This window comes from Miniopterus natalensis, chromosome 2, assembly GCF_054644295.1.
Source record: "Miniopterus natalensis isolate mMinNat1 chromosome 2, mMinNat1.hap1, whole genome shotgun sequence".
In the NCBI taxonomy this organism is placed as follows: Eukaryota; Metazoa; Chordata; class Mammalia; order Chiroptera; family Miniopteridae; genus Miniopterus; species Miniopterus natalensis.
Genome location: NC_142082.1, coordinates 10,546,299 through 10,660,067, shown reverse-complemented (window position 1 = coordinate 10,660,067; position 113,769 = coordinate 10,546,299). Strand labels below are relative to the sequence as shown.

At 38.8% G+C, this 113,769-nt stretch overlaps 2 protein-coding genes across 21 annotated transcripts; one reads left to right on the top strand and one right to left on the bottom strand.

Moving 5' to 3' along the window:
• The first annotated feature begins 2,500 nt into the window (after positions 1–2,500).
• PCM1 (pericentriolar material 1) lies at positions 2,501–77,172 on the top strand. 20 transcript variants are annotated; one of them, XM_016209009.2, is made up of 41 exons: positions 3,278–3,493; positions 10,358–10,471; positions 11,898–12,143; positions 13,840–14,109; positions 14,801–14,974; positions 15,160–15,276; positions 21,212–21,389; positions 24,162–24,271; positions 25,813–26,029; positions 27,862–28,063; positions 28,918–29,091; positions 29,752–29,909; positions 30,023–30,258; positions 34,070–34,224; positions 34,368–34,497; positions 35,467–35,604; positions 36,442–36,632; positions 37,905–38,108; positions 39,682–39,901; positions 40,008–40,153; positions 40,797–40,987; positions 42,931–43,102; positions 45,597–45,661; positions 45,743–45,952; positions 52,095–52,259; positions 54,513–54,569; positions 57,186–57,358; positions 57,668–57,799; positions 62,318–62,438; positions 63,883–64,041; positions 64,274–64,410; positions 66,752–66,886; positions 68,830–69,027; positions 70,624–70,686; positions 70,959–71,094; positions 71,694–71,854; positions 72,726–72,801; positions 73,299–73,549; positions 75,214–75,306; positions 75,392–75,509; positions 76,842–77,172. In XM_016209009.2, exons 2-41 carry the CDS (start codon positions 10,376–10,378, stop codon positions 76,865–76,867), a joined length of 6,201 nt encoding a protein of 2,066 aa, XP_016064495.2. In that variant the 5' UTR covers positions 3,278–3,493; positions 10,358–10,375; the 3' UTR covers positions 76,868–77,172. The 20 variants fall into 20 exon arrangements, with proteins under 20 accessions (XP_016064489.2, XP_016064495.2, XP_016064496.2 ...); XM_087814111.1 differs by lacking the exon at positions 3,278–3,493 and adding exons at positions 16,739–16,927; positions 21,544–21,633 and having other exon boundaries at positions 10,360–10,471; positions 45,597–45,952; XM_016209003.2 differs by lacking the exon at positions 3,278–3,493 and adding an exon at positions 2,501–2,585 and having other exon boundaries at positions 45,597–45,952.
• Positions 77,173–80,954: 3,782 nt separating this feature from the next.
• Positions 80,955–107,359, bottom strand: ASAH1 (N-acylsphingosine amidohydrolase 1). The gene is made up of 14 exons (XM_087814116.1): positions 107,254–107,359; positions 98,384–98,430; positions 93,811–93,901; positions 93,310–93,396; positions 91,907–91,985; positions 91,069–91,143; positions 90,151–90,196; positions 89,191–89,335; positions 88,607–88,661; positions 88,398–88,479; positions 84,313–84,444; positions 84,089–84,212; positions 83,622–83,678; positions 80,955–82,678 (listed from the first exon to the last, which is right to left on the bottom strand). Exons 1-14 carry the CDS (start codon positions 107,329–107,331, stop codon positions 82,589–82,591), a joined length of 1,188 nt encoding a protein of 395 aa, XP_087670242.1. The 5' UTR covers positions 107,332–107,359; the 3' UTR covers positions 80,955–82,588.
• Positions 107,360–113,769: the final 6,410 nt, after the last annotated feature.

Sequence of the window (113,769 nt, the reverse complement as noted above, 5' to 3'; positions counted from 1 at the left end):
GCGCGCGGCCGTTGCCGCGGAGACGGCGCACGTCGCACAGCGCGTAGCCCCCTCTGCAGTCCCCCCGCCCCTCTTCTCCCACCACAATGAGATCCTAAGATGGCGGTGGCTGCGGCGGTTGGCGCCGACTGGCTGCGATAGGGGAGGCGGCCATTGGGCCCGCGGCAGCCGGGGGACTTGTGGACTCGCCCTGCTGCGGTCTCTAGGGGAGGACGCGGTCGGTGGCGGGTCGTGGGGGGCTGACCGTTACTCCGCCCTTGGCAGGAGCGGCCGCTCGGTTTACAGGTAATGCCTGCGCGTCTCTAGCCCTTGGCAACCGAGGGCAGCGCGGCGCCAGGGGCGGGAGCGCAACGGCTCTGGGGCACTTGACCCCGTGGGGCCTGGGTTCGGGCCCACGCCTCTCTGTGGGCTCCTGGCTCCGCTGGCTGCCTGCTTCGGGTCGCCTGGGCGGACAGTCCGCCCCCTCGCCCGACCGGCCGACGCCATCTCCGGGTGAGCATCTGGGGGCGCGTTAGCGGCGGCGGAGCCCCTTCTCGCCTCCCCGCCCCTTTCTTTCCCGGCCGCGGGAGGAGGCCGCCCTGCGTCCCGGCTGCCCCAGGAATGTCTCTGGAGCGGAGGGAGCGGAGCCGGGGCTGTGGTTGGGTTGCCAGAGGCAGGGGGTCTAGTTCTCCATAACTAGGGGCCTCGGGGGCCGTAGTCGCCGTCCTCGCGCCCCCTTCGGCCCGTCCCCAGATTCCATTCTGTGGGGCGCGGCGTCCAGAACTTGGGATGGAGAAGGGCGGGTGCGGAGCGGCGCGGCTTTGGGGCCGGGCCGTGAGCGGCGCGGCTTCTGTCGTCCCGGGTGGTCGTGGAGCAGAAGGGCCGCGGGAGGCGTCCCCGACTCTGGCGAAGAGGTGCTTTCAGCCTGATTGCCGCGCGGGGAGCGCTGACTTCAGGCCTCTTCCCCCCTCCCGCGGCTCCCCTTCGCCGGCCCTCACTGCAGGCCGGTTCGAATGGGCCCCGGATGAGGGCAACTGAACGTCAGTGCGATTCGGCAAACACGGCTCGCTTCGCAGTCACGGGTGGGAATTGGGTGTAGCCAGGCCCCGCTGGGGAGGCGGGTCCTCCGAACTTCCCATCCCGCGCCCCACTCGGGAGCTCGCCTTGCCTGAAAACGCCGCGCGTGTGTGTGCCTTGTCCGAAAACACTACGTGTGTGTGCCTTGTCTGAAAACACACTGTGTGTGTGTGTGTGTGTGTGCCTTGTCCGAAAACACTACGTGTGTGTGCCTTGTCTGAAAACACTGTGTGTGTGTGTGCCGTGTCTGAAAACACGCTGTATGTGTGTGTGTGCCTTGTCTGAAAACACACTGTGTGTGCTCCTTGTCTGAAAACACTGTGTGTGTGTGCGCCTTGTCTGAAAACACTGTGTGTGTGTACCTTGTCTGAAAACACTGTGTGTGTGTGCGCCTTGTCTGAAAACACTGTGTGTGTGTGCGCCTTGTCTGAAAACACTGTGTGTGTGTGTGCTTTTGTCTGAAAACACGCTGTGTGTGTGTGTGCGCGCTCCTTGTCTGAAAACACAGTGTGTGTGTACCTTGTCTGAAAACACTGTGTGTGTGTGTGCGCCTTGTCTGAAAACACGCTGTGTGTGTGTGTGTGTGTGTGTGCTCCTTGTCTGAAAACACAGTGTGTGTGTACCTTGTCTGAAAACACACTGTGTGTGTGTGCGCGCCTTGTCTGAAAACACGCTGTGTGTGTGTGTGTGTGTGCTCCTTGTCTGAAAACACAGTGTGTGTGTACCTTGTCTGAAAACACACTGTGTGTGTGTGCGCGCGCCTTGTCTGAAAACACGCTGTGTGTGTGTCATGGGTTCGAGGTCTGTGTCGCCTGCCCTACGGGTGACGGATGGTGTTTGGGCGCTGGAAGGAGCGGGCTTTCTGGGCGCTCCCATCACCCTGCCTTCTGGTATTCTCTGGTTATGGAGATGGGTGTTGTAGAGCTCGGGGTGCACCTGCTCCTTTCCTTTTTCCCTCTCACCTTCCCAGTGAGAGCCACTGGAAGCCATTAAAACACTGAGTTTTCGAACTGACGATAAACCTTGTGTTTTTGTAACAACAAGGTTACTTTATTTAAAAGCTAACTTTTAAATAAAGAAACCTTTTTTTCTTTCTTGGATACACAAAATTCAGGAATAGTTTGACTGAAAGTTAATGACTTATCAGTCTGAAGTGTACTTGGCACGGATCTTTACATGATAATTAGGGTTAACCACTTTTCATTATATTCCAGAGTAGACGTTAAGGTATGGCATTGTTGTTTGGGGGGGGTCTTACCAATTTGGAGGATTTAAACATTTGCGTATATCACATTGTTTTCCAAAAGGATTAAAATAACTTAAATTGGCAAATTGGATTTCTCTTTTCTGTTGATTTTCTAAATGTATTTTAGGTATAAATATAGTATTTGTTATTCTGTACTTCACAGTGTAAAGAATTTACTAAAGTCATTTTTATTTTTATTTTTTGCTTAAAAGCAAACAACAGCTTTGAAGTGTGAAGCAGAAAAAGAGCTGTTTCTGAGCTGCAAAAACTAGTTTCCAAACAGGTAATTTGACATCATTATATATGTTATTTTCCTTCGTATTGTAGTTGAAGAAGACTTTATGGTGGAGACTGCTATCAAAATACCAGTGCATGGTTGAGGGCCCTCTCTGCTTCGTAAACAGTCTGAGTTTGCTGCCCTGTTTGCCCTGCTTTTTGGCATGCCACTTTGATCTGCCTTCATACTTTTGTTAGAAGGGAGCCATGTCATTCCTAATTATTAAGTAGTGGAATAGTTTATGTAATACCTTTTGAAATGTCTGTGTTTTTTTCTCATAGAATTTCCTCAGACCATTTGAGTTTGGATTGTCCTATAGTAACTGTTTGGCTAGCCAAATCCATTTAATCTTAAGTAATCTTGTACAACTTCTCTGTTGATTATCTGCTCTTATTTTTTATTCACAAACTATTTTTTGAGCTTTTTGACTAAAGTTTTTTTTTCTTTTAGCTGTCTAAAATTACTTTAAACATTAGTTTCTATGCATAGGGTATTATCAAATGCCAGTTATGTGAAGATACTCCTTGACCAGCTGAAAAAAGTCAGTGTAAGTTCATTGAGGGAAAGTTAAGTTTGCTAAGGACAATTTAGAAAGTAAATGACTAAAGGATGAAGATTAGAAGACATTTTTCTTAAAAATGTTTTAGAAATAATTGCTCTTTTAAGAAAATCTCAGTCTGAATTTAATTCTGTTAAAATTTTAAGGCAGACTATTTTCTAAATTTGTTTAATATGTTCTTTCTAGGAAAGCAGACAGATCTTCAGCTCCCTTATGAAATAAGCTGACCCTCATGAGAAAATACAGATTGACAGTGGATTTATATCTTAATTATAATTCTCAGTATTTTCTTTTTTTATTGGAAGACTATAACAGAATAGGACAAGAATAATGGAACTCAAGGGAAAGGTCAAATGTGAGTGTGTGCATTGGAGTTCTGAACACTAAAGTATATACAGTAGGAGTTTGGTAAAAGAAAAAGAATTGTAAAATTAGTTATAAAGTAAAATAATTTTCCTTTTAACACGATAGGGAAGATGGATAAGATGAAACAAAAACAGGACTATTGGGCTAACTCACATTAGAAAAACTTGGTTTTCTCAGTAGGGGATTTGGCTATATGAAGGAGGCAAGTATATTTGAGACTTGGAAAAAATATAAAGGGTTTGGAATTATAATACTAAGGAATTCAGTGAGAAGCCAGTAAGGGATACATAGCAATACATTCATCTTACAAATTTAACTGAGTGCCTACCTGTGCTACTTAATGACTAAAGTACTGGAGATGTGGTAGTAAGCAAAACAGACCAGGTGCTTTACCTCATGGAGTAAATTTAAAGTGTGTGTGTGTACAGTATGTTATACCATAATAATGAACACAGGCAGTGCCATTTTATAACTATTTCCCACTGTTTGACAGATTGAGGGTAAAAGCAGAGAAAAACCATTAGTTGAGTTCACAGAGTAGGCTAACAAGGCATTTTTGGAATGGCTTACTTGAGTTGTGTTTAGGGTTGAGTAAGGAAGCAAGGGATTAATGGATTCCTAGAGAGAGAAATGAAAGGATCAGAAACAGGTTCAACAGGAATGAGAGAGGTAGAACGCAAGAACTTAAGAAAAGAAAGGGATTTCCCAAGCTCAGGATCTTGAACAAATTACCAATTCAGAGTGAAAACAGAATTGGAATAGAGATGAGATAAATATTGGAACTGAGGCTAGTTTTCGAAAAATCATTGCCAATTTTCAGGTCATAAAAGCAGGGAATGGAGTGGAGAGTGAAACTATGAGCCAGTTCTGAGTACAAGAAATGGTGCCTAAGGTAAGGAGGGTGATATTTTTGATGGCTAATGTGGTCAAAAGAGGGAAGTTAATCATTAAGAAAGGTCTACAAAGGGAATCCTTTCCCCATGAATCTGGGAGGACTAGAAGACTAGCATCTTTTAGAAAGGTTTTCCAAGGAAATACTGCTTTCAGAGGGATTTGGAATTTCATTGAAGCCAAAGAAGTAGGAGGAATGTTTGGGAACAGTTGGAGAATGTATAGGGAATTATGTTTGTCATGGTGCAGTAGAAAGGATGCTAGGTAGAGCTGTTACCAGTGAGTAGGGAATGAAGTGGTGTTGCTGATAGGGATTTGAGATTTATGGCAGCAGCATGGCCTGATTCGCCTAGAGAGGTATATGTGATATCAATGATAAGAAAGTGTGATAGATTTGGGGTATAAATTATAGGGAGATTGATTAACTTCAGGATTCTCAGTTGTTTTTGAAGAAAGCAAGGATATATTAAATGTTGTTAGTGTGAAAATGTTGAACATAGAGTAACTGTACCAAAAGATAGACCTAATGCATACTTGGTATATAGTGATTTCTGACCTAATTTTTGTTGATTTTATATTAGGTGTAACCATCTGTTACCCCCCCCCCCCGCCTCTTCTCAGTATCTTGAGTTTTTTTGAAGAGGATAATTATAGAGATAGCTTAAGTTCTAGAAAATTATTAAAATTACTAAAATTTTTAGAAAGACTAAGCTATGGAAAATATTCTATATGATTTTTTAGGTACTTAATCATCTTAAGCACAGAGATGAAATTGAGAAATTTCTCAAGTGAAACTGACTAAACAGTATATAGTACCAAATAGGCATTTTCCTCTCAGTTTCCATTAAAAGTGTTTAGTTGTACACTGTTTTAAGACTTTCAAAATAGTGTTGGAATATTTCCTTTTTATGATTAGCAGAAGATACTATCCCAAGTAATGCAACCTTTAGAAAACTAGTACCAAAGTTTTATAAAATGCCAGCTTTGGTTATTTCTGACTAAGTACTAAATATTTTTTTAAAAGACTATTTTATACATTATTTTATTTGAATGAGTATCTCTAAAACCTTGATTTACAGTGGTCAGTTGAGAAGTAAGGTAATTCTAGAGATGGTTATGAGTAATTTAGTGTCATTTGAAAAATATCTGAACTTCCAAGATTTTAGGAAAATAATTTTTTTTTCTTTACTTGATTACTAAATTTCTTTGAATTTCTTCTTTGTATTTTTATCTCAAAAGTAAATATTAGTCATAGGTACTTTTGTGATAATGCTGTGATATTCTACATATATACATACTATGTCTCTATAGTGAAACTTCCGCAACAGGATTTTCTTCAAAAAGATCAGTCACTGAAAATAGCTTATAAATTGGCATTGTCAAAAATAGCTAAATAAAACTTATAAATAATATTTTCAACATAGTTTAGTAAAACACAGGATGCCTAGAAGTGCTTATTTAAAGAAGAACAATTTTTTTTTTTATCCCAAACCATCATCCATCACTTGCACCAGTTTTCCAGTGGCATCAGCTTTTCCATCTCATTGTCTTTCTGTTAAACCTGCTTGGCAAAATCCCAACCTTGGACCGATTCAATGGAGTGTTTATACCAAGGCTGATGAGCACTGCTGGGAAAAAACTTTACACTGTAGATTAATAACATCAGTGAATGTTCTCTGCACTCACCTGGGTCCTTAGTGCTGCCAATCATTCTGTTTCCTACTCTTAAATCTTTCAGACACTGTCATTTCACCTTTAATGAAGTCTTTCTACTTCATATCACGAACTCCCTCTACTCCCTAGACTTTATTAGGAAGTGGTCCTCTTAAAAAGGTTTAGAAATATTTGATCCATTTTTCCCAAACTAATTTTAATGTATTCAAATTGTTTTAGAACCTTATTTTAATAGTGTTCAGTTATTAGCATAAAATAGATCCTTAATAAATTTATCTTAAAGTAAACTTAGTTTATTACTCTATTAATAAAAAGCATAACATACTCTATTTTAAGAAAAAATTGACATGTAAGAGTTTTTACTTAAATAACCTTAATAATTTTCCATTCTAATTTACATTTTAAGACAATTTACTTTGGTACTTTTAAATATGCTATCACCTGTACTGCATATGTATTTTTTGAGCTCCTATTTAATGTTAAAAATTATATCAATACGTCTAGAAAATAGTATTTGCCAAATGTTTAGTTTAAATGACTCAGTTCACTGGGCATCTCTCTCTGTGGCAATCAATTATTGCAGAAAATGTATAACAGAAAAAGAAAAAGTTCTTCATTTTCCTATCCTTGTAACCAACAGTTGATTGCATGCAAGCATTTTATTATATTTTCTTAAAATCTGTATGCAATTTTGCATATTGCTTTTTTCCTGTTTTATTCACAGGCAGTATTGTTCAGCCTTCATAATTAAATGTTTTGAAGGGTGCTCTTGCCTAATAGCATTCAGCCTGTCGTTTGATACTTACTTTGTTTTCAGTTTATCACAATTAGAGCATAATAAACAGCTTCCCTCATTATAGTGCCCTCCCACCACTCCATATTTTCTTAGATTAGCTGTGGAAAGGTAGAATTACTGGGTTAAAACATAATTTTAGTTCTTGATACAATATTGCCAAAATGCTTTCTAGAAAGGTTACACCAGTTTAGGTTTTCACCATAGTTACTGGGAGTTCTGGTTTCCCTTTGCTGTCATTAGGATTTGGTAATATATGTAATTGAACAAATTTAATAGTCCTTTATTTTAATTTTTAGCTGGACTTTATTAATATTTTTATCATTTTATGTTTACTGATTTTTTATTTATTTTTTGTAAATTGCCTGATCATACTTTTTTGGGGGAGTTTGTTTAAGTGTTATTGTTGTTGTTTTAATTCTTCATATAGTAAAGATATTAGCTGTATACTTCATATTTATTTCAGTTTTTCCCCCCAATTTACTATTCTCAGCATACTTAGGAGTTACTTTTATATGAATAAAATCTGTTTGAACTTTGTTCTTTTTTTTCTGCATCCCAAATTGGTAAGATCTCTCTTTTTAAAAGTTCGTTCTATTTTGTATGTTTGATTTTTAAATCTTATCTATTTTTAATCTATTTACTATCTTGGTGTTACGATATAAGGCAGCCTTTTCCAGTTGGAGAGAATTAAACTCTGATGCTCTGAGCCATCCTTTGTTTACTGTGAATTAATTACTCTCTGTGTCTGGCCTGGTACTGGGTATGTACCATCCTTGGAAGAATTGAGAAAATAGTCACTTAAATCTTTTTTCTGTGTTAAAGAAAGGCTGTTAAAGCTCTAAATAAATCTTTTTCAAAATTGTTAGCAAATTGTCCCATCAACTGAATAATCCTGCATCATAGAGTTCTTGTGAGGATGAAATGATAAAATATACCTAAAATATTTAGCATGGTGCTTGGCTTATACATATAAAATACCAAGATACAGATGTTAGCTATAATTAAATTTTCTCATTTTTCCTAATTGGGTATATTTGAGGATTTTCTTTTTTGGGCTAGTACTAATTTAACCATGTGGGCATTCAATGTGGTTGAATTATCTTGGGACTAGTTTTCTATTCTCCTTACTTCTTTTGCTACTCTTTTATTTTTCAGACAGTAAACTTTTTTTTCTGATTTGTTTATTCTTACCTGTTCTGTTAAATTCCAAGAAGAATCACAGTGAGGTTTTTGTTGGAATTTTATCAAGCCTGTACATTTAGAAAAAATGGTATTTTTATAATACTTGTCTTTTCACCAGGGAAGACAGTTTGTTTTCTACTTATAAAATTTTTCTCTTATATTGTTTTACAGTGTTTAATAGTGCTTTTCGACATAGGGCAAATAATACTATTCCTAGATATTTTTTTTGTCTCTATTGTAAGTGACATAATTTTTCCCCAGTGTATTTTCTGACAGGTTGTTGGTGATCGTTTGAAGTTCTCTGGGTTTTTTAATGCATATTCTTTTTAAAAAAAATATGTTTTTATTGATTTTAGAGAGAGATGGGGAGGGAGTGGGGGAGGAGAGAGAGACAAACTCCCATGGCTTCCTTCTGCAGGCCCCCTACTGGGGATTGAGGTAGAAACCCTGGCATGTGCCCTGACCAGGAATCAAACCAGCTACCTTTTGATCCATTGGATGATACTCAACCAACTGGGCCACAGCAACCACGGATTAATGCATATTCTTTCAAAAAGCCACCTTTTCTCTTTTCAGTATTAATATTTTTTATTTTTCTGTGGGTTTTTTTGTTTGTTTTTTTGTGTGTTTTTTTAGAACTTCCAAAGCTATGCTAAATAACTGATATGTGGCATTCTTGTTTTGGTGTTTCTTTTAATAGGGATGTCCCTTCATGTCTTATTTTAAAATTATTGGCTATTGGTTTAAAATGTACTTTTTTCAACTCTGTAAAGTAATATATGTTCATTGAAAAAAAAAACGCACTGTATAAAAATGCATACAGCTTATAAGGAAGTGTCAGTATATTTGTGCTTCCAATATTTTTTTCAAATTTGAGGTGTTGAATTTTATCACATCACTTTTTATTTTGAGATGACAAACTTTAATCTCTGTGATCTGTTAATACATTATTCTGATAGATACCCTACCATTAAAACATTGGTGGGATAAATCCTACTTTGTTGTGGATGATAATTCGTTTAATATTGTGCTCTAGTGATGACTGGGATAAGTTAGGATCTTAGAATTAAAGCACCTGGAATTTGTATTCACCGACATTTTTAGCAGAATGACCTCAGCAAAATTATCTAACTCCTTTGAATGTTAGTGTTATTGTTTATAAAATGAGAAACCTATTATAACCCTAATGTCTAATGGCCTTTCCTGCCCCTTGAATTATAAAGTTGTCTCACCATCTCCTCTTTCACTCACCCTTCCTCCAACAGGCACAGCTCACACCCAGTGGAAATCCAAAGCCCTCCACAGGATATATAGAAATCTTATTTTCTCATGATAATCTCTGCCCTTAAACCTTTGCTTCTATCATTGCTGCTACTTACTGTTTCCCATCTCTTTGACTCAGGTGTATGAAATTCACTGCCTTCCTTGATTTTCTCAAAATCCCCAGAAATACAACTACACACACACACACACACACACACACACACTCTCTCTCTCTCTCTCTCTCTCTCTCTCTCTCTCTCTCTCTCTCTCTCTCTAAATATTTCAGTCTTTGGAAGAGTTTATTTTATTATTTTTTAATTTATCTTTATTGTTGAAAGTATTACAGATGTCCCCTTTTTTCACCCCATTGACCCCCTCCACCTGGCCCCCACCCCCACCCTTCAGGCCTTCACCACACTATTGTCTGTGTCCATAGGTTATGCATATATGCATATAAGTTCTTCGGTTAATCTCTCCCCGCTAATATTTTTTAAGTTATTTAAGCCACTGTATTGGTTTTTACTGGCCATTCATCCATCTAATCCTGCTTCTTCCTGCCTTCTTCTCATCTTGTTTACCCATTACCTTCCTTTCTACTAAAACCAAACCTTTCTCCATGTCTCATGCAGAGCAGTTCTGCCCCCTGAATCTTTGACATAAAACAAATGCCCACGTCTTTGGAGAGTATTAGTTTCTTATCTAAGAGCATTTTTGGTTCTAGCTGTTAATAACTTTTTCCTACTTCATTATCTTTTAGGATTCTGTTGAAGAAATTAAATGAAATAACCTTAAAGCTTACAGGCCAGTACACATGGTGGATATTCAGAGAGTTTCCTTCCTTCCCTATCACTATTAATTTATGTTAATCATAATATGCCTACAACAGCTAAATCAATTGTTTGTGTTGTGTGGTTGACAGTGCCTCTTTTTATTTTATGAAATCAACTTTTCTGAGATTATTTTATATTGCTAAGCTTCATGGAGTGATTTTAAAAATTAGAGTTTGTTTTTACGTGTTAAAAAGGTTAGTTTTTCCTTGTTTTACAGAAAATTGTTACAGCCAGCATGGCCACAGGAGGAGGTCCTTTTGAAGAAGGCATGAATGATCAGGATTTACCAAACTGGAGCAATGAAGGTGTTGATGACCGACTCAACAATATGGTATGAGTATCTTAATTGATGGTTGTTATTGACTACTAATATTAGAATACAGCTTTCCCTTGACTTAGCTATATCAGATTCACTGAAACTGTAAAGTAAACACACATTTTCTAGCTGGCCAGGATATTAAATGATGCTGGGCTCTTATTTTAGTGAAGACATTTTTGTTTGCAGGTAACAGATATCAACTTGAGTTAGCTTAAACCAAAAAGGAGGTTTTTTTAATAAGGATATAAACTTCTATTTTATGGAAAACAATTTAAAGGAATAAAGTTGGGTTTTAGGAAGGGACTAGAAAAAAGAACTAAAAACTAGAAAGTTGTTAAGAATTACTTTTTCACTGTGACTCTCCTGAGTGCCTCTGCTTAACACAACTTTTTCTTCACAGACCAGCTTTCTCTTTCCTCTGCTCCATGTGGTACACTATGGCTGCCCTTTCTAAAGTTTTCAGTTACAACTGTAATTAAATACTGACTAGTTACAATGTGAAATTTTAAAGTAGGATCCCAATTTGGATTAGATATGCATCTTTTTTACAGTCATTATGGCCAGGATGGGATGGGGTAGGTAGAACAAGAGGTTGGCAGGAATACCAACACATGCATTAGGGTGGAGGGACAGTTTGTAGAGAAGGGAGTTTTGTTATAAATGAGGAAAATATCCCAAAGGTTTGTTACCATAAAAGTAAAAGATACTTCTAAGCTGAATATGGTGGGAATAGACTTTTTGTTGAGTGAGTTAGGTTATGTGGGTATAACTTAGTAAATAAAAACGTTTTTTAGTTAAAACATTTAAGCATTTTTTATCATTAGATCTTACATAATAAATATATTATTTTCTATAAAAATAAGTTATATTTCTTGCTTACCATGTATTAGGCACTGTGCTGTGTTATTTTTAATCATGTTTTAAAGGTGACACTCTTAGAGATTAGGAAACTGAGACTATGGGAAGTTAAATAAATTGCTTAGGGTCATGCAGTGGCACACTTCTTCAGAAAACAGCAATTGCTTTAGAACCCAGGTTGATTCCAGATCTGTCTTCCTATCATACATACTAACTTTAAAGGGGGCCAGTAAAGGTATCTGTAGTTTATTTCACTTTTCAACTTATAAATAATAAAGAACCATTTTTAAAAATGCTTTTGAAAATATTCAGACTGACGCTAGGGTTGGAGTTTTGGAATTTATATTTGGTAATGAACTATGAAAAGGAAAGTAATCTGTTTTCTGAGGGACAGTCTATGAAATTTAGGCTAGACATACTGGGGGGAAATGGGTTAGTATAAGTAATTGTCTCTAAGATTATGTTTATGTGAAAAGTGTTTTGTCATTTTTAAGACAGACTAAAATTTATAAAGTATACCACATTTTTTTCTCTTGGTTTGATAGAGGCCATAGTAACTCTTGCCTTTACTTTTTTAAAGGATTGGGGTGGCCAACAGAAGAAGGCAAATAGATCATCAGAAAAGAATAAGAAAAAGTTTGGTGCAGAAAGTGATAAGAGGGTAACTAACGATATTTCTCCGGAGTCGTCACCAGGAGTTGGAAGGCGAAGGACGAAGACGCCGCATACGTTCCCCCAGGGCAGATACGTGACCCAGACGTCTGTCCCAGAGCAGGCGGAACTGGAGAAGCTCAAACAGCGGATAAACTTCAGCGATTTAGATCAGGTTAGTGAATTATTTTAAAAGTAAGTTACGACTATGGGAAATACTTGAAATGGATTAAATAATTTGCCTTAAGAAAAAAATTGAGCTGTTTATTTTCCTTAGTTTCTGTGCGTGTGGAAAGAATTTTAATCAGTGATGATACTGTGTTCTTTGAAAGGCAACAAAGTCTTATTTCTAAACTTGCTAAGGATAAGTCTTTCTGGACTTTGTTACTATACTGTATGACTAACTTAAATGATTTCGTTATGAAACTGTTTACGTTGTATGTCAATACTGAATAAGATTGCTATTAAGGAAAAAGGAAGATCCAGTTTAGACTATTGGCTCTGTGTGGAATGTGCTGGATAACCTCATTTAGAATAAAGCTATGGTTTGTATTTATAATCACTGAAATAAAGTTTAGAAGTAAGAGCAAGTAGAAATTGTAATGAGCTCTCTTTTTAAAGATGCTGAGCTTTATAATTTTTAAAATCATGGTAAAATACAAGTAACATAAAATTAACCATCTTCACCATTTCTAGGAGTTCAGTGACGTTCTATACATTCACCTTTTTGTGATACCATCACCACCACCCAGCTACAGAACTCTTTCCATCTTGGAAAACTAAAACTCTGTTTCCATTAAACAACAACAACAACTCATTCTCTCCTCCCCACAGCCCTTGACAACCACCATTCTACTTTCTGTCTCTATGAATTTGGCTGCTCTTGGTACTTCATCTGGGACTAACAACTTACACTTTTGGTGATGAGTTCACCATTAATGAACTTCATGTGTGTTTATACAGTGTTTGTCCTCTTGGTGACTGGCTTATTTCACTTAGCATAATGTTCTCAAGATTCATCCATGTTGCAGCATGTGTCAGGATTTCAATCCATTTTTTTATATTTATGTTTTTATTGTTTCAGAGAGGAAGGGAGAGGGAGAGAGAGATCAATGATGAGAGAGAATCATTGATTGGCTGCCCCCTGCATGCCCTCTACTGGGGATCAAGACAAAAACCCAGGCATGTGCCCGGACCGGGAATTGAACTGTGACCTCCTGGTTCATGGGCCAATGCTCCGCCCCTGAGCCACACCACTGAGCTGGACTTTCATCCTTTTTAAAGCTGAATGATATTTTTGTGTAAATGATAATGAACTCCTAATATTTTACTATTACCTCTGTACTTTACAGAGATAAACAGATTTCCAAATATGCATAAAGGTAGATCAAGTCTGGTATGGTGATGATCATATGTCATTTAGTCATCTAAATGATAAAATGTTGTATGCCAGGCACTGAGCCGAGTGCTTTTTCAGACAGTGCTTCATAAAGACACATCTTTATGCTGGTGTTTATATTAATTAGCATTGATTTAGTGCTTCTAAAGCCGATACAAAATGCTGTGAACAAGTAAGACCAGCACTATGAATTATAAATATGGTTCATAGTCCTAGTACTTTACGTAGACCAATCTTGCTGATATTCATCAGTTTGAGTAGTCTGACAAAATTAGGAATAGGTTTCACTAATCCAATTTTGATATTTTAGTAGAATTTTGTAGATCTGAAGCTGCTTCACATTTTATTACAAGGTGTTTATGCACACCTCCTGAATCAATATCTGATGGTGAAACTGACTAAGAATGTTGGAATTTTTTTTTAATTGTTGAAAGGTTAATGTTTGTGGATTTGGTTTCTTTTTCATATATAGAGAAGCATTGGAAGTGATTCTCAAGGTAGAGCAACAGCTGCTAACAACAAACGTCAGCTTAGTGAGAACCGAAAGCCCTTCAACTTTTTGCCTATGCAGATTAATACTAACAAGAGCAAAGATGCTGCTCCAGGTCCTCAAAAGAGAGAAGTGATTGGATCAGCACAATGTAAAGAGTTGTTTGCTTCTGCTTTAAGTAATGACCTTTTGCAAAACTATCAAGTCTCTGAGGAAGATGGGAGAGGAGAGCCTGCAATGGAGAGCAGCCAGGTGGTAAAATTTGTTTCTTTTGCTCTTTGCCTTCACAAACCTTAAGGTATAAAACATTAACTTTAAAAATATAATTATATTAGATTATGCACCTAAGAATATTTGTTAGGTAGATTAAAGTACTCCCTGACCCTTTTCATTAATCTATCAGATTTATTCAAAATAAAGTAAATTTCTTTTTCTAAAATGATTGTAGAAATGACACAGTCAGGTAAATCAAGGTTGCTCTTTATCTGCGAAATGCTATATTGCCAATTTTTAGTAAAGGGGGTGTTGGGAGTAATGTGATTAATAGATTATTGTAAGAATTTTTTTAAATGGTGATATAATTCTTTTGAAAAGTACTTTCAAAAGTATAATACTTTAAATTTATTTATAAATATAAACAGAAAAATTTATATAAATAATAGTTGATATGCAATTATATAAATAAAAATTTTCAGGTAATGTGGATTAAAACTAATTTTGAAAATTTTAAGGTAACAATATTGGCATTAGTATTGCCAATCATGTTTTGATTAAATTCTAAATTTGATTCAGATGTTTTGCATGTATGAATTCACACAGTAATTAGAAGTATTTTTTGTTATGTCTGAAATTTATAATATATAAAATTGTTGCTGTTGAATGAATTATGCTCAAATTTACATACTGTTTACTTTTATACCTTTAAAAAAATATATTTCTCCAGCAGATTGTAAGCAGGCTTGTTCAGATTCGTGACTATATCACTAAAGCTAGCTCCATGCGGGAAGACCTTGTAGAGAAAAATGAAAGATCTGCTAATGTTGAGCGCCTTACTCATCTAATAGACCACCTTAAAGAGCAAGAAAAGTCGTATATGAAATTTCTCCAAAAAGTCCTTGTAAGTTATGGACCTTTCAAATAATGTATTGAGTTATTTTTGTAGTATATCAGTGTACATGTACTGATGACATTGTGATGCCACCTCACAGGAGTTGATATATTTTCAGAAAATCGTGCCATCCATTATAACATTTTGCTGCCCTTTTTAATAGTTGTATGATTTATACCACTAAAATATTTCAGGCTAGAGAAAATGAGGAGGAGGATGTTCGGACTATAGATTCAGCTGTGGGATCTGGTTCTGTAGCTGAGAGCACATCGCTAAACATAGATGTGCAGTCTGAGGCTTCAGATACCACGGTAAGCGGCTTTTTGGTAATTAAAATGCTAGAAGTGAAGATTCAAACTTTTCTCCCATTTTTTCAAGATTATATTTTTATAGGCATCCCTTAATGAAAAGTGTATTTCAGGAAAGAAACCTCAAATTGTTAATGCTGACTGTATTTTTTAAACATGGGAGTTTAAAAGTTTTATTTATTAACATTTAAAATAGTTTTAATGGTTGATTTTAAAATCTAATAATTTCTGATCTTCAGCTTACAGAAACATGGTTTTTCTAGTTTGTTTCGTTAAGCACAGATTTACTCATTTTGAACAGCATTGGGAAAGTTCAAATTCATCATGGATACAAGAGCTGTAAAAGTATAGAGTATCATTGCTTAGCATATTGACCATTTGAAAATTCCAAGTTCACTTGCCACTGAGGACTGATTTTAAGGCTATTAGGATTTTTCATTTCTTAGGTTAGCCTAGGAACTGTAGCAAATCAGATGACTTAAAAATTGAGATGAAAATGGGACAAGGTTGCGTTTTCATTGTGATTTATTCACAGTGAGAAAAATACTATAACTCATGACTCTACAAAATGAGATTTATTAAAATAACATCTTTTGAAAAATAAGTAATTTACAGAATTTTGAGGAAAAGATTTATAAAATAAACTTAGTTCGTAGAAATTAGTGTGCTTTGAAACTAGTTTGCTTTTAAGCACTTCAGTTTTAACAGATGCACCCATAACCATGCATTAGTAAACTTGAAAACCTGTTACCAGTAAAGCTTTTCTTGTGAAACATGATGTATGTATGTCTTTTGTTTCTGAGGTATGTTCCAAATACTGTTCAGCATTAGGAATTTGAAGGTTTGCTTCCTTTTATCTGCAGTTTCTTACCTGCCTCCATTCTCTTCCCTGCCCATCTTAAATTTGAAATTTGAATTTTTTTCCCTCTACATTATTTTCACCAGGAGATACTCAGAGTGCTTGATCGAAACAGTTGTAGCAGAATGGATTCTAATGGGGAAATTGTTTTCCTGTTTACAGTGGTGCTGGGAATAATTTCTTCCTTGCATTTCATTCCAGCAGAAACGGAAGGGTTGGGGGCCTGTGGGTAAAGGAATTCTGTTGGGGAAGGGTGGGAACTGGTATACTTGGTTATTATAATTTTTATATAGTGTTCACCATGAATAGAATTTTTTTCGTAACATAAAATCATGTTGACGGTTGATTACTAACATAGCAGCATAAATGTTAAAATATGCTTCAGCAGTTGTGTAACTTGGAACTTGCCTAGGATAACAATTACAATAAGCAATAGTATAGTGTACAGAAATTTAGAAGTTGTAAGTTTATTGACAATTGGGGGGGGTGGATTGATTTTTTTTTTAAAATGGACTGGTAAATTTTTTGTATTTATTTATAAGGGTAACTTGTATGTTAAACAGGAGTTTTTGTTAAGAAATTAATGTGCTACACTATTTAATAAAGGAGGCATCTTTTAGTCTGAGAATTCGGCCGTTCATTGAGGACAAACTAGGGAATTCAGCTTCACAAGAACAGGTTTCAGACATTGACGTTACTACAAGTCCAAAAGGGAAAGGTGACAGACCTCCTCAGAATGACAGGGAACTGAGGCCTAATAGGAAATATAGCCGAAAACGTGGATTTCCCTCAAAGGTATATACTTCACGATATTAACTCGGGGAGTCTGGAAATGAGCGGCGCTTTTGCTCTTATTTCCTGTTCCTTGTTTGCTTTTCTGTTACTGCTTTATTCTTAAATACGTTATTAACATGGTTAATTATATTGTGATTTGCATTAGTAAAATGCTGTTTTTTAATGTTTTTATTCTTTTCTGCTTTCTTACACTCCTCTCCATGGATTATATTTGGCAGCTGTTTTGAATTTGCATTAACAAAGGACCTGAAACTTAATCCATTTCCTCTTTTTGCTGTTGAGAATTCAGAATACACCGTAATGTAGTTTTGTTCCTGTTGGAAACCTCTCCCATTTTTGTTTTTTTCCCGAAAAATACTTAATCCAGTTGACTTTATTTGCTAATGTTTGCAATTTTTTTCCTCCAGTGTTTACTCTAAATGTTCTTTCTTTTAATTTTTTTATTACTTGCATAAAGGCCCTTGGGAAAGGTTTAAAGACAACTATATAGTTCCAGTTAAATAGTTTGAATAAAAATAGCATTTCTAAAGGTGCTCATATCCATTTGGCAAGAATAAAGGACTATTTTAATAAGTATAGATAAGACTAATTTCATATGTTTTATTAATAGTTTATTACTTATGATTAGTTTTTCTTTTCTGATGTGTATATATATTTTTTGTGTCTGTTTAAAAACGGCAAAACTTAATCTCTAGGTTTTTTGTGTGTTTTTTCTGGCTTTCACAAGAGTTTGAGGATATAGATTAAAAGCAGCTCTGGTGATGTTACTATACAGTGTTAAGCAAAAGGTGCCCCAATTCAACAGAAAAGTCAATAAAGTAGCTGATTATTTTTAAAGCTACTGCATTGGAGAAGAGAAAGTGAACATGAAACACAGTAGATATTCTTTGGAGCTAATGTTCTTTAAGTCTTCTGAGTAGTGACAAACAGAACTAAGAGTTGATAATTACTATAGCATAGTATCTGCCAGTTTTTTTCTCCTAAGACATTACATTTACTTTTAAAAGCCACTTCTCTAGTTTTAAGTTTCTTTTAATAACATCCTTGTAAATGAATATTGTTCTCTTGAACTTGGTTCTTGGAGTTTATTCTAATTTGAGTCTCTTTAATCATTCGATTCTTAGGGCCATCCTAGGGTAGTTCTATCAGTACTCTGTTCACAAAATTATTTTAATTTCTTAGAAAAAAATTTTAATTCCCACCAACTGACTTTATTCTTTCTCTGCTATGTAGAGTCTGTTCTTCTCCCTACCCTACCTGCATTCCCTCCTTAGCATCCTATCAAAATGTAGTATTCTGTTAGAAAGTAGGGGGAAAAGTTGAAATCTTAACTGAGATTTAGAGCTTAAAGCAATCTTGTGAGTTGAGGCTTAATAGGAAATTATTAATATTCTCAAGCTGCCTGCAAGCGCAGAATCCATTTTATGGGTTATTTTATAGATATGATGACATTTTGCATAATTTTTAAACAGAAGCCTTCCACAAATACTCATGTCCTCATTGTTTTCCTGTACTCATCTTTTCACCTACTCTTAATCCTAGCTCTTAGTGAATTTATAGGCTTTTAAAAATAACATCTACCCTTTTTTGCTATCATTTTCATTATTTCTAGTTATTTCGTGTCTAACTTTGTCTCCCAAATCAGACTGTGCTTCTTCAGAGATTGTATCTTAGACTTCAGTATTTACAATTATCTAAGTACATAATTTTGGGGCAGATAGTATGGTGTTAAAAACACTAAGAACCTAGGAATTTGACTTCCCTAACTGTGATATTGGATAAACCATAGCTTTATTTCCTCTGGGTTTATAATTCCTAACCTTTCACATAAAAAAAAAAATTGGAGTGCATATTATCCGAAGTACTGTTTAGTTTTAAAAATATATTCGGGGCCTGGCTGGCATGGCTCAGTGGTTGCGTGTCGACCTATGAAGGCAGGAGGTTACAGTTTAATTCCCCAGGGCACATGCACTTGCCTAGGTGTGGGCTCGATCCTTGGTGAGGGGCATGCAGGAGGCAGCCGATCAATAAATGACTGTCTCTCATCATTGATGTTATCTCTCTCTCCCTCTCCCGTCCTCTCTGAAATCAGTAAAAACAAAAAATAAAAATATATTCAGATCCATGAAGAATTTTTGGAGGAGCCTCAGCTGACTAGAGAAGACTTAAGAGTTTTCTGAAATCAGACTGATAACCTGTATGTAACTAAGGATTTCATCTTCAAGTTATTTTTTTAAATCTGTAAACTAAATATGCTTGTTGAAAGTGACTCAGAGTTTAGTATATGTTTGAAGGGTGGATATAGGCCTGACTTCCTTTTCGGATTTCTATTCCATGCACTGTTTTTGGCATGTTCTTATCCCGAAGTATTTTATTTCCATTTCTCATCTTCCTTTTCTTTATATTTGATAGTAGTCCACACCTACATCCCTAATAGTTTTTCAAAGTATTATTCTGAAATGTTATTTTTATTGATGCCAAAGTTATGAAGCAGTAATAAAACCTTACTAATTTTGAAAAGTGTTGTGAATTCATCTTTGGATTAGTGAAAAATCTGAAGATAATTGTGTTTATTTTAGTAAACATTTCAGAATTCTTTATAATTAGAATATCAGAGTTTTGAAAATAAATGTGACTAACAAGGATTAAAGTTCTTTTAAAAAGTTTGCTTTTTAAAGGGTAAAAATCCATACTATTAAGTTGTTTAGTAAACTTTAAAATTAGATAGCTTTCGGGTTACCTTGAGGTCTCAACTGTTTTTGAGAGATGGGAGGATTTTAAATTAGGTGGAGCTGTATACACCCTTGAAGGTTTTCTTTTTTCCCTAGATGACATTTTGCCTTATTTGTGCAATGTTTCATCTCCTAATTAATCGCCATTGACACTTTGCTGGAGTATTTGATATCAGTTTGGAGACATTTCTCTTACTTGTTCCATTAAGATCTGTACCTATTTGGGTCTGGTTTCACATTTTATCAGTGACTTTGATGAAATTATTTTGGATCAAATCTGAGAAAGTTAACTATTGATAGTTATCCCTCCCCCTTCAAATGGGTTTTTTTGTTGTTTTTTTGAGATGTAAACAGTGTTGAAATGAGCCAGAACTAAGAAGATGAGTTTTGACAAGAAAGAATGTAACATATATTTCGAAGTTAATAGAAATATTTTATGTAAATATTAGGTAAAATCATTAAACTTTTAAAATACAAGATTTTTAACAAGGCAAATCAGTGATGAAAAATAACATGATGGTATATAGTTCTTGCATAATTTGGTTTATAATTGTTTCCTAGTAGTATTTAAATTTGTCATTTTGCTTAATTGACTTTTATTTTTTCTTGTTGGATTACATATGAATAGTTTTAAGTTTTTAAAACTTAGTTTTTAAAATTTAATAGTTTTTAAAATAATCTGATCCTCCACTTTTAGGCAAAATGCTAGGCTAGTTTCGGAGGAATATCAGAACATTCTAAATGAACTTATTTTAAAAGAAAGTGATATTTTTGATACAAAATATAAAATTTTCTGCTTTACTTTTGTTTGTATAATATGATGCAAGTAAAGTAAAGCCTTTCACATCAAATTATCAAAAAAGCATTTTTTAAATTGTTTTCTTGGGTGTGTTTTTTTAAAAATACCTCTTTATTGATTTCAGAGAGAGGAAAGGAGAGGGAGAGAGAGGGATAGAAACATCAATGATGAGAGAGTCATTGATCAGCTGCAGCCCACAACCTGGGCATGTGCCCTGACCGGGAATCAAATCCCGATTGCCTGGATCCTGGGTCGACGCTCAGTCACTGAGCCATGCCCGGCCGGGCTCTTGGGGTTTTTTTTTAAAACATCATTTAGGAGTGGGGCAGTACTGGTATTTTAGTCTTTTTCAAGGGTACTCTTAGGGCATTAGCCTGATAGGATTTGCTCTTTTCTCTAAGGCCTGGATCTCTATTATTTGTGTCTGTAGTAGGTGTTTGTAGCTCCTTTTGCCCGTTTAGCCTTCCTATCTTCTTTTTTTTTGTATGCCTTTTTTGTTGTTGCTTTTGTTAATTCTTCTTCATGCTAAGCCATTGCTTATGATCTTTCACTGTGAAATTACCTAACAACCTACTCCTAATATGGCAGGCTATCCATGTTACTATTTTATTATTTTCTTCAAGTCTACTATAACTGTGTCTAGGGTTGTATGTTTAGTACTGATTTATTATCTAAGTGAGTACTTTGCCATTGGTAAGTGAAACAGAAACATGAATTTTAATAGATATAAATGTTGTTGGTTTTATTTTCCAGGCCAGAGATCCACAGCAGGAACCTATGGAAGAGATAGAAAATTTGAAGAAACAACATGATTTATTGAAAAGGATGTTACAGCAGCAGGAGCAACTGCGAGCTCTGCAGGGAAGACAAGCTGCTCTTCTCGCTCTGCAACATAAAGCAGAGCAAGCTATTGCTGTGATGGATGACTCTGGTATGCCAGTCTTAGAATGTTGTTTTTATCAGCAAGGGATGCTGGTATTGCACAGAGGATGGTGGTTATTATATAGTTAGATCTTGATCACTGACTAGTTTAGACACCTACATATAAGGCTTACCCTGTCCTGTGCTTTTCTCTGGTTATGCAGAAAAGGTTGCAGGGACAACTCCTGGCCCTCATGCTGTACCGTGCAGCCAGCCAGCTCTCTCTCCTTTCCATCAGAGAGTACCCTTACGAGGTAAAAGGGACGTGCTGTAGTTCTGTTTTTGTACCTCAGACTGATAGTGCTGTTGATGCTGTTATTTCCACCTATTTTACTTTAAGTAGGATTGCTGTACTTCGATTGACTCCCAAGAAAGGGTTAAGACCTTAAGTAAGGTGGTGATTCGATTCATAGAGTTTTTTTAGCTTCTGAGGTTAGTAGTAGTTCTGTTATTTTAGTTAGGTATCCAATTGTTTACAATAGTTCTTTTGGACTATATTTACATTCTATACAGTCTTTCTGAGACTCAGAAATAGTCTTTTCTTCTTCTTTCCCTCCTAGCCATTCATCATTTAGGTGGAAATTTTATTGAATTCCTTAGTTTGGAGTTTAATTTGTCTCATCACTTTCAAACCTGTGTTTAATCTTTATTAAGATGAAAAAAAATTACTTATTAAAACTCAAAACTAAGTTAATATTTTCCAGTAGTCTGTCATCCTAGTCTAATAATAATTTACGTCCTGTGGGTTCTTCATTTTGGGTCCTCACTGAAGTTACCTTGTTACTCAGTTTATCTTGCTGTTCACACTCAGCCCTCTGATCACTTACGCATAATTTAATTTTTCCTTTTCATAAGGAACTTTATGACTTGCAAGTAACTTTTTTGTAGTAATTATATAGTTGTATATAATATATAGTATATAAGTTGTATATAATATATGTAGTAATAATTTAAAAATTTTTTTTTAATCCTCATCAAGCCTATGTTTATTGATTTTTAGAGAGAGAGAAAGGGAGAGTGAGAGAAACATCGATTTGATAGAGATTCTCTAACATTGTTCAGTTGCCTCCCGTACTCACCCCCACCAGGGATGGGACCCAAAACCTAGGTATGTGCCCTGGCCAGGAATTGAACCCGCAACCTTTTTGTGCGCAGGATAGTGTTCCAACCAACTGTGCCACCTTGCCAGGGCAATATAAGATTTATAAAAATCTGGTAATAATACCGCTTTTCCCTTTTAAAATTTAAAGTATCATTAGCTTTCATATTTAGGAAAAACGTTTTACCAACAACCAATACTAGTTTGGTTAATAAATAAACTTCTAAATATTTTTCAAATTTGCAGTGTCGGATTTCAGAGACTTCCCTGTGATAGTTATAGTTAAGTGTATATCATCTCATTTGATTATTGCAGAATTGTAGGTTAGTTGCCAGAGCTTTTGTATTCTCATTTTTTAGAGAAAGAATTCTAACAGTTTGTGACTTGCCTAAGCTTATATGGAATTTTAGTAACACCAGATCTCTTGAGTTCTAGGTCAGTGGTCTTCTATTTATGAACTTTTACTTTTAATTAAGCAGATAATCTTTTTTTTAAAAAAAAGAAAAAATGTGTACTGTCATGAGGCAGGGACCAAGAGTACAAATAAGAGTTTTAATTTATTTTGTATTTTATTTCAAAAAGAATTTTAGATTACTAATTTTAAGACAGATTTCCTTATGTATTTATGAGATTTTGCAGAGGAATATTGATGAAAAACTAGAATTGTAGTATTTAATTTTCTGATATATAAGAGGCAACATAATTGTTCTGGGAAAGAGTGTTCCCTTCCTCATTTAACTAGAAAGTTGTGTGTTATTTATCTAGACTGTAATCTTAGTTTTCAAAATATAGTTTGGACTAGATGTGTGGGATTCTCTCCAGCCCGAAATTCCAATTTCTCAGTGGGAAAAGCTAGTATTTTCCTTTAAAACGGAAATAGTTTTTATCTAGTGTCTCTTTTAGAGCTGGAGAGGATATGCATGGGGTGGCTGGATAGTAGTGCAGTAACTTATCAAAATTGTCATCAGAAGACTGCCTCATGAAGATAAAAACTGTAGTCTTTTAGTATGACTCGTATCATGAGCAGTTACTTCAACAGATTATCTGTTCTGTTGCAGGGGTCAGCAAACTATGGCCAACTGGACTTGGCCCACTGTCTGCAATCAAGTTCTATAGAATATAGCTGTGCCCATTTGTTTATGTATTGTCTGTGGTTGCTTTTGCCCTATAATCACAGGGTTGGGCAGTTGAAACAAAAATTGTATTTCTACAAAACTTAACATATTTATTACTATCTGAATCTTTAAGAAGTTTGCTAGCCCCTGAACTAGAGCACTGATTTGTTAGGGGATTGAGGTGGGGATTGAGACCTGTCAGAATCAGCTGGTCTTTTCCAGAACTGCTTTCCCTACCACACCCCCAACCCAGATTGCTAGACCTGCCCCCACCCCCACACCATTCAGTCACTATTGTTAATTGGGATGTAACAGTATTCCTCCTTGAATGTTGGAACAGAAAAAAATGAACCACTGTCTTAAGAGTTTTGTCAGTTTCCCTTTATTTTCAGAATAGATGGAAACAGTAAAACGACATAAATCTGAGGGCTCACTAGTTTAAAATTATGTCAGTGAAGGTTTTTTAAATTCCTGTGTTTTTCCCCAAAATTTATTTTTAGCTTCCCAGAAATTAAGTTGTTATATTTATTTATTTGCTTTAATGAATAGTTGTGAATTGTCTTTCCAGTTGTAACAGAAACTGCAGGTAGCCTATCTGGAGTCAGCATCACATCTGAACTAAATGAAGAATTGAATGATTTAATTCAGCGTTTTCATAATCAGCTTCGTGATTCTCAGGTAACAATTTTTTCACTATAGTTGAGTTTAAAGTCAGATTAATTAAAACGGTGTTGCTCAAACTTTACTGAGCGAGCATAAATATTATCTGATATGATTGTTAAAATTATGTAGATTTCTGGTCAGTGGTATTCTCTTTGCCTCCAAAATTGTGATTCATACATTTAGGGTGGGCTGTCCTCCATGTATTCTAGTGCTGGTAGTCTAGGGACTATACTTTGAGATACACTAAATTAGAGGAAAATCTACTTTGAATGAAGTGTTAGTGAAATTTTCCCTTTGTGTACTACTGGATAACACGTTCTTTTTTCTTCTCAAAGATTAATGGTCACAATGTTTAAACTTACTATGTTTGCATCTGTGTCCTAACAATTTTTAAAAAATTCTTAAGTTTAATTTCAGAGCTTATATTTGTTGGCATTTTAAAATAATTATGTAAGTGCAATATTTTCAGTCTGTGGGCCTTGAGTAAGAAGGGGTGAATTAGTACCTCTCCAGTGGAAACAAATATGATTGAAGGTGCACTATCTCCTGTTTACTGGCCAACTGAAAATAAAAGAATATGGCACAGCCACTTTGGGGAGTTATTTAGCAATATCTGGTACACATTTTCCAGTAACCCTGCAGGGTCCCACCTTAAGAAACTCCTGTGTTCACAAGGAGATCTGTACAAGAATGTTCATGCAGCATTGCGTTAATAGCAGAAAATTAGAAACATCGTAAATGTCCGTGAATAGGAAAATGGACGAGTAAGTTATGATATGTAGGTAGAGTGAAATCCTGTGACCAGTTATAGTAACTGAACTAGAGCTGAGGAATGAAGAAAGCAAGTTTAAGGAGGGTACCACTTAGCTTATGCTTTAAAATGTGTAAAGAATGTATTTTCTTTTTATGGATACATACATAGGTATTATAAAATAAAAGCATGTATATTGTGGTTTTCTCTGCAGAGAGTAATGGGGTTGGGGATTGGTATGTATAGAGCTTTAGCTATATTTATAAGGTTATAGTTTTCTTTAAAAAAGGAATTGATGCAGATGTGGCAAAACGTTAAAATTTGACTGAGATCAGTGGCGTTTATTCATTATATGATTCCCTAAGCCTTAGTGGATTTTTGAAATGTTTCTTTTTTTTTTTTAAATAGAGGAACATAGGAAAGAAGTGGCAGGAAAAACTGATAGGTTTAAAACGTTTATGGTGGTGGTTCTATAAAGATGGCAAGAGAGAGAATGATAAGGTTTATTTTGTATAAAGTGTGGCATTGCTAAATTAATTGAGATCATTTAATTGAGATCCAGATAATAACAGCTGGTGAGTCCAAGACCACTGTGTAGTCATGTGTGTCTATAAAACTCTGGTGTGTTATAGTGGCCCATCAGGAAGCACTATGCCATTTAGGAATAGGAAAGGCATATACTTACTCACCAGTACAACCCAGGCAAATATTTTTTTTCTTATGAAGAATTTTTAAGCATTTTAAAAATGAGAATGTAACCTTTAATTACCTTAATCTTTATTTTTCTTCTTCTATTTTTTATAAGCCTCTAGCTGTTCCAGATAATAGAAGACAGGCAGAAAGTCTTTCGTTAACTAGGGAGGTTTCCCAGAGCAGGAATCCAGCAGTTTCAGAACATTTACCTGATGAGAAAGTTCAACTTTTTAGCAAAATGAGAGTGTTACAGGAAAAGAAGCAAAAAATGGACAAACTGCTTGGAGAACTTCATACACTTCGAGATCAGCATCTCAACAATTCATCATGTAAGTAAATCTGGCTTAGGGGTATTAGGTAGAGGACACATACGTATTAGCATTAGTAGTTAGTAAATATTTGGTGAGTGAACATATAGTTCCTCAAGAAAATTATCTTTTGTGGGGAGATAGAACTTGCATGTGAAAAGCTTTTAAGGAACAAGGCAGTATGTGATAAAACCAAGTGGATGGTAGGCCTGTGCTATAATTCAGAAAAGGAAAGGATGAAGTTGGGCCTTGAAAATTGTTAGGACTTAAAAAGGGGAAAAGTATAAGGTAATTAGATGCTTAGATGTAGTGATACTGCAATTTTAGCATATTCAAAATTATCCCTTGAAAAATTAATCCAAATTAATACTTCAATTTAAAAACTATGAAATTACAACCAAAAAATGAGATAAAAAACTTTTATGTTGTACATATGGTTTAGTGTAGAAATTCCAGAAGTCACATCCTTTTAAAAAAACATAGTCATCTCATGTGGGAATAGGAAAGGCAGCAGTCATCCTAGTTATACTATAGAAACTCTTTTCTGCTCTGCAGATGTTTCACTTGCCTCTGTCTAATTAAGATACAGTTACTAGTTTCTCACTTGCTATCCTCATCTTCACAAGCCTGGTTCCTGCCTTTTACCCAGAGAGTAGTAGGAGCTCTAGCATTGGAAGTGAAGTCAGTAGAGACAGGCACAACTGGTCATTCTTCTTCAGCATTCCAGCTGCTCTCTTATTAAAGAAAAAACAAGGGATAGGAACATTTCCGAAGTCCGTGTTTCTTCATCCACCCCTTTCTTTGCCACATCCAAAAGAACCTATTTCTGCCCTGAAACATACTCCTTTTGCCTGACCTCTGTTAGTCTTCTACTCGTCTAGAGTATAATTTGATCCCAACACTTATCCTTCCTAAACAGATTAACACAACCAAGAAACTTAAAATTTGAAAGTTGTATTCAAGACCTTGTGATCACTTTTAGTCACATAAAGAAAGTAGCACTCTGCCAAAAAGTAATTTTCTTCCCACTGGAAAACAGTGTGCAAAGCAGCAGCAAAGGTAGAACAGTCCAGGAATAGAGTGAAGAGACTGCTGGAAACCAGCTATAGTAATTGATACTGTAGTCAACAAATAATGATGGTGGTGGTTGTGAGAAAGAGATGAATCACAATAAAGTGGTAGGAGACAGAGAAGTGTAGAGATTCTTAATCTGCATTTATTGCCCTTGAAGGCGTAAAATATTTTTTGTCTGACCTGTGTGAACAGAAAAATAATTAAAATGTAGTAGCTGAAGGACTACAGAGGATTAGCCATCATTAGTTAGACTGTTCTATTGCTGAGTAGTAGTTATGGTATGGATATACTGCAGTCACTGTAACAATGTTGCTTTGCCTTTTGGAATAAGAAACTTTTCATCTTGGAAACCATACATAACTTCCTCTGAGCTGTGGATTTGGAACTCTCTTCAGGACATGCTGTACTAGACTGCCCTGTAAAGACTGTAGATGGTGTACTGCACATCATACACAGCGGCCTTGTTTCACTTAACCTAGAACCACGTTTTTCAAGGGCTTTAACAAGGAATACTGTAGTTACTTTTTAAAGGTAGAATATCATAGTTCTTGTCAATTTCCATCATGTCTTCCTTTATTCTTTCTGTCTTAACTATGCTTAGTTGAGGGACATGTTTATAAGTGGTCTAGATGTTATATTCTTAAGTTTCTAAAATTTATGCAGAATTTAAGATGTTAATGACTTTTACTCTTTGTTTTTGTTTTTCTACATCCAAACAAACTGTGAATAAGCATTGTTTGATGCCATATTTGTTTTTGGTAACTTTTTTTTTTCTGCAGTTGTGCCTTCCTCAGCCTCTCCACAAAGGAGTGTGGATCATAGAAGTACAACTTCAGCTCCCTCTGCTCCTGTAAGCTTAGCACCAGTTGTCAATGGAGAATCCAATAGCCTCACATCATCCATTCCTTACCCTGCTGCTTCTCTGGTTTCTCAGAATGAGAGTGAAAATGAAGGCCATCTAAATCCAACGGAAAAACTCCAGTAAAACACTTTTACAAATATTGTTAAATAGATTAGAATTTAATAGTGGGGGTAAATTCTGGGTTTATGTAATGATAAACATTCTTAAGTGATATGGTGGTAGAAGTTTGTGTGTTATATGAACAGTCTTTGGGCTGTCCAAGACGTATGTGACATCATAATACAGGTAATTTCTGTGAGCTAATGTATTCCCGTTTTCAAATAAAGAATTAGAAATAGCTAAACTACAGTTAAAATAACCAGATGGTTTAGAACCCAGGCTTTAGAGTCAGATAGCTCTGAAATTGTGTCTCAAGGCTGTTATCCTCACTTAGCCTCTGTTTCTTAATCTGCAAGATAGGGGTATAATATCCTTGTTCGTAGAGATGTTCTAAGGGTTAAAAAGCATTGGCGTACCTCCTGGCACTTAATAAAAACTTAAACTTTCTTGTCATTTTTTGGTAAACATATACTTTGTAGATTTCTGTATGTTACAGACAAATCAGGAACCATCTACAAATGCTCAGTAATGCCTGCATACCTGATTTGCCTGAAAGCTAATTGAGTATTTTGTACTTCTCATTTTTGATACATATTAAGAAAACTAGGAATATTTTTGACATTGAATTTTAAGCTGTTAACATAGCTGCTTAAAATGAGCTCTTGAAACTTTTTCTTAGGCTTTTGTCCCTAACAAAACATGAAAAAATAAAGCAATGATATTTTGAATATGCTGTACTTGAAATTAAATTCTTTACAATCATACCCCTGCATATTTGACTAGACTTAAATTTTGTTTGTGTTGGCTGCTGTTATATGAAAATAATGCATACTTTACTTTGCTAAAATGAGTATTATATACTGTTGTTTATCAGGAAGTTAAATGAAGTTCGAAAGAGATTGAATGAACTAAGAGAATTAGTTCATTATTATGAACAGACATCAGATATGATGACAGATGCTGTAAATGAAAATACAAAAGATGAAGAAACTGAAGAGTCAGAATATGATTCTGAGCATGAAAATTCTGAGCCTGTTACTAACATTCGGTAAGAACATTTTTGTTTTTCTCACATATTTATCCTAACTTAGTACTTCTTAAAAAATTGTTTTTATTGATTTTAGACAGAGAGGAAGGGAGAGAGAGAGAGAAACACTGATTGGCTGCCTCCTACACGTCCCCTATCGGGGATCGAGCCTGAAACCTGTGCATGTGCCCTGACCAGGAATTGAACTGGCGACCTCTTGGTGCACAGAATGATGCTCAACCACGAGCAACACTGGCCAGGACTAACTAATACTTTTAATATGGAACCAAAGAAACATCAGTTGAGTGCTATTTGTCTTTTATTTAAACTTTTCTCTTGTAAGTCTACTGTTTGGATCAGTGTAAACTTACTCCCTTATATAAAAAATAGGGAAGTGTTGATTATAGTAGTTTAGTAACCTTGCTATTTGTTAGATCATATGCAAGTAAATTATAAGAAGTATCTAACTTAGCATTTTTCTACCTCTTTAAGTATAATTTTGATTTTTCAGATGTTTTCTTAAATTTCTAAATAGCACAAGTTAATGAAAAGCCAGTTTAAATGTGGACATAGCCAATGGTGTTTATAGTTTGGAATTACTTTATCAGCAGTTCTAAACCTTTGCTTATTACTGTTTTTATTTTTTTACCTTAAATAACTAAGCTGTTTTCTTTCTTTTAGAAATCCACAAGTAGCTGCCACCTGGAATGAAGTAAATAGTAATTCTAACGCACAGTGTGTTTCAAATAATAGAGATGGCAGATCAGCTCATTCTAATTGTGAAATTAACAACAGATCTGCTACCAACATACGGGCTTTAAACATGCCTCCTTCTTTAGGTACGATTGACTGTATTCACAGAAATTATTGCCGTCTTTTTGGGAAGTGGATTTTTTTTCATTAGCACTCTTAAGCTTATGAAATTATGGTTTTCAATGATACCTGTTTTCAGCAGATTGTCGATATAATAGAGGACAACAGGAGGTTCCTGTTGCACAAGGTGAAGATGAGGAGGAGGAGGAGGAGGAAGCAGAAGATGAAGGAGCCAGTGGAGCCTCATTATCTAGTCATAGGAGCAGTGTGGCTGATGAGGCACCAGAAGATGCTGAATTTGAACAGAAGATCAGTAGACTTATGGCTGCAAAACAGAAACTGAGGCAGTTACAAGATCTTGTTGCCATGGTACAGGTAAGTACTGCTCTTTTTTTTAAACTGCTTGTCAAATAATAAGGTAAAATTTATGTATTTTGACAATTATTGGTAAAATTATACTAGTACATGTTTATGTACTGAGTTCTTGCTATGTGCCATGTTTACATGCCTAGCACTTTACATGCGACACATCAGAGATGAGCAAACTTTTTTATTAAGGGTGAGTTAGTAAGTATGTTAGACTTTGTGGGCCATACAGGCTCTGTCACAGCTACTACTCCATGCAAAAGCAGCTATAGATGATATATAAACAAATAAGAATGGCTGTGTTCCAATACAACTTTATTACAAAAACAGGTTTGTTTTTCAATGGAAACCCAAGTCTTTATTTTTTAAATTTATTTTTCAGTTACAGTTGACATACAATATTATATTAGTTTCAAGTGTACAGCATAGTGTTTAGACATTTATATAGTTTATGAAGTGATCACCTCAATAAGTGTAGTACCCATCTAACATCATACCTAATTATTATAATATTATTGACTATATTTCCTGTGCTGTACTTTATTTATATCCCTGTGACTATTTTTGTAACTGCCAGTCAGCACTTCTTCATCCCTGTCACCCTTTTCACCCATGGCCCTTACCTCCCCTCCCATATGGTATCAATCAGTTTCTTCTCTGTATCCAAATTTATTTCTCTTGTTTATTCATTTATTTTGTTTTTTAGATTCTACATACAAGCATTATTTTACAGCTTGCTTTTCTCCCCACTCCACAATGTTTTGGAGAACTTTTCATGTCAGTATATTTAGAGCTATATAATTACAGATAAGTAATTATGAAATATATAGAAAAGTAATTATAAAATATAAATCATACTGCATATGTATGTTTGTGTTTGTGGTATGTATTAAATACAAGTCTTATTAGCTGCAAAGTTTTCTGTAGTATCAACAGACCTTACTTAATTTAGTTAACCCTACATCCTTCTGATGTATACTCTTGTTGTTCCCAGTTTTTCACTACTTGGAATACTAGCACCACCTTCTTTGTGCATTTCTGTGGTTTTTTGTTTTTTGTTTAATCCTCACCCGAGGATATGTTTTTATTGGTTTTAGAGAAAAAGAGAGAGACAGACAGACAGAGACATCCATCAGTTGCCTCTCATACGTGTCTGGGGATCGAACCCTCAGTCTTTTTAGTGTATGGGATGACACTAACCAACTGAGCCACTGGGCCGGGGCTGTGTTTGCATTTTTTAAGAGCGTATAAGAAGTGGAATTGCTATGTTAGAGTTTATGCACATTTTAATTTTAATGGACACCACTTAACTGCTCTGTAAAATGGCTATTAATTCATATCTAAGCAGTGGTGTATGAGTCCATTTTCCCATACACCCTTGATTACATATTTATTATATTGAACACTGTAGCTTGTTTAATCATTACTAGAATTGGTTTTTGGCTTTTTTCAAGTTTTCCCTACTGTAAGAAGGACTTTTATATAAACACATGTATACCAATACATATAGGTGTATGTATACACATGAAAATATTTTTGCTTATATATTTAAAGTATATATGTAGGATTCATAAACTGATAACATTGGTTATCTATGGAGAATGGAGTCAGTTGGGGACAGAGATGGGAAAGAGTTCTAAATGTCTTTTTTACTTTTTGAACTTTGATTATATGACAGTATTACCATTTGGAAAAATTAAAACAGCTTCTAAAGCAAATAACAATAGGTTGTGCTTTCTTGAACATTATTGTACTTGTTAATTACTTTCCCTTTTTTTTTTTTTTTAAGATTCCTTTCTTCAGATGTACTACCCAAAGGGGAATAATAGATCAGAAATGATAAATAACTTGATGGCTTATAAATGAATCAGCTTAATTTCAGGCTAATGTAGAATGGAGATCTTTTGCTTTAGGGAGTTCTAAGACCTAAAATATATATGACAAATGAGAAAACTGCAACCCAGAGGGACTAAGGGGTCTCCTTCTGAAAGAAAGCAATTGAAAAAATGATTGGCCCTGGCAGTGTGGCTCAGTTGGTAGAGCATCATCCCATGCAATCGGAAGGTTGCTGGTTTGATTCCAGTCAGGGCGCATACCCAGGTTGTGGGCTCAGTCCTTGGTCGGGGTGCATATGGGAGGCAACCAGTCAATATCAATGTTTTTCACGTCTATATTTCTCTAAAAAAAAAAATCAATAAAGAAAACATAAAAAGAAGAAAAAATGATGTTTCACTTATCTTACCTAAGGGTAGTCTTTGTGTTCTTACATTTTTACTTACATTCTCTTTCCCGAGAGACTAAGAAGATGGTCTGAACAGTTATATAGTTAGGACCATGTAAAGCTCTGATTCCTCTTCTTGATTAGATTTGCTTGGACAACTTCCATGGCCTTCGTGAAACCTTATGTGTCTTAGAAGTCTCCAGATTTCCATCTCTCTTAGTTCCTTAGTCTGATGCAGTGAGTGTCAATATAATAGTTCTTTGGTTAATTTGTTTTAGTGTTGGAACTATATCACTTCAGTTGTTCAGGTACCTTCATGCTATATCTGAAACATCATGCAGTGTTGTTTTGTATCTTTTCTCATAGTTTAATTTTTCCACTTTTTATTACAAGGAAGTGCCTCATGATCTGGCTTCTTTATTCCTAAGTCCCAACCCAGTGACTTTCTAATCTTTCTCTCCATACTAAGTAATGAATTAGGTTAGTTTTTAGATTGCAAAGACCAGAATAACACCATTTACATTTAAAGTTCATTAGACAGTTTTATAATGTAAGTTATCGCTAACTTTTTAAGGTTTTATTAGAGTGATGTTTGCAGAGGTTAAAGCTTTAGTTTGGAGAAGGCATGAGTAAGTATAAAATATACAGAGTTAAATATGTGTGTGTGTGTGTGTGTGTATATGTGTGTGTGTGTGTGTGTGTGTGTATATATATTTTTTAATCCTCACCTGAGGGTATTTTTTCCATTGCTTTTCAGAGAGAGTGGGAGGGGGAGAGAGAGAGAGAGGGGAAGAGAAAGAGAGAAACATCGATGTGAGAGAGACACATCAATTGGTTGCCTCCCACACGTTCCCCAACTGGGGTGGGGGATTGAGCCTGCAACCAGAGTACGTGCCCTTGACTGGAATTGAACCCAAGACCCTTCAGTCCTTGGGCTGACACTCTAACCACTGAGCCAAACTGGCTAGGGCTATAGAGTTAAATATTTTTAAGAAAATGCAGTAGTTCGCCCCAAACCTCCCATTTTAATAAGTTCACTGATTTCAATAAAAGATATGGATCTACTCTTAGGAAGATAGGAACTTTAGTTGTATTTCCAGTAGTAATACAGATTTGAAATGGTATATTCTCGTTAGTTTTTGTATCATGAACCATTGGCATTTGTTTGGCAGACTAAAGACAGTGAGGAAATGGAAAATTTCATGTAAGCAAGTGACAGTGGACAATGATTATTTGAAATTGTTAATGTAAAAGTTAAATCTTAAGAAAAATTATGTAATATCAAGAGTTCACAGTGCCAGTAGTTTATTTTTTATCTTATTCTTTTCTTTAATAGCTCAGTATTTGGTCAAAATAAGAAAAGGCAACTTAATATTTGTCATTACTGGATAATAGGCAGCTCAGATTTTAAATGTACTATTTTTAGTTTTAATACTTCATTTCTTGCCATTGGTAGAGGGTGAACTTCAGTATTCTCTAAAAATTACTACTTTCTCTACTCTAATTTTTCTTATGTAACTTTGACAGACTAGTTATATTTATTTACTAAGGTATGAATTGTATACATCAAGATTATTTAATGTAATGATGTGGTTTTAGGATGATGATGCAGCAGATCAAGGAGTTATCTCTGCAAGTACTTCAAATTTGGATGATTTCTACCCAGCAGAAGAAGACACCAAACAAAATGCAAATAACACTAGAGGAAATGCCAGTAAAACACAGAAAGACACTGGAGTAAATGAAAAGGCAAGGTATGTTAAGCTTATAGCCTTCATTTAATAAAAATTTAGTTCCTGTTATAGAGAATGTACTTGGCTGGGCTTACTGTATTACATCATGCTTAATGTTATTAGATTTACTGGAGTCCACAAATATAATGTCAATTTAATTATAGAGAGAAATTTTATGAGGCTAAACTACAGCAGCAACAGAGAGAGCTCAAACAATTGCAGGAGGAAAGAAAGAAACTGATTAAGATTCAAGAGAAAATTCAAGCATTGCAGAAGGCATGTCCTGACCTACAGGTAAGTAAGAAATTTCTTCCTACTTGTCTGAAAAAAGATGTCTAAAATCCAATGCTATTTGAAAGTACTCTTTCTAGTACTGATCTGATAGATATATTTCTGTTAATTTTATGATTAATCAAATGGATGAACTAATGAAATGGACTAGGGATATACGTTTACACTGTGAAAGATACCACATAGGAATTGACAGATTATTTCCATTCTTTCACTTGTTGGGTTAGCTAGCTAGAGAGTCAGAGCACGAGTATAACTATTTAAATATTCTGGTTTCAACTTTGCAGTTTAGGACTTTTACTGGCCTAAAATTATATAATAAAGCTCTAAGCCATCATGAGTTATCTAAGGAAATTAATTAAAATATTTTATTTGTACTTTGAATATTAACTGAATATACTTTTGCTTATTAATAGTACCCTGTGCTTAGGTCTTTGATATTGAACAGAGAATGAACAGTCTTTGACCATGTCAGGTAATCAGGGGTAGGGTTAATAAGGGAAGGAAATAACAATTCTTTTTGAGATTTCCCCCCCCTCAAATGTATTGTTTAGATTTATTCTTCAGTCAGGTTTTATTGTCAAAGAAAGGGAGACAAATCAAATGATATTTCTAATATAACTGTTTATTTTCTAGACTCTTACCTTTTCCACTTTAATCCTTTTTCCCTTGTCCCCAATCTAAACAGTGTCCAGACTAATACTATACCTGAGTTGGGTTGAGTATATTTTCCACAGGAACATTTTATCCCTCTTGTGTCTCTCGTTTCTGAAGGCTGGTTACTACTCATCAGCTTTAGTCTGTGCTTTCATCTTTGTTCTTTATGTCAGATTTTCTTTAAATCATGATAGCAGTTGAGGTCTGATAATAAATTAAATGTTACTGGAACCCTAGAGGAGTAGTAAAATAACTGCTTTTATGAAATTAAAATAATTGCTTTAATTCCTCATAATTTTTACTAATCCTTTTTAGCTGTCAGCCACTAATGCAGATAATTGTCCCACAAAAAAATACATGCCAGCTGTTACTTCAACTCCAACTGCTAATGAAAATGAAACCAGTGCCAGCAAATCTGGTTTTGAGCCTGAAGATTGTTCAGTAGACAATGAGGTATTGTATATTGCACCCTGTTGTTCTAGAGTGTTAAGCCACATCTTGTTCTAAAACTTAGTTTTCAGTTACAGGTATTGTATATTGCACCGTGTTGTTCTAGAGTCTTAAGCCACATCTTGTTCTAAAACTTAGTTTTCAGTTACAGTTGGTACAAAATATTATGTTAGTTTTAGGTGTATGACATAATTTATTTTAGATATTTATATACCTTATGAAGTGAACACCCTGTTTAGTACCCATCTGACACCACCATTCATAGTTATTATGGCATTATTGACTATATTCCCCATGCTGTATAAGTCACAACTTAAGAAGGAAACTGAAACATGTTTTTACATGTAGCCTGTTTTGTGTCTTTTAGTTTGGGGAAGAAATAATTTTTTTCCAAAAAGTAATTAAGTTGGGATCTCTAAAAAATAGTCTTATTCTTTATTAGCAAATATTTGGTAGAATTATATGTAAAGGATAGTTGCAGCAAATAGTAATCATTTCAGTGAGAAAGACCTGTCCTTTGGTATTTTATTTTATTTATTTTATTTAATTTTATTTATTTTATTTTATATGTGATTTGTAGGAAACATAACTTTCTCTAAATAGTTGGTAAAGTATATTTGGGTGCTACTACTTGTTTTCTTTAACAATTAGTGATTGTCTAAGTTTTTCTTATTCATTATTATTAAAATATTATTTTAACGTTCATGAATATTTCAGTATAAAAAGAATAGAGTGAGAATAGAAATATTTGTTGGTATTAACAATAGTATTAGCCTGTTGTCCTTTGAGGGGAAAATAAATCCAAATACACTAACTTGGCTCTAATTTTTAAATTAATAGCTGTGGTCAGAAATGCGAAGACATGAAATTTTAAGGGAAGAGCTGCGACAGAGAAGAAAGCAGCTTGAAGCTCTGATGGCTGAACATCAGAGGAGGCAAGGTCTAGCTGAAACAGTGTCTCCAGTGGCTGTTTCATTGAGAAGCGATGGATCTGAGAACCTGTGTACTCCTCAGCGAAGTAGAACAGACAAGTAAGAGAGCTATTTAGAGCATTTTTTAAGCATCATCTACCTGAGGCCTGCAGGATAGGCAGCCTTGTTTTCCCTCTGCATCACAGTACAAATCTGCTGTGGCATGAGGGTAGTATTTAAGCATCACTTTTGTGCCTCAGTTTCACTAAGTTGAGCTACTTTCTGTTCAAAGTTCTCATAGCATCAACTTTTTCTTTTTTTAAAATTACTAAGACACTTGATCAAATGGTGATACAGATTTTCTTTAGTGTCTGACCTTTATTTTTCTTAGTTAAGTTTTAAGCTTATAAAAAGAAAGTGCTTGATACTGTGTAGTACTATTCCATCAAGCCAGAAATAACCACTTTTTTTAACTTAAATTGAATATCTGCTATTTGTAAGATTTGTAAGGATCTTAAAACATTTTATTATGTAAGACATTTAGTTTTTAGGATTTAAGTTTGAAATTTTGATATCAAGAATATTTCTAAAAGACTTGGTCATCTTTAAGATCAGTTAACTACTTATCTATATAGTAGTATTCAGATCTAAAATTCTGGAATTCAAATTTGTTGTGGCTTTCTGTTTTGATATTTTCCACATGGCATTTCTGGAACATTACACCAAATCTCACTCTTCTTCCTCTCAGAAGAAGAACTTTTCCTGTTCATGGGGTCCCCATACATATTTAGTGATCAAACTGCAATATTTTATTCTGTTCTGAGTACCACACATTTATACTTCAACAAAGTTCTTTGGATAGTTTTGATAAGCACCTAAATTTGAGAACATAGGGTCTAGAATTATGCTTTCCAATAGAGCACTCACTAGGTGGAGGTAACTAAGTTAAAGTTAAGTAAAATAAGAATTTATTTTCTCAGTCATACCAGCCATATTTTAAGTGTTTATTGGTCCTTTGTCTAGTGGCTACTATATTGGATAGCACAGATATAGATCATCACTTCTGCTGCAGAGAGTGGTATTGGACAACTCTGATCTAGAAAACTGTTACTCAAGGGAAGGAAAGTTGAGGGGTGTTTAGGAACAAAATTCCAGGGGATATGATTACCATTTTAATTTATTTGAACTATTGTTTTGTGTAAGGCAGAGTAAATATAGTCTATATAACAGCAGTGGGGAGAGTACTACCCATCTCGTAGTTACTAAGGTTAAATGAAATTTTATATGCACATACACACATCTATTTGGTACCGTGTCTGGCACATAGTGGGTGGTAAAGTATTCAGCTCATCTCCAGAATGACCTCTTGGTGTTTTGTCTCTCAATCTCTAGAACAATGGCAACTTGGGGAGGTTCCACCCAGTGTGCACTAGATGAAGAAGGAGATGAAGATGGTTACCTTTCTGAAGGAGTTGTTCGGACAGATGAGGAGGAGGAGGAGGAGGAGCAAGATGCCAGCTCCAATGATAACTTTTCTACGTACTCTCCTGACGGCATGAATCATAATTCTTACAGTGTAAAGGAAACTAAAAATAGGTTAGTTTCACTGTTTTAATTTTTTGCTTGATTGGAAGAGTCTCAGGCTTTTCTGACACCAAGCCATTTTTTGATTCCCTGAACCAACAGGGTGTCCTACAGTATAGTTCAATTCTGATACTTAACTCCTTGGAGTTAGGGCAGACTCCACAATTAAGGGGTTCAGTCCCCCAAGACTACTGTCACTACAGATGCCAGTCGTAAGTCCCAAATCCCGAGGGAACCCATTCTTCTGTCTGACATGGCTACTAATTTGGGGGTTCCCACAGCCCTTCTTCAGGTTTCATAATTTACTAAAACAACTCACAGAACTCAGGAAAACGCTTACATATATTAGTTTAATATAAAGGATACAATTCAGGAACAGTCAAATGGAAGATACATAGGGCATGGTTTGGGGGTTGGGGTTTCAGAGCTTCAATGCCCTCTCTGGGTGCACCAACCTCCCTGCACTCCAGTGTGTTCACCAACTCTTAGCTCTCTTAATCACTGCTCTGTTTAGCGGTTTAATGGAAGCTTCATTACACAGGCACAGTTGATTAAGTCATTGGCCGTAGGCGATTCAGCTTAATCTCTGACCCCTCCTCTACCATCCTTGGAGTTTGGGGAATGGGGCTGAAAGTTCCAACTCCTCTAATGACCTGGCTGGTTTTTCTGGCGACCAGACCCCATCTTGAAGTTGTCTAGAGCCTGCCAAGAGTCATTAGCATAAACTCGGATATGGTGGAAAGGGCTCTTTCTGAATAACAAAGGATACTTAGGGGTTGCCAAGAGTTAAAGGAGCTCTGCTGGAAACCTGGGACAAAAGATCAAATATATACACACATATATATTTTTTAATTGAATTTATTAGTTAATAAAATTATATAGGTTTCAAATGTATTCTTCTATAATACATCATTATCATATTGTGTGTTCACCACCCCATGTCAAGTCTCCTTCCATCACCGTTTATCCCCCTACACTTTCCCTCTGGTAATCACCATGCTGTTGTCTGTGTCTATGAGGTGTTTTGTTTGTTTTTTTCTTAATCCCTTCTCCTTTCCCAATATATTTTTTATTATACCATAGGAGTGCTGCTGAGATACATCCCAGCTAAATTGGATCAAGATTCATAAGCTTTGATCTTTGCTCCTGTTTGGGGGAGTTTAGCAAAAATTTTAAAATTGTAGATAGTGAAAAAAGTCTATGAACAAAGATACTCATTACATTGTTATAACAGTGAAAGTGTTTCATGAGTAAAAGATGCTGAAGTAGTTCCACCTGGTGGTGTGATGTGACTAAGCTTAAAACATGAAGAATGGAAAAATGCTTGTGATACAATATTTTCATTTTGCAGTATATAGAATTATGTGGACACTTACGTAAGACATGAATGGAAAAAAAAATTCTGGAAAAGAATGAAAAATGATAATTGTATAAGGCTAAAGACCTAGACTCTTTACCTCCTTTATTTTTCATGCTTTTTGAGTTCTTTGAATTTAAAAAGGGAATACTGGCCTGTGGTTTGTTGCCAGATTTTAAAAACCTAATAATTATATTTGATGGCCTAATGCTTTAAACTTTGTGTTAGATGGAAGAACAATCGCCGTTTTTCAGCTGATGGAAATTACCGTCCGTTAGCCAAGACAAGACAACAGAATATCAGCATGCAGCGTCAGGAAAACCTTCGTTGGGTGTCAGAACTCTCATATGTAGAAGAGAAAGAACAGTGGCAAGAACAAATTAATCAGCTAAAGAAACAACTGGATTTCAGTGTCAGTATTTGTCAGACTTTGATGCAAGACCAGCAGGTAAAGTTGACTCTGAAAGTAAAAATTTTTTTATCTTGTTTTTGAAGCAGTGCACATTTTTCTTAAGTCATCAGTAAATATTATGAATTTTGTTTTCTTTCCATAGGCTTTATCTTGTCTGCTCCAAACTCTTCTCACGGGTCCTTACAGTGTTATGCCCAGCAATGTTGCATCTCCTCAAGTCCATCTTATAATGCACCAGTTGAACCAGTGCTATACTCAGCTAACATGGCAACAGAATAATGTACAAAGGTAATCAGTTTCTTGGAATTAGTGAAACTATAGTAAGTGCTAAAACTGAGCAACTGTATTAGTTATCTTCTGGGACAAAAGGGCATGATTCAAATTGCATATTCAAATATTCTCTGTCACCTGAGGATTTTATAACCAGTGATTTGCTCAAGGTTCCCCTTTAATATTGTGGACCTGACTTTTGTTTTTAAATTTTTATAGTATTGAACTTTACACACATTAGGTGAGTTACGTGGTGTATAACATACCTCAGTAAAGCTGCAAACAAGAAAAAAAATGAGTTTCTTATCCTTTAAAAGACGGCATTTAAAAGACAGCATCATACAAACTCCATATATTTTCTAGGATCAACTGTACAAATAATGGTTTCTTTCCTTTTGCCTGTAAAAAAGAACATATATGCTTAGGTTTCTGAGTATTTAAACATACTGTCTAATTCAAGTGCTAAGTGCAGTTCTTGATCCAAAGGCTCAGTTAATGAATTAAGCCTGCAGGACAAGCAAATATTTGTTGAAGTGAATATCAGAGCAGTCAGTCTGTTGTGCATGCTATTGAATCACTTCTTACGCATATTCTTTCTGAATGTACTTTAAGTAGATGTTAATATAACTGATTTTTAAATTACTGCTTAAATTTTTTATAGGTTGAAACAAATGCTAAATGAACTTATGCGCCAACAAAATCAGCATCCAGAAAAACCTGGAAGCAAGAAAAGAGGCAGTAGTGCATCACACCCTCCTTCTCCCAGTTTATTTTGTCCTTTCAGCTTTCCGTCACAGCCTGTAAATCTGTTTAACCTACCTGGGTTTACTAATTTTTCACCATTTGCACCAGGTAAGTGATTGAAAACTTAAAGGAAAATTAATAAGAACAAAGCATTTGATAATATTATTTGTTGATTGCATGGGTATTTGTCAATCTCTTTTGGAATGGTGGGAAATGTTTGCAAAGAAAGTTACAAACTCTTTTCTACTTTGATTCTTTATAGTAAAAACTTAAGCTTAATATGGTTGTTAGTGGAATTAAGTAAATAATTATGAATGATTGCTAAGTCTTACATCTTTGAATTATTTAACAACTGTTTGTTAAGGGAAAGGGAGTTAATGTATCCATGGCTGCTGTATGCCAGGCACTGTGTAAAACATTGAGGGAGTAAAGGTGAGTAACATGGCACTCCTGTAAGAGGGGCTCCCAGCCTTAGCAGGGAGATGCACTACCCGACCAAAGGTGAATGCTTAGTTTAGGCTTACATTTAATTTTATTTAGCTTAGACTTCTGTTCAGACTTTTTTCCTGCACACATTATGTGCCAGACACTGTATAAATGACTGGGATTCAAAGGTGACTAAGACTAACACTTTAAGGAATTTAACTTCTAGTGAGGAGGCTAAGAATGTTAATAACTGCCTAGTGCAGTACTGTGGATACAAATGAGGTGAGTAGCCTACTTTTCCTTGGGGCAAAAGATCATCAGGAAATGTATTTTTTCCAGAAAAAAAGGTGCTACCTGAGCTAAAAAGTGAATAGAATTTATTTCCAGGGAGATACAAGGGAAAGTGCTTTCTAATCAATGGAACCACTTAGAGTTAGAAAGCAGTGCAACAGTATATCACTTAGGGAATTTAGAGGTCATTAAGTATGGCTAGTGTTTAGGGCTATGGCAGAGTAAGAGTAATTGATGTGGCTGGAGAGCAGCACAGGCCTTTTGTGCCATGCAAAGCAGCTTAGACTTTCTGTTGCAGATGAGGGGCCATTGAAGGATTTTGAGCAGGAGTATAGGACTGGTGATAGTGTTGAGGGGAGATACAGAAGGAACTAAGAGTATAGCTGGTAACTAGGAAAGAGAAGATTATTTGCGAATTAAGTGACCAGTTAGATGAGGTGAGTCATGAAGGAGGAGGAGTTGAAGATATTTGCCAGAGAATATATAGGAGGAGAAAAAGGTTTGGAAGGGCTTTATTTATTTTATATAAATAAATAAAATACCACAGTATATTTTCTTAACAGGATTATAGAAGCAGTGGCATTAGAACATTTAACAAGCTTTTGGTTCTCAGATATCTATTAGTATTGGCAGGAAATGTTTTTTGAATAGGCTTTTAAATAACAAATAATATAAGAAATTGGACATGCAGTTCCTTTTCACTGTAATGTGCTTCATAACAGTGCCAACTCTGTTCAAAGATTGTTCATTCTAAACAAACTAGTTCAATTTTGTGACACCTTCCCTGATCCCTTCTCCCCCAAGTTGTTAGTAGCCCCGTGTACTAATACCTCTGATACAGAACTATATGGTAAGTATTTAATTATATTCTACTTTGCCAATTAAAATAGAGTGGAAAGAACATAAGCTTTGCAGTCATGCAGACCCGACATCTAACCTGCTTTTCCATTTACTGAACCTGTATTCTCTAAGCCTTTTTTCTCACCAGTAAAATGAAGAGAATATTTATTTTATAGTGTTGTTTAAGCATTAAATGAAATAAGATGCAAAGTACCTACAATAGAGTCTGACATACTGTAATTCGATGTTAGGTACTGTTATTTCTAACTTAGCTTTTAAGGGGATGGAATCATTATTTGTTTTTTTATCACTTATTCTGAAACATAGTGGGCTGAGCTGTAAACAGTGGTTTAATAAATGGGTGTTAGTTTGTTTTAATTAACAGTTTCCTGTTTTGGTGGATATGAATGGTACATTTAATTAAAACTGTCTTTTCATTTCATATTAAGGCTAAAGGTTACTTTATTGTCTTACCCATTGCTTTTATTCATTAGGTATGAATTTCAGCCCTTTATTTTCTTCTAATTGTGGAGATTTTTCTCAGAATATTTCTACACCCACTGAACAGCAGCAACCATTAGCCCAGAATTCTTCAGGGAAAACAGAATATATGGCTTTTCCAAAACCTTTTGAAAGCAATTCTTCTATTGGAGCAGAAAAACAAAGGTAACTTGATTGCAAACAGACTTTGTTATGTGCTTAATAGATCACATTAATCTCTTTATTGATTACATCTAATTATATATAACTTGAAAATACAATTAGGGAAGATGTTTGTGACTGTTTGACCTGCTAGTGTGGGGAATATGAAACTGACATCTCACCAGATGTCTCTGAGACATATACCTGCCCTGGTATAAGAGCAGTTCAGAGTTTTGATCAGTGTGTCCCCTGAGATTCATTTTGAAAGGATAAGGCCTTCAATATACGGTGTCTTTTGGCCTTGATTTGATATCTGTCCTTAAGTTCACTGATTGAGAACTAAAAACTAATATTAACTACTAGAGGATAGTTGCTGTAAAGTGATGGCACATTTAGATTCAGGGCTCCTGGTCAGAAGAATGAGTACCTAAGGCCTCTCCAAATGTAATGTTGAGTACTGTTTGATTATAAACACAGATGTAGCCAAGAAAATTGTAGTGATATATGGTATCAACTATATATTTCTTTTTTTCTTTCTCAACATTTATTATTTTTTAATATGATAATCTTCTTCCCAAATATAATTTTGACTCAAATAGTGTCAAACATGAGTTGGATTGGGGCAGGTTAATCATTCTGTAAGCATGTTTCTAGCTAGAGAAATAACATTTTTAATGATTGTGTTTATTCATAAAATGATTTTGATAGACATAGGACATAAAAATATTATGTCCTTTTTATTGTTACTAAACTTCAGAAAAATCTTTTTAGAAGGATAAAGTATTAGAGGTCAGTTGAGCCTTGTGTGTGTTCTGTCAGAGTCTCTCTCTGATTTTGTCTTTTTTAGCCCTTGACAAACACATAATTCATATTACTCTTCTCTTTAGTTATGGGATTGAGCATGTCTTGGGCTCTGGAACTAGCATTTTGACACTGTTTAGTTATTAAATCATGATTTTCTTTTACTTTATTAACCAAAAACTCATAGAATTCAACTTTGTATTTGTCTCTAGGTGTCCTATGATTGACTTCTCTGACTTTGTTTTTCTTAGCTGTACTTTTTTTATTTTATTTTTTATTAAATCTCATGGTGCTTTATAAAAGTATTCTGTTGTCAGGGCCTAACAGGGTTTAGTGTATAGTTGCTGTTCAGAAATGATGGTTGAGTGAATCTTCATTATAAGTAATAAACATTTTTTTCAAAGTTTTAGTGAATAGCTTACTTACTGGAAGGTTCCTACTTCATTATTTGCCATATTTTATATATAATTGATAGTAAACTATAGCTATAGATATCTAATATTGTTTTAGATATTTGACCTACTTCAGATGAGACCTAATCTCCTCCCCAAAATCTCAGCTAGTATAGGTTCCCTGAATTGAATGACTGGAGATAACAAGAGGTCAGGTGGAACATTGTAGTCTTGAGCCAGGGTCAGAAAACTTTTCCTGTGTAGTGCTAACTAGTAAATATTGCATCCCATGATGTGCCTTTCACACTTATTTATCTTTGCCATTTTTGCACAGAAGCAGCCATAAGCAGTATGTAAACACATGGGTGGCTGTGTTCCAGTAACACTTTATGGGCACTGAAATTTAAATTTCATATAATTATGTCACAAAATTTTCTCCTTTAATTTTATTTTTTCAACCATTTAAGAATATAAACATTTTAGCTCTTAGGCTATCTAAAAAGACAGGCAGCAGGCTCAATTTGGCCTGCAAACTATAGGTTTGCTAACCTTTTGTCTTAAGTTAAACTCTATAAGTCAGTGTCTCCCAAATTACGTTCTTAGGACTAGAAGACTGTTGTCCGTGTCAGGTTTTGTGAGAAAAGATTTTGGACATCTTACTATGTTCCCTTCCAAGACATTTTATAAAGTTCATTGACATATTAAAAGTTCTGAGGAATCCTGTAGATCTGTTTTGGCTGTTTTTTCTAACTTAGCTGACCAGTGAATACCTATTAAAATACTAAGGGATGCCAGTGTTTAGCAGATAAATTTTGAAAATGACTCTAGACCAACAGAACTAAACTATACTTAATGTGTGGAGAAATAAATTACTAGTTACATGGCCATTGATTTTACCAAATTCTGGTTCTAGTTGAACTGCTGTAGATGCCACAGATTCATGTATGTTTCATACCCTCTCCTTCATCTCTTTCTTAGCTCTTCCTCTAAGTCTTTGTTTTTTCCTTATATGTTCCATTCTTCCTTGATTTTTCTTTCCTAGTTTTTTCTGTTATGAATGCTAGGTCTTTGGTTTGGGACTTTTGTCAGTGAAAATGGTTTAGCGAGAAGGGTTTAATATTAAAGTTTGATAATTGAGAACACTAGCCTATAGAATATTTACATGTTTAATGCATATTTTTGTGAAAATATTTTTATAGCCTGTTGATGATTTTATTTACTGAAATCTACTAGTAAACTATAACTTAAGTTCTATATCTAGAGTTTTTAATAAACATAGAAATCTGTCATTGTAACCTCTAAAAGCTTATTTTCATTGGTGTAAGGAATCAAAAGCAGCCCGGCGAGGACGTGGAAAACAGTAGGACACCATGGTTATATGACCAAGAAGGTGAAGTAGAAAAACCATTCAAGACTGGCTTTGCAGTGTCTGTTGAGAAAGCTACAAATAGTAATTGCAAAAATCAATTAGATGCCAGCAGGAGAAGACGTCAGTTTGATGAAGAGTCCTTAGAAAGCTTTAGCAGCATGCCTGATCCAGTAGATCCAACCACAGTAACGAAAACATTCAAGACAAGAAAAGCATCTGCCCAGGCCAGCCTGGCATCTAAAGACAAAACTCCCAAGTCAAAGAGTAAGAAGAGGCATTCTACTCAGCTGAAAAGCAGAATTAAAAATAGTGGTAAGGATTTAAATTTGTTGAATATTGACCAGTGTAAATGTTGCTGACTTTATTCTGGCTTGTTGACACACTTAATTTCTGTGGTTAGATGGGTGGGCACTGGTCTAGATGTATTTCAACAGTCATTTTTAGTTACCTTTATAATTTTTTTACCAAATTTATCAAATAGGATTTAACATTGTAGATATTTTAAAATATTGCATTTATTTTTGTGTCTGTGCTTCTTAAAGCCTCTTACATTTCTTATATATGTGGTTACTATGAACTCAGAAGGTTTTTTCCAAGTCTTGTAGGTTACTTAAGAATTGCTAAAGGCCAAGTTTTACTATTGTATTTTAATATTACATCTTGTCCTACATTTAGCACTTAGTCATGATTTGTGGTTAGATCCTTGATTTGATTAATTTAAAGAAATGTGGGCCTCTCACTACATTGCAGTCTTTGAATATCATATAGATAAAACTGCTTTTAAAACAAGTTTGCTCTTAGCCTTCCTAGTTAATAAGGTATAACATTAACCCATATTTTATTGAATCTTGCCATTGAATATCATATGTAACTTCTCTTTATAGTATTAACTACATGCCACTTTAAATTTTTTCTCTGTGATTTTAAACATTCTTCTATGATTTTTAAAGAATTGAATGAAGGCTAGCACTAGGTCTGCAGAGGCACCTGAAAGTGCGTTTCTGATGAGCTCTCATGTATTGCCAATATTAGTCTGTGGACTATACTTTGACTATCAGGGTCTTAGAGGACCCTTAAGTGAACATATGGCCATGTCTGCTTAGCCCTAGAAGTACTGGTTATTCGTAATTTTGAAATCCCTTTATTCTGAGGAGTTTTGCTTTTATATATGCAATGCAGCTTTTTTACTTCAAAACAAAGATTAACATTCTGATCTATGTGCTGTCTTTTCTCATATTTAAGTATAAAAATACTTGCTAAAAACATACATGCACATTTGATCAGTAGACACTCAAGACCCATCTGTAAGGCACCCACACAAAAATAAAAACAATAGCAGAACCAAACTAATATGTAACACAGTCAAATTAGTCAGCTAAATCCTTGGTGTTCAAAATGTGATGGCATCATCTAGGAGCTTTTTAGAAAGGCAGACTCTTGCCCCCACCAAATACCAACTGAATGGGTATGCATTGTTTTTCAGTGTGCAGTTTAGCAAGATTTCTATGTTTTACTATGAATAGATGCACATAAAGTCTGAGAAACTGAGCTAGACCACTCAGCTCTTGTTCTCTTGATGGCACAGGAATAGCCACAACTTCTTAGAAAAAAGAATGTTTACTCTGGCGTAAAGGAAGTAGTAATGGAGGTGGAGCGGATGGAGAGAAGATTGGAAAGCATTCCAAATTGTAACAAGAAAGTATGGAGTCAGGACAAAGCTGGAAGGAGAGATGAGGGGAACTGGGGAAGCAAGTAGTAGATGACAAATAGACCAGTGTGGTGGGACGTGGGTGCTGTCTCGAGAGAGAGTACAGACAGTTGTGCTGTCCCAGATTTACTAGACAGAACCATGTGTGGATGTTTTTTGCAAGTGTTGACAGTCTTATAGTAGTGGCATGCTAAATCTTCGTTTAACTTTGTTTCTTGTGATAGTAATGCATTTTAATCTTTACAAAGTCCTTATATGTAAAGGTGCATGTTACTATATGTGAAGTAAGATTTTACAAACTATGAGATTATCATCTTTTAAACTTCAGTTCACATTCAGACTTTATGAGTTAAACATGATTTCTTACCTTGCTAGATGTTTCAGTTATCAAACCTATAATTTGGTTACCAGACCCATAATTTGCCTATGACCTATCAGGCCCATTTCCTCTTAATATTAGAGTAGGAGCATATATTTTAGAACTTCCTCATTTTTTTTCTTGGAAAATTGGCTAGAATCGTTAATGTACTCACTTCTGGGTTCTGCCCATCCCTGAATCTTTTCATTTCTTCCCTTCTCCCCTACCTGTGATTCGCTAATGAAGATTGGGATGAAATAGATGTTAAGCATTAGGCATGGCAAGGTATAACAGATGTGGCCAGAAAAGAAACAGCCCTTTTTAGATTGAGAGTTTATTAGTTATATAAATAGAGAAAGGAAAAGTAGCTAAAGGTGCCAGCTCCCTGTGTCTTTTATTCTACACACCACAAGTGCAACACTGAAACAAAAGGGACTAGATGACAGACAAGTACAACATACATTAGTGGTGGACACCTATTCCTGAGGAGCCAGTGCTGTGCTGTAGACAAGCCACTCCATAGAATGGAGTTGTGCCCGTGGGGTGAGACAGAAAGGTCTCATGTCATTAGAACCAGGAAGAAGCTGACAAACTCTCATGACAGCTTTCTGGGTGAAAGGGTGCAGGTGAGTGAAAACAGCCACATAGCTTCTCACAAGCCTCCCATGTTCTTGTGTTCCGTGTTCCAAGAGGATTATTGTAAGGCCTTCTGCCAAGGCTTAGAGCCAGCTGCAGTTCAGAATTTACCTATGTGACTTAATGTGGATACATGCAGGGTTCCCAGGGTGCCATGGCTGAGCTGTTTCCCTACAGTGGAAATAGCTGGAAGTACTGTTTCTTCTAGCTGTGTCAGCCACTCATGCTGAGAAAAATAGAATGAGTGTTAGGCAAGGAGTGATGAAGTGGGACGGGGATAACACCCTTGCAGTAATGAAGGTCATGTGCTGTTGTTCTGGCTGGTTTAGCCAGTGTTACTCTGGAGTATTAAGTCTCCTGCTCTCCCTGGAGGATTACCATTAAAGTGCCCAAGAGAGAAATAATTCAATCACACTAGCATGTTACCTTTGGAAATCTAGCCCTTGATATTTTTAATTTGGGACCCATAGGACACTATAGTTGTTTTTTTGTTGTTGTTGTTTTGTTTTTTTAATCTTTTTATAGCATTTTAATTATAGCATGCTTCTTTTCAGTTTCAGCTGTTTTGGAGGGTAAGTGTGTCTTTGAAGTCCCTACTGGGGCTACCCAAAGAGAATTTTGTGTATGCCAAATAATGTATATTTTAATTTTTATAAGAATTCAGCATTTTTCACATTATTCATTAACAGTAGTTAGAAGCTTAATTTCACTTATGTAAGTGTTCTTGTTAGAGTAAATATTATCTTCAGAGCTTTGCTGGCTATTTATTAAGCGAATAATAGTACTACCAGTCGTATCATTTTGAATATTACTTTTGGCAGTCATACCCTTTATTGCTGGGTCTGTTTTACATGAAGGTCAGAAATCACCAAGAGAGCGCTTTTTCCTGGAGGTTTTGAGCAGAATGACTGAGCGTGGGTAGACTTTAGTCTGAGAGACCAGTGAAGAAACCAGGAACCTAAATATGAGATGACGACGTCCTAACTGGAAAAATGGCTTTAGAAATAGAAAGGGAAGGTTGACTCCAGATAGGATTATCACAGAGAGTAATTTGGCAGTATATTGGGAACTTGTTATTAGGAGAGCAGCTGCTGTGACCTGGAGGATGGAGCAGCAAGGCTTCGTTTAGGTTCTGCTGGCTCTTTCAGGGTGTGGCTAGGGCAAGAGCTCTATGGGTCTTGGAGAAAGTGTGGCTGAGGAGATCCCTGCCAATCTTTCTGTTCTTGGCAACTCAAGAATCCTGTCCTCAGGCAAGAGACCCTTCACCTGTCAAGGTGAAAAGGGATACCAGTCTATCCTGTCTGCGGGAAACTATAGAAACAGCACGTACGTCAGAATAGAGACCTTTATATAGGAAGAGGTGAAAAGGAGAGGTAACTGCAATAAAGTAAACAAATTAATCTCAGTTATTAATATAAGTTCAAAAGTAAAAGTAAAATGTTAACAAATTTAATCTGCCAATATATTAAAAGAATATTAGACTTGTCAGTAGGGTTTATTACAGAAATGTAATCTTGATTTATTATCAGGAAATCTGTGCACATAACGCATTATATCAATAAACTAAAGGATAAAGGAACTGCCTTATTACCTAGGGATCCCACTTCTGGGAATATATCCGAAGAAATCCAAAACACTGACTTGAAAGGATACATGCACCCCTATGTTCACCGCAACGTTATTAACAAGAGCCAAGCTATGGAAACAGTCCAAGTGTCCATCAGTAGATGAATGGATAATAAAGTTCTACATACACACAATGGGATACTCAGCCATAAAGAAGAATGAAATCTTTCCTTTTTCAACATAATCAGTGGACTAGAGGGTATTATGCTAAGTGAAATAAGTCAGACAGAGAAAGACAAATACCACATGATTCACTCATATGTACAGTCTAAAGAACAAAATAAATAAACAAAATAGAAATAGACTCAGATAACAGAACAGACTGACGGTTGCCAGAATGGGTGAGGGTGGTGAGGAGGCTGGGTGAAAAAGGTGAAGGGATTAAGAAGTACAAATCAGTGGTTACGGAATAGTCACGGATATAAATTACAGCATAGGGAATATAGTCAGTGATATTGTAATAACTGCATGGAGCCAGGCAGGTACCTCAGATATTGGGAGAACCACTCTGTAAAGTACATGAGAAATCACTATGCTGTACATTTGAAACTGATACAGAATAATATTGAATGTAAACTGTAACTGAAAAAGAAAAAATTAAAGGACAGAAGTCATAATTATAGTGGTAGATGAACTAAAGTTTGAAGTCATTCCTAATGAAAATTCTAAGTAAAATGGTATACCTGAAACTAGTACCAAAAACAAGTCTAAGTAAAATGCACCTAGAAGGCAGTTATTTAAATATAATGAGGGTCCTAAGCTAATGCCAATCACAGCACTGTTGTAAATGAAAATAGTCCAAAGATACCCCTGTCAAAATTAGAAATTTCCCTCTCTACCACCATCATTATTTAGTATTGTTTGGAAAACATGAGAAATAATTGGAACAAATATTTGAAAAGGAGGGAAACAAATTTTATATTTTTTCTGAGAGCTCAAGAGATACTGGAAATTATCTCCTAAAGTTAAACCAGTAAAGTAACTGGTTATAAAATAAATGTAACTATTTTTCTCTATTATAATAATACCAAGTAGAAATGAAAGTGGGAGGAAATAGTCTTCTCACATTTGTATACAAAACTACTGGCGGGGATAGATTTTTAGGAATAAATTTAACAAGGAAAGTCCTAGTTCTGTAAAAAATTATAAAATATTTTTGAAGAACACGAAACAAGAAGGAACAAATGTAAAAACACAACCATGCTCTTAGGTGAGAATGGATAAATTATTAAATATTACTTCTCAAATAAATACTTTCAGTGCAATTCCATTTTGAATCCCCATGGATTGTTTTTGAAATTGGGGAAAAAATCTTACAGCTTCTCTGGAAGGACAAATGTCCAAGAATATCAGAAAAAAGCTAGAGAAGGACTTGCCTTACCAGATGTTAAAACACACTGTAAAACTTTTGTGCCTAAAAGAATGAAAATGGCATTGGAATAGATAAGTTAAACATAGAATGCCCAGGAATAAAACCCAATAAATTCTGGAGATTTAATATATTGACCAAGGTTGCATTTTAATTCATTGGGAAAGGGGGTACATATAACTGGCTATCCATGTGGAATAAAATGAAGTTGAATTCCTACTTTGTGCCATATGTGAAAATAAATGTGGAAAAAAAAGAAATTTAGAAGACAAATTTAGTAGAACATATGTATTAAGACTTTTTACAGTAAGTCGTATTACATAAAAGGTATAGTAAGAAGGCAGGCATATTTGACTGTTTAGGGCCCATTACTCTTCTCTATTATGGACATTTTGTATAGATTGGATCTGATTTTCTTCCCCCTTGTATTTCCTAATACTGAAAAATTGGTAACTTGGACTCTAGTAGTGAATTTGGGTCATATAAGATCTGCCATATAGTGTGAGTTGCAATATACTCATTAAGATGGGTGTCAAAAGACAATGAGTGATAGAATTTATTACTGTTACCCCATGCTTCCAAAGATTATTGCAAGGATATCTTTAAGACATTTCATTTAGTGTTTTATATTCTATTTGTACCAGGCCTTTACAGCATGCTCAGTTGAGTTACCTGTACTGTTTCACTATGGAAATCAATTTCCCTTTCAGTTTGAGTTAGTTACAACTGATAACAGGTGTCACTTTTTTTACTCAAGGGTATGAAAGTGCCAGTATGTCTAGCACATGTGAGCCTTGCAAAATTAGGAACAGACATTCAGCCCAGACTGAAGAGCCTGTTCAAGCAAAAGTATCCAGCAGAAAGAATCATGAGCAGCTGGAAAAAATAATAAAATGTTGTAGGTCTGCAGAAATATCTTCAGGTATGTTCTTTTTTGGTTTGCTTTAATTTAAGGACTACTTCATCTTATATTTGAAAACCTATATTAAAACAAGTTTTAAAATTGGTCTATCACTTTTCTATCTGCAAGGTTTTATATAGAAGTTACAGCACATTTCTTTATATCAAGAAATGTAAACTGGAACATTTTTATTGTTAAGATGCTAGCTTTTGACGCATTTTCCTAAAATTCTAAACAAAAAAGTATAGTTAACATTAATTTGGAAATCCTAATTTGAAATTCTGAAAATCTTATCTGAATAAAAATTCAGGTATACAGTCATGTTATTTTCCTGCTTCAAACCTTTGGCCTTCACCATGCCTGCAGGAGAAAGTCCAAATGCCTTAATGTAACATCTGGCCGGCAGAGATCCCTTCCTGCCTCTCCAGACTCGCTTCTCATCATCTTCTGCCTTGAACTTTACTCTTTCAATGGCACAAAACTGAAAATTTTCCATAGCTGTCATGCTGTTGTTACCTCAGCAGTTGTCTTTTCTGCCTCAAGTCCTTTTTGCTCTTTGTGAGAGCCTTTTTCTCTATTGTTCTTTTAAATAAAATCTTAGTTCTGTAACTTTGAAATTGCATCCAAATGCAAGCTGGAATAGGTTTCCCTTTTTTTTTTTAAATATATCTTTATTAATTTTTCCTTTTTTGTTTTTGTTGTAACCTGTGTAAACCTATTTTGTTTCCTGTATCACATTGTCTAGTATTTACTTGTTTAAGTGTATCGCCTTTTTGAGTCCCTTGGCAACAGATAATATCCTTTCATATTTGTATGTTAAATGTTAGTATGATACCTGACACATGGTAGTCACTCAGTGTTTATTGAATGAATGGAGTCATATGTATTTGTCACTGTTTTATTTAAATAAGTACTGGTACTTTCATAATTTACAAAGAATAAGTACACTTCAAATACAGAGAGGGAGATATTAAATATAGACTCTCAATTTTTAGTTGTCAGTAAGATCCTGGGTGAAAATGATAATTGCAGCTACCATTTGTATTATGCTTCATTGTATACAAATTACACAAATTACTCATCTCATTGGAGCTTCATAATCCTGTGAATTGGTTTTATTTCCATTTGTAGATGAGTGTACATGGTCAGAGAGGGTATCTGATTTTTCATAACACTCATAAAGGGCCATAATATAAACTGGTACAATTTTTCTTCAAAAAGTCATGCCCTTAACCCAGTAATTCTACTGTAAGCATCCATCCTAAGGAAAAAAAAATGAAAAAAAAAATTGAGATTTAGTGTTGTTTGAACAGTATTATTTCAACTGTTTCAACAAAAATCTGAATGGGAAAAGACTGGAAGAAAATGTATCAAATGTTTATAGTGGTTTTATCATCTTTAAACTCTTCTATGTTTTCTAAAACTTTGATAGAGAATATTACTTTTGTAATCACAAAAGAAACACTTTTTTTTTTTTTCTTATTTTGAAATGATTTCCTCAAGGTCACGTTGCTTGGAAATGGTAGAGTGGAAGTTTTAATCCTGGTGTGTAAAGTCTAGGATCATTTTGGCAAAAATATCAATTCTATTGTCCTGACCCTGAAATTTTAGCAAAATTTTATAATTTTCATCTCCTTTCACTATCTTTATCAAATAATGATATCTTCAAAGAGTAAACATTTGGGTGGAGGTTAGGGAAAGGTACTAAGTTGAAAGGGTATCAGTTACATAAATTGATAGTTGGTCAGACCTTGCCTTCGCTTAGAAAAATAAAATGATTGAATTTTAGTGAATTGAAAAATGTTTGAATAGTGTAAATATACCTTTGTATGTATTTACATAATTTCTGAAAAGATTTCTTTTTAGTGTTAATTAACCATCACCCTGAAATTCTTCATAGCACGTAACAGTTTTTGTTATATGATTATTAGAGAGTAACATATATGACTGCTGGTGTTAAAGTATACAGTCCTCTTCTCCCTTAGGAGATGTGGAAGGTTCACCTTGATGCGTGTGCTTCTAAGTGAATGGTAGAAGTTTACTGTGATCATTATCAGTCACATTAATATAAGTTTATAGCACATCTTGATATTTTCTCTGATGAGATTATTTTTAAATAGAACATAAACCATACCTTGTGATGACAGTTCAGGCAAACAGTGTTGAAGAAATTTGCTTATTTAATTTTTTTATTCACTTGTTCATATTATAAGACCCTATCATTACTATTCACAAACATTTTATGTTCATCCTTATGTCTGCCCTTTCCTACAGCACATGCTAGGAGAATACTACAGCAGTCTAACAGAAATGCATGCAATGAAGCGCCAGGTAATAAATATGTTTAGTTTTGGTGTCCAGTTTGTGTTAATTTTTTTCCATTGGTCCTAAAAATCCTTAGTTTCATTGTTCTGATTTTTTTTTTTTTAAGAGTTAGCCTAGTGCATATATGTTTTTTGGCTTGTGAAAGTCAAAGAAAATTCATACTCATAAAATTCCAAAGCCTTTCATTTATAATTCTTTACTTGATAAAATTGGCTGCTTTTTTGGATTTCATTTTCTGTTAGTGTATGTAATATAACCAACACATTCATATGAGTAACAGAAAATGTTTTTATAGTTTCATGTTTTAATAAAGTTAATTTAGTATTTCTTAAGTGCTTAAGAGCATTAATTTTTGGAAGCATAAATACAGTCATTTTTATTTCTTCCTCTGATGTGCAGTGTTAAGTATGGTGTATGACTTGTGTTGTAGTTGCTTATTCTTCATTACTCATCATCATCTTTAGAAAATAAACCATTAAAAACAACTGTGACATGCAGAGACCATGATAAATAAAGATCATGGAAAATTACAGATTCCAAAATACTGGTTTTGTTTTAAATTGAGTATTTTCATTAAGTATGGTTCTGTGTGATTTAGAATTGTAAATATTTAAGACTTCTGTATTGCACATGAATGAAAAATAAAAGCCTGTTAGGAATCCTTAGAGGAATCTAAGGAAGAAAAAGGGAAGGACCTGGCACAGACAAAGCTGAATATATCAGTGGCACTTCCTAAAGAAAAGAAGTCTGAAAATAGAGAGGGTAAAAACAAGATGGAACCAGAAACCTGACTATGAGATCAAGGATTTTTCTAGCCTAAACTAATGCATTTTAGTTTAGGAGGATGAAATAGCAAAAACTTTCCACCTCTCTATTGCAGGAGGAGGGAGGGTTGAAGCATGTATTTGACATAATTCAATTGTTTGGGAATATTTAATCTTTAATGATATATAATTTAGAGTGATAATTTTATCACATACAAAGGTATGAAAATTATTAAATATGCTTATCCTTATCTTAGAAATAACAAACATTTTCTTTTTTTAAAAATGTTTTTTATTGATTTCAGAGAGGGAGGGAGAGAGAGATAGAAACATCAATGATGAGAGAGTGTCATTGATCAGCTGCCTCTTGCACGCCCCCTACTGGGGATGGAGCCTGCAACCTGGGCATGTGCCTTGACGGGGAATCAAACCGTGACCTCCTGGTTCATGGGTTGACACTCAACCACTGAGCCACGCTGGCGGGCAAAATAACAAACATTTTCTAAGTTAAACAACTGTATCAAACTATAATATAGTATATAAATAGAAAGTTTACATATTATATCTTCTTATCTGGATTTTTCCTGTAAGTAGAGATTTCCTACAGAGGTAGTTTGGGTTGCTGCTTATAATAAATATTGTTTTTGTAGTAATATATCACATTTGGACATTTTAAAATACCAGGAGGACTTTAGTATATCATTGCATTTTATATTCATAAATATCTGAGGCAAAATAGGGAAGTTGTTGCATATTTATTATTTTTATTACATTTTACTTGTCGAAATTGAGGCCTGAACTTGTTAATTTACTTAGGTAATTAGTGGAAAGTTTTTTTATTAAACCCCATTCACTTTGCATTTTCTTATTTCTCTCTCACAAAAAACTAATTAAATCTTTATGATCCTCACATATTTATTTGAAAACAATATATTAAAACAGCATTTCAAATTTTCTTTGTTAGAGGCTTGTTACTGATTTTTGGAATTTTGAATATTTACTTGTGGTTCTGTTGCTCTAGAAATTACAGAATTTGATAGCTAGAAGAGCCGCTTGGAGATAATTTTTTTTTCACAGAGAAATCAAAATGGGAACAGTTCCTAATTTGTACTCTTAAAATAGAGGTATGGCTATATCATTCAGGGTGATAATTCTGTGTTATCAATAAATACACATGGCAGAATTTTTGCTAAATAATAGTGTGCTACCTGGATTCTGTGAAACTGAAAATTTCCACTACCTGCTCCAACTTATACTGAGTATGTTAGTAAGTATGTCAGTGTGTAATACTATAGAAAAATTGGCCTATTATGTTTATGTTATAGTTACAAATTCAGTTTTTTATACTGTAGTGTCATAGTTGAGATTTGAGAATTTATGCATAACTAGGTAGAGCTTAAAATAGTAACTCTCATTGGTAGCATTTAGTTTATTCTCAGTATTAAACAAAGTTCCTTCTTTGTAACAAGTTCATGTTAGCAAGGAAAGAAAATTACGTGTACTTAGCTGATTTCATCCAAATGCTGAAAGATTTCCACTGATTATTCCTATGAAATGTGTAACATTTTCCAGATATTTTTTATTGAGAAATAATTGTCGTCCAAGTAACACTAGGTACTGTTATTCATACATTTAAATATTTCTTTAATATACAGTATATATCTTGATATTTTTATGATTATTTTTATTTTGGTAATTTTCAGATTTTTTTTCTACTTTGAAAGCCCCAAAATAGAATTAAGTATATAAGTATATACTTAATTAAGTATATAAGGCTGAGAGTAATGATACATGTTAATAGAAATTGTCAGGAATGTATCTAATCAGTATTAACTTTCTGATATTTTATATCTTCCAGAAACTGGGAGTGATTTTTCCATGTTTGAAGCTTTGCGGGATACTATTTATTCTGAAGTAGCTACATTAATATCTCAAAATGAATCTCGTCCGCATTTTCTTATTGAACTCTTCCATGAGCTTCAGCTACTTAATACAGACTACTTAAGACAGAGGGCTTTATATGCATTGCAGGTAGCTGTACTTAATATTCTTTCTCCTACCCTATCTGGTATTGCTGCTCTTCACGATTATATATGGTTGCTTTCTTAAACTGAAGTGCGTACTTGTTCCTGTGTCTTTTGATATGTTTTCTATGTGCCTTCTTGCCTTTTATTTAAAAGTTCTTGTATAGCTTAAGTAGCTTTTAGATAAAATCTTTTTCATAGCAATTTTTCAGTATTTTATCTTCAATATTATTTTTTCCTCACGGTTTATAGGAATACTGAATTTGTTCTTCTATCTGATTCTACTTTAAAATAAGTATTTTATTTCCTTATTTAGGACATAGTATCCACACATATTTCTGAGAACCATGAAAAAGATGGGGAAAATGTAAAGTCAGTGAATTCTGGTACTTGGATAGCATCAAACTCAGAACTTACTCCCAGTGAAAGCCTTGCTACTACGGATGATGTAAGCTGATAATGATTAATGAAATCTATACATAATTTCATTATGCATTAAACAACTTAAATTGTTGTAAATTGTGAGTGTACCTGATATATTTGGTTTTCAGCTTTTTAAAAATCAATCAAAATACATTCTGTATAAATGATTAATTATATGGTCTAAAATAGTTGTATTTATATCTATTGCTCATCACAGGAGTTAACTCATAACAGATATTTAGTAAAACTTGTTGTGTTCATTCAAGACATTCAATAAACCAGACAGCAGTCAGATCAAAGTCAGAACCCTTGAATAAGTAAGTATAAGGTAAATCGGGTCTTTGGGCTAAAAGAGACACCTAGACTAAAGAAAGTCATCTAGGACAAAAACTTAATGTAATGTATTAAAATTGCTGAAGAAAACTTTAAATAAACTAGAAAGGAAATGGACAAGAGTGGTAAGGAAAATGGTATATTTTCAATAAACTGTGTCCTCCAAATAAGCACCTGGCTGGCATACAGGACCTGTGGTCCTAGGAAGGTGCTATTAAGTGACTGAACGGCAAGCTACTAGGCTACTGAGAAGATGACATGTTAGGATTTGGAAATCACCTTTTTAAAGGTGCACATCGTGATTCTTATAAAAGGTTATATGTGGTCTTGGAATAGCAAATACGTTCTTTTTTATGCCATCTCTAGCACCTGGATGTCCATGGATAAGAGTACCATAATGGATTAGCAAATATCTGCTATAGGTAGAGTTGAAAGTAAATTACTGTTTCTGCCCATTGTTGATATGTTAACATAATTTTTTTCTGAAGTGATATTTTCTCAAAAGATTGTCTTGTCTCTTTTTCACATATAATAATTTATTTACAAGTATTTAAGACTTTTTTTCTGGAATTTTGCTGTTTAACTTATACTCATGTTTAAAACAGTACTTTCCCAAGTTGTTTTTTTCTGCTTAAAACCTTTCTCCACCATGCTCCAATTCCTATACTACTATGAATGTAAACATCTGTCTAAAAACTACATGGTTTTAATTGACTTTACAATGTCAAATATAAATTAATGTAAGGAATTGCTACTTGGGTTACATTAAAGATTATTAGACATTGAAATAACTTACTGAGAGCATGAAGTGTTCTTATAAATCTTTTTAGTAATTTGATATCCTTAACTCCAGTGCCTCCCTTTTTATTCAAATTTTTTTTCTTTTTAAAAATTTACCTTTATTATTAAAAGTATTACAGCTGTCCCCTTTTCCCCCCGCCATTGATCCCCTCCACCCTCCACCCGCCCCACCCTCAGACCTTCCACATACTATTGTTTGTGTCTCTGGGTGTTATGCATTTATGCATATAAGGTCTTTGATTAATCTCTCCCCACCTACTCCCCCACCTCCGAGTCCCCTCTGTTCCATGCTTCTATGTCTCTGGATCTATTTCATTGACCATTTTTTATTCAAATGTTATAGGTAGTATTACTTCTAGTTGTTTTAAAAGATTTGAGCACATTGGTCTGCACTATCAATAGCAAATTTTGAAAATTGAGTTACAATTTGATAATGTTAGCTTGACAAGGTTTTAAAGTTAAATGAAGTTAAAGGTACTATACTGCTTAATAAGTAGGTATTTTAGTAACTTGGGCTGGTAAACAAAATACTATAGACTGGGTGGTTTAAACATTTATTTCTCATGGTTCTGGAGGCCAGGAAGTTCAAGATCTTGGTATCAGCAGATTTGCTTCTGGTTGAGGGCCCTCCTCTTGGCTTGCAGATGGCCACCTTTTCCCCCCGTGTCCTTACATGGCAGTGAGAAGGAGGCTCTAGTGTCTCTTTCTCTTTTTCGAAGGACTCTGATGCCATCATGGGGCTCCACCTTCATGATGTCATCTAAACCTGATTATCTCCTAATATTATCACATTGGGAGTTAGGGCTTTAACATATGAATTTGGGGGGGTAGCAGGTTCACAAAGATTCAGTCCATAATTGTAGGGACTTGGCATAAAATAACCATACTTAGTATTACTTTTAAATAACTCAATCAGTTCTTTTTCATCCAAAACTTAAATTCAGCATTAATGTCAACATCTTCCCTTTATTAATGCCATTTAGTTAGCAGCACCATATCCAATGTTCATACCCGTTGATCTAGAGCAGTGCTGTGCAGAGCTGTCTATAATGATGGAAATTGTTCTAGATCTGCATTGTCTAATACAGTAGTCATTGGACACATGCTATCGAGCACTTGAAATGTGGCTAGTGGGATTGAGGAACTAAATTAAAATTTAATTTAAATAGCTACATGGCTAGTGGTTACCATATTGGACAGATACAGAGTCTCATTCTCCGTGTTTCTAGGCCACGGTCCTTTGAGCTTCATTTATGGCACTTTTTACACACACATTTCAGAGTGTGTATGGGAGTCATCATACCCAGGAAAAAGAAAAGTAGGCATCTGGGAGCCATCAGTGAAGGAGGATGAGGAATTGAGGTTTAAGCTGAGAAAGAAACACTTTGCATCTTCTACCCCGGGCACAATAAAATGGCAAAAGCACATCCACCAACAAGCCTCACTTTATGGAGCAGCAAAATGGTTTCATTTCCTAAAGCATGTTCACTAATACCTGAATTTTCTTTAATTGGGAATAAAACTCATTTAATAATTTAAGAGAAAATTTGAAAAGATCAAAAGCTAGGAGAAAGAATAAAATTAGGAAATGAGTTTCAGTCAAAATACAATGAGACCTGGCTGGGTGACTCAATTGCTTGGAGTGTCATCCTGTACACCAGAAGGTTGCGAGTTCAGTCCCTGGTCGGGGCCAGTACCAGAGGCAACTGATTAATGTTTCTCCCTTTCTCTCTTTCTCTCTTTCTCTCTTTCTCTCTTTCTCTCTCTCTCTCTCTCCCTTTCTCCCTTTCTCCCTTTCTCTCTCTCTCTCCCCCCTCCCTCCTTCCCTCCCTCTCTCTCCCCCTCCCTCCCTTCCTCTCTCTCTCTTTTCCCCCCTCCATCCCTCCTTCTCTTCCTCTCTCAGAATGAATGAAAACATATCCTTGGGTGAGGATTAGAAAAAAGAAAGTACAAGTGAGAATCACAATACCACCCCCCATCACACTGTAGACAAAAGTTCATTTGAAATTACTTGAAGTCCTGAAAAAAAAAAGCTAAAACTGTAAAACTGCTAAAAGAAAGGAATTCTTCATGATTTTGATATAAGCAAAGATTTCTTAGGACAGAAAGCACTAAGTATAAAAGAAAAATTAATTGAATTTGGTTTTTTAAAAGTTACAATTAGGAGAAAATAATCTCAGTATATATCTGACAATGACTATAAGTGACAAATCCAGACTATTATATAAAGAACTTTCACAAGTCAGTTGTAAGGCAATCAACAATCAACTCAGTAAAAAATGGGCAAGAGATTTGAACAGGTATTTCATGAAGGAAGATATATAAATGGCCAGTGTGCAAATTAAAACCACATGAGGTGTTACCTCACACCCACTAGAAAGGCTGAAATTAAAGATCTGACAATCAGAAGTGTTGGGGTGAACATGGAGCAACTGGAACTGTCACACTGCTGGTGGGATTGTAAAATTGTACAACCACTTTGGAAAGCAGTTTGGCAGTTTCTTATAAAGTTAAACATAAACTTGGCATGTGACCCAGGAATTTCTCTTCTGGTATTTATCCAAGAGAAATGAAAATATATGTTCAAAACAATTCTTTTACACTAATGTTCATAGCATCTTTAGTCATGGTAGCCTCAAAGCGGAACACCGACAGATAAATGGATAAAGAAACTGCTGTATGTCCATACAATGGAATATTATTCAGCCATTAAAATAATGAACTTCTGAAACACACAACAGCATGGATTAATTTCAGAAACATACAGAGCAAAAGAAGCCAGACATTGAAGAGTACATACTGAATGGTTCCATTTATATGAAGTTCTAGAGGAAACAAAACTAATCTGTGGTGATAGAAATCACATGAGTGGGGTGTTAGTGGAGATAAAGGAACTTTTTGGGCTAATGGAAATGGCCTTTATTTTTAAGGATGGTGGTTGCATGGGTGCATATATTTTTCAAACTCGTCAAACTGTGCACTTAATAGGTGTATTGTTTGTAAATAATATTTTAATAAAACTGATTTTAAAATTATGAATGATGCTGTCATGTTTTTCTTCTGATATGAGACAACTACATATCATAGTCTAAGGTACTGGACACTGTTAGGGTTTGGAAGTAGGAGAATTACCCTGAGGATGTAGAAATAATTTACAACATTAACTTTTCAAGTTAAAATTTAATCTGTAGCTGGCTCCGTGTATTGTCATCTACATAATGGCAAGTGTTCTGCAGGGTTACTTAATATTTTAATGTTCTCTGTGACTCTCTAGTCAGTGTTTTATAACTTCGGTTATATCAAAATTTTAAGTGTATAGTTTTATGCAAATAGTTTTATAATTTTAATGTAATCCAACTTTTTAAAAGAAAAATTAGTGATTTTTATTTGTTTTGAAACTATAACTTAGGAAACTTATGAGAAGAACTTTGAGAGAGAAACACATAAAATAAATGAGCAAAATGATGCTGATAATGCTAGTGTCCTGTCTGTATCTTCAAATTTTGAGCCTTTTGCAACAGATGATCTAGGTAAGCAGAGTGTTTTATAATCTTAGCACATGACTATACTACAGTCTTTGAATTGCATTGATAAGGAAACAAAAGTCTAAAAAGGAAAGTTCTGGTAGTACAGGGACTTAAAAATCAGTCTAAATTCAGGAATCTTCTTGACTGTTAACTCTTTGACCTTGGGCAAATCCTCTAACTTTTCTGATTCTGCATATGCCAAGAAAATGGGGGTCTTTCTTACTTTGTTATGTTCTTGCAAAATATATACAGAACTTTCTAGCATGCATAATGGAAGTTTAGAAAATTAATTTCCTCAAGGGAAAGATCACCCTTTTAGGTCTTCCAGTTAATCAATGGGAAAAATCCAAAGGTAGCAATTCCTCATTCAATCACATTTTCAATAACAGTGTTAACTTCTTAATTTGAGTTAAGAGCTGAAATTTCCTAGCATAATCTTTAGTGAGAATTCCAGGTAATTCTAAGGCATGGCACATTGCATTTTTTCCATCAATAATAAATTTTAGAGGGTTTCATAATGCAAAGGGAGAAAGAAAGTAACCCCTGAGCCCTAAATTTGGAAAGGAGATTAAGAAAATGTATATGTGTACCTCTTGATTCATTTTCCAGGCTGTAGCCTATGAAAAGATAGCCAAGTATCCAATCATTCAGCCCTCTAGGGCACTAGTTCATATGGTAATCTAATATCCCATTCCAGTGTTTTGTTCATATGATGAGAACAGGATTTAGATTATTTGAAAGACATTTTTCCACTACAAAGGAAAGGGCCAAACCTTGCCCCATCATTAGTTATCTACCTTTTACCAAAGCAATAAATCTTCCTTTTGCTTTGTCCTGATTATCAAGGACTCTAAAGGCCAGCTCACTTCTCAGTAAATGCCTGTCAAGTGTATACTGAACTCATATCAGACAAAAATCACTCTCAGACCAACCCAGTCCCCTTTAGTTGTCTTCACAATTATTCATCATTAGCTTTGTCTGAAGCAGACAAAGGAAAGTTGGGAAATGTTATTCTTAGGTCTTTTCCTTACCTGAGCTGATTGTTTTAGGTTAGATTGTTTGCATCAGAATTTGCATGACATTTTGCAATTTTTTTTTTGGTACTATTTAAGTGAAGCGACATTGATAAACTGAAATAAATATGGATTTCAGAGTCCAAGAGACCTGAGTTCAAATTCTTGCTCCAACATTTAACTGGCTATGAAACCTTGTACAGGTTACTTAAGTTCTCTGAAAGTGAGGGTACTATCATCCCCTTTATAGGGTTATTTTAAGGATGAAATTTAAAAAATGTGATAATGTTTGCCAGGTACCCAACTAGTACAATATCTGGAATTTGTTAAAGGTAGTTTTCTCCCCTATGTTCAGACGTTTTTTTATTGATAAATTTAGAGGAATACATGAAAAAGTTTTATATCTTCTAGACATATTTCTGTTCTATATGCAGGTAATACTGTGATTCACTTAGATCAAGCATTAGCCAGGATGAGAGAATACGAACGTATGAAAACCGAGGCTGAAAGTAACACAAACGTAAGATGTACCTGCAGGATTATTGAGGATGAAAATGGTGCTGCTGCCATGACTACTGTTAATAATTTAGAAGGTGTGTTGTTGAATTCAATAACAGTAAAAATCATAGTTCCATATACAAAAATTAAATGCCCCATCTGATTATATAATAGTGTTTTTTTAATTATTAGGGGTGGTAAAATTACATAGATGTTTCTTTGTATTATTTTAGCATAAAATCATAACTTAATGTTCTTTAGAATTTTACATAAATGCATACATATGTCAGACTTTATTTGCTAATGTCATTTTCTTTTTAAAACTAGAAACTCCTATTAATGAAAATGATAGTTCACAGCAACCTGTAAGTGAAATTTCTACCGTCCCATGTCCTAGAATTGATACTCAGCAGCTAGACCGACAGATTAAAGCAATTATGAAAGAAGTCATCCCATTTTTGAAGGTAAGCAATAATTTTTTTAAATAAACTTTGTTTTGTTTTTTAATTCATACAAAGTACTCCAGTGTAATAAATTCAGAAAACACGTTAACAAAAGAAAAACTAGAAATAACCCATAATTTTGTCATTCAGAGATAGCCCCATCAACATTTTGTGAACCTTTCCATAATATTTTGTACATATGTATGTGTGTTCTGCTTTTTTCATATATCGTGAACATCTTTCTAGATCACTTTTTCTACTGCATATTTTTTAATGGTTACACAATATTCTGTCATTTATTAAAAAATGCCTTCTTTAGGCCAGATCTTGTGGACATGACAGTGAACAAGTCAAAGCCCTTGCTGTGTCCCCCCTGCCCATCCCATCCTCTTTAGACCCTTTCTCTTTACTCTGACTCATGTATAGAGAAGAAACTCAAATGAGTATCATGTAGTAATCCTGGAAATTGATGAACTTATTCCCATAACACTACCATTGGTCATAAAACATTTTGAAGATTCTTCTATTGCAGCGATTTTCAACCTTTTTCATCTCATGGCACACAAACTAATTACTAATTCTGCGGCACACCAAAAAATATATTTTTTGCTGATCTGACAAAAAAATAATTTTGATTCATTCACACTGATGGCTATTGTGTTGGCTGTTGTCATTTTTTTTTTATTTGACAATATAAGGGAAAAGAGATCAGTGCCCCTGACTAAAGAGTCAGGTACTGCATGTTTTAAAAATTCTTGCAGCACACCGGTATGCTGCGGCACACTGGTTGAAAATCACTGGCCTAGATTGCCTGTCATAATAGGCACAAAGTGAATGTTTTCTGAGCTAACGCACCACTTACTGAGAACTCACCACTGGATCTGGTACACGTTCCCAACTTCATTCTCACCACTGGCCGTCTAGGTACGTTCACTTCAAATTACTCACCATTTCCCATTTCTGCCACTGCTTTTTCACATATTAGCCCATAGTTCAAGTTGTCACTATTGAAAATATAAAAACTCTTTTCTGCCTGGCTGAAATATTTTTTTCTTCAGAGATATTTGTTGTTGCCTGTATTAAACTACCACAGCTTCTTATAGTACCTAGTGTGTGTTGCTTTTATGATGTTTGTTTATTCAGCAAGTAATGAGCGTCTCCTGTGAGCTAGCCTCTGTGCTAGGTGATAAGAAACAGTCCCTGCAGTTAAAAAGTGTCACCTGCTGGACAGTGTAGTGATTCATATATCTGACTTCTCCACTGGGATTCAGCCCCTTGAAGACAAGGGACTGTTGTCTTCCTCTTTTTTTTTTTTTTAAATATATCTTTATTGATTTCAGAGAGAGGAAGGGAGAGGGAGCGAGAGAGATAAAAACATCAATGATGAGAGAATTGTCACTGATCGGCTGCCTCCTGCACGCCCCCGACTAGGGATCGAGCCCGCAACCCAGGCATGTGCCCTGACCGGAAATCGAACCCCGATCGCCTGGATCCTAGGTTGACGCTCAACCGCTGAGCCACACACGCCCAGGCTTCCTCTTTTTAGTTGCCTACCTTGATGCATGAATTTTTTTAAGTGAGCTTAAATCCTTACATTTAAGGGACCTTAGACATCATCTAGTTTGGTGTCACTTTACACATTCATATAGAAAAAAATACGCATTTACCCGACCAAAGGTTGGAGGACCTGCCTAAATGAGTTTAATGGCAGAAAAGGGATTAGAACCTTGAGGTGCTTGATATGGATGTTTTATGGACCCACCTCAGAAAGCTAACCATGATTTGGACTATAGGTACTCTGAACATGCTTCTACAGGAAGATTAAAGAGACTGCCCAGAGTCGCTTGTTAAGATGGTTAGGACAGTGGTCCTCAACGGGGTCATTTTGGCCTTCAAAGCACTTTGTGATATCTAGCTACATTTTTAGTGATCAGTACTTTGGAGGGTGGAGGGTGCTACTGGCATCTAGTGTATAGACGAGAATGCTGCTGGGCATTCTCCAGTGCGCAGATGTCAGTAGTGCCAGCTGAGGATGGTTGTAAGAGTAGTTGAGCTGAACTGCAAATAGAGAGGCAGATGATGTGGAAACTGTGGCATGAGTAGTTCTCCTTAAGGTACATAAAGTGATAGGATTTGAATCAGCCAGTTTCTTTTACTGGCTATTATCTGCTATTATGAATCAAAATTTGCCAACCTCTTAATGTGTTTAGAGTGGGGGCTTGGCTATTATGAATAAATAATTCTGAATGTATATCTGAAAGTTGAGAAGCATCTATGCAAGAAAAATAAAATCTGTTATATGGATTAATATTTCTTGAACAATAGGTAAGTTTATATCCTAACCAGCTAGAATTTTTCTCAGGAGCACATGGATGAAGTATGCTCTTCTCAACTTCTAACCTCAGTAAGACGCATGGTGTTGACCCTGACCCAGCAAAATGATGAGAGCAAAGAGTTTGTAAAGTTCTTTCATAAACAACTTGGAAGTATATTACAGGTAAGAGTTTATATTTGTATGACATAAATATGTACCACCTCGTTAGGATTTTTTTGCATCTCAAGCATTACACAATTCAAGTAGCTATCCATCTAACGTCTATTTGATGACCTTTTAATACTCTTCAGGTTATTCTTTTACCTGGTTAAAAAAAAATTGTATTAGCCTGTGTCTTCATTTAATTTTTTTTTAATATATCTTTATTGACTTCAGAGAGAGGAAGGGAGAGGGAGAGACAGAAACATCAATGATGAGAGAGTCGTCATCTATCAGCTGCCTCCTGCAGGCCTCCTGCCGGGGATGGAGCCCGCAACCTGGGCACGTGCCCTGACCGAGAATCAAACCATGATCTCCTGGATCCTAGGTCGATGCTCAACCACTGAGCCACGCCTGGCCATGCTCTTCATTTAATGTCATTTCTAAGGCCTATCCCAACTCTAATAAAATTTTGTTTAGATTTTTCTCCTACTTAATTAGAAATTTCAAGTTTGAACTATTTGAAAGTTTTTGTCATATTTTCTCAAATAATTTCTTACCAATGCTGGAAATTTTTGAAGCCAGAAACCAGCTGTCAATCGTGGAGACCTCTTGGGTTGTAACAGTAACCTTAAATTATGTTAAAGTAGTGATTCTGAAGGGGGCGCGTGCAGTTTTGCCTTTACGGAGACATTATTAGCAATGTCTTCCCACATGTTTTGTCACTACTGGCTAGGAGCCATCTAGTGACATGTTAATAGTGCCAAGGTTGAGAAAACCCTTGTTAAGTGAGGATACCTTCCTTACTCCATGTAATAAAAATGTTGACAGTTCAATTCACCTGTATATTTTCCTATTGAGATAGTTCAGTGATATTCCAAACTAGGAAATACATTTTTTAAATCTATTACAAAATTTTTCTATAACAAAAATAAAATTAAAAAATTTTTTTTCTATAAAATTTTTCCTTTCAATTCCTGTGTTTAAATTGGTTTTAGAGACAGTATTATCATGTAGCTAATTTTTTAAAACCCTAGGCTTGATGCAGATTTCCATCACTATAATTTTCCATTTTATTTTTATTCAGACTAAAGAGTAAATTCTATATAGTTTTTAAATTGTCCGGCTCTGTTTAATAGAAATAACATATGCTTTATAAGGGATATAAGAAGACATCAGTGATGTTACTTATGCATTGTTTAAGAGTGTCTAGGATAATTTTTAGATAAATGCATTTTTATAAATTTAGCTTGCATGTCTACAGAAATAAATAACTCTAGTTTAGAATCAGGCTGAAAGAGGAATTGCAATTTAAATACTTTTTGTTTATCAAGATCCATGCAGTCCTGCATCAGTTTTGCCTACTATAAAGAATAATTGTGGGCAAATCCCAAAGTATAAATTTGGAAATAAGATTTTTTTCCCCTGCATCTCAGAAAATCTGCTTTTCTTTTGTCCTCTTCCTGATTTTTCCCCACAGTGGAATCTACATGAAGAATTAGAGTAGTGTACATAAGATCTTGCTTAAAGTATTGAAAGTTTTTCATGGAGCTAGAGCTTAAGTTACTTTCTTCTACTTTTTTTCTTAGGAAACCTGTTCATGATGGATTTTTTTTTCCCACAAGGCACCAGCGTTTGTACTGCTTTCCATGATTGTGTTAGATAAGGTAGTTTTTGGAGTGGAGGGGATAGCAGACATTGTTATTTGCCTATTTTCTAGATAGCATAGTCCGTATTTTTAGGAAGAAAGAAAAAGATAAGTGGCTTTATTAAAAAGTGTCTCAAAATTTACCAGGCTTGTTCATTTGATGATGCTGTATTTCAGATTGAGTAGAACTAAAGTTTTTCAGTACTAAAAAGTAATAAAATTGTTTTTTACCAGGCGAGTATTATAATTCAGATTTATATTGCTGTATCCACAGTTAACATTTGCTATAATCTTAAAGTGATTTGGTTATTTTGAATAGGATTCACTGGCAAAATTTGCTGGCAGAAAACTGAAAGACTGTGGAGAGGATCTTCTTGTGGAGATATCTGAAGTGTTGTTTAATGAGTTGGCTTTCTTTAAGCTCATGCAAGATTTGGATAATAATAGTATGACTGCTAAACAGAGATGCAAAAGGAAAATAGAAGCAGCTGGAGTGATACAGTCTTATGCCAAAGAGGTAAATAACGTTCATTTTGATTTTAGAGGTAATTATAATTAGCATATAAATAGTTATTGATTATTACTAATAACTATAATCATACTTGATCTCAGAAAAGTAGTTTACAATAATACTAGTTAATCAGATTATATAAATCAGTACATATGCTAGCCCAGTACTGAATCTCAATGGTAACATTGGTGGCTACAAATCAGGAATGCAGGAAACGATGCTAAATGTACATTGTCAGAGATCTCGTTCACATTCTTGTCACTGATTCAGGTTTACAGAGAAGAGAGGATGATAGGTCTTTGGCAGCTGTTGCCTACCCCAGTAGCTTCCCTGGGCATATGTTTCACCCAGATAACACACATGCTTGTTATCAGTAGGACTTTGGTTGCACACCCCTCTAGCTTCTTATACCCTGTTAAATTAGTCTTGATCACGTGTGAAATTGGATGAGATTTTTTCCCCTCAATTTGAGGTATCCCAGGGGCTTATTGCTTAGACCTACACCCTTATCTTGACTCTCTAATGATGAAAGTGAAAGCAGGTCAAGACCCAAAGCAGAATGGAATAACCCTTCTTTCTTAAATCTAAAGTAGATAAAGTCACGCCATCTGTTTCACAATTTTATAATATTTTCTAGACATAAAGACATTTCATATTATTTCAGCCATTGCTTAGAGTTTGAAGGAAATAAAACAGGATAATGCCATAATAAAGGATCAGAAGTACTACTTTAGATAGGCATTCTCACAAGGCTCTTTGAGGGAGTGTAAAATGAGCTAAGTCATGAAAGACAAGGGGTTTATAATGATGATAAAGGGGAAGAGCATTCCAGGAGGAGAGAACTTAAGTGTGAAGACTCTAAGGCAGGATTGAGCAGTTTGGAGAACAGGGAGAAAGCCAAGGAGGCAAGAACACATTAAATGAATTGAGAGTGTAGAAGATGAATTCACAGAAATAGATTCGGCCAAATTACGGGGCCTTAGAAACTGTGATAAGGATGTTTTATTCTAAGCATGACAATCCATGGGAAAGATTGAAATAGAGGAGTGACATAATCTCTTATACAATTTAAAATTTTTGTCTGGATACCATATTGAACAGAAATTGTGGGAGAGGAGAGAAAGAAGCAGACCAGTTGTAAGGCTGTTAGTAGCCCAGGTAAGAAATGATGTGTCTTAGCTCTGAGTGTGCAACAACAGGTACACTTTGATGATTGAGCCAGTAAGGCATTCTAATGGTTTAGCTGTGGGTAATAAAAGTAAAGTATAGGCTGCTTTGTGGTTTTCTGACTTATGTATTGGGGTACATGATGGGCCATTTACTGAGCCTGGGAAGACTAAAGGAGGGTAGCATTTGGAAGGAAGGAGTCAAGTTTTGTTTTGGACTTAGTAAATTTGAGATGCCTCTTATTTACCCAAGGAGAAGTCAGTAGGCAGTGTTGCTTTGGTTTTGTTAATTTAAAAGATTTAAGTAGAGTTCAATTTACATTTCAAAGAAGTATTGACCTCTTTGGATGATGCAGCTTTTGTTAAAGTTTACTGAATACATAAGTGTAATGCTGAACGGATACCCCTAAATTCTGTTTAATTGATTTGTTTATAGGCCAAAAGGATTCTTGAAGGAGATCATGGCTCACCTGCTGCAGAAATTGATGAGGAAGACAGAGTACGTGCTAATTTGTGCCTAAAAAATAATGCTTTCCAGACGAAATTAAATTATTTTTAACAGCTTTTACCTTAATGTTTGAAAGCAAAGTATATTATCAAATGTCCTTTCTTCTGACAAACCTTTCTTTTAAGAGCAAAACTAAACTGTCAAAAATGATTCTTTATGTTTTTTATTAGAAAATGACGATCATCTTTTTATGATAGACTTACTATATTCCTTTTTAAAATGTACTTTAAGAAATAAATTAAATCAAATTTATTTGTGGCTAGGACAAGGATGAGACTGAAACCATTAAGCAGACTGAAACATCTGAGGAGTATGATGGTGACGGTCCCAAAAATGTGAGATCTGATATTTCCGATCAAGAGGAAGACGAAGAAAGTGAAGAACATCCGGTGTCTATTAGTAAGTTTAAAGGCTTCCTGCTGGGTTCACACACTTGTTCTTTTTATTGTTGTTAATCCTCACCTGAGGATAATGTTTCCATTGATTTTTAGAGAGTGGAAGGGGGGGGGGGAAGATGGAGAGCCAGAGAGAGAGAGAGAGAGAGAGAAACATTGATGTGAGAGAGACAAACATTGATGTGAGAGAGACACATGGATTGGTTGCCTCCTGAACATGCCCCTACCCAGGCTGGGGATTGAACCTGCAACCCAGGTAAGTGCCCTTGAGCGGGAATCCAACCCTCTACCCTTCGGTACATGGGCTGACACTATTAAGTACTTAGCAACACCGCGCCAGGCCATGCACTTGTTCCTTATAGGTCTCCTATTGAAACAGTTTGGTGGAATGTAATGAATATAGAATTAGGTGTCTGACAACTCTGAATTTGAATTGCAATGTGATCCTGACTAAATTTCTTGTTTCTGCACCACAGTTTTTTCTAGTACTTACTGTTTTGAAGATTTCAGTTGTATGTAAAGCACTTGCACAATACATGAATACAATAAATTGTAGCTATCGAGTGCTGAAAATTTACTAAAATATTGTGTTAACCAACTTAGATTTGTCCAAAGCTGAAACTCAAGCGCTGACTAATTATGGAAGTGGGGAAGATGAGAATGAAGATGAGGAAGTAGAAGAATTTGAAGAGGGGCCTGTAGATGTCCAGACCTCACTCCAGGCTAACACTGAAACTGCGGAAGAAAATGAACGCGGTGATCAGGTATCCAGCATAGACCAACAGCCTCCCTCCTGCCTTATTTTAACTACAAAAAGCAGATCCTTTCTAACCATGTCAAAATTTACAGCTTCCCCATTCTCATTTTCATGAATACAGATTTTTAAAATATCCTTAAAATATCTCCTTGGCTGCTGGTATTCTGGAGCCAGATGTGAGAATGGGGCTGGGGGTCCCACCATCATGCATACTTTAACCAAATACTTCTGTTTTCAGTATGACGCTTTGCCCTGTCCTCATTTGTGCTCTCCCTACCCCACCCCTACCCCTGATGGCCCCCAGGCCTGAGACTTACTAGTTTAATTTCTCCAAAATGTATTCTTTCGCTTTCTGTGGAAGTTAGGGAGGGACCTGGGTGACTACACTTTCCTTAACCGGCCTCAGATACCCACTACTACCCCCTTCCATCCCCACCACGATACTCCTCCCTAGAACCTGGCACTTCAGTTATGAGGTAAACCTCAGCTTTTGTTTCCTCCTGCTGAAGGCACGTAGCTTTCCTCTTTCGCCCCTCCTGGTCAGTTCCTCTTCCATTCTCTTAGCATCTACATATAAACAGATGTAAGTTTTATTTAAGATAGAGTCTGATCTGAAAAATTAATAAAAAATAGTGGAATTCATAATATTCTAGTTCTGTGTATTATTTTGAGGTTCTTTAAGGAGAAGAAACATTTTTATTTAGCTGTCTTGAAATTGCAATCACAGCCCCCTTGAAATACTTTTAGAAGATATTTTTAAAATTCTTTTGTATATCGGTCTCAGGTTGGACAAAACCCACATGGTGATAATCTCTTCCTCCTGTATAGTGACCATATATTTTAGGTCGTGCTATCAAGATTTTTTTTTTTCCTTCTAGGTTCTACAACAGAACTTTGAAAAATCAGCAGAAAGCAAAAATGTCCCATCAGAACAAGAACCCACTACTACTAAGGGTAAGAAATCTAAATAAGTATTCAATTTTAAGATTATTTAAAGTGCTCTTTATGTGCTTAAAGAGTGAAAAAAATTAAATTCTTAGCTAATGTAAGTTGAAGGTATTTTTGGCCTTTGCTCCCCCTAAAAACGTTGTAGAAAACTTGAGGGCTTTGTTTTCTGTAGTTGTTAAAGAAAAGTTGACATACCTAAATATCTAAATACACAGAAAAAATTCTGTAAAGAAAACATCTTTAGATAGAAGTGTGAGGGATTTTTTAAAAATACCCATTCCTGGGCTTTACTCCTGAAAATCCTGCTTCGTCAGAAATCAGATGGATTTTTAGGAATCTATTATTAAAAACATCCCTAGATGGATCTGGTCAATTAAATTTGGAAATTGTTGATAAGGAAAGTGTATAGTTGCCTTTCTTTTGGGTCTGTTGCCTTTATTTGGTGTAGTAATAAAATAACAGCTGTGCTTTACACTAATGCTGAGACTTTCCTTTGATGACAGATGACCAGGATAGTGCTCCTGTGAAACCATGTTACCTCAACATCTTGGAAAATGAGCAGCCTCTAAATAGCACTGTCCAAAAGGACTTGCTTACTACCACTGATTCATCTAAACAGCCTAACGCTTTGCCTTTAACTGAAATTGAAACCTTGGTGCCTAAAGTCAAAGAAGTTAAATCTGCTCCGGAAACTCCTGAAAGCTCTCTGGCTGGAAGTCCTGATACTGAATCTCCAGTGTTGGTAAATGACTATGTATGTATCACATTTCTAAATATTTCTGCATTTCATTTCTGCATATTTATTTGCAGGTTAACATTTTCAGCATGTAAATACAACTCCACTTTGTGTTTAGGTTTAGAAATTGTCAGAATATTTTTATTTCTTATTCAAACTTATTTTAACTTGAACAGAACGGTGATAGGAAATGAAGACAACTACTCAAAACCTAAAAGCTATTCTACTTTCCATAATTTCGAAAACCAAAGAGGTGAGTTTTAGGTGGCAACCTGAAGAGAGTTCATTTCAAGTTCAGACCTGAAGGTATAATGACACTCGAATCATCATTACTCTCCTATACTACCTGTACATGACTTGACTATTTAGAACATTTTGTAAATCTTTGATAACCCTAAAGTTTACATTTGGGATGGGAAATAAAACAATTTGACAGCAATAGTGTCTTTATCGCTATACACTGAATGACCAAAAAACATGCTAGCAAATATGCTACCAAATCTGGACCTTTGTATCAATTTAATTTTATAGCAGGCAGGTTATTTTTTGGATCCTTGGGTTGTATATGTTTTATATACTTTGTCTTATCAGCAAAAATGAAGGAATTTATAACAATATACTCTTAGGTCTATGGAATGTTTTCACATATTTTTAAAATTAATATCAATTTTCTTCCTGAAGATAGATTTATAATTAGAATTTTATAATTTCTCAGGGGGCTTAAAATGTTTCAAAAACATTAGTAGCAAGAGTAATTCTTAACTGTGTTTTATTTTCTCCATTACCAGTAAAATTTTGCATTTAAAACTTTAACATTACCTGTTAGATTTATTCTTATTATCATTTGATGATTGTATAGAGTTGCTGAACGAAGCACTGCAATGAAACAAACTTGAAGTTAGGTTATAGAGGGTCTTGAATTTGAATTTTAGGCCAGGGCACTACTGAAGGTTTTTGCATAGGAAAATGAAATTTTTATAGTCATGGTTTTTGAAGATGAATCTGATGACTATATAAAATATGTTGTAAAGGAAGAATGTTAGAAGGCCCCATTACCATATAAGTACAAAATAGGAGCTAAATGAGAGAGATGGGTGAGAAATGTTGCAAGAAAAAGAAAAACCTATGGTTTCCACTTGGGTAATGGTAGGATGATGATGCTATTAAAAGTCAGAGAACTAAGAGAATAAGAGAATTCAGGTTCCAAAAAAACACAGTGTGAGGTGATCACAAAAATGAGTACTAACTTCATACCTCATCTTTCTGTCTGAGCCTCCACAGAGTTGATATTGAAAGTCTGTAAATGTCTACTTAGATTCTGCTGGATTCAGCTCTCATGTATTCTGTAAACACATCAAGAAACAAAAGCTGTTCTTCTAATTATTTTAGCCCTAAGTATAACTACTTTTTCCTCCTTTAGCCTGGATAAACTGGCTGTTTGTTTTATAAAATGAGAGCAAAAAAGCATGAAGTATGCTCCCTACCTGCAAGTGTGTAATCCTTCCTGTGAAGTTTAGGTTTCTGTTTCAGTTAGAGTGTAACTAAATTAGAATACCAAATATGATAGAATTCCTAATGTATGCTTATATAAGAATCCAGTTTATCTCTCTGCATGGATGACTTTGGTTTTAAATCACAGATAGTGGATAACTTTTGTTAAATACAATATGCTTATCTTACAGGAAGCAGAATCTGGTAATATAAGTCAGAAATCTGATGAAGAAGACTTTGTGAAAGTTGAAGATTTACCACTTAAACTGACAATATATTCAGAGGTATTTGGCTCTCTTTAATTAAACTTATCTTTACATAACAATTATTGTTAAAATGAAAATGATTGTTTTTTTCATCATTCCAAAGGCAGATCTAAGGAAGAAAATGGTAGAAGAAGAACAGAAAAACCATTTATCTGGTGAAATATTATGTGAAATGCAGACTGAAGAATTAGCTGGGAATTCTCAGACACTAAAAGAACCTGGTATGAGTTACCAGTTTTAACCATATCATGTTGAAAATTTACTTAGTCGTACACCATCATTTTGTTTTGTTTTTTTTTTAAATGCACTACTGGTACATGGGAGATTTAAGTCAGATATTGGAAAGGAAACATAATTCTCTAAAATTTTTAGTTCAGCTTCCTAATTTGTAAAATGGTATTATCAGGTGATTTTTTTAATTTTTAAAATCTTCAGTTTTAGCAAAGTAATACATGCACATGGTTTAAGAAAGGAAGTTGCAGAATAGTTAATGATAATTAGTAAGAACACTTTTTAATTGTTGGTGTTTAGTCCTTTTGAAGGAGACCCTCTATCTCAAAATAATACTCGTGATTTTTCTTAACTTTAAAAATTTAGATAACATTCCTTATCTCATAAGTGAAAAGTGGTTATTTAGACCTTTCCTCTTCTTTCAGTCTTCATACTGGGTTTTTGTGGGGTTTTTGGTTTGCTGTGTGTTGCCTTTGTTAACTTTAATGTATACCTTCTCTGGTTTCAGCAGCTCTGGTCGCTACCTGGTTACTCCGTCCCTCTTCCTTTCTCCTCTGTTCAGTTTTCACCCTTTCCTACATTGAGGTTATTTAAATAAACACGTTTATATTTGCTTTTATAACTAATAGTTACATCTCTTTTTCTGAAGATGGTTCCATATAAATATGGTTCATTGCAGAGCCAAGTGATAGTCCCAGATTTCCCTCTTCATGGGTCACAGAGGAGAGCATTTCTTGCATCAAACTCAAAAGATGTTTTTTTGTTACTATCAATTCCTCAGTTGATTAAAATCTTATAAGATTTTTTTGTTTTTCTTGGAAATGGGATGAAGAGAAGGGCAGACCAAATATCACACCTTCAGTTAATCTCCCAGTTTTCAGCGCAGTTCTGCTTGTTAGAATCTCAGCTGGTGACCATCTCCGCATGTGTCCCGGCTGCGGCTTCTTGGGCTCACTGTGCCTCCCTCTGCATTCAGCTTCTGGGGAGCTGATGGTGTCTCCTGAGCTCTGTTCTCTCAGACCCACTCTTCTCCTGTCGGCTTGGATTGATTCATTTTTACACTCCTTTTTTTTTTTTTGAGAAAGAGAGAGAGACAGGCACGATCTGCTCAGAAGTCTGCCATCTTAAACTCTCACCTGTTCTTTTAAAACTCTTACTGTGTGTTACCAGGGAATTATTGTAGCAATCTAAATTAGTATTTCCTTGGTAATAAGTTTGTATCAAAAGTGAAAATTTTAATGGAAGACAAAAATATTAAATTCTAGTAAGTCAAAGCTGGATTCAGTAAGTAATTCATAAGGCACCATTATTCTGTTTTTCAGAAACGGTGGGAACCCAGAGCACATGAGATGTCTTCAGAGGCTCATCTCACTCTCTCTTTTACATAGTCAGTGCATATATGAAAATGGTTCTAAATAAACATCTGTTTTGATCTGTATAAAAATGTAAATTAGTTTGACACTGCATTTTTGATAGGTGTGCTAATTTCTGCCCATGGCAGTTAACATGAGAAACTAAATTCTGGACACAGTCAAGCCTTGATACACTGTGGGGTTTTCTCTTCCTCTTTCTGATTTTCCCCTCATTGTGATGTTTGGTAATGTTGAACTTAAAATGTAGTTTTAAATAAAGTTTGGACTTATCTGTAAAGTATCTTTTCTGGAAATTATGTTGAATTCTATACAGCAAGCCACTGTTCTATATAATTAGGCTGCTCAAAGAAGAGTTAGTGGTCAAGAGTTAGAAAAATACGCTATTTATTATAAAGTCTAGTCATTATTATAGCAGACTTCCAAATAATGCCAGTGTTACTGCTATTGGGCCTAATGTTTTTTTAGATACCTTCATGTCTTATTCCTATGCAAGAATAGGACAGGTTATAAAGGTTTCCAGGGTATCTGTGAAGTTATTGTAGGATATATAGTAATACTCTGTTCAAATTGCATAATAAGCTTAGAACACATGTCCTTAGTACCGATTAGATAACTATTTTCCAGAATTTCAATTCCTATCTGTGTTGCCTCCATCTAAAAAAAAGTTTCATATAGAGAGTATTTCTGCACAATTAATTGTGATTAATTTCAAATGAAAAGCCAGCTCTTTCAAGTAGGGATTGATAGAACTAAATTTATGTACTAGAACGTTAAGGTGTTCTGTATGCCTTTGGATGAACTTATTGAGATGATGGTTTAAGATCAAAGCATAGCACTTGCTTCTGTGTGTAGCGAGAGAAATGAAGTATTGAGTAATGAAAATCTATGTGTCGACTTCATCACTAAGTCAGCCAGCTTTTAAAAGATGGTTTACCCTTAGATCTCAAATTTGCCATATACCCAATAGGGCACCACAGAACCGTTATTCATCCCAGGTATCTTTTAAATTTGTTAAAAATTGACTGAAATACCCTTTAAGAATTTGGTTGGTATTCCTTTAAAATTCTTGCCTGCCTGATACCTCAGTGTAAAACCGTGATGTCCAACCAGGGAGTAGTAAATGAACATTTTCCTATGAGGACATTTACTGTATTGCTACTTAAATTATGTGAGACATGTATCTCCTACTTCAGTAAAACCTATTCAGAAAACTGTCATTCCAGAATCAGGAATTCTTATCCAGTTTGCTTGACTTCAGGAGAGTTGAAACACTAAGTTAAATTATATGTGTACTCCGATTCTATATTTGTTTTCTAGATTGATTGTATAGGAGGAGAAACTTCATTTTGTATTAAAGCCAAGCCTCACGTATTGTGACTTTCTCTTGCCCTGCTTGCATGTTAAAGAGTGTTATGGTGGAAGAGTTGTACTTATATCTTAGTTGTTGTTATAGTACCTGTGAACCTTATCAGACTTGTTTATTTGACCTATGTTATAGCTTCTGTAATCTAGTCTGGTGTTTTCTATTTTAGTAGATAATTTAGTTTTAAAATACCTAGAGTTTGAGAGCAAATACCTAGTTTCATATGTTTTCCCCTAGTAGCTATTGCTAAAGAGTTAGGCATTAAATATTCCTGTGTGTTTAATTTATAAGTTAAAATTTTGGTTAGATATAAAAGAGGGAGAAAAGGTCAGAATGAGTGAGAGAGAGCCCTACACAGGTCGAGGCAATGCCTAAAGTAATGCGCTCCGCAGACTGCAGGTACTCTTTGTATTTTGTAACATTCACTTTGGGTAGATGCTTTTCCACTGTTAATAAATGTATATCCTGTGTATGATCCTGAATTGCATTTTCATTTAAATTGACATACTTACGCTTTAGAATTTACTCCAGAATTGTGGCTTATTTGACAATTTTAGGTGTAAAAAGCAATCAAGACATGAAAAATGACATATCAACTAGCCAGAGAGCAGCTTTATTAAACTTGAGACCATTTTTCTTACAGTGCGATATGCTCTATTTCTTAGTTGTATCTGTCTTACATCCTGTGTGGAGAACATTCTCATATTTATTCAAAATTAGACTGGGAGGTTTCTGGCTTATTGCTAGACTTTTACTATAAACAGGCCATTTTTCATCTGTCAAATAATTTGCTCTGGATTTCACTTATTTCACTGTATAAATGTGGTTGTCTAGCCACCTTGTCTGGAAGAGCCAGCATTTCTTGTTGTTCTTGCTGTACAGCTCTAATTGTTACTTTAATGTTTGCTGTCCTTACGTGTCTGGTTCTTTCCTCATATTGACTGGTGCTTCTGGTTAAGGGGGGGGGGGGGGAATCCTACGCCTACCAATGACTTTGATTCATATAGAAGATTTTTAATTATCTTATCAAACTCAGAAATATCCATAACAGAACCTTTGGGGCAGCGTTTTACAGAAAGCTATTGATTTGGTTATTTTGAAAACTAATCATAATGTAAAATTTCAGTACAACAGAGTTCTCTTTACATAGTATTTTTACATTAAGACTCTTGCTACGTGTAGTTATCCCTGATATTTAGGTCTGTTAAATCACATGTGATTTTTAAATATATGTTTTAATGTTTTGGGGTATTTTTAAAAATATATCTTTATTGATCTCAAAGAGAGAAAAGGAGAGGGAGAGAGAGAAACACCAAAGATGAGAGAGTCATTGATCGGCTGCAGCCTGCAACCCAGGCATGTGCCCTGGCCGGGAATCGAACCCTGATCTCTCCTAGATCCTAGGTCAACACTCAACCACTGAGCCACGCCCGGCCGGGCTTTAATGGTTTTTTAAGAGAGGAAGGGAAAGGGAGAGAAACATCAATAAGAGAGTGAAGCATCAATCTGCTGCCTCCTGCACACCCCCCACCAGGGATCAAGCCTGCAATCCGGGCATGCGCCCTGCCTTTTAATCCAGCCAGCAACCTTTCAGTGCGCGGGACGATGCCCAACTGAGCCACACCGGCTGGGGCCATATCATGAAAGATCTTGAAAATATAAAGTGCTCTATCAGTTCACAGTATAATATTCAGCACTTGTGTTAAACCTCTTTTCCGGAGACTGTGGACAGTTAGGAGTTCTTCCATCTCCACTGCTCCTTCACCTGTTGGCTATTCAGTCTTTTCTAGAAGGGGAATATGGGTTGTCTACCCAGTGAAGCAGTGCTCATGTAGGTGTTTGGATGTCGAGCACTACACAAGTGTAAGGCATCACATATGTACCCATGTGGAGAAAAGAGGCACAGGAAAAGAAGGGGTCTTTCAGGACCACACTTGCTTCCATATGTTCTTTGCTTAACAAACATTCTTTTCTAACATGTCCTGGCTCTATACTCTTTTTGTAATTTTCCCCTTTACATAAGGAGGCAAAAGCTAAAGAGCCTTCATTATAGTGGATCTTAGATGTAGAGTTTTCCCACAGTGTCACTTTGACCATTCTACTAGTTACCTTCTATTTCATTCTCTTGCCTCTTTCCATTCTCTCACTCTATCCCCACAGCCCCCCAAACTGTTTAAGACATACAGTAATGGAGTTCAGTGTTTAAGACATACAGTAATGGAGTTCAGTTAAGCTACAGAATTAGTATTTCAGATAGCTTTCTGGATTATATAATTTTGTTTCACCTTGGATTATATCATGATTGCCCCTTGTCTTTTTCTCCTTACCTAAAACTAGGTGGGGAAATTGCAGTCCATGGTTTGGATCCAGCCTATCCAGGATTATTATCCAGTATATTTCTTAAAATACAATCTCATTCATGTCCTCTCCAAATTAAAATAGCAATTTACATCACTTTCCAGAGGGAACCATTGTCAACGTATCTGTAAACATTCTCCTAGTCACCTTTTCATATTATAGATGTAGATGATGTAGATCTAGTTATGCTTAGGCACACATAAAGTTTATGTAAATAGGCTTATACTGTATATCCTATTTTATACTTTCCTTTTTACCACTAAACAACCCTACCTCAAATTTTAATACCAGTATTACCTCCAAATGCTTTGATTTAGTCCTAAGGAATCAGTCTGAAACAATCAGTGTCTCATTTTATTGTGCATATCAAAGGCGGCATTAGAAAAAATGATACAAGTTTACCTCACATCATTTTTATAAGAGGGACAAAATCCCAAGCAAAGCTTTTTAAAGTTAATTGAATCCTGCCCGGCCGGGCGTGGCTCAGTGGTTGAGCGTCGACCTGGGATCCAGGCGATCGGGGTTCGATTCCCGGTCAGGGCACATGCCCGGGTTGCGGCTCGATCAATGACTCTCTCATCATTGATGTTTCTGTCTCTCTCTCTCTCCCTCTTCTTTCCTCTCTCTGAAATCAATGAAGATACATTAAAAATAAATTAATTAGAATTAATTGAACCCTATTTTAACACAAATCCTCTTGTAGTTCTTAAGATAATACTGGCTCACTACAGTTTTGAGGTAACAAACCAAAAGCCTCTCCAGTCTGGGAGGAAAAGCTGCCCTTGGACACCTCCACAATGGGCTGGTAACAGTGGGTTAAAAGGTGGCAAGGATTAGTCATGTAAGTGTAACCAGTCATAAGCTGAATAACCCACTTACACAACTCCTGTAATTAATTCAGACACACTCAGCAGCTCTGATTTCTCCATAAGCACCCCCACCTCAGACCAGTACGTAAGCGTGCGCTCAGCCAGTGCAGCCTGCTCGCGCTGCCTTATCGACGCCATGGATACAGCTGGTAGGCGTGAAGCGGGTACGTCCATGCCAGCTGGCACGCGGTTCAGCTAACTGAGAGTTTGAAAAGTCAGCAAGCTCGATTAACATTTTCATAAATGTATTTATTTCTGAAAAACATTTTTAGTAACGACTTAGTTTTTAAAAAATACATATTGATCTGAAGGGAAAACTCAATCTGTTAAGTAGGTGATACTGAGGAAAGTCTGAAATAATGGGTTCGCTTCCTGTTTCCACAAGTCTGACCTGTTTATTTACTACTGATGCACAGAACCTGGGACTCCGCTGTTGAAGCCAACGCTGGGGTTTCTGGGAGGTAGGGTAATCATGAAAAAGGAACCACTTCCATTCTGTGTATAAAAGACTGCCTTGCATACTGAATGAACCCCAGAAGCACTTCCACTCAGAGTCAAATGCCCAGGTACAGCCCTTGCAGAAGGAGACAGGTGAGTGTCTCGTCTCCCTCCAGTCAGAGCTGGTGAAATGACACTGCTGTCACAAACAGCAAAGACAATGGTGTATGACTTCAGTAGCATTTAGTACCCGGAGGAAGACTGCTGTACAGAAAAACATACAAATCTGCAGATCAAAGCGAAAAGCAATGACGTACTGTTGCTTACGCAGATGTACTGAATTCAGTGCCCACAGACTCTTTATTCCATGGGAGTGGGTCCTACAATAGTTTAAGGGCCCACCCCCGCCCCCAGATGTCAAAGTGAAATGAAACTCAGCGCATTCTAAATGACTGCTGTACCTCACTTAAATTGTCTATAACTAAGAATGATCAACTGTGATGGCACAAAGAGCCTGTGAACTGTAAACATACCAAGTCGGACAAGCCCATGCCTTAAGAGAACCTGCCCTGAGCTTAGCTTCTGGTCAGAGATCAGACGGCTGCACCAGTCGCCCACGCATGAGTCCCATCTTGATGTCACAGCGCATTCTTAGGCCAGGTGTGTGCTCACCAACCTATACAGGGGTCTGGGCAATCCCGCAGGTAAGTTTCAAATTGACCTTTGGTAACGTCCATCAAGGTTGTGAATACAGTCAGCTGAAAGAAAAGTTAGTTTTATTTTAAGGATGTTTTAAATCCTAAGATGTCCTGATTTATACTATCGTTTCTTGTGGAACTGCTTTATGAAGTTAATATTGAATATATAATATTACATTATATATAAGTAAATACATAAGACAAATGTTATATAAAGATCCAGATAATAAATAAGTTAACAATAAAAACAACTGACTTCAACAGACTATTACTCCAGGTTGTGAATGTGAATAGGCTTGGGAGAGAACCTTTGGTTCTTTACACGGTCTCCTTCCTGAGCGCACACCGCTCCACCAGCAATGCTGAGGCTGACTTGGCCGTCAGTGTGCAGTCTGTCGTCCTGCAAAGCCTAACGCTTACTACAGAGTGTGACCTGCTTAGCTTTAGCTGTCGTTGTCCTTAAAGCGCCCAGTGGGGGGCTCGGCATGCAGACTGCGAGGCACAGAATCTGTAAGTAACCACTGAGCGCTCATGAAGATGCGCGGGCAGGGTCAGCGGGCTTAAGGAAGGCTTCCTGCGAGCAGGAGGAATCGGCTCTGGCAGAGGTCATGGAGATGCCGGTTTTAGGGAGGGTTAGGGGAAGGGGCCAAAGGAGAGAACAAATGGGAAAATCTGTGTGTATATCCAGAGTGCACAAGGGGGGGCTTTTGGGTACACAGAAGTCAGGCCAAAATGCTACACTTAATACTATGCCATGTCAGTAAAACCGGAAACAATACTCTGACCAAACTGACATCTAAGCCACAGTGGTCAGTTTCTTTGTCACATGCCAACAGTGACTTAGTCACACACAAACATTTTGAAAAATCAGTCTTAAGCTGAACATGCCTTGGGATTCTAGCTCTGATTTCTCCAGGATGACAGAGAAAGATAAAACATAGGACCAAATTCTTTCCCTAAAAGCAAATGCATATATATATATACATTTTTTTTTTTTAAATACCTTGTTGAGGACAGGTTTCGTTGACAGGACATCATATATGGTTGGTAATGAGATATTCTAAAACACAAAAACAGTTTGTTCAGTACATTAAATACGGACGTTAACAGCCTTATCCACACAAATGGGTCATCAGAAACCAAGACGCTGTTCAGTCGGCCCCTCTGCACCCCCCCTGAATTTCCCTTGGGGTCACTAATGTACCCCTTTTCTTTGAGTCTTCCTCCCCCTTTCATTCTTGCCTGCCTGTCATTCACCTTCACCAAGCAGTGTCCAGAATTAGAACGAGAAGGGGAAATACAGCAAAATTTTGCTCTTTAAAAACAAAAAATGTCAGTGGAGACTGTCCATTGATACTGGATAACATGAGGTTTATAAATTCTATAAAAGCAAAAGAAAAATGCCAGAACTAATACAGTCTTTAATGGTCACCACTTGTTTCTACATCGGACACTGTGAGTGTTACTTACCTCTTGGGTTGTCTGGTTTAGACACATCTTTGTAGCTGATCTTCGATCATCGAGGAAGAAGGGATGTTTCCAACGGTCATAATTAGTTTCTACCACATACCATCTATCCTGCTCGAGGTCGAGTCTGGACACAAAAAGAGATTCCTCTCAGGCTTCATGCCTTAAACCTGTACATACGTGAGTCTGTGCTTTTGTTTTCGCTTTGCTCTAACAAATGTACTTACTCATAGACATCCAAAGATTTCTTTCTGTCTCGTGTAATCACACAGCCCTCCCCAGACTTGTTGCCTCCCAGGATAAAGTATGCTGGGGCCAGTATCTTCGTTTTGATCAATATATTCCTGGCTTCTTCATAACTACGTAAAAACATTTTTAAAAAGGAAACATTTTTAGTTGACTTAGAATGGAAATTTTTTAACTACAGAAACTAGGTGAAAACAAATATCTGAGGAACATGTTTTTTAAAAGAGGATGATGACAGTGGCCCAGGGAGAAACCACCTCCACCTCGTATGTGGTAAAACACTGATCTGAGTGACCCCTCTGGTCCGAACAAACAGCCTCAAGAGAGCATCTTCCACCCTTCCTGTCTCTGCCTTTCACTCAACAACAGAACAAGGAGAAGCAGTATTAATTACCATATATAGGACTTAGGGAATAGAGAGTAAACCTTGAAAGTTAGGACTATTAATAAATGAAGTGGGTTTTCAAGGACAGTTGCTAAATCTTACTCCCTGGGAAGCGTTAAAAATAGAATTGATGCCCAGCTATTCTAGGTCATTTTGATGTAGTGCTGGCTAAAGGCAGGTTTGCTATTACAGGATTCCTGCATCAGCACAGAATATAACTTCTAGGTTAACAGGTATAATTTAAATGAATATTTATTATATAATTTTTATTTTGTGTATAGGTCCCTTCATAGCGGCACTATCACTAGAACTTTTAAAATCAATTCATTTCCTTCTTTTAAAACACATCACACACACAAATGAATTCCACATGAGGTGCACCTAAGAAATTCTGAAATAATTCTTCAATAGAAGGTAAGCTGGAAAATATTTTAATATTTTAATATGAGTCATTTAAAATAAATACAATGCACTAAAAGAATCGTACACCATGATCAAGTGGAACTTACTGGATGTAGGGATGGTTCAACAACCACAAGTCAACCAATGTGATACACCATGTTAACAGAATGAAAGATAAAAATCATATGATAATCTCAAAAGATGCAGAAAAAGCATCTGACAAAATTCAACATATTTATGATGATAACTCTTCACAATATGGGTACAGAGGGAATGCACCTCAACATAATAAAGGCCATATATGACAAGATCACAGCTAACACATTCAGTGGTGAAAAGCTGAATGCTTTTCCTCCAGGAACAAGGCAAAAATGCCCACTTTTAACCATTTTTATTCAATATAGTATTGGCAGTGCTAGCCAGAGCAATTACGAAGGAAAAAAATAAAAGGCATCCAAATAAGAAAGGAGTAAGTAAAACTGTTGCTATTTGCAGATGACATATTATATATAGAAAATACTAAAGACTTCACACAAAAAAACTGTTAGAACTAATAAATTCAGTAAAGTTGCAGGATAAAATCAAAGTATGAAAATCAGTAGCTATGTGCTAATAATGAACTATCAGAAAGAGAAATAAAGGAAACTCCCATTTACAACTGCATCAAAAAGAATAAAATACCAAGGAACAAATTTAACCCCAGAGGTGAAAGAACTGTACACTGAAAACTATAAGGCAGGGGTGAGGAACCTTTTTTCTGTTGAGGGCATTTGGATATTTGTAACATCATTCTTGGGCCATACAAAATTATCAGCTTAAAAATTAGCTATGACAGCACAGTTTACAATAGCTAAGATCTGGAAACAGCCCAAGTGCCCATCAGTAGCTGAGTGGATAAAAAAGCTGTGGGACAGTTACACCATGGAATACTATGCAGCTGTAAAGAAGAATAATCTCGTACCCTTTGGGACAGTATGGATGGGCCTGGAGAATATTGCGCTAAGTGAAATAAGCCAGGCAGAGAAAGACAAATATCACGTGATCTCGCTTATACGTGGAATCTAAAGAACTTAATAAACTGATGAACAATAGATTCAATGACATGGAAGCATAGATGAGACTGAGAAATGTCAGAGGGATGGAGGAGGGCGGGTGGGAGGAGGGGGAGAGAGTAACCAAAGAATTTATATGCATATATGCACAACCCAAGGACACGGACAATGGTGGGGAGAGGGACTGGGGAGAGGGAAGGGACGGGGTAGAATGGGTCATTGGGGAGAAAAAGGGACATCCGTAATACTTTAAACAAAAATAAGATTTTAAAAAAATAAAATAAAAAATTAGCTATGAAAAAAGCTCCTAGATGTACTGAATTTTGAGTCCCACCTGTGGTTGCCTTGGCAGGGCCAGACCAAATGATACGGCCCGAGGGCCAGATGTTACCACCTGTGCTATAAAGACATTGATGAAAGAAATGGAAGACATAAGTAACTGGAAAGGTATTCCATGCTCATGGATTGGGAGATCAATACCGTTAAAATGTCCATACTACCCAAAGCAATCTACAGATTCAATGAAATCCCTGTCAAAATTCCAAAGGCATGTTTCACAGGAGGAAAACAAAACAATCTTAAAATTACATGGATAGCAAATAAATAGCAAATGCAATCTTGAGAAAGAACAAAGCTGGAGACATCACACTTCCTGATTTCAAACTCTATCACTAAGCTATAGTAGTCAAAACAGTACGGTACTGACATAAAACAACATAGCTCAATGGAACAGAATACAGAGCTCCAAAATAAACCCATGCATATATAATCAGTTAATTTACAACAAAGGAGCCAAGAATACCAGATGGGGAAAGGACAGTCTCTTCAATAAATGATGCTGGGAAAACGACAGCCACATGCAAAAGAATAAAAGTAGACCATCTCACACCGTAAATAAAAACCAACTCAAAATGGATTCAAGACAAACGTAAGATCTGAACCATAAAATTCCTGAAAGAAAACAAAAGTGGTAAGTTCTTCGACAGAGGTCTCGGCTATAATTTTTTTTGGATTTGGCACCAAAAATTAAAGATAACAAAAGCAAAAATAAACAACTGGGACTATAACAAACTAAAAAACTTCACAGTAAATAAAACAAGAAAATGAAAAGGAAACCTACTAAATGGGAGTACATATTTGCAAATCATGTATCTAATAAGGGGTTACATCCAAAATATATGAAGAACTCATGCAATTCAATAGCAAAAAACCCCCAAACAATCCTATTAAAAAATGGTCAGAGATTCAAACGAGACATTTTTCCAAAGAAGACAAGTAGATGGCCACCAGGTAGGTGAAAAATGTTTAACGTCACTAATCAGGGAAATGCAAATCAAAACTACAATAAAATACCACCTCATACCTGTTAGAATGGCTTTTATAAAAAAACAAAAAAACACACACACAAGAAATAACAAGTGCTGGTGAGGGTGTGGAGAAAAGGGAACCCTGTGCATTGTTGGGGGGAATGTAAATTGGTGCAGCCACTATGAAGGTTCCTCAAAAAACTAAAGAACTATGTGATCCAGCAATTCCACTTCTAGGAGTATTTAGCGGAAGGAAACAAAAACACTAATTCAAAAAGATAGATGCACCCCATGTTCACTGCAGCGTTATTTACAACAGCCAAAAAACATGGAAACAAATTCAGTGTCCACAGATGGGGGAATAGGTAAAGAAGATGCGTGTATATACGCACAATGGAATATTATTCAGCCATAAAAAAGGAAACCTTGCCATCTGCAACAATATGGATGGACCTTGAGGGCATTATGCTAAATGAAATAAATCAGACCGTGAAAGACAAATACCATATGATCTCACTTATATGTGGCATATAAAAAACAACCCAAACTCATAGATACAAAGAACAGATTAGTGGTTGCCAGAGGTAGCTGGGGGATGGGGGTGGTGTTGGTGAAAGGGGTCAAAAGGGAGAAACATGGAGTTATGAGTCCTGGGGAACTAAAGTACAGCATGGTTACTATAGTTAATAATACTGTACTGTATATTTGAAAGTTGCTAAAAGTAAATCTTTAAAAGTTCTCACAAGGAAAAAAAATTTTGTAACTGGTGATGGACATTAACTGGGTTTATTGTGACCATTTTGCGACACATACATATATCCAAACATTTTGTATACCTTAAGCTTTGTATATCTTTGATTCACATAACTTATATCAAAAATAATTTTAAAATAAAATAAAAAATAAAGCAAACAGATTACCTTGTGCTATTTTCCAGAACTGATCTAGTGATAAATCCTATCCACATGGCATCTTTCTTTCCCAAGATCCACTCTATGACACCTGGAAGAGATCAAGCACAGTGTCACAGGACCTGGGAGAGGTGAGAGTATTGACCAGAATGCACCGTCCAGCTCTCCTCTGAAAACATCTACGAAATTTCCCTTTCATTTAACAACGGCCTACTCACCCATGTAACCGCCATTTGTGCTGAAACGCTCATTCAGCGTAAGACTAAACAGCCCCTGAGAGAGAGACAGAGGAGTGAAGTGAGAAACACAGACCATCCTGTTCGAGGCCCTCGCTGTACTTCACATGGTACATCGAGGCCTGGACGGGGTCATGGGGCAGGCCAAGGTCAATCCAAACCATGCTAATACCACCTCCTATTACCAGAGCTTTTTCGGAAGTTCAAAGAATTTCCACACCTAGTGTGCAAGATAAGTAGGTAGGATATTTTTGGCCTCACTTTTCTAAAACGCTGCAGGGCAGAGAACTAATGCCGAAGGTGCCGAGAGGCACACCTGGGACCAAGTTCCAGCCTGATGTTCCCAGCCCTCGGCACCCGGCCGCATGCTTTACCCCAGGACGGGCTCGGAAACCTTCATGCCTTCGGCCCTGCCCTACCCTGCGAGCTCGCAGCTACGGGGGGCAGAAGTGCAAAGGGAAGAGGGGCTTCCGACACTTTAGGTCCCCATTTCCTTAGGCTCCAGCCTCCACGAGTGACAGCGGACGGGCGCTACCTGGCCGGCCCTGTAACGGGAGAGTCCTTACTGGTTTGAAGCCCGTTAACATGCCCACGTAGCCCGCAAAGCTCGCAGCCTGGAAGACAGTTTTATTGTTTCTTTTGAAGTCCAAATTCACTGTCAAAGGTTTCAGCTCCTCGGTTACGACCCAGGAGTTGTTATTTATGTTCCACCTACAAGAGAGAAATGTAGTGACATGTAAGAACAATGATGATGATGACGCCAGGCGTTAACACTAGGTACTCGAATCCTTACCGACCAATCCTAACGGGAATTTTGCGTCAGAAGGGAGGGGGTTCGGGGGACAGGGTGAAAAAGCTGAAGAAGGGATTAGGCAAAAAAAACCACAACTCACAGACACAGACAGGAGTGTGGTGCCTGCCGGAGGGAAGGGGGGTCGGGGGCGGGCCGAAGAGGGTGAAGGGGGGATAAACGGCGATGGAAGGAGACCTGACTTGGGGTGGCGCCCACACAGGCAGTGCACAGACGATGCATCACAGAACCGTACGCCTGAAACCTACCTACTTCTGTTAGCCAATGTCACCCCAATAAATTCAATAGGAAAACGGGACTTTGCAGTATGGGTGGTCTTATCCCCACTGGCCACACGACAAGACAGGCTCAAAAGTTAAGTACTTCTCCCAGCATGACAGCCGATAAAGAGCAACCTCCAGGTTCAAACTTAGGTCTCTAGTTACAAAGCCCTGTTACATTTTTTTTCAGAAAGTCAAGAAGCCGTGAAAGAGAACGCTGTTCTTCCTTCTAAGCAGTGCACTGGACACGCGTCGGGGGCCTTCTAGCACGCTCCAGGTTTCCGTTCACTCACTGACGGATCGCAAATAATAGCCGGAGTGTGCCCGTCTGGTCTCACAACTAAGAAGTCCGCTCTTCACTTCCGGGCACACTTTGGGTGTGACTTGGGACTTTTCATCAACGTAATACAATCTACTCTTCCTAAGGACCAACACACACCATTTTCTTTACTTACCCAAGAAATATTCCGAAATCCATGTTTCGCCCATGTATTAAATGGCCTAATTGAAAGTAAGCAAAAGAGACATGTAGGAGCAGTTATGATAGTACAACTGACCTTAAATCAAAGCTGGACGCCTAATTTTGGCTAACTGGTATTCACAACTGTTAAATCCAACAATAAGCACTAAGCAGCATCCTGATACCGTTAAGTCTTAAGATCAAACCGTTGTCCCTGTCACGTCAGCCAGATCCCCCCAAACCCCCAAGAACACAGGGTTCCAGGTAAGAAAAGAATATGAGGAAAGGGTCAGTGGTCATTCTCCGGTCCACTCTGACACGGTCCTACCCGGACACAGCTATTTTAGCCTCACTAATGTGACTCGCAAACATGCTTCAGGCATTGTCACCTACAGCTGGACGCCTCAAGGGTTATACCAAAGTACGGGTGAAAAAGAGCGAATCAGGGTAAATCGCCCTGTGCCTTGTACTCTGGGGTCTCCCAGGAACAACACGGGAAAAGTGAGGGCGGTCTTCACGGGGTCCCTTGGCTGAGAAACGAGGGAGACGTGTCCTGGGCTTCGAGGGAAGGCTGGGCCCATTATGCTTATGAAGCTAATGAAGCAGCCCGTGAGCACTTATGTCCAGTCACGAAGAGGGTCCGAGCGACGGAGGGCGGGCCAGCGCGTTCACAGTCCCGAAACCCCTCCCGGATGTTTCGCAGCCCCGAATTATTCGGTAGGCATTACAGCGGTCTTAAAGTACGGATACGTTTCAATTCACTTTTAAAAAATTTACCAAGATCCATACACTGTACACAACATACACGGAATGTGCACAGCAAGCCCGGATTTTACAAGTTCCAATTCCATTCACTTGGAAGATCTCCTTTCCCCTGTACTCTGCGGCGCCCACCCTCCCTCAGCACACTCACCTTTCTTGTCCTCTGCTATTATTGAAGTACAAATGGTGAAAAATTCATAGAAAATGTTGAATGAAATAATCTCTCCTATGAGAAAAGATGGGAATTTTTTTGGTTAATAAACAGAGCCACGACATTATCAGAAAATTCTTTTTTAAGAAAGGGTTCAGCTGTCATCAATGTGTGAGTTTTTGCTTTGGCATGTACAAGAATGTTCGTAACTGTTTATTCTTAACCAACCCAAATCTGCGAACGACCCAAATATCCTATTCATGCAAAAAGTGCAAGAAACCAGGCACAGCAGTTCGTACTGTTTGGTTCTATTTATAAGCAGTTCCAGGGGCAAAACCAATCGAGGGTGAAGGCAGAAGAGCTGTGGCCTGGGGACGCGGTATTGTCTATTGTGCAGGAGGGGGTGTGACGGGGCATTCTGGATGGCTGGAATTTTCTGTATGGTGATCTGAGTGGCAATTACATGCATCTAAGTGTTTTTATTTTTTCAAAAATATATCTTTTCTGATTTCAGAGAGAGGAAGAGAGAGGGAGAGAGAGAGAAACATCAATGATGAGAGAGTCATTGATCGGCTGCCTCCTGCACGCCCCCTGCTGGGGATGGAGCCCGCAACCCGGGCATGTGCCCTGACCGGGAATCGAACCCGCGATCTCCTGGATCCTGGGTCGATGCTCAACCGCTGAGCCACGCCAGCCGAGTACATCTAAGTATTTTTAAAATTCCCCTGAGCTGTATACTTAAGACCTGTGTGCTTTACCATATGTATACCATACCTCAAAAAAAAAAAAAATTCAAGTGCTTTATTAAACTTTTTAAAAGCTGAGAAATGAGCTTTACCTAAAGGTATGCCAGTGATATCTGCAATCCCCTTCATCTCTTCCTCATACGGGCCGGGGAAGTTGCCCAGCAGACCAGGCTGAAAACCAAACAGATTAACAGTCACTCAACCAAAAGAGCTGCTTTGAGATTTGGTTCTTTCACATATATTTGTTCTAGATTCTGCTGCCACAATAGGTGACCTTATTTTTAAAGGCCTTTTCCGTCACGTGTTCCTATAAGATCGATGGAACGCTCGCTATGACTTGCTCTCTGTACCTTTGAGCTCAGCTGTTCTCAGGTACTGTGCAGAAGCCTGTGATTCTCCGATTGCTTGTATTTCACCCTCTATCTCATCTAGCGGGTGGTTGAACTGGAACAGTTAGTTCCACCTGGATGATCTTCTATGACCCACGACACAGGAGCATCACAAGCAGCGCTCATATCTCTACTCAAACCCACCCGTCAGCCAATGGCATCCCACCCTCATCGCCGTTTCCTTCCCACGCTAGCCGTTCACCAACACTCCCGGCATGGTGAACATCCCACCTTGGGCCAAGATGCTTCATGCATTCAGCTGGCAAACAACGGACACGTGAGCAAATTCGACGGTGGACATCAATGCAACCTTCTGCACTGATGCAACCACTTTTATCCTCAATGCAACCACTCGCCACCTGCCCCCCACAACAAAACGTTATCCAGTCCCGAATGTCATTAGGTTAAAACACCTGCCCAGAGCCTTGGTGCCCACCCCCATCCTGCGCACCCTGCAGGCCAGTGAGGGCCCCAGAGCAGTCTGAAGGAGGGTGAAGAGAGTGTCTCGGGGGTCCCAGGGGCCAGGCCCTAGATTTTCCACTGGCTCTACCTAAATAAAAAAAAAGGGGGGCTGAGAAATAGTCTTGCTGCAGGACCAGGAGGAAGGTGAAATGGTTTGGTGAACATGCAGCCACAAGAAATACACAACCAAAGTGAGCTTCAATGATCGCAGCTACTGAGGGCTCCGTAAAGCACAGGCTGGCTGGAAAAAGCCCTGGGTGTCCTGGGAGACTCAGGCAAGGCACCGAAGAAAAATCCCCAAATTTTCAGGAATGAACCTGTAAGCCCAAGTGTATGTAAGGGGAAGGAAACACCATACTCCCAGTGAAATACGTATATTTTGCCCACTGCTCTGTAAGACTGTCAAGACTTTTAAAAAAGCATTAAAGAGCAGTTAGTGGCCAAAATTCGCCATGCTACTTCAGGTCCTGTTGCTCTAACGGTACCAAGCCCCAGAACGTCCGGTCCCTCTGAAGTTTTGATAATTGTCTAGAATAAAAGCAAACGTGTCCAAGCTCCTTAAATTATGCCTTTAAATAAATACCAGAGCCTTTCCTGAACTGCGGGTGTGTGTTTAAAAATTGATTGTAGGAAATATTTCTTACCAACTTTTGATCCACTATCTGCATAATTTTTCCACTTGGAACAAAGGCATTTACTACGTCCCTCAAGGAATTCACGATAATCCTCAGCTGAAAAGTAAATTAATTAGTTAATTAATGAATAAGAAACATAAAGAAGTATTGACATTTAAGATTGATATTGGTATAATGAAAACAGATACATAGGCCACTTATTTGTATGTAGCTAAATAAAACAGGGTGATATTTGAAAACATTTTCAATTCATGTATAAACACAATACATCTTTAACATGGCATCTGATTAGCTCCGCGGACGAGGGCCGATGATACAGAGACGGAGACAGAGGGAGGGCGGGGAAAGGCAAGAAGGTCCTCGTCCGCTCCCATCACTTACGGTAAGCGGGAGAAAAGTGCCCCGAGCTCATTCTTAAAATACCTGGTGTGTAATTTCACCAAGTGTTCATTTACAAGGGCCTTGTATTCAGTAAAGGCAGAGACAGGAGAGTTAAGAATCGCGGCGTACCGACGGCGCCTTGTCGGCGATCAGCTCGTGCCACCTCTTGTAGGGCGGCAGGTCCAGGTTGATGGTGTACCACGGGACGGGGCCCCGGTAGCTGCAACGAGAGGGGCGCCGTCTTGGAATGTTAAAAGCAGTTTTTGATATGTGCCTCTAACATATCCATTGCTTTTTCGGAGAGAGCGGAGGGAAGGGGAGAGAGAGAGAGAGAAACACGGGTGTGAAAGAGACACATCGACTGGCTGCCTCCCGCACTCGCCCCAACCCAGGTCCGTGCCCTTGACAGAGAATCAGACTCAAGACCCTTCGGTGCAGAGGCCGACGCTCTGACCACTGAGCAAGGCCGGCCAGGGCAAGACTACATTCCTGGTAACAATGTAGAAGTTAGCGCTGGACCCAAAATTTGCAAAAGCCCACTTCCCGGGGCTTCTGTCCGACGCTGTCCATAATCGTAAGGAGCTTCAGAAATCCTGGAACAGAGCTACACGTTCCGGACAGCAGCGTGAACGCGGGATAAGTAGCCTGAGCCTCGCTGCTAGAAAATACCCGCCCCCTTTTCCCTCCTGAATCTCTGCAGAGGCTTAGTCTAAGCTTGGGAACCCCTCGGTCTCCCCGTCACACGTCCTCTTAGGCGGTCTGACACTGACGCGGTCATTGCTGGCTTCGGCAGGGTCGCCTTTTAGGACCCCAGGGGGGCCACCTGAGCTCGCCTCCCGTGACTGGCTTCCGGGGCCGTCGCTGCTCACGCAGCCCCTTGCTGTTCCTGCTGGGCTGCAGTCTCCCATCCGTCTGTGGTAAATCCGGGCCCCGGCGCCGGGGTCACACGCCCCCAACTCCCTGCTCACAGCTTCACACGCAGCAGCCTTCGCACCCTTCCCTTATCGATGGGCCTGGGCCATAGTGCTTTGCGTCGCTATGGAAACGTTATCATCTGGCACTTGCTACCACACTGAAACGGCCTCGAAGGCGTACCATTCAGTGTCTTATCAGCCTAAAACTCTGCCTAAAAACAGCCAGCGTCTGTCCCATTATTGCTCTGCTCCAGAGAGGCATCGGGTGTCCTCAGCGTACGCAACAGTGTTCCCGGGACGTTAAATTAACATGTGACCCAGGCTTGTCACGGCAGCAACGGCGGGTTAGTTCCTCAAAGTCACGAGCGGCGGTCCCATTTATACTTCCACTGTCATGAACAAATACTTGATTCTGTCACTAATGCTGCTGAGCTCGGGGCCTGGGTATAGGCTTAAGGTTTTAGGGAACTTAACCAGCAGCCACTGATGGTGTGATGCAGATAGAAAAGGAGAGCACGCTTGATTTGGAAACATACGTTTAAACAAAATCACAATGACTGCGTTTTGTTCTGTTCAAAATCCCATTTCCTTAGTAGCTGACAGCTATAGTAAATAGCACAATACTTAACTCCTAGAAAAAAGCTTTATAATTTCATTATTTCACATGCATAATTCTGCACCACGATTCAACAAAATAATTATTTTCATCCTATTACAGGCAGGTGCTTCTCAGCTCCTCCCTCCTGGCCGGCCTGCACCCGTATCTCCGTGTCCAACAGCAGTGAGACGTCGGGGGCCCCCTCGAGCCACGCACCTCGGTGGCACTGTGATAAGACAGGTGCTCGACCTATGAACTCCGGTCAGCTGCTCCTCCCTCCACAGCACCCAGTAAAATCCAAACCATGCCCCTAACCTGCCCGAAGCTCTGGATTCTTTTTCAGCCCAGAGTCTCGGGCAGGCTCAAGAATTCCAAAGAAATGCAGAGGAAACAAATTCCTACAGCAGACGGTTCCACCGAGTGGGGACGGGAGACCCCAGAAACCTCTCTACAATAAGCCCTCCGTTAATCAGAATTCTTTGAAAAAACTGTTAATCTGATTAACAAAATCATTTTCATAATTAAAGGTTAGCCATAATCCCGTATTTTACTTCTCAGTAAACATTTTTCTAAAATATCTCAGTAACGAACATCTACACCTCGACTTCCTAGAGCAGCGAGTGTCAACCCTTCTCACCTCGTGGCACACGTAAGCTACTTACTAATATTCTGTGGCACACCAAAAGATGTGTCTTTTGTTGATTTGACAAAAAATTGGTATAATTTTGATTTACAAAAATAAAAATAATAGTAATTACCTACCCTTTTTGCTCTAAATTGACCTTTAAAAAAATCAGGTGCCTATACTTGTAAATAAGGATTTCTGGTATCAAGAATTAACCAATCAGATGCAACCTTATTATGGGACGTGACTGATAAGATGAAACTCTATTACATGACCTACATATTTATGGTTCAAGACAGGGCATTCATACCGGACAGCTATTGTGTTGGCTTTTGTCATTTTTTTATTTGACCACCTGAGGGAAAAGAGGTCAGTGCCTCTGACTAGGTAGCCAGGTACTGCATGTTTTAAACATTCTTGCGGCACACTGGTTGGAAATTGCTGGGACGGCCGGGTGTGGCTCGGTGGTTGAGCACTGATCTAGGATCCAGGAGGTCAGGGTTCGATTCCCGGTCAGGGCACATGCCTGGGTTGTGGGCTCGATCCCCAGCAGGAGGCGTGCAGGAGGCAGCCGATCAATGGCTCTCATCATTGATGTTTCTATCTCTCCCTCTCCCTTCCTCTCTCTGAAATCAATAAAGATATATTTTTTTAAAAAAGAAGAAAGAAAAGAAAATCTCTGGCGTAGAGAAATAAATAGTATCTGCCTTATGAGGATTACATGAAATATGCAAATACTTAGCATCAGTGTTCAGTTGATGGTTAATTACCGTAAAATATTTTCCCACTTTACTACAAACAATAAACATGAAGTTATTTCTGAGATTTAGCATCGGCTATGCCCAGGCATCATAATCAATATTAAGCATTGGCAGAACCCACCTGGCGCCCCGGGTGGTTTGGAAACTAGTCCAAGTGACACACACTCATCCGTACAAATAACAGAGCAGATGCTAAGCACCAGTGAGCAGCAGAAAAGAAATGCTAATGGGGTTCAGAGGGATTCAGGGGTGCTCTGGCTGTCAGTCCCTTGACCTCCAGCACTGAAATGGCTGGTCAGGCTGGATAGACGGGTGTTTCCTTCCTCCCTCACAGCGGCCCACTCAGATCTCCAGAATCCAGGCACTTGGTTGAAAAGGATGACCTGGAAGGCGTGGGCGGGTGTGCTGTCACTCAAAGGCACTTCCCTCTGGATCTTAAGACCCACGTATAGTTCAGAGAAGAGAAGGGTCAGAGCGGAGCTGAGGGTTCCTGAGTCGGGACCTGGCTAGCGAGGTAGGGAGGAATCCAGCAGAAATACCAGGGCAAAAATATTAACATTATGTAGGTGTTTAAACATAAGCATAAATAAATTTATTTGTATATGTGTGTAGGCACATGTACACACACACACACACACTCACACACTCGGCAATCTGGAACCAGTTAAAAGCAAGGAAGGTTTGCCGGGCAATCAATTCATAGACACGTATAAGGTGCGCATAAATGGGAATAGGAAAAAAGGCCTCGGACGTGAAAAATACTCATTAAATGTTCAATGAGCTGGGGCAGTGAGACCAGCCAAGGGACGGGCACAACCAACAAGGCACTGAGGACTGCCAGGCTGTCAGCGACGGCAGCAAGGGGGACCCGGAGAGAGCCAACCCTGAGCGGGCTGGGCGCGCGCCGTGTCCAGAGTAACAGCCGCTGATCCCTTCTAAATTACTTCCTGCCAACACTGGCCTCTTCCGACAGAAAGGAGAGTAAATCAGAAGAATTTAGTTTAGTACAGTTTCATCGTATATCTGGACCAGAGGCTATTTAGGATACGTAATTTAGACACGTGCAATACAAAATGTATAATTAGAGACCTACAAAACTGGAAAAGCCATCTTGATACTACCGGTTAGAGCTGTACTCTGCCTTCTCCTACCCCCAGCAGGAGGCTCCCATCCGGCAGAAAGAGCGGGGCAAACAAGATCGCCCGCCTGACACCGCTCCTCTTTCCCACCCTGGTGCCCTCCGGGCCGGTGAGCTGGCCTTCGGTCTTTCTCACAGACGCAAGTAGCCACAAGCATCTGAAAACGCCGTCCATATACCTGGACTGAAAATATTTAAAATACACTAAAACATGACAATGGCCCTTCTCTTATGATTTCCGATCCTGTTTTTTCCTTGATAAATTTGATTATGGTGCCAGGGTTTATTTCTTGAATGTTTCACATATAAGACCCCACACTTTTTTGTGCCAATATAATCTGGTAGTTTAGACTCAGGCACCACAGAAAAGCCCAGGTCAGCTCTGCATTTGTCAGGAAGGGTAAAATGCGTAGCGGTAGATAGAAGAATTTAGTGGGAATTCTTCCCCCTGTGACTTTGATAGGCTGGAAATGAGCATTTTAATCATAAGGTATTTTCTTATTTGTCCAGGGTCTTAGTCAGCTGCATAATACACAAACCTAAGAAAAAGAAATCTTTGTCTTTCTTACGATCAAGGACATGACTTACATTTTCATTCACTGCCATTATTTTTATGGGATCATTACGTAGGGAAATGTGAGTTTTGATCATCTGATATTTACTCACGTTGGTCCAGAAGGAGGGTAGGTTGATTTTCTGCAGTCTTCTGTCCACTAAAAAACAAAGAAAATTTAAAGTTTCAGAAAATAACAAATGAAGTAGGCAACAGGCAAAACCAGTTAAAGCTCGTGAAGGCAAATTCAAGTATGGTCTGCCCTTTTAGAGCATTTCAACACTTCTTAAAAGTCTTGTCCTCTGACAAAAACTTCTGAAATCTCGAACGTGAGTGCACTTTCGGCCTCAGTTTGATTTGCACTGGTGCCAGGTGTGGTGATCTGGCTTTTACATTGCAAATATAGTGAGTAAAGAGGAGTGTAAGTAGATGGATCTGTACGTCAAATAGGTTGATTTATCACTAATTACTTGACAGGAGGTGCTGTTACTTGAATTTATGAGCCAACTCTATTGCAATAGAGATCTGCGTCCCAAACCAGATTTTCAGGGCACACTGTCCAGGGCCCTTCGTAATCTGGTCATAATTTACCATCCAGCCTCTCTCCCTGCCACGCCCCATTACATGCAGCCACGTGGCGGGCGAGCACGTCCTGCTACGATCTCTCGCCCTTCCATATGCGCACATGCTGTTCCCTCTGCCCGGAATGCCTATTCTCCACTGCGTGAACTTCTGGCTGTAATTTCCAAGATCCAGTTCAAATGCTGCTTTTGTGTGTGTGTGACATCTCCATCTACTTTCCATGTGAAAAGTCACCCCGTCTACACGCCCAAAGCCTTTGCGCACCTTTCCATTACCATATCTTGGCATTGCATTATAATTATGACTGTGTCTCTCTTCACGGCCAAACTCTGCTCCTGGAGGTGGGGGTGGCTCTGAACACTGAGGCGAAGGACGCGTGAGACTTACAGAAGAGTGTTCAGGCTACGTAGAAAAGAGAATCAGCCCTGAACATAAAAGGAACGAAAAAGTCCACATGGGTTCATGATTCCCTTATTACTAGTTCAAGATAGCAAGCACGTTTATCTTTCCTCTGGAGACCCAATATTATAAAAGTGAAATAATTTTTTTTCCCACTGCTTTTTCAGCGAGAGTGGAAGGAAGGGAGAGAGAGAGAAATGCCGATGAGAGAGACACAGCGACCGGCTGCCTCCCACATGCGCCCTGACTGAGGCCGGGGACCGAGCCTGCAACCGCGGTACATGCCCTTGGCCTGAATCGAACCTGAGACCCTTCAGTCTGCAGGCCAACGCTCTAACCACGGAGCAGACTGGCTAGAGCAAAAGCAAAATAATGTTTAAAAAGAAGAGAGAGGTAGAGTAGGGATGGAAACCACGAGAACTGCAATTTGAGCTCAGAAACTGTATCTGCAGCAAATTTGTGTGAGAATGAAACTCTTACATTTTGTTTTAACTTTTAATAATATAGGAAGTGCAGAAAGTAGCTTGACATCACTAGTGATTCTAACTTCACTACAGTATAACTTTCTCATATAAGTGCTACTTTGCTTTGTAATGTTAGGTAGATTTTTATTAAGAAACAGTATTAAGTATCAAATTGTCAAAAACTACTTCAATCATTAGAATTTAAATTCTATTTCTAAATTATTACAATATAAAAGTATTAGACATTAAATATCAATTTGATAATCCAGTATCAATTTAGCAAAAGCTAATTTCCAAAGCCATTCAATGTTTAATAATAGTGGTTGAAGGACGTGTCTCTTGTTTAGAAAACTTTCAGTCTCAGCCCTGAGCTTAAAAATCACTGTGAAACTTCAGTGCTGCTACCTAACTGTTGTGTGGCAGGGAAGTCAGCACCTGTTTCTTACGCTGTTGGGAGCGGGTGACGTGTCTGGACATGGTCCACGCAGCCTGAGGCTCTGGAGCCAAGGACTCAACCCTCCCCAAAAGTTCCCACTAGAAGCCGAGATAAAGATGGTTACCAAGGTCTGAGCTCATGCAGGTGGCAGAGCGTTTGCTCTGAAAGAGCGTTCAGACGGCCTTGTGGGGATGTGGGGAGGGGTGCTACTCAGCAAAATCAACAGTGCCTGTAGATATCGAGCTGGGAAAATAAACTCGGGGCTGGCAGCAGGCACGAGGCGCAGCCCTCCCGACCCCATCTTTTTTGTGTCTGGCTTTTCTTCATCCTCACCCCTTCCTCAGGACCGTTCGACTCCGCCGGCGGCTCCAGCATTACGCAAATTCACAGAAATGAGGATGGTGAGGTCTACGCGGGCAAAAGAAGTTCACGGCTGACAGTACTCGTTCAGTCACACACAACAGATTCAAGCGTTTTCCATAAAGTGTTTGCCAACAGATAATACAATAGCCACAACCTTTAAACACCATTTTTACAAGTTTTATACATTTATCCAACTAAGCCTTTTTCTGCTTCACACACATTTCCACTGTCAACTGTTACACATCACAGCAGACTCCGCTTTGGGTCTTACCGAATGACTAAGTTCTCAGTTTCTTTGAAAACACCCTTGCCTGTAGTTGTTTCACAGACTATTCACAGAGACTAACCCCTTAGTCTCAAACTTGGCATTGACGCTCTAATAAGTACCAATAACTAGGAACTTCAAGAGTCAAGGAAAACAGCTGGGAAACGTGTGCCCTGTTCTTCAATTGATACTGACGATGCTGCCAAAGTCCTGGGCAACTGTTCTCATCTAAAGGCTAATAGCGTGGAACAAAATTTCTCAGGACACACCTCCTACACTGCGGTAACCAGATGCAACTGAAGTCGCCACGGGTGAACGGCTTTCCTTGCTGGGCTAACCAATGAGCTACGTGGCGACGGACTTCGGTTGCAGCCTCATTTTACTATTTAAAATCTATAAGTAAATTCTGCTGTGATGACATACTCTAAAGTTTCTTATTTTTCTGATCACTTTTTTCCCCTGTGAGTTGGGAATATTGTGAAGACTGTTTTTGTAATGTCACATGCACTGGAATTTTTCATCACAACTCCAGCGTCACTGCATAGTAGCCACAAGGGCCTGTCATCTAACTCAGTAACAAGATAACCCATTCTCCACTTAGCCTCAAGAGAACAACATTCACTTCTTGTTTTGATAGGATAGATTTGCTCCGGTAATTTTTTGTTAACGATTAAAATAATAAGGCATATTATACAGGTGGCACTTAAAATGCTGTTAACTGCCAGACTGTCATTTGAAGTGCCCCGAGCGGCAGTGAAAAGCTAAAGCAGCCACAGGCATAGGCCAACAAACAGGTGTGGCGTGTTCCCAATCAACGCTGGGACATGGACGCTGACATGTGACTTCCGTGCAAGTTTCACATGTCACAAAGTGTTAATCTTCTTTTGATCCCCCAATTTTAAAAAAAAATCTAAAACCTGCCTTTAGCTCACAGGCCTTCGAAGAACGTCTGGCAGGCGGGGCCTGGCCCGCGGGCTGTAACTTGCCAACCACTGTTCTGGGGTACCCGCGCCCGCACAGACCGCCCTGGGTCTTGCTAGACCATCTACTCAGTTTCTTCAGAGGAAAACCCTTTAGGTGCTGCGCATGTGTAGAACGGGAGCGAGAGGGACAGAGGTTGTGTGGTTAGTTTTTTGCCGACCAACAATGCCGCCTGCGGAGGTGGGGCTGCGGGGGGGGGGGGTGAGGTGTTTTGTTTACTGGCCCCTCGTTTACCGCTCCTTTCATCTTCATCTGTTATTCTTACTCTCCAGAATAACAGAATGTAAGAGCAAAAGAAAAACAACCAGAAACTACAGGGAGAAACTGTAGTATTAGAAAAGTATGGTTCTAATAAAAAGAAAACAGTCCCAACTAGAACAGGAGTTACAGGTTTAAAGAAGAATGGAGAAAATCAGAACCAAGAGGGTAAGTCGGAAGCTGAAAAAATACAGGATCTAGTGATAGCAGCACAGGTTCAGTTCCTCCGCCGTTGAGAAAAAAGGCGAGAAAGCAATTAGGAACCCCAAGGACAATAATCTGTGTGAGAAAGGCATGATATAAATATGAAGCGAGCTAAGCTGGAATTAATATGAGTATTTGGTAGAGGATACATCTGAATATTCTTTCAGTGCCAATAGCATCTTGGCTTGAGAATTTCAGCAAAGGAAATGTAATCACAGTGCACTGAGCAATGACCAATATTTAGAAATCTTACGTTATCAATGTTTACTAAGCAAGAGTAAAAAAGTATGTAGAAGGGAAGAAAGGGAGACAAAAGGTACAGGGGTGAAGGATGTCTCCGTGTACCACTGCAGACAACCCTCTGATTACCCCCCGAATGCCCAGGGAAAGAAGGTCCACGCGCCCAGGCCACCGGTCACCTACAGGATGCCCATCGCGGCCCAGCCCAGGGGCTAAGAATGCAGGGCCGATTCTTCTCGAGAACGTACTTTTCACTGTAAGAGCTCAGCTTCCGTCTTCTCTGGAACGCCCGGGGTATCTCCTCTACGGTTTGCAAACCCTAAGACCTATGAATAAGTCTTTATCATTTATTTCTAGCTAAAGCCTCCAGACTCTGAGTTACTTTGACACAAGTTACCGGGAACTTTAGGGTCATGTTCTGGGGGCAAAGCGGGCTCCATGCGTGATGAGCAGGTCACATGGCTGGTGAGAGAGCTGGTGCCCAGAGCCCCAGCCCCAGCCTCCCCTGCTCCCTCATAGCTCCCCACAGAGGTGCAACGGAAGCAATGCCTCAATTCCATTCCAGATACGGAGCAACCCGCACTTCCTCAAGGGCTGTGACCATCTCAGCCAGTAAATGCAATGGAATGATGTTCATCTCTCTCAAATAATTGTATTTGCATGACCTGGGTTCCAAAGCCAGTATCCAAATCAAACTACACGGCTTATCTCTTATGAGATACCGTGGGGGAAGTAAAAAGTGCTCTGTCAAGTCTTGGGAGAGAATTCAACCTGCCTCAGGGGTAAGAGAGTAATCTAGCCATCACATATGTGGGAGTCCAAGGTCAATAAGATATTTTACTATGATAATTCTGGCAGCAAAAGATAAACATGAAATTATAATAGACATGAACTCTGCCTAGAACCTGGCTGTAAGAATAAGTGGTAAAAAGGTCATTCTAAACAGGTTGGATTTGGGGGTAGAGTCTCCGGGGGTGAAGACAGCTTCCAAACCTATGTACAGGCTTAAAGGGAATTACGATGAGCTCATTTGTTATTTAAAGTTTCTCACTGTCTCTGAACTTAACGACACAACCTTATCAAGGTAAGCACAAGTCTGAATAGATGAGAGGGAAAGATTATAGATGGGTTAGGGATGTGACGTAGTCGACTAGGTATAACTGGGCTATTCCGTCACAAGGGAAAAAACACAACCCACTTAGAATCTCATCGGTCTCTCACGTGCCCTCCGAAGGCAGAGGACTTGCTGAAAATCTGTGTAAAATGTTGTTTGTTTTTTTGTTAAACCTTACTCAAGGATATTTTTTCCACTGACTTTTTTCTTTAGAGAGAGTGGAAGGGAGGGAGGGAAGGAGGGAAGAAGGGAGGGAGAGGGAGAGAGAGGGGGAGAGGGAAAGAGAAGGGGGGGGGGACATCCCCAACCAGGGCAGGGAGTGAACCTGCAACCCAGGTACATGCCCTTGACCGGGAATCGAACCCGAGACCCTTTGGTGTGCAGGCCAATGCTCTAACCACTAAGCATGCTGCCAGGGCTCTGTGAAGCATTTTGTAAACACTTTCTGGGTCAGTGAATTCTCTAATTATTCTTGTGATTCCATGGGTTCTCTGTTTTTCTTTTTTGCTCAATCCCTCCACCCCCAGCACCCCCTCCTCACCAGAGCTGCCTGCCTGCTCTGTTTCTACTTTGTCAGTTGATTTTGTTCATTAGAGTCCACATGTGAGGGAGATCATAGGGCACTTCTCTTTCTCTGCCTGGCTTATGTCGCTCGGCACAGTGCTCTCCAGGCCCGTCCAGGCTGTGGCAAAGGGTAACATTTCCTTGCTTTTTATGGCCCAGTAGTGTTCGCTGGTGCGAACGCCCCGCAGCTGTTTCACCCACTCACCTGCTGACGGGCACCTGGGCTGCTTCCAGACCTTGGCTACTGTAAACTGCACTGCAATGAACATGGGGTGCATATAGTCTTTCCAATTAGTGTTTCGGGTTCCTTTGGATAAAGTCCCAGAAGTGGAATTGCTGGGTCACAGGCAGCTCCCTTTCGGATTTCCTGAGGAAGCTCCACAGGGGCTGCACCAGCCTGCACGCCCCCAGCAGCGCGCGGGCTCCCTCTCCCCACGCCCTGGCCAGCACTGGCTGCTTTACTGATGACAGCCATTGCCACACGCCCGGTCGCCCGGGCACCTCAGCCCGTTAGGCCTCCCTTTAATCTCTGTCTCCTCCACCTACTCCGTGTTCACCTGCTCCAATGGCTTCAGGTAAAATGCCTGACTCCCAATCTCTCTCCGGAGCTCCAGTCCCAAAGGCCTGCTGGGCATCTCGGTGCCACAGGAACCTCGGCGTAACGGGAATGACAGTGACCTTCACTCTCCCAGCCCCGTGTTCCCGGGGGTGATGCGGCCCCCGCCCAGCTGAGCGCCTGAGAAAGGTGGCTGCCCCCCACCTCCTCCTGTTCTCTAGCACCGTCCCCTTCCCTCCTTCCCCACCGGCACCCCCTTCCTGCAAGTCACCCCGTTTCCCCCCTGGGCTCACATCCCCCTGCTCCCTTTTAGCCCAAAATGATCTGTTTAAAGTGAAAACGTTTTCTTGTCGTATCTTGTTTAAAATTATCCAGTGGCTTCCTGCTGCTTTTAGGGTAGATTCCAAAATCCTTAACAAGGCCTAAGAGCCTGATGACTCTGTCTCCCTCTCCCTCTCCCCCTCCAGACGTTTCTGCGCTGCTCAGGCTCGTTACCACCATCTCTTAATCTGTCTCCCAAAACAATCAATAGCAAAGAATGACTCAGGAAGACCTTAAGATATGCTATATTCTGAAAAGCCTCAAACACAGGAAGAAACAACGCCCACAGACATTTCAAGACAAATGATTTTTTGTTCATAAGTTAAAGAGGGGCCTCATTATTGACATTTATCAGAAGGAGCTTTGAAGTATCTTTTGTTCCTATGTGGCTACAAACTATCACATAAAATGATTCCAAATGAAAAACTGCTTACTCTTGTCAGAGACTGAGGACACTGAACTTCTGTGAGGTTCCAAAGAGCCTTTCAGCCGATGCCCCAGAACTTTCCAGATCAGTAAAACAATTAAGAGGGGCCCGGCACACGGGAGTCCACATTTTAATTCTCCCAAGAGGAGATACTAAAGCCCCCACACATCAAAGAAAGAACACGTTAGCAACAAAAAAATTGGAAGGCCATAAAATCAGAATAAAAGCTAACACTCTGACTTAAAAATTTTAGTTTTATGCCCTCACTTTTCTCATTTCATTGAAACTTATGAGAGCAGCTGCCCAAACAGACGCCCGAAGCTGGACTAGATTTTGACAACCACTGCGCCAGGGAAGAACATTAGACTCATGGAGACTGTTGGTTCTTCTTGTTTGAAAAACGGCCTTTAAAATACTTTTGCTTGATAAAGTATTGGGAAATAAAAATTTTAAAAAGCAGCGCCAGACACCTGCAACTTCTCTGAGGTTCACAACTAGACCTCAATCGGATGACAGGCTCGTCTGACACTCACGGCCAGGCCACTGCTGTTCTCCCAGTGGGTACGACCAATGGCACAGAACGCCTTCCTCAGATAAGCTCAGGCTGAGACCGGATAAACCCAGACTAAGCAAGGCCGCTCGTGATTCTGTCCCGGCACAGACGAAAACAAGGGAACTATGCAACCCACAAAATACCAAACACCCCCCGCTCTTGCTACACCAATGACTGTTTCCTCTTTACCCAATCAGGGAATTGCCCCGCTTGCTAAAAGCATTCAATGTATAGCAAACCCTCGATTCCTCGGGCGTCCCTTCACATCGCAGGCCAAACTCCCAGTTATGGAGCAGGTTTTTCCCAAAGCCCGTGACTGAGAGGCATGTTCCCACGGTGGGGCTCCCTCACCACAGGGCGTCATCCTTTGTTCAGCCACGGGCGCTTTCCTGGAGGGGTTTGGCTACGGTGCACACATGGTGTCAGAGCAGTAACTCCTTCCAACGTCCCCAACTCCAACCACTTCAAAGCAAGCCAATTCCCTCTCCGCACGGCAGCCCTAATTTCACCTTTCCTACGCCCTGCCAATCCTTGTTCCCGTGGACACGCTGCGCATTCTCCTGGTAACAAAACCGCTGTCCGTGCCACTCTGTATTCCGCTTTTACTTGCATAACATGGTAACTTTTACCGGCTGAGTAATATTCCGTGGTTTTATTCATGAAGCACTTCTCCTTGGAGAAACGGAGTGAAAGAGCGCCCGCCGCTCTGCCAGCGCCCTGTCTGAGCTACTGGCCAGGCCCATTGCCCTCGGTCTCGGGTCAGGTCCTGCTTATCGATCAGCTGGGGGAAAAGCGCCGTCTTGTTGCCTTTCGAGGGGAGCTGGGCAAGCGCAGGGCCCGGGCCCCGGAGGCTGAGCGCAGACCCGCTCCGGGCACGGGCGCCCGGCCCCCGCCGCTCATCCCCGCCGGGGGCCTCCTCCGGGCACGGCGCCCGGCCCCTGCCGCCCAGGCCGGGTCCCCGCCGCCTCCCCGCGGGGCCAGGGCCGCGGGACCCGCGCCGCACGGCCGGGGAGGCGCGGGGGCCACGCGGGGCCCGCCCGGGGCGCTCGCACCCGCGGCGGGCACCGGGCCCCGCGAGGGCCGGAGTCGTCCCCCGAGCTCGGCTGCTTCTCGGCGGCTCCGGGCGCGCGCCCCGGAAAGGCCCCGGCCCCGCGGCGCCCGGGCACCCCGCGGTGGGGTTCGCCCGCCCCCCGCGCGGGGAACGGGCCCCGGGAAGGACGCGGCGCCCCCGCCCCCCGCCCTCCCGGCTCACCCACCGGCGGCGCGTGCTGCGCCAGGGCGCAGGTGACGGCCACGGCCAGGAGGGCCCAGGGCAGGCGACTCGCGGCCCGCATCGCTCCGCCGCCGACGCCGCTCCCCGACGCCCGCCGCGGGCCCGACGGCTCCCCCAGGCCCCGGCAGGCCGCGCCCCCCACGTGACCGCGCCGGACCGCACCACGCGCGCGGGGCGGGGCGCCGGCCGCGGGCACCCGCGCGGGCGGGACGGCGGGGGCGCCTCGGGGTCGCGGGGGCGGGCGGCGGGAGCAGGCGGCCTCCGGTACGGGGGGGGGGACCCTCAGGGTGCGTGGGGGCCCCGCGCCCGCGCCAGGACCGTGCGAGGGCCGGGCGCCCTCCCCGCGGCAGTGGTTGGGCCGAGCCCGGGCCCCGCCCCGGCGGGTGTGGCTCCCCCGGGCTGCGCGGTGCCGGTTGCGCTCTGCGCGGAGCCGGGCGACCGGGCGGCGAGAGGTCAGCCCCTCTGCGGGCCGGTGCCGCCCGTGCCGCGTCCGCGCTCAGGCCCCTCGGTGCCAGGGTCCCGCGAAACGGACCCAGCTCGCGAACGCCGCGGAGCGCGCGGCCCGACCCGCCCGTGCCCTGCGGGGGGCGGAGCGGCGCGAGCGGGCTGTTCATCCTGACCCTGGGCCCTGGGCCCCGGGCGGGCTCGGGGCTCGGGGGCTGGGACGGGGCCCCCCGCGGCCGAGCGACAGGTCACGGGCCGGAGGCCTCGGCGGCGCCGGGCACAGGCGGGATGCGGGGCGACCCCGCGGGCCTCCCTCCCGCGCCCGCGAGCGCGCCCCGCCCCGCAGGGCCCTCGGGGCCGAGCCGAGCGCGCCCTGGTAGGGTCCCCCCTCCCCGCCCCCCCCCGGGCGCGCCCTCCGCCCGCGGGTGGGTGGCCTCCTAGCCCGAGGGACTCGCTGGGCGCAGGCCCCACGGAGCCTCTGCCATCCCCCAGCGCTTCCAGTTCCTGCGGAACCCAAACCCTCTCGCGAACACCTCGCGTTCATCTCCCGCATGTGCGTGTGCCTGTGCGTGTGCCCGTGCGTGTGCCCGTGCCCGTGCGTGTGCCCGTGCGTGTGCCCGTGCCCGTGCGTGTGCCCGTGCGTGTGCCCGTGCCTGTGCCCGTGCGTGTGCCCGTGCGTGTGCCCGTGCCTGTGCGTGTGCCCGTGCGTGTGCCCGTGCGTGTGCGTGTGCCCGTGCCTGTGCCCGTGCGTGTGCCCGTGCGTGTGCCCGTGCCTGTGCCCGTGCGTGTGCCCGTGCGTGTGCCCGTGCGTGTGCCCGTGCGTGTGCCCGTGCCTGTGCGTGTGCCTGTGCGACTGCAGTTTTACCCATTTGTACTCCTTCCTTAGAAAAACAACCTTGTTGGAGACTTGAAAGGAGAACTGGATGTTTTGGAGGGTTTTCTCCCCTAGACTTCTTTCCCCTGTAGATGTTTCTCTTTGAGGAGGAAGTTTGACTTTTGAAACATACCACAGGATTAATGGGTTCCTGGCTCAGCAGTAAGCGAGCAGATGATAGAAATGTTCACTGATTCAAAAAATATGCACCGTCGACCTACAACGAGCCAAGCGCTGTAGGCTAAGCCGCGACAGAAGGACAAAGAATTCCTCCCTCGTGAGGTTTTCAGTCCAGATGAGAAGTGGGCAGTGAGCATCACCCATGAGAAGCTTGTGTGGGAGGTCAGAAGGCGATAAATGTCATACAAAAAGCGGGGTAAGGGAGGTGGGTCAGGAGTGGGGACGGTCACAACTTCAAGTCAGGTGGGCAGCATGGGCGTTGTTCAGAAAGTGGTGTTTGAGCAGAGATTTGACGGAGGTGAGGGAAGTGGCCCTTTGGATGCCCAGGGCAGAGTATTCCAGGCTGGGGGAGCAGCTGGTGCAAAGGCTTAAATGTGAGAAGGTGGCCCTGGCTGGCGTGGCTCAGTGGTTAGGGCGTGGGCCCTGGGACTAGAGGGTCCCGGGTTTGATTCTGGCCAAGGGCACGTACCTCAGTTACAGGCCCTGGCAAGGGCCAGTGCTGGAGGCAACCAGTCGACGTGTCTCTCTCCCTCTTCTCTTTCTCTCTCTCTCCCTCTCCCTCCCTCTCTCCCTCTCTCTCCCTCTCTCCCCCTCTCTCCTTCCACTCTCTCTGAAAAGCAGTGGGAAAGAATACCCTCAGGTGAGCATTAAAACAAAACAAAACATGAGAAGGTGTCTGGCGTGTTCTGCGAACGCAGTAAGTCAGTGTGGGTGGCAGGGAAGGAAGTAGGAGAGTCGCAGAGGTCAGTGGGGCAGGGCAGGCTATAGTAGCCATGAGGAGCCACTGTAAAGGCCCTGGCTTCACTCTGGGCAGATGCATAAACAGGCCGAGTTATCCTGCACCGAGAGCACTCCCACCTTCCAGTATATAAACAGCTATTTGGTTTGAAAACCATTCACTTTAAATACTACTGAGGGAATTTTCCACATGTCACCAAACATATTGTTTTCCCTATGAGAGGACAGTAATTGGTGGTTAGGCCAAAATCAGATTCTTTATGCAGAAAACTTCTAGTAATGATATAGTGTTCGCAGGCACAATTTTCATGTAATTTTGCATTTAACTTTTAAAGGCCTTTTATATGCTATTGATTCTGTTTTTGGATAAATTAAGAATTTCTACTTCCCTAAAATTATATCAATTTATGCATCTTTTTTCTTACGTCTTTTTTTTTTTTTTAACCTACTCCATTCTTCAATCGTAGAAATGTAGAAAAAGCCAAGGCAAGGTGCGTGGCCGTAGAAAACTTTGCCATGGCTGGCGGCATACTGACATATTAATAGAAAATGCTATTTAAATGGACAAATGAATGACTATGTCTGCAGGAAGGGTGGTTCAAAATACCACCTTCACGGCAAGCATCAAGGATAGGGCTTGGATAACCTGTTTAGTATGCAGGAGTCAACATCAGTAATCAAATTGTTTGTCAGAATAGCTGAAGTTCTTGGCAGGCTGTGGACCTTCTCTAATCTCCTACCTAACATTCCTAGGGCCCTGAGGTGGAGCCTTGATTTAAAATCATTGCAATCTAACTATACCCCACCCTAAATGAAATCTATCGCACATAACATCACATCACCCAGAACAGGTAGGACTTGATTTGTGAAACTGAATATTCAGAAATTTGTATTAGAAGATCAAGAAATACGGAGCTGATAGTTCAGTTCTAAATATAAACATTTACCAGAGTACTTGTCAATGAGCTTTTATGTTTAAAACATACTCTGAGTTTAAAAGCTTAGATTTTTGTCCAACTTTTCAGGAGAATACAGGATGGAAGGAATAGAAAATAAGAGGTCATGCAAAATTATCACATGATTCTTTCCCTCCAGTAGCTTTATCACACTAAGAAAGGGTACTTGTTTTTTGCTTTACTTTTCCGTAGAAAAATATGTTTAGATCATTACCTTCAGCGCAAGGTATTTATAAAAGAGGACCATCCAAATTATATGAGCTTCAGGCCTCACAAAACCTTAACTGTCCTTCACTTTTGACTTTTTGTTTCTTTGCGGAACGCTTTTGATGTCTGGTTGCGTCTCTGACACAATCGGACATGCTCGAGTCGGAAGAGCCATTTACCCTCTTTCCACTTTCTTTGATAAGTCCTGTGGTTCTGACCCGATTTGTCAGTGCAGCTCAGATCCAGTCACCTCTAAATCTTTTCATTGATTCGACTTTATATTCCCGCACACTTCCGTTCTTACATAAGCCACTGCAGTTACCCGTTTAACGCTCCCACCCGTTTCTCATAAGTTTGTGGTCAACTCATGTATCCTCTCAATACATTTTGACCACTTGCTCCAGGTGCTGGGTGGACCAGTGAACAGGTGGTCCCGGCCCTCCTGCTATCAGCCTCGTGGTAGAGGAAAGTGAAGGCTGGGGGGAAATGTAAATCACAGGAAATCCGGAAAGCTTTGGGTACACGTAGCTTACTACTCCGCACTCTAACCTCTGGTTTAATATTGGGGATGTTTCGCCAACCTCGGTTCCACACCTCCAGTATGCAGACATGTGATTCGGATGAGCCATATCCTAATCCTTAGTGTTACCTCTGCAGGTGGGCCCTGGTTGGCCTGACCTTTGAGAGTATCCTAGGCCTTTCGCCCCAGGATTTGACTTCAGGCCTAATAATTCGGACCATTGAATCCAGGGCTTTTGTCCTATGATTGAGGCACTTGTCCTTTCTCTTCTAACAGGGGAGAGTAAGCTGGTAGTCCCCACTGCTGCCGGCATTCATGCTGTAAACTTGAAGGGAGCCGCCTAAGGGTGAGTAGATACTGTGGACAGCGTGGAGGAGACATGGGAAGAAACTGGGTCATTGGACATTGTTAAGCTGCTAGATCAATCAATCAGGGAGCCTGTCCAGCAACTGGAAGCTTCATCAACCTGAGCCACTGCTCTTATTATTTAAGCCGGGTCAGGATCATTTGCTTGCAAGTTGAATTGTTGTATCTGAGAGCATCCTAGCAGATGTGCCCACTAGAATAGGCATTTCAACCTTCTCAAGAGCAGGGGGGATTCATTGTAAAGCTGCCCCCTGAAGTTTCAGGACCTTCCTTGCTCTGGCCTCTTCCAAGGCTTCTACCAAATTTTGCACTTGAATTTTTTTTTTTTAAAAGAGGACCATCCAAATTATATGAGCTTCAGGCCTCACATCTACCGTCAGATGTTTTGGGGAGAAAACGTCCACCTTTCTCTCCAGTCCCCTCAATTCTTGCCTCCCTAGGGGAGGAGTGACTTACCCAATTGGAAGGGTCCCAGGTGGCCTGGCCTCTCTGGCTCTGTCATTCAGACCTGCCTGCCCACGGTGGTAAGCTGGTTGCAGCAAGCCCTGGATGACGGGGGGAGGAGTTGCCACCTTTGACCGCCTCTTCCAAAACTGGCACCTCTCCAACAAACTTTTAAACACAACGTTAACACAGTGGCTGCGAAGACTGAAGGAAGCGTCACGGAAGGCTGGCACTGGGCTATGTGGGGAGAAGGTAAAGAATGGAGCCTCTGTGGGGACTCGAGTCTGCTGCTCCCCAGCCCAGCCTCACCCTGCCTTCAGGTGTTCCTTTCATGTTAGAGGCCGGCTGTGCCCTTGGGAGGCAGTTTGCATTGGCCAGGTGACTGTCTCCGTTCATTCCAGAGGAGAAAGAGCTGGGTTCCCATCCCGGACTCGGGTCCCAGCTGTTTTCTCTGTTTCAGTTTAATCGGCCGTAAAGCTGCGATTGGTCCCCCGCTGATGCCTGTGTCTCTTTCTTAATCATTTCCCAAATTGGGATGGTAAGGAGAGGAATTTTCACCCTAAAATGACAACAGACGTCAGCAATAGCAAGGGTAGTAATAGTATGTGCAGGAAAAGTGCTATATGACCAGGTAGGAAGCAGATCCCTAGGTGCTGTGAAAGATACACGAGCAATGAAATACGAACTCCTGATCTCAGGGAGCTCACAGCTGAAAAAGAAAATAGCGTTTCTACGTTTATATGTAAATTTTTGAAGCTGACCACAATTCAGACATGTTTTATTTCTGCTCAGTTCTATTAGGCTGAGCCCTACGAAACTGCCATTTTTGTAGGTTAAAAAGCAGTTGAACATCAGCACTTCAAACAGGGCCAACCTAACGCTGCCAGCATCCGAAACACTCGCCGCCGTGTGACCTGACTTGGAAGCCGCGGCCGTGGCGCTGTAGACGCCTGTAGACCTCGGGTGGCGCCTCTGCCCCCCACCCTTCCAGGCGTCACACCTGACTCGGTGTCTCCGTTTCTAATGATTCCTGTCAACATTCTTGGTGACTGAAATGTCCGCAAGGACAGTCAGGCCTTCCAGCAGCCTGGTTTCCCGGGCTCTGGCTCTCTTCCCTCGCAGGGTTCTTGGCCCCCACCCCACCGCAGACACTCAGGTTCGCGACTGTCCCCCCGATGTGGCAGCGCTGACTCCGTTTCCCCCGGATGCCGCCCTCGGCCCAGTCTCCTCCCCACGGGCTACCTCGCCAAGAGCCTCTGCCGGTGTCTCCCCGTCAGCTGACCTCTGTATGTTGGGGTGCCCCGGGCTCCGTCTTCAGATGTCTTCTTTTCCTTTACCTGTGCTCACCCTCATGTGATCTCATCCAATCCGATGACTTTAATGCCTTTCTCATGTTGCCGACCCTCACGTTGACGTCACGAGCTCAGATCTGGTCGCGGAACCCAGGCCCTTACCTCGAGCTGTCTCCTTGACATCGCCTCCTGTGACGTGCAGTCGGCATTTGAATTTACCTTGTCTAAAAAGGAGCTCTCCTCTCTGTCCCAGTCCACACTGGCCCTTTCTCAATCCCCCTGTCTCAGTAAATGGCAGTTCCATTCTCTCGTTTGCTTAGGCCGGAGATCTTACAGTTACCCTGGACCTTTCTTTCTTTCTTTCTTTCTTTCTTTCTTTCTTTCTTTCTTTCTTTCTTTCTTTCTTTCTTTCTTTCTTTCTTTCTTTCTTTCTTTCTTTCTTTCTTTCTTTCTTTCTTTCAAATATATCTTTATTGAT

Bases quoted from the DNA above. Each gene is read 5' to 3' on its own strand.
- PCM1 (XM_087814111.1), top strand. From the start codon at position 10,376: ATGGCCACAGGAGGAGGTCCTTTTGAAGAAGGCATGAATGATCAGGAT. The intron at 28,064-28,917 runs GTAAAACACTTT...GTTGTTTATCAG, and splicing joins AATCCAACGGAAAAACTCCA to GAAGTTAAATGAAGTTCGAA. The intron at 39,902-40,007 runs GTAAAGTTGACT...TTCTTTCCATAG, and splicing joins CTTTGATGCAAGACCAGCAG to GCTTTATCTTGTCTGCTCCA.
- ASAH1 (XM_087814116.1), bottom strand. From the start codon at position 107,331: ATGCGGGCCGCGAGTCGCCTGCCCTGGGCCCTCCTGGCCGTGGCCGTC. The intron at 91,986-93,309 runs GTAAGAAATATT...TTTGGTTTTCAG, and splicing joins AGATAGTGGATCAAAAGTTG to CCTGGTCTGCTGGGCAACTT. The intron at 90,197-91,068 runs GTGAGTGTGCTG...ACTTTCAATTAG, and splicing joins AATAGCAGAGGACAAGAAAG to GCCATTTAATACATGGGCGA.